General features: G+C 41.9%; 3 protein-coding genes across 4 annotated transcripts; 2 read left to right on the top strand and 1 right to left on the bottom strand.

The window, feature by feature from the left end:
• Positions 1–5,226: 5,226 nt before the first annotated feature.
• ADSS1 (adenylosuccinate synthase 1) lies at positions 5,227–33,733 on the top strand. Its single transcript, XM_033063156.2, has 13 exons — positions 5,227–5,482; positions 18,008–18,110; positions 20,400–20,462; positions 21,194–21,244; positions 21,559–21,625; positions 22,018–22,125; positions 22,440–22,521; positions 23,407–23,533; positions 24,444–24,598; positions 25,735–25,859; positions 27,582–27,679; positions 28,820–28,969; positions 30,411–33,733. The coding sequence occupies exons 1-13, from the start codon at positions 5,297–5,299 to the stop codon at positions 30,461–30,463; spliced, it is 1,368 nt and encodes a 455-aa protein (XP_032919047.1). The 5' UTR covers positions 5,227–5,296; the 3' UTR covers positions 30,464–33,733.
• Positions 33,734–43,478: 9,745 nt separating this feature from the next.
• Positions 43,479–45,596, top strand: SIVA1 (SIVA1 apoptosis inducing factor). 2 transcript variants are annotated; one of them, XM_033061546.2, is made up of 4 exons: positions 43,479–43,795; positions 43,932–44,108; positions 44,746–44,902; positions 45,361–45,596. In XM_033061546.2, exons 1-4 carry the CDS (start codon positions 43,678–43,680, stop codon positions 45,416–45,418), a joined length of 510 nt encoding a protein of 169 aa, XP_032917437.1. In that variant the 5' UTR covers positions 43,479–43,677; the 3' UTR covers positions 45,419–45,596. The 2 variants fall into 2 exon arrangements, with proteins under 2 accessions (XP_032917437.1, XP_032917436.1); XM_033061545.2 differs by having other exon boundaries at positions 44,743–44,902.
• Positions 45,597–61,211: 15,615 nt separating this feature from the next.
• AKT1 (AKT serine/threonine kinase 1) lies at positions 61,212–137,951 on the bottom strand. Its single transcript, XM_033061543.2, has 14 exons — positions 137,905–137,951; positions 131,321–131,497; positions 98,715–98,843; positions 91,957–92,068; positions 89,110–89,257; positions 83,875–84,006; positions 83,643–83,708; positions 81,682–81,750; positions 80,864–80,989; positions 79,447–79,575; positions 75,088–75,302; positions 67,735–67,822; positions 63,121–63,223; positions 61,212–62,542 (listed from the first exon to the last, which is right to left on the bottom strand). Exons 2-14 carry the CDS (start codon positions 131,364–131,366, stop codon positions 62,463–62,465), a joined length of 1,443 nt encoding a protein of 480 aa, XP_032917434.1. The 5' UTR covers positions 131,367–131,497; positions 137,905–137,951; the 3' UTR covers positions 61,212–62,462.
• Positions 137,952–144,179: the final 6,228 nt, after the last annotated feature.

Here is a 144,179-nt window from a genome sequence, read left to right as displayed (position 1 = left end):
AAACAGTTTACAGAAATAGAAGGTTTGACATTGGTGGCACTAGAAAGAGAACAAAACTGGAGTTTATGGATGTCTCAGAATGACAGTGGATGCACCTTTTTTGGAAGATACACGGAAGTTACAAAGACCAAACGGCAGAAAAATCTGTCATCTCCTGTCAAAAAGACCAGAGTCTGTCCTTAAGCAGGGCAATTTATATGTGGTCATGTCAGAATGATTTGCTTTTTAAAAAACAAGAGCATAACCAAAACCCTACCAAATGCAAGAACAGCAATAATATTAATCTGGAAAATATATTTGAATTCCTATACAAATAAGTGTAGAGTACCATAAAGAGAGAAAAAAAACAACATGCAAGAATGGCGATGTTAAAAGCCATAAAAATGGTAATGAATAGAACGCCAACATCCTCTCTGACTCCAAAATGTAGCTCTAAACAGCTGCTTCTGCAGAGGAACACCACTAGGAATATGTATTTTTGAAGCAAAGGATGTTTTTGTATTCTGTCTGTGTGGAGCTGACTTGCAAGTCATCAGTTTTGAGGAGAATTAGAGGAGAATCAGTGAGGGAACTAAGTGATGTTACTGCTGCATTTCGCTGTCCTTGGGGCTCCTGTTTTGAAGTTGTAAAAACAATCATAAACACAATGCCTGAAAAATACTTATTCCACAATGCGATTACACAGTTTTTATTACTTTATGGACAAAATTATTTTGCTATTAAGTTGCAAAAAAACTCTGAAACAGGCCAGAACAGTGAGGGTAGCTCTAGAGAAAAATTTGAAAGAAAATAAAGCCTGGAGGTGAATGAAACTGGGATAAACTACAGAAGGGAAAAGCAAAAGCCAAACCAGATCACTCTGGCATTGGCTCCCTTTGACAACTATGAAGACAGATGAAATGCAGTAGACATGGACTTCATTAAGACACTCAATGCCTTGCATAGTATGGGCTGAGAAGAATTGCAAAGGCAGCTAAAGAGAAGTCATTAACAATAATTTCTGTTGCTCAGCAGGACCAGACTGGCTGGATGTGTTTAAGGAGTTGACAGACCAGTGCAGAAGTTTTTCAGATGAGGTCCACAAGCTGTCACTGTGTGGCTGGGAAGAGAAAATGGCCAGTGCTTGGTGTTCCCACGTGAGATGGAACAAGTTGAAGCTCGAGTGGTCTGATGTTGGGCAGATTTAGACTGCCTGGTACCAGGACAAGAAGCCCAAAGAGTAAAATCCATGCTCAAGGAGTTGTGGCCAGACCATTTGGTGTATATTAGACCACAGGAATCACATGTCTTAAAGGAATTCACAGTAACTAATTCCTGTACTCAGTCTGGCTAAGATGGAATTAATTTTCCCCATAGCAGCCCTCCTAGGGCTGTGCTTTGCATTGGTAGCTGGAAGGGTGTTGATAACACACCAGTGTTTTGGCTACTGCTGAGTGGTGCTTGCACAGCATCAAGGTTGTCTCTCCAACATTCCTCCCTACACAAGCAGGCTGTGGGAGGGGACATAACCAGGACAGCTGACCCAAACTGATCAAAGGGCTACTCAGGTAAAGCAAAGAGAAAAGGAGAAGAGGGCCATTTATTATTTATGGCATTTGTCTTCCAGAGCAACCATTACATGTGCTGAAGCCCTGCTTCCCAGGAAGAGGTCAAACACCATTTGCTGATGGAAAGTAGAGAGTTATATCTTTTGGGTTTTTCCTTTGCTTGAGTGTACATGGCCTTTGTGTTTGCTTCAGAAAACCCACAAGGGGTTTTATCATCTTATTTTCTCAACCCCCATTCTGCTGAGAAGGGCAGCAATAGAGTGGCTCAGGAAGCAACGGCTCCAGCCAAGGTCAACCCAGAAAACATCCTTCAAACTGAAAAAATGCTCAAAATAAAAATAAAGGTAAAAATTTTAAAACGCAAAATTCTAAAACCCAAGCTGAAATCTCATATCTCAAGCCACATTAGATTGCACGTGGCATCTGCTGTGAATATACACATGAAATGCCAAGTAGCTGAACTGTGGATGTGAAGTGCCAATGGCAGCAAGAGGCAGCAGTATTTCAGTGTGTGAGATACCACTGCTGCACTGAGGTGTGGGAAAGGATCTGACTCTCACCACTTATGTGAAACTTGGCAAGTCCAGGAATGTCTTAGGTGAGATATTTCCATCTGAACAGAGAAGACTAATTGCCTGGCAGAAGGTAACAGGGAACTTGACATGGACCACAGTGTACAATTCTCTCTACCCATATTCAAGAAACATGAGCAAAATTCAGAACAGGTGCAGGGCCAGCAGGTGAGAATGATCAGCAATTTGAGAGTCTGCCTTGAGAGAAAAGGAAAAAATCTTGTCCTTTTCTGCTGAACAAAACAAAGCTGGAGACTGGATGTAATTCTGTCTATAAATAAACACACAGGGAAGGGAAAGGAAGAAGTATTTAAACTAAATGGCAGCATCAGCATAGAACATATGGGTATAAATCGGCCAGAAGGCTGGAAATTAGCAGAGGTTTCTAACTAGAACAGCTCTGGAACTTATTCAATAGGAACAGAGAGGTGTTGTATGATTTCACTGACTGCAGAAGCCAGACAACTAGCATCAAACATCAGGAGTTCCCTTCCTGTCTTCTCTTCCATATTTATTAGCTGCTACATACTCAACTGGAACATACAGAGTGTTAGATCTTCTCCACCTTTTTTCCCAATTCTAATTTCTTTTTTTTAATTCAAGTAGAATTGAAGTAGAGCAAATGTCTTCTCCTTTTGCCATTATGAATCCCTACAAGGTGCTGGAGTCTGGATTGTGTATACATGCACACACATAAACATATACACATATGTCTATAGGCATGGGTAGAACTTCACATGCACACATACAAGGCACACATATGCATGTTTGAAGGGGGCCATACACACTGGATATTTTTATTTCTCAGGAGTTTATTACAGTATTCCAATAGTTTCATCCTTCTGCCAGAGTAATAAGTTGTGGAACCACCCTTCTGCATTTTGACCACTGCACAAACCATGTGCTTGTGTGATCTCATAAATATCACAGCATCTCATCTGAGTCAGAGTATAAGAGAGGGAATGTGTCACTGGAAAATGCTGAATTTCTGTTCCTTGCTCTCTTGGTAGTTATCACATGCAGGCAAGGAGGAGCATGGAAGCAGCAGCTGGTGCAGCTCCCCCTGCACTGGAGTTGCAGCCTGGTATGTTCTCCTGTTTTGCCTCTATGCCTGTGTGTGTGCTGGTACTTATGTGCATTTATGCATCTCACACTAGCACTGGTGCATGTGCCTCAGACTAGACTGTCAAGCACACACATTTCAACTCGCTTTTTAAAAGGACACTGTGCCAACATGCCTGCAGCTATGGGGCATGTGCTGCAGAAAAAGCCAAGCCTAGCCTGCGACTCGTGTGGGGAAGGGGTTATAGGTGACAGGCATGGTCTGTTCGCCTGTCACAACAGAGAAGTGGGAACTTAAACTCGTCCTTGTGACACAGCTCCACATGCCTCGCTTGTTTGTCTGTCTCAAAGGGATGGCCCTGTGCTGTTTTTTTTCGGGTCAGTGTGTGAGTGTATGTGTGGGTGTGCATGTGTGCCTTGCCAAAATAGTCTCAAGCGTCTCAGGCCATGGAACAGACTATGTAGGTGCCTGTCAACAGGGCAAGTGACAATTCAGTAACAACAGTCGTATATATTTTAGGCTAATGTGTGTGTCAGTCAAACTCGGAGTGCGCCTGCCTGTGGATGTTTGTGTCTCATGATCCCTGTTTGCAGGAGCAGCTTGCGTGCTTGTCCCTTTCCTTCCGATTGTCACGTACCACAGGGGACTCTGAGTGTACCTGCGCACGTGCCAGGCTTCTCTGAGTGTGCAATTCCCTGCGTGTCTGACGGCAACAGGCCCAAATGCCTCAGGGCAACATCTGTCTTGCAGCGACAGTGGCCTGTGTTCCTCGGGCTGCTGTCTGCCTGTCTGTCTGTCAGTGACACAGGGTCATGCACGTCAGGACTGTGTTTCTCACAAGGACAACAGCTCCTGTGCCCAAGACCCTGCCACTCAGTACCAGTGACAGTGCTTGTGAGCGTCACAGTGACAGTCACGTACCTGAGTACGACACATCCGTGTCTGTATATCCGCGTGACACGGCCACACGGGCCTCAGACTGCTGTGACAGACACATGCCTTGAACCCAGTGCTGTGACTGCCGTGTAGCCCCGACAGAGACACAGCTACAGACCCTGCGAGAGCTCACCTCACAGCCCCATGTCTGTCCATTTGTCTGTCCAGACCACAGGCTCATCTCAGACTCATGTGTTTGCCTGACAGCGACATGGCCTGCACCCCTCTGTGTCCATCACATGCACTCCTCTCAGTTCCACAGCCTCTGTCAGCTGTGCAAGGGGACAGTGAGGGGACTGGGCTTGCATGGGGTGCTCGGTGTGCCTGTGTGTAAGGGGACTGTGTCTGTGGCAGCACAGTGTGCGGTGTGTGTGTGAGGGGACTGTGTGTGTGTGGCAGCACAGTGTGCAGTGTGTGTGAGGGGACTGTTCGTGTGTGGCAGCACAGTGTGCAGTGTATGTGTAAGGGGACTGTGTCTGTGTGGCTGCACAGTGTGCAGTGTGTGTGAGGGGACTGTGTCTGTGTGGCAGCACACTGTGCAGTGTGTGTGTGTAAGGGGACTGTGTTTGTGTGGCAGCACAGTGTGCGGTGTGTGTGAGGGGACTGTGTGTGTGTGGCAGCACAGTGTGCGGTGTGTGAGGGGACTGTGTGTGTGTGGCAGCACAGTGTGCGGTGTGTGTGAGGGGACTGTGTCTGTGTGGCAGCACAGTGTGCAGTGTGTGTGTAAGGGGACTGTGTCTGTGTGGCAGCACAGTGTGCGGTGTGTGTGTAAGGGGACTGTGTCTGTGTGGCTGCACAGTGTGCAGTGTGTGTGAGGGGACTGTGTCTGTGTGGCAGCACAGTGTGCAGTGTGTGTAAGGGGACTGTGTCTGTGTGGCAGCACAGTGTGCGGTGTGTGTGAGGGGACTGTGTCTGTGTGGCAGCACAGTGTGCGGTGTGTGTGAGGACACTGTGACAGCGTGTGTCGGTGTGTGGGGCTCTGTGCGGACTGTGCGTGCGAGCGCGGCCGAGGCCGAGGCCGGCCCGGGGGCAGCGGCCCGCACGTCAGCGCGGCGCGGGGCGGGCGGCGGCGGCGGCGCCCTTAAATGCGGCGGCGCGGCGCGGGCAGCGCGCAGGGCTCGGCGGCGGCGGGGAGTGAGGCAGCGGCGGCCACGGGCACAGCCACCCTCGCACCCAGCATGTCGGGCACACGGGCGTCCAACGACCGCAGCGGCCACCCCGCCGCCGGCGGGCTGAAGCGGGCGCGCAGCGAGCCGGGCGGTAACAAAGTGACGGTGGTGCTGGGAGCGCAGTGGGGGGACGAAGGCAAGGGCAAGGTGGTCGACCTGCTGGCCACCGAGTCGGACATTGTGTGCCGGTGCCAGGTGGGTGCCGGGCCGGCTCTTTCAGCCCCTCCCTCGGCGCTTCCCCACCCTGCGTTCCCTCCGGCTCCCGCTTTCCCCCGCCGCCCTCCTCTCGTGCGGGTTCCCTCTGTTCCCTGCTGCTCCGCCTTTTCTCCCTCCAGCGCTGTTTCCCTCCAGCTGCTCTCCTCGCTCCGCTGGTGTCCTCCCTCCCCGCTCCCCAGTGCCCGTCCCCGTCCCTCTCCCGCAGCCAGCGGCGGGACGCGAGCGTGCCCGGGCGGGCAGCACACACAGCCCCGGCCCACCCCGTCTGCGCCTCCAAATGCCGCTCGGAAAGAAAAAAGCCCCGAGCTATAAATATAAATAGCTGACCCTTCCCGATAAGCGACACTGGATCCCGAGGTGCCGGCGGGCGGGGGCCCGGGCTGGAGGCGCCCTGGGCTGCCCGGGGAAGCCGAGCCCCGCGGTCCGGGCTTGCGGGGATGTTCCCCTGCCCGCTCGGGGGTTGGATCCGGGCGTGCTGCTGCTCCGGGAGAAGCGCTGTGAGCCCTGAAGGCCAGCCCTAACAAACCTCAGGAGTCTGCCGAAGTTTTGCTCCAGGGGCTGTTTAGGATGGGCGGACTGTGTTCCCTGAAAAGCGCTTCGAAGTTTATTCTAAAATAATAAATAAAATTGAGCGTGAGTAAAAATAGGAGGGAGGAAACCCAAGTTATGTAAAAATAAGGATTTAGAGTTGCATGAAAACAGGAAACATCTTGCATGGCTTTGTTTATAGGTTTTTTTGAGTTGAATAGATTGTAAGCGTTCTCAAAACAATGCATTTAAATGCCTCATATAAAGCAAATTAGACACATAGGTGATTCCAAATAGAATCATAGAATGGGCTGGAAGTGACCTTAAAGATCATCCAGTTCCAATCCCCCTGCCATGGGCTGGGACATCCTCCACTAGACCAGGTTGCTTAAAAGCCCTCTCCAGCCTGGCCTTGAACACTTCCAGGGATGGGACATCAGTAATGGTAATAACTTCTGAAGAACTGTTTTCAAGCACTAGTTACGAACTTATTAGACTGATACAGCTAATAATGTCGGTTGTCCCTTTAAACTCTGTGAGCACATTAAGAAGTAGTCAGTTTAGTCCAGCTCAGCTGGTATGAACCATGAAATTTATTCTGCTTTAAAATGCATGATAGCTACTAAAAAACTACAGACATCCTTGAATCTGTGATAATAAATCCAAGGACATTTTTCTAATTAAGTATATTATGTAAATAAATGTTATCATGTAGGTTAAATATTTAGAAGGTGGAGGAAGTATTTTCATTTGTGACATAAAACTGCCAAGCTCTTGAATCACCTTGGGGAGAAGTTTCCTTGCAAAAGGTAGCTAATGAATATGCATTACCAGGACCATACCTTTTTTCCCATATTTATTTCCCCCATTGCTTCTCCAGTAATGTGTTACTAGGAATTTCAACTCAGGTCTTGGGATTGCTTTGGTGAGAAAACGGAATTTAAAACTCTTAGCTGAGGAGGACATTTCATGGGGTCAAACAGTGCATTCTCATGGGGTTACTGTTACTGTTGCAGTCATATTGGTTCTTTTTAGGCTCAATTTTGAGGGGTGCCCTGAAGCTGCTTTCAGGATAGATTTGCTGTCCATCACTTCGCAAGTGGCCCCCAGGTGCAGCCTCAGAATGCCCTCTGAAGAATACAGGATTGTGTGTGTGAGCATGCCAGAAGGGTCAGTGTGTTAGCAGAAGGCTGATGGCTTAGATGGTTTAACGTGCTGCTGGGCATGTTAGATCGTATTTCTGCAGCATGATGAGACTGGGGTGGATAGAATGCAGATGGAGCTAGGAACAGAGTTTTTCAAAAGAATATTCCCCAATAAATACATGGTGTGTGAGACTATGATCCTGATATGCTGGTTAGAAGGAGATGTCTTCAGGGTTAGAGTTCAAGGTCGACTATAAAGCATTTGAAGAAGAAAATGAGTCATGATTTACTTTTGAGTAGCAAGTATTATGTAAAGAGAAACTTTAAAGAGAGCGGGATTCTTTTAGTACATCAATGGGTGTTTTGTGCATTTGGTAATTTTGATTGTGCCATTTTAATTTAATATCTCATATTTTCAAAGCCAATCGTGAGTAGATAATGCTGTATGATTTTTGCCTCTGTTAGAAGCCTGTTAAAGATATGCACATATTTAAGGATGTTAACAGTACTGATGAGTTCCCTCAGTGTGATAATGGCAGGTCATTAACTTTCAGCTGTAATCAGTTTGAGGGGAACTTGATTAAAGCTCTGTAGTGCCATGAGAAGGCTCAGTGTTTGGACCAGAAACTTGCTGCTTTACATTGCTCCTGGAAACTAAGAAAAACTTTCAGTGCCATAGCACTTGTGTTTTAGAAGCAGTTTCTTAAATGAGAAACACTGAATGACTGACTTATTAGAGATTTTGGAGAAAATGTTTTGCACCAGACTTTTTTTTGTTAGAATAGGTTGATTGACAATGTTACTCATTACCAGATGTTTTGTCCACTCCATTTTCTGAGACATTGATGGAAATGATGTTGAATAGCTTGTTTCAGTCCTCGGTGAAATGGAAGCAGAGAAAGCTTGAAAATTAATATCTGAAAAATGGATTTTCAGGTCTTCTGAAATAATGTCCCAACTAGAGTAATTCTTCATCCCAATAGGATACTCTTTGAACTAACCTTTTAAAAAAGGTGAGGTTGCCCTCCTCTCTGTGTGGAGATTTCAATTCAGGACCAGATTGGAGTTTGAAGGGGTTTTAAAGAACAGTAATTCCCTAATGTTTCCATGAAATTAAATAACTTTCATTAAATGTTTATCAAGTATTTTAGTGTGTTGTTTCCATGAGACTAATCTGTGACATCAGTTGCTGTAGAGGAAATGAAATTCTGTTTTCTGGAATACTAGGAAGAAAGGCAAGCAGGTAAATGGCAATAGAAGGCCATCACAGGCACAGGGAAGCTTTAAAGTATGTTAAAATTCTGCATTAAAACCCCAGCCCCTGTAATTTTCCTGAGTGTTCAGAATTGCATACGAATTGCTGACTTAATTTGTTGGCCAGTGCTTATATTATACACAGTCTGAGTTCAAAATTATTAGGTGTACACCATTTAGTGACACTGAAATATATGACATAATTTAAATATGAATTATTAGTTCCCCAGAAGTAATTTGTTTCATTTCACCTTTATACTTGTAGCAGTCTTTGTGAAAGGATGTTTCAGAAGGAGTAAAACTCTGAATGTTCTTATGGATGATGCTGTACAAAACTTTTCTCATTAAAATACCAGATACAGTGGCTCACAAACCCAGATAAAGAAGCAGAAAAGGTATTTATAAATAAACTAGTAAGAGCAGGCTGTTAAGGAACTGAGTAGATTTAAGTTCAAGTTATTAATGGAGAACATCAAGAACATTTTTTCCTTTGAACTACTCTTTCAGCAAGCAAAGACATTCAGAAAAAACACTATTTCCTATATTTTTAGGAAAGGGTAAAATCGAAGATTTCAATGGCAAATATTTTTTTTTTTAAACAGGCTTTGTATATTTGTTTAAAGCTTTTAACTAAGAATATTGGACATGAAGATGGGAGTTCACTTTTTTATGTGGCCTCTTAGCATGTTGTCAGTGTCAGATGAAGTAATTTGGACACATATAACCTAGGAAGAGAGCTTTGGTGTTGTTAAAAACATGATTTCAGATCGTGACTTTATCTGTGACAGCTTTCATTCCTGATGTACATTTCTCATACCACCTCGTTCCTTGCTTTGTGTCTACTTTCAAAGAGCTGGTGGCTAGTGTTAGCTACCAGGGTTTTAATTAGCAGGTTTCCCAGATCAGTTTTGGAGTATGATCAAACAGTCACCTGTCACAAGTGCCAAGGGGCCAAGGTGGTGTGCTTCCAGAGGGCCTGCTTGGACTAGAGCTGTTCCTAAAAAGTCACACATCATAAGTTCTCAGTTAACTGAGGCCAGCTGGTTGTCATGCAGTTCTAGCTGTTTCCTTAAGGTGAGACTCCCTAAGGTTAAGGTACACTGTAATAATAACTTTTCACTAAAAATGGCCCATAAACAATTTTATTTCAAAAATCAAAGGCAAGGAAAGATTTTCCAAAAGCCTAATGTGAAAGATAGGACAGCTATCACTACTGAATGTGTAGAGGCCCTGTGATACTCACCTCTACCTGCATAGATTACAATCATGTTTACTGAATAGATGTGTAAACCAGCTGCAACACAAATGCATGCCTTTCTTCCCTTCACTGCCAGCACCAGTGGCAGTCATTCAGCAGCAGGGACTAGGCCAAGGCAGTTTTAAAAAATTTTTTCAAGCTGTCATTGTTGCTGCTGTTCCAGTGGGCCCATGACAATGCTGGATGTGTCAGTCCTGTGACAATTCTGCCTTCTGGAAGACTGGAAGCAATCTACCTGATGTTACCTGCATTCCCTTAAGAGCTGACATGTAAGAAGCAGCACCAAATAGTAAGAATGTGATTGCATTAAGAAGAGCTGTTATTAGATTTCTTAAGCTTCTCATATTGAAGTTTCTGTTTTGCACTAAGTATGCAATCACTTTTTAAAATATTTCTTCCATCAAGTTTATGCTTTCAAGTTAAGAATTGCTTTATTTTCAGAGATCATCTGGCCTTTTGAGATATATGGTCAAAAATTGCAGTTGATGCTAATAGTGAAGAAAAGGTGAGGAGGTTGAAAAGAGTACCAGAAAAACTGGCTGTTAAGTTCTTATCTGGTTGAGGAATTCATGGTTACTTGGACTGAGAGGCTTAACCAGGTCATAAACCAAGGGTGTGGAGTGGCTTATTTTCTCTATGTAGTGGATGTTAACAAATAAGTTTGAGGAGGTCTTACCAGTAAGGAAAGACTGGCAACGTTTTGGGTTTGAGGAAGCATTGCAATATTAGGGAACAATTTAAGGGTGAAGAGATGTGCCCAGTGCTTCCATACAAGTAACTGTTGTCTGTTATTGTAGGTTTCCCTGTTTCCTTGTGTTAGTGTTTGAATGAATACAATGTAAATATTGTATATTTCAGTAACAGCACTTTGAGGAATGCAAAGGAAAATACTGTGGGCAAGCGATTGAATAATAAAACCCGAGCGTGGCAGAAATGCCCGACGAGTAGTTTCTCTGGGTGCTTTAGGTGCGAGATGGGGAGGTTCCCTTTGTTCCCCTGTTGCTGCTGACAGGGCAGGGGAAGCGGCCACACGTTGTTGTGACTTGTCCCTATTGATCATGGGCTACTGGAACTGTTTGTAACAGGGATTAAATTAGGACAGTTTTATGTGGTGATTATGTGGAGTTACACGGCCTTGTTGGCTACTGTTTTTCTCTGTGTGTCATGTGTTGCTCTCCTTTCAATGAGATTTAACTGTGATATTTAGTGTAATTTTTCCCTACAGGATGAAGTAGCATGGAAAGACTTTAATCTCCTAATGATTTAGTGCTTGATGATCTTCAGTGAAGAGATTGATGACCTTGAAGTCATGCATGTGCAGAGTGCAGGACTGGTGTTTTTGATTTCTCAAATGTTTAGGAAGGTTGATAATCCCATTTGCATGTACACTCATACTGGTTTCTAAGTAATTTTTGCAAGATACCCCGCAAAAACACAAGTAAGTTTTATTTTGCTATTCAACACATGAGATTATTTTAGTGTGAGTTGTTTCTTTAGCTACAATGAAGTAGTCCACCCCTCCCAACTTGAAAAATTTTTTGTAGTGATCTGTCATTCAGTTTTATTTTTCATTTTGCCTATACATACTTACATGCCACACTGTATCATTTTAAGCTTTAGAACAACATGATGACACTGCTATTTTAAACTAGCCTTTCCTTTGGGCATCAGCGAGATCATCTCAGGACCACCAGGATTATAAATACTGTATGAGAAGGTCAGGTTTAAAGTTTCCAAATCTCCATAAGAAAGCAAGCTTAATTTTCAATCCCCTTTATAAAGCCTGATGAATTTATTATCCTCTACAAGCATCAAAAGAAAACAGCTGAAAATTAAACTGAAATTACATCTGTTCTATTTCATTCCTGTTGTTAACTTGTTTACAGATATAAGAAAAGCTATGTTCATATCCTTGGATCATATTACTTCCCTCAGGGACATGACTACACTTCTTCAGCAGAGAGAATTAAAGACTAGCAGACTTATCTAGGTTTTTTCATGTTCAGTTTCCTTTTTTTTTTTTTTTTCAGTATTCTGCTAGCCTTAGAATATTTTTTCCTCTGTAGCATTTTCTACCAATACACCTTGAATTTATATTCTTTGCATCTGTTGCTGGAGTAAATATGTATTTTGTTGTAGTGATCTGTTGTGGTATGTTGTTTTGATGTCACTTGACAAAACAATGAATTCAGTTTGAGAGAAAATAACTGGTGGTTGAGTGTCTAGTTTGCCTACACTGATTGTTGTTTAAAACCTGAGTTGAGCTAGACTTGGCTTTTCCATTTGCATTTTTCAGATGCTTAGGATGACCAAGGTATCTGTATAAGTTAGGGTCATTTTTTGTAGTAAGGAAATAGTGTTACATTACTGGTGCAATATATGATATGAACTTTGGGTTTTTTGTTTGTGCTAAAAATAATTTTGTTTGTTTCAAGAGTCAAAAATCTTGCTCAGCTCTTCTCAGGAGTGTTTGGGTTTATAATCATACTAATTATCTCATGAGGTTTTAGAAGGTCTCTTCCCATGGGAATTTGGGAGTTTTTGAGGAGCTCCCTATTTTAGTTGGGACCGTGGGATCCTATGGATTTTGCTTCTTTGAGACAGCAAAGGGGCAGGAGTCAGAGCAGTTCTGTGCAGAGTTGTTTGTATTTGAAGTCATTATTGCTGCATAGTCTTGGGAAAGAAGAACCAAACAAACTAGATTTGGCTGAGGGTGGTTGGGGTCTGGAGATAAACTTGCAGCTCAGACCAGTTGTTTCTCACCACTGCAGCTTTAAAAATCACCATTCCCTCAGTTCTTGTGGTCTTAAGGATATTTCCTATTATTCCCATCCCACCTCTTCCAATGGTTTAAAAAATAAAGTTATGGTCCACCTCTTGGAATCTGAGTTGGAGTGAGTTGGATGTTACTTGGCAATAGTTAAACTGGAAAAAAAGAGCAAAAAAAGCTTCCAGTAAGGGAAAGGAACAAGCACCTACAGCAACAGCTGGAATGGGCAGCACTTCCAGTCATGGACAGAAGTGTTCACACACAGGTGTGTGTGATGTCCTGTTGAAGGGTCTACATGTGCAAAGCACTTAATGTATTGCACTTGTCTGACTGGATTTTTTTTTGTTTGTTTAATAATCCTCAATTTTGTTTAATGATCCTCAAACCTCATTTGCAATGGTATAAATAACAAGAAATCCCACGAAAGTCAACAGATCTGTATTATTATGAAGTTCATGTCAGAGCCAGTCATGCTGGTAGCACTTATTAGCTACATTTATTCAAATTTGTTCCAGACAGTTGCTGATCTAAGTTAGAAATAGCCATTATTAATTAAATTATAAGGAGAATAAACTATTTATGTAACAATGTTCCTTCTTATTTATTCACATATAAAATGCTGTAATAAACAGAAGAAGATTGCTCAATTCAGGTAACAAAACAGAAGTATTTTGTAGCCTGGTTGATAATATGGTAAGAGAGGTATTTGGCCTGCAGATACAGTTGAATTTCAGAAAATATTTTTCTCCATTGATGGATGGAATTAGTATTACTAGGACACATATCATGAAGAGAAAGAGATGGGACTCACAGCATTTGTTTTCAGATGAAGGCTTCCCAAACTGATGGTTTGTGGCTGGTATTTCAATTCATAAGATTATAAATTCATATAATAATGCCAGAGGGGATCATCTTGTAATCTTGTCCCCGTACCAAGGACACAGTATTCTAGTAGCAGTTGCACAACTGCCAAAAGGAGAGGTAATACAATCCTTCTACTCCTACTTGATACTCCCATTTATACACGCAAGGTTTGCCTCGGGGATATCAGCCAGTCCTGAAACTGTTCAGATAGCCCCATGTGCTTCCTGGCACAGACATCTCCTTGAACTACGTTTTTGTTTCTAATTTGTTTATTCAAAACCTGGTTGTGACATTGCATGCATTCACTGCATGTGGCAATGGCTGAGGAGCTCTGTGTACTGCTGGCGTATAACACCATGGTAGTGTTAGCTGCAGATCTTCAGTGACCATTTTCTGTTAACTGCAAGAGGGTGAGAACTCATCACTGTGGGACCCATCAGAAATAAACCTGTTTGTTGTTCACACTCTAGTTAGTTTGAAACTATCCTCTGATTTTAAGGTTTTTATATGTGATCTGATGATTTTTCATGTCAATCTACTTAATCAATTTGTGTTCAGGCATTGTGGAGCTCACTAAGCAAATGAAAGGTGTGCCAACCAGGAGGGCATCTGATAACACTCCTCCACACCTACCTGGCAAGAGCAAACATCTGTGAACATCAGGACACCCTTCCTGTTCAAACATGTATCATTAAGCTAATTGGGAGAATTAAGTTGGTGCTGCAGGCACTGAATAGCCTCACTGCTGCTCTCAAAAGAAATTCTCTGTCTTGGGATGTTTTGGCTGCAGAAAATAAAAAGATGATTTTTAAAACAATACAGGCCAAAACAGCAGCCTTTAAGCATTTTGGGAAGTTTCTTTGACTTTGTTTCTTCATGGCTTTTATAAGTTCTACTATGAAGACAATGACTGTCCTCAGGCAACCTGTTCATAATAGTCATCAGTTCCCTGGTGCTGTTTATGCCAGCTATAATTGTTAACACTGGTAAAATATAGCCTCTCAGTTTAGTGTATTGATACAGTTCTGGTGTTCAAGCATTCTTGAATAGTAATCAATGTACATCAGTGCATCAATCCAACACTACAAGTAGATCGGTACATAAAAAGCTTGAAAATTGATTTTTTTTTTAATAAAGTGTTGTACTGGAAAAAAATGTTGCCTAGGGTAGTTTAATTCCTTTAGCTTCTTCTAGTACTGGGGCAATATGTAATTTTATACTTGGATTATAAAATTTCAGAAAACGTGGATTAAAATCTTACAGGAAAAAAATCCATTTTTATCAGAGTACAATGTAATCACTTCTTTAAAATTATTTAAATAAACCTCCTGTGGCTGTGGAAGGGACACACCCTTGCACAGGGGAAGAGTGGGAGGAGGTGTGTGTGTGGATGCCACTTGAACAGCTTCCCTCATGGTACCTTCCTGGGAACAGCATTTCCTACAGCAGAATGGTTTAATGAGGATGCCCAGACTACACAGCAACTTATTTCTAGTCATACCATAATTTCACAATACAGATCAGGCCCAAATTGTACTGATGATTAATCTGTCAGAAGATGTTGCCTTAAAATTCTCTTTGTTGGAGACATTTTTTTAAGATCTGCAGAAGATCCCATCTTTGGGGACCTAGGAAACTGTAAGTGGTTGAAGATAAATAAATTTCAGGTGGGCTCTGTGCTGTGTGGGTATTAAATGGAAGTTTATGGTGTTCATGTGTTTGAAACAAGGGCCAAGCAGAGACTCCAAAAGTTTCTTGGTCCAAGAGGAAGCGTCCTGAGGGTCCAGAGAACACTGTCACTCGGTGTGTTAGTGTTCACACCACTTCAATGAAATTCCATTTGAGGAAAAGAGGGGAGCTCACACAGTTACAGTGTACCAGGCAGTCCTCTGCACCTTCAGACATGTAGTCTTCAAATTAACCCCATATAAGATTTTAGGTTCACTTATATATTGTTAGAAGAAATGGCTTTGAGTCTCAGAACTGGAGTAAAAATTAGAAAAGGAGGTGTCTTTAATATCTCAGCTGTTAGGCTACCACTATGCTGTTAAAAAATCCATGTAACTGAACATGAGAAATCACTGAGATGACCAGATAATAAACAGAAAATACCTCATCAGACCGAAGTAATGTTTTGCAAGTGTAATCGTGTCTCTTGGGTAATTCAGTGCTCTGCTATCACTTCAATTACATTTATGAAAGTATAATTACGTAGTTGAGCTGTAAAAAAATTCTTGGAAAACACTTTAGGAAATCCAGACAAATGTGAGCGGTGCAAAATGCAGTTCCAGAGATGTCAATACTAGTTTTTAATCGGGGAAATGCTGGTTTAGGGGGTCTGTTAAATGAATTTTTGGTGTGTGTTATCTATCCAGAGATAGATCAGGGATTTTGGCCATTAAAGGAAGTACAATATCTGATGATATTTCTGTGCTTCAGCATTTTTTTATGTATGCCAACTTTCACAAGCTGCTTGATTGCGATCCCTTTTTAAACATTTGCTAAAGAAGAAGCATTTGTCTGGGTGTTAGTTGTTCAGGAAATTTTCCAAAAGCATAAACTGTCTTTCATAAGCATTCCCATACTAGTGTATCCCACCTTCTGGAATTTCAGGATACAAGAAAATACCTGTGACTATAATTTAGGAATGCTGTTATCTCAGATTGTGAGTCCTCAAGCCTGATTTCATTTATTCATATTCATGTTAAGAAGAGCAGAGTATAACTATAGCATTGTGACAACAAATACTTTTGAAGCAGCCTGGTTCCCCATTTTCTGAGGAAAAGAGGAAATTGTTACTTGTAATAGAGCTTAAATTGGTGTTAAACTGATGGAGTTAATTCTTTTAAAGTTTCCATCTTACCATCATCTATAGATGAGCAGAAGAGGAAAGCTGGGAGTCCCAGAAGAAGTTACTAGATTTTTTCTCAGCCTGATAATAAAATAAACCAGTGTTTCAACTAGTGCAATCCACCAGAGTCACACCTCTTAAATATCATATAAAGTCGTGTCCTGCCTGATTTATTAACCTAGGTAATTGGGTACCTTTGACTAGAGGTAGATTCCTACAACTGGTTTATTATATCTGGGAGGCAAAGAAAACAGCCAGGATTCTCTCGACAAGTTATAACTGCATTAGCAAGACATTTGGGAGTCCTTCCTATCTCAAGGATGAGCTACCCAGCAATTATTAAGTCAAATGAAGTTTCTGTGTATTGTTTTTTCTGTTCTAACTCCTCTCAGCTCTCCCTTAGCAGGTTATGTTTAAAATTAATTGTTGAGCTCGAATGTTCCAAAGCATGAAAATTATTTTTGTCATGTTTGCTGAAATATTTCTTAAGGTTCTCCATTACACTGCTTTAAAAAAATTCTCTTTTTGTAACCCATAGTTTTTATTTTCTTATGTTGTATTTCAGCATTATCCACATTTTGAAGGATTTTCAGTTGCCATTTGCCTATATTTTACATACAAACAGGCAAATGAGTAAATGAAGGATAAATTAAGCTCTGAAATAAAGTGTGCTCTAGTATTCATTTTCATAAATGAGTGTTCTTTCTCAGAGTTTTCATGTAAGTCCACTTATTCAGCCAACACTCTTTATTGCCTGCGAATTACCAATGGCAGTCTCACTTCCCCTTCCAGTAGATGACCTATTTCCACACTGTTTAAATCATTCCGTTCTCATATCAAAACCACAAAGACTTGTAATCATTTGGGAAAACTGAAGGCCTGTAGCATCACAGCATATGAGTAATCAGGTTTCCCAACCTTTTCAGTAGGAGACAAACTTACATTAAGACACAGCAGGAAAAAACACTAAACCTGCTGGGAAAATTGGACCTTTAATTCTTAGTATTTCTGGTCAAATCAACTGATGACCTTGGTTTTCTCACCTTTTTCCAAGTTTCTGTGTTGCCACATCATTCTCTTTTAAAGCTTCTTTGTGGAAAAGCAGCTTAGTAAGGAAAATACCAGCTCCTATTCTTGGTTCTGGTCATGTAAGTCATGAATTGTAACAGACTCCATAAAGTGGTGGTAAATGGGAAGATCATCTCTTGACCATTTTCTGGGATGGTCCTCAGTAGTGCCAGGAGCTGGACTTCAATGATTATTGTGGGTCCCTTCAAATTCAGGATTTTCTGGGACTGACAGGGTCATTCAGTGAAGCTGCTAAGTCTGCACATGCTTCCAACCTGACAAGGAGCCTCTGTCTTGAACACCAAGAGAAGCAGTAGCTGTTTGTGGTTGGGCAGGTGGGAAGAGCTTCCATTCAAAGGGAAATAAATACTGGGCTTAAATTCAAGGAAGTGTCTGTGTGCAGAAGATGCCTAAGAAGGGTGGGTTTATGTAGGCATGTCAGAGACAGGACTCCAAGGGTGGTGGTTAATTCCAGTTTCTTTTCCCAGAAAGCTTCAGATCTTGTCTAGCTTATGCCACCACTCCTGTATGAACTCCTACTCTGCCCCTGTCCTGCCTTGATTTCATGGTATCTTCTGCTTCATAATTCTACAAAGTCCTGCTGAACTCCTTTAACCCCCTCACTGCCCTATCTGAGCCCTTTTTACAAGGCTGCAACATGTTAAGAAACTGTGGAGAAAGCAGTGACCAAAAATGTGTATAAATACAAAAGATCATCTGCTGGGAGTTTAGACCATTATTCTTCATGTGTTTCTTTTTCTTTCAGGGTGGGAATAATGCAGGCCATACCGTGGTTGTTGATGGGAAAGAATATGATTTTCACCTGTTTCCTAGTGGCATCATTAATCCAAAGGCAATTTCTTTTATTGGTAAGATGGTTTAGAACTTACTATAAAAACTCAGTCAGATTTGCTTTAGCTTCAGCTGTTTGACTTTTATTTCACTGCTGCTTTAACATGAAGAGTTACTCCATTTTCAATGTCAGTTTAGTTTCCACTGTTAGAAAACTGAAAGCCAGAACATCTATACCATGTTCTTATACTTTGTGGTAAAGTTTGGACCCTACCCTCTACTTGCACTCTCTTTTTATACTTTAAGAAATAAATATGTTATTTTTTGAGCACACAAAGGCCAGGACTTAGCTAAATGAGTACAGTAATTTCACGAATACAAGCCGCACCAATTTGACTAAGATTTTGCTCCTAAACCGGAAATGCGGCTAATAATCAGGAGCGGCTAATACAACCTCAGAAGTGCCTGCCAGAGTGCTGAGCCGAGCAGCTGCAAAGTCGGCATTTTGCGATTGTTACAAATCGCTACTCTGTTGCACCGCGGGTGGAGCCTGGCTCCCTGCAGGCAGCACGGGGGGCGGGGAGAGAGGCGGGAGAGCTCTCTTTCCTCCTCTGCCACAGCCCAGGGGAGAGACGGGGGGGGGCCCGGCGCCGCCATTGCTGCGGCCCGGGGAGGAGAGGGGGGACCCGGGCCGCCCCTACCGCGGCCCGGGGAGGGGGGGGGAAGCCCGCGCCGCCATTGCTGCGGCCCGGGGAGGGGGGGGGAAACCGGCGCCGCCATTGCTGCGGCCCAGGGAGGGGGGGGGAAGCGCCCGCCGCCATTGCCGCGGCTCGGGGAGCCGACGGGGTGCTTTGTCCCAGCCCGCCGCCGCCCCGGCAGGAGCGGGGAAACTCCGTCCCTGCCCGCCGCCGGCGCCACGGGCGCGGGAAAGCTCCGTCCCCGCCCGCCGCCGCTGCCGTAGGAGCAGGGGAAGCTCCGTCCCTGCCTGCCACCGCGGGGCAGCGCCGACCCGGGGTGACCGAGCCCAGGGGCAGCGGCGGCCGGCCCCGAGCTGCAGCACCGTGCTGGACCACCTGGCCCCGTCAGCGGCCCCTAGCGGGCCGAGCCTGCACAGCCTTAGCTCAGCCAGTAAACCCCGCCCTGCCGCGGTTCTGTTACTAATTGCACGCGGGTCCTCGCTGCGAACAACAGAGCGGCTTATATTCGTGTGCGGCTTATCTATGGACAAAAACCAAAATATTTGCCAACACCCAGAGATGCGGCTTATAGTCAGTGCGGCTTGTATTCGTGAATTTACTGTAATTAAAATTATCTCTCACATCTCTTTACTGACTTCCCAGAAATAGGCCCCAAAATGCAGGGCTTTCTGATTATGAGGTCATCATACACCCCCTTTTTGTTCACATCACCAGCTGTTTAGGGTGATGTTGTATTTTGCTATAAAGATACTTGATGCAGAGGCAACATAAAAAGATTTGCAGCATTCAGTGGACATTAAACTCTTATTTAAAGGGTAGGCAAATTTAAGCCTCTTGTCCAAAGTTTTGATTCTTTATGAGAGAAATGATGTACAAACTGTTTAAGAAATGAGTGTAAGTTCCAGTGAGTCATGGAGTTTCAGTTTTGCTCCATGTAATAATTTCCGAATGGATAACTGGAGTCTATTAAATATATTTTTTTCTCTCAGCCAAATATGGTATGTTGTCTTGCTTTCCTATTTACTCCCTTGTCAATTAGTAATGAGTATAACTTGAGTTATGCTAAATTTAGGCTGAGACAGACTCTTGCATGTATTTCTGACATTCCCAAGAAGGAGGCAGCAGCTGTTTCCAGCCCACTGCATCACTAATCCTCCGTGTCTCGCCAGTGCTGCTCTTTATCACTTGGGAGTTCTATTTTGTAGCTCAAAAGCAGGGAGAAGGCATTGCTAATGTATCACAGCACTAGCTTGAGCTGAGTTTAAAACAAACACCTGAATAATGAAGATTTAAATATTTTCACACAGGCTTGTCAGTGTGGTAAGGCCAGGGACTTCTTTGAGCTTTTCCCTGTGAACAATTGAGGCTGAAGTTGCAGGGCAAAGTCCACCATGAACAAAGACAAGAATCCGCTTACCTCAGCTGGCTGTGCAGCAGCCTGCCGTTCACGCCTGAAACAAGCCAGCTCTGGTTTTCCTGAGTTTAGCAGCCCAGTAGCTGCTTACCCCAAATCAGGATTTATCCAAAAAGCTCTCAAGATCACTTTGTGTGAAATCAAGTTTTGCTTTTTAAATAAAATTTAGACAGCAAGTGTTTACAGACCTTATATCCTTAAAAACATAAGTTTTTTATTCCTTGCTTTAAAATAAATCATTTATGTTCCCAAAGGTAATGGAGTGGTTATACATTTACCAGGCCTGTTTGAAGAAGCTGAAAAGAATGAAAAGAAAGGTTTGTATCAAGTAATTTTTAACCTACCTTTATATTGGCAGCCAGATTGAAGGCTTTTGTAAGCTGTTGTTTCTGACCATAAGTATTCAGTGTAGTAATAACATTCTGGATTTTAAATGAAGAAACAGTACTTAAAATGTTGAAATGTGTGGTAGTCTTTAGACATATTTTCAAAAGCAGTCTCTTCATAGAGTTTCGTGGAGTTTTATGGCATTTGATGCCACTTTCAATGGAAAATAAATCTAAAATGTGTGCTAAGCTTCCCTTCACTTTAAATAGGGATGATTTAACCCAAAATTTCTGTGCCCAAATATAAACTCAGTTTGTTCTGCTTTGAGCAAGGCTGTAGACCCTGACCTTCCAAGATCCTCTACTTCCTAGATTGTTTTATATTTCTATATAGAAATTCTCTATTTTCTGTGGCACAAATAGAGTGTGTATTAAGTTAAACAAGAATATTTATTTAAAGAATTGTGTGTAAGCCCCAGCATTCTGGCATTTAAGAAGAAGTATCTTTGTCCATACCAGAATGAGAAAGCTGATAAGTCAAAAATGAGAAAAGTTTCTCAACATAAACATTGCTGATATTTGATATTGTTTTTATCTATTTTGTCTACAGTTATCTTAACAAGAAGCCATATAAACTAGCAAAAAGGCAGAAAAGTAAAAGCCAGTGTCAAAGCTCGACCAATCAGCACAGCTGAAACCCTACTTTCTTCATCTTTTGACAGGTTTGAAAGATTGGGAGAAAAGACTGATTATATCAGATAGAGCACATATAGGTAAGTGAAGATTGAAGGGGGGAAAAACCCTCACAAATTATTATTCCACAGAGCAGCTATGTATTTAATCTAACACAGCTTCTTATTATGTTGAGTAATCTGAAGCATGATAATGGAATCTGTATCCACTGAAGAGTGATGTTTTTCATGTTTTCACAGTGTGTAAGGAATACTCGCTCTGTTTTCACTTGAGGAGGTCTGTGCACTGTCAAGGACAGCAGAGGCACTTTGTCTTGAAATTATGGATGTCTGTGATTTAAAGAATATTTTTCTCCTTTTTTCTCTCACTATATCCATTTGATTTTCCACTGCAGTGTTTGACTTTCACCAGGCAGTAGATGGGCTCCAGGAAGTGCAACGTCAAGCACAAGAAGGCAAAAAGTAAATATTTTCAACACCCTCATTTCATTAATAGTTATACAAATTTGGAAAATCAGTGTGATTTTGGAAAATAGAAATGCTGTGTGTCTCTGAAGAGCCTTGTTGATGTTACTAATTCTGTGCTTCTGTTCTGATCCTGCTTATGTTAGTGAACAAACTGACAGCCAGAGTCAAGGCCTCATGCTTTGCTGAATGCCACGAATATTAGCAATACTTATGCAAAGCCTGAAAGGTTCTGTATATTTATTATTGTGGAACTTTAGTATGTTTTTATGTCTCAGACATCCTGCCCAATATATGATATAGTGACGAGCTTTGACAAAATTACTTGGAATAAAGTGTATTTTTGCATGTATTTATACATGTGGGGGGGGTTGTTTCTTTTTACTTAGCATTGGAACAACAAAAAAGGGGATTGGACCAACATATTCTTCCAAAGCTGCACGAACAGGCCTTCGGATTTGTGACCTCCTCTCTGACTTTGATGAATTTTCTTCAAGGTACAACTATTTTCATTTCTAAATATTATGTTAAAGAGTGATACATTTTGCCTGACAGATTTGCTTTTAAGGAGATGTTTTTAAATATGTATCTGAATTTTGTATATAAATTGTCTAGAAGGAGAAGAAAACTGGAAAGAATGTGTGTGTGTGTGTGTGTGTGTGTATTTCCTGTACTTCATGGAGTTCCTCATTATTTGAAATGCAGTTTTGAACATTGGGATATACTGTGCATAATATAAACTGAGTTCTTGCCAAAGGTTCTGTGATTCTAGGACTATGTTCCTCATAGATACAATTCCAATACTTTACAGATTTAAAAACCTGGCACAACAGTACAAGTCAATGTTTCCCACATTGGAAATTGATACAGAAGGACAATTGAAAAAGCTAAAGGTAAGGATTTATCACTCAAAATATTCATTTTAATTTTAAAATGTAAAAATAAAGTTTTCCAACACCACTTATTGAGCTAATTTAGATGAAAAAATGCATCTGTTTATTGTTATAAAAGCTTTTAATGCTTTGTAGTAGAATGTTCTCTCTTACTGTAGGCATTAATGTAAGCTCTGTGGAGGATTTAATTATTCCATAATATTTTACTTTTTTGAGTGTTGTTTAAAATTACTGTTGTATCAAAGTAGTCAAGAAAATGCAGGGTGATGACTTCAATTAGTGTCCAGTGTGTCAGTGGGACTTTCTTGCTTACTGAAGAACTACATGTGGATGCATGTTTCAAGACCCTGCTATTACAAGAAAATTGTCTTTTTACAAATAAATCCAGAAGAGCCGCTGGTAAAACAGCTTTCATGAATATGTAAGAAAAGAGGATGTTAAAAATATCTCTTACCTTTCCCAAGTTTTTTCATACATTTTTTCAGAGCTGACACCCTGAGGATATTTTTTAATATTCAAAAGAAGTAGTATGGGTTTTTTTTTGGTGCCTGGACTAGTTCTAAGTCCCATTCTCAGTGTGGCTAGACTATAGACACACTATCTAAGGACTATAGCAACAAAATTCAGTAGGTATACCACATCTCTGTGAACAGAAATTATACAGAAACTATGGCATTCTAATGCCATAGTTAGTCATGTTTTCTTATATGAGTGGTTCAATAGATTGCAAGGAGTATAAGCTAATGTTTTGGGTTTTTTTCAGAGAAACACAGTTATTGTGATAAGCTTAGACTTATCTCTATGTTTTGTCTTTCAAAAGTGAACACAGTGTTCCCTGCTTCCAGCTATTGTCTGGAGAAGCTGACATTTGTACTCAATTTGCAGGGATATGCTGAAAAAATAAGACCCATGGTTCGAGATGGTGTATATTTTATGTATGAAGCTCTTCATGGCTCCCCAAAGAAGATCCTTGTTGAAGGAGCCAATGCAGCATTACTTGATATTGACTTTGGTGAGTTATGTTCTAAACTCAGCTTAACTCCTAAGAGATCAGTTTTATTTTGATTAGTTTTATTTTGATTTGTGTTTATATTGACTTTGCCAACAGCAGGAAAATAGAGAAACAAAATAGTCTTTCCTTAATAGGAACAGATCTCCGAGAAGTAAAGCTCGTTAAGACAGAGATTGTATCGTTAACAGGATAAGTGCTTGGGGCTTAAATATTGATTTTTATTGAAGTTTATTTCAGTGCAGCTGAAATTTCACTGCAGATATTCTTCTCTTGACTGCTTTTAAATGTGTGTGCACATTTCCAAACAATCCAGGTACTCATTGCAATGCTGCTTAGGTAATTCCTCTGCCATGGGAGGAGGATTAAACTGGTGCAGCAACCTCTAAGTCTTGCCACTACAGTTGATCTCTGTCTGCTTTCTTGCCAAAAGGCTAATTAATCAATGAAGAAAAAATTAAGGATTGAAGAGATTCACAGAGTCACAGTGTAGAGATCATGAGTAACCTCTTTAGACTTAGACAATTTGTGGCAGATACTCAGAGCCACTTGTGTAGAGTATTGGGAGAGCCAGACTGTGACCTTTACACCAGGCTCTCCATGAATGTAATGGAAATAATTTCTGTCATACACAGAACATTGAAAAAAGCTTTACACAGCAGAAGCATCACATAATAGATCCCATGCCTAAGGGAGGTAGTATTGAGATGCTTTTGAATTTCTCCCTTGTGTGCAATCCTCGGTGAAAATTGTAAAGGAAGAATGACACATAATAAAAAGAATTTTCTTCCTTCTTTGGCTGATGTTCCAGTTTAGCTTTAAAGCGACAACCTTCTTTGAACTGATAAAGAGAAGTCAGAGTTTGTTTCCTCGCGTTGCTGACCGAGGGCTGTGCTGCTGTGTTTTTCTGCAGGCACGTATCCCTTTGTGACCTCGTCCAACTGCACGGTGGGCGGTGTGTGCACCGGGCTGGGCGTTCCTCCGCAGCACGTGGGCGATGTGTACGGCGTGGTGAAGGCGTACACCACCCGCGTGGGCATCGGCGCCTTCCCCACCGAGCAGATCAATGTAGGTGCACTGGTGAAAAACCTGCTGCTCACACCTGGCAGCAAGTAACACTCAGTGCAAGGGGGTAAGGGTTGTTCCACTGATAAATAAGCACCAGAGTAATAATGCTGAGCGATCACACCCATTAAGAGGGGAGAATTACATTATGAACTTCAGGTATTTGTCATGAGAGGAGAGAAGCATGAGCACAACGCTGTTACACTGCAGTGACCACGCTTCTGTTGTAATAATCAATGTGAAAACAGATGTCATCATCTTATATAACATCATTAGGTGGATTTCAGTGGCGACAGTTTGTTGTGGACTGGAACGGTCAGTGCATCCCAGAAGTGCTTAAATTACAAGAACAACTTCAGTGCTTAACAGCCTGTGTTCTGTGTGATTTATAGAATAAATGTGGTGTGTTTGTCAGCCAGTCATGCACAAATGGGTCAATAAAAAGAAGGGAAGAGACTTTGGTTATTTTAAACTGTCTGCTGTACTTTCATTATCATTAAACTAGAAAGCTCAGGATATTGATTACAAGGTATGTACACAGCAATCTCTAGGGCAGTGTTCCAAATCTAATTTAATGATTTAGTCACTAAAATCCTTTCTCTAAGGGCTCAGATGAGCTGATGGTATCCTTTGGGTTTATGAATTGTGAACATGAAGTTTCTTCCTTCTTTATTTTTACCACAGTATAGACACTGCCAGTCTGAATGGAAGAGCTGGCGGTCTCACACTGTGGTAGAGGCAAGGAGCCCTCGGTGTTCTGACCTAGACATTGTAAAAGCATTTACAGTCTTGTCATCAAAACCAAAAGATGTCAAAAGACCAGATGAACGAAGTAAATGCAAACAAAATTTTATAAAGGATTGAATTGGCAAGAAAATGTTCCTGTTGGGTGAAGAAGGAAGAGAAGTCTCTCTTTGGAACACAAAAGTCGTGTTAAATACGTGATTTGAAATGCTAATGATTGCATACAAAAATCCTGTGCACAAGGGCATTTGTTATCTGCCTTAGTCCTCTCCTTTCCTTTTTAGCTTTCAAATTGGAACTGCATTTTTCCTTCTATTCATCTATACTTGTTAGTATTTGTTTTCCAGCCATGTTTTCAGTGAAACACCATCAGCATTCTCTCTGTCTCATCCTAGGAAATCGGAGATCTTTTACAGTCCCGTGGCCACGAATGGGGGGTAACTACAGGCAGAAAGAGACGCTGTGGCTGGTTAGATCTTGTCATTTTGAAATATGCTCATATGATCAACGGATTCACTGCGTAAGCATCACAGATTTTGCGCTACATTTGGAAGTGATAATTTTGTGCTTCGCAGAATAAATATGTAGGTAACATTAATATAAGTCCAGTAAAGTGTCACATTTTAAGCAATGCAATAATGCACAGTGGGCAACTGAGAATTGTCTTAATGCTAATAATAATCTAATTCCTTTGACTTTTTTTTTCAAATTAAGTGATTTTACAACATGATAGCTGTGATTTTCTTTTGGTACTTGTTTTTACTTTGCTTTCAGCAGATGGGCAATGTAGATTGGATCAATATATTGGTTTTCTAAGAGTTCACTCTAGTGCTTTTGATCCAGTGCTTTCAGACTGACTTGTGCCATGGTTTAAACCTATTGGGTTTGAGGTTTGGTTGAATCTAATGGATCCTACTTCTAGAACCAATTTTGCATCATTTGGAGCCACTGCCTTGACAACTGAAATTAATGGTGTGAACAAGGGTACAACAACTGGCACAACTTTCATTCCAGTTTCAAGAGGTTAATTTATTTACAAAGGTGTGGTCAAATATTGTGGCATAAATTCTGCTTTTAATGGGCTAATTTTTATTTTCTTTAGGACTGAGTGGCATCCTTGGTTGATGCATTCAGGCAAACTTACCTATATATGCAAACACATGACCCTGAGCATTTTAATGTATTATAGACTGAAACAGAATTTAATATTGTTTATGCCATTAATGTTACATAGGAATGATTGTCATGTTCATTAATTTATCAAAAGGGGGTTTTAGCTTTGGGAGTTGTTTTAATTGGATTTATATTTTGCTTTAACTTACGCAGCTCTAGTTTATGTGGAAAACTTCAAGAAAGCACTAGGTTTCCTTCCATTTCAGCTCTGTGCAATTACTGCACTCCTATCAACAAAACCATATCCTCTCTGATAACTGTGATAGCTTAAAAACATGGGGAGATTAAAAAAGTTTAAGAACTGGCTCTATGGTGCTTCTTTCTCAAAAAGTCTATTCACTTAATCCTTACATTCATCATGTACTTACCAAGCCTATATAACCTGGACTATTCTGCACATACCTTTCTAAATTCTTAGCTGCTCAGATTTTTGCCAGGAAACATCTAGAATATTGTTCTGCAGAATTTGACTAGTTTTAAAATGCAACTTTATTCTGATCAGTGAATACTACAGTGTCTTCTTGGGGTTCCATTTTTGTCTCCCAGTGTGTTCATTCACAAAATTAATAAGGTTCATTAAACAGACAGCACACTCCAGGCATGAAAGTCAGGATGGGATCCTTCATAAAGAACTGTACAGGTGGTTTTAGTAATCAGACTATGCTTGTTCTGTTATAAAAGTGTAATCAGTCAATAAGTCTGTCAGACATTTGTGGTGAATCTGTAGGAGTAACAGAAATAGTCACTGTCAGTGATGTCAGGTGTCATACCCATCCAAACCAGGCCCAGCAGGTGCCACTTTCCACACTCAGAGAGCATTTTCATGCACTGAGCTGAACACTGTGCACCTGCGTGAGCGACCAAGCATTTGGAAATGTCTCATTGTATCTCAGTCGAGTATTCATCCCAGGGGTGTGAATCCAGTTAACAGTGTTCATAGTTTAATACATTTGTGTATTTCTGCTGGCTGGGCTGCTTGAGCTGGATTTGTGAAAGGGGAAAAAAAAATGATGGAAAATACTAAAAAGGAGATTCATTGTGTGTAACTAACTGATGTTTTTTCGTGCAGTTTGGCATTAACAAAACTGGATATTCTTGATGTCCTTGATGAAATTAAAATTGGTGTTGCCTACAAATTGGGTGGAAAAAGAATTCCATATTTTCCAGGTAAGTTCTTAAACCTCTATTTTCATTTTTATCTTTCCTGCCTGTTAAGCCAATTTTGCTTTTTAAAATCAGACTTTATTTCTTTTTCACTAGACATTCTGTGGCAGTTTATGGAGTTGCATATCTATATAAAGATATCTGTACCATTACACTGGCATTTTCCATTTACCTTGCCTCTGTGTACAATGGCAAGAACTTCAGAACAAATGAAATCTTGTGTTAGGGCCTCTATATGTTGTCCCATTCGATTTTTTATTGGCAAAAACAGGCATCTGAAAGTTAGCAAGACTCAAGTCAGTGACTGTGTATCATTGGCAATAGCATTTGATGAAACAAAATTGAAATAAAAACTGTACAAAAATGAGATGGAAACAAGCAGAATAAAGCTGCTACTGGATAGCTTTATTAAGCTTTATTAACAGCAACAACACTGTGGTTATTAAAAATATATATATTGTCCTCTCAATAGTGATTCATGTTAACACTTTTTAGATTTAATAATACACAATTTTTTACATTAATAATGTTTTCAAGGTATGTGTAACAGTCTCTGCCAAGAAAAGGGGTTTGTTCTGTTGAGCTATGGGAGATTCCAGAGGCACAAGTGGACTGGCAGCAGCCAGCTTTCCCACCATTCTTGGAGGTTCCTGGCTGTGAACACAATGAGAATTCCAGTGGGGAAAAGCTTGTAGACATCAGAGTTTTTCACAAGACTGATTTAACCTTGTTCTGTAAAGATCGAACTCTCTGAGACAGTAATGCCTTGTCTACTGTTTTATTCTGTACTAATCTGAACCAAAAAGTAGAACTGTAAACCTCAAAAAATCTTATTTCCTCGAAAATAAAACTGTAGTGTTGTTGTTGACTCCAAGATGACAGCATGAAATACATTCTACAGTTTTTGTAAGAGGAAACTGCATTTCTCAATCCTCTTGAATCAGATTTATCTTCCTAAGTATCAGAATTTAATCTCAATTAAGAATAAAGGAGTGAATGATTGAATAAACCAGTAAAAATACTATTTCCTCATATATGAAATTTTCATCGTTGTCAAAAGACTTTATTGGTCAAGAGCCATAGGTCTGTTCTCTTGAAGCAGAGCAGCTAAAATCAACTGTCACAAAAATTGTTCTTCCACAGCTAACCAGGAGATACTACAGAAGGTGGAAGTAGAGTATGAAACAATGCCTGGGTGGAAGACTGACACAACTGGAGCACGAAAATGGGAGGACCTCCCACCCAAGGCCCAGAATTACATCCGTTGTGTGGAAAACCATGTTGGTGTGCCAGGTAAATCTCTCTGTAGATGTCCATCTGAGGATGCCTCAGCAGACAGACACAGCTCTGTGAAAGTGCTCAATTTATTGGTTGGAAATCACTCTATTTGGGCAGGAGGGAATGAAAGTACCAGTGGTTGGGCTGATGGGGGTAAGTGACAGCTTGTCAAGAAGCAGCAAAGGGTGGGGTTCAGCAGACAGGTCTGCAGTGCTGCAGAGAGCTCCAATCTGCTGCTGATAAGGATTTAACCAGAGGAAAGACACATTTAACCAGAGGACATTGTTCTTGGCCAATGTCCACCTTCTGTCAGTGAAAACTTTGGGGTCTGTGCACCGTGCTTCAGTGTGTAGTTAGGCTGATGTTCTCATCTCCCTCTTTCTCTTTGCCTCGTCCACTGCCTCCCTGTTTGAACTTAGATGTCTTTGTTTTGGCTTTTTTCCATTCTGACTCAAATAAGGAATTGTGTTGCATAACAGGTACAACATAACATATAAGATTGCTTAACCCAGTTCTTCCACTTTGGAAAAATGAGAATCTTAACATCATCGATCTGCAAAGGTCAAGCCACCCAGTTTTCTTCAAATCAAACTGCCAGAGCTCTAGATGTGCCAAGAGCTAGGTGTGGCATGAATGGTGGAGTTTGCAAGGAAATTTCCAAAGTAACAAGCTTAGAAAGCTGGCATGTGTGCTTTTGTTTTCCATAAAGCACCTCAAAGGTCGCATCAGTGGAGTACAGGCTGGTTACAACTGTGGCAATTCCTGTTTCCGTCATGGCTCAGGAGTCATCTGATAGCAGAGACTGAAACTCAGAGAATAGCCTGTGTGTGGTCAAGGACACACAAGGGATGTGTAAATACAGCTCCCCTTACCTTTATTCCTCTGCTTTGCTGTATGAAGTCAGGATGCCTTGCTAGGTTTGATGGCTAAAGGAGACCTACAGTCAATTCTACAGCAAGCATGGGCAATAAAACTGCAGTGGAACAGCTACAGTGTGGAATTTGGGGTGGCTGCTCACACTGGATAATGTTTATAGTAGGAGCCTTACATTTAAAAATATTACAGTACTTAATATTCTATGTATGCATCACTATCTCCTGTTCTACATCATGCAGACTTCAGTCTGGCACAGCTGTGGCTTCCTCTGCAGGCATGTAGCTAAACATCCTTCACTCAAACAGTGACTTAAACCTGCAAGAAACATTCCTGACCTTCTGTTAGGCCTTCCATCTGCAATGCTTTGTGTTTATGATCTAATTATTTCATCCTTTCAAACTTCAGTACACTGCACTTTTAGTCCAGTAGTGCAGCTGGAGTAGAGGGGTTTTTGACAATGAAATTTCCTTCCTAAAGCTGGTCAGTAGTGAAGCATGATGAAAGGTGAAAATTATTCCAGTTCATTGATTATAGTATTTACTCTCAGTAATTGTTCTAACAGATGTGTTTTCCTCCCTAGTTAAATGGGTTGGAGTTGGGAAATCAAGAGAGTCGATGATCCAGCTGTTTTAAACAAATGAAGAACTTCAGTGATGAGAAGCACAACTTGGCGTTCATCAGTTCCTTACTGCTTCCTCTTTAAATGGAAATGCTATTCAAAACAAACAAATTCTTCTAGGAATTAAATAGAAACACAACATATGTATTCTGTATTGTAACATTTTATTTAAGTTCTCAGTAAATTCAGTGTAAAATCTCCTTGGTGTCCATCATTTAAAAAGTCAAAAAAAGTATTCCTAACAAAATAGGGAATTTTTTTTCAATTGATCCATGTTACTATTTGAAAGTACTTTACACCTATATAGTATTTCTCCTTGCTGAAACCAGTATTAAGCTTTTTCCAGTAATTATTGGGTAACTTTAGAATTGCGAAGCTTGGATTTTTTCTTTAAATATTAAAATATCTGTGTATTTGGGTTGGCAGTACCAGGGTAGATACCATGCACTGAAATTGGTTGAATTATAAAGATTTTCAGTTTATAAAATACAGCAAAGTTAGGTGGGTTTTTTTACTGCACAAAGCAAAGCAAACACAATGACGTATAATTTTTATATAATGTTTTTTGATAGCCTACTAAAATGAATGGAGAGCAGCTAAAATGTAGAATGTATTTATTACAAAGCCTATCCTAGTAACTGAGATAACATCTGTAAAGGGGCCAAACTGGAGAAAGCTGACCTGTGTAATAATTCTTTGAGCTATTATGTGTACTAACAGACTCAAAACTATCAGGTGTGTGGCCTTTCTTTTATGCAGTAGGAAAAGGAATGAGTGAAGGTGGAAGGAAGAGTGTCCTCAGGGTACAAAACACATGAGGAGAGTGGAGCTGAGACAGCACGCTGCTTTTTCTCCATGACCCTGGGACATTTCTTCCTGCTAGTCCTCTGATTGAAGTTTCCCAAGTTCTACTGTGGTACTCTGTTGAGGAGCTTGGGACTTGTGGCTCTGTAAGGCACTGGCTTCCACAGCTCATAGGTTTCCAAGAATAAATCAATGCATGACTCAATGATGACTGCTGCAGTATTTACACCCCTCACACATTTTGACCTTCCTCAGCAAAATGCACTGCCTATTTATAGAAGGGGATGACACGTGGCAGCCAGGGTTGGGACATGTAGAAGCTGTGGAGAGTTCCCACAATCTCCAAGAATGTACTTGGACTTCTTTGTGGATCTTCTAATTTGTAATAGTTATGCATCAAAAGCTCTCAAAAAAGGCCTACCTCTTGTAGAGGAAAAAGATTATTCTAGAGACTGAGTTATTCCCTAACTGATAAATTCTCCAAGTAGATGCTCATTTTTTATATATGTCTCTGAGAGCTATAACAATATTTTTGTATCATTTCCATGGGCTTTGGAAATGGCATCACATCCTCAGTGATGCCATTGTGCAGTGTGTAAAAACAGCCATTTTCTGACATGGTAACTCTAAGGGTACGAAATGATGAGACTTGGCATTAGAAATAGGGAAAAAAGGAAAACCTGTCAGGAGGATCTTGTGCCATACTCATCCCCTTTGTTTCATCTCATTCAATATCAAATAGCAGATAATGTTCAAAGCCATTTGTGTCAAGAAACACTTCTAAAAGTACCAGTGCAAAGCACTACATGTAACTGTTTACGGATGTTTCGCTCCTTGTGAGGCAGAATTCTTGCACCATCCAGCTCTGGTGCAGTCTCTCCATGCCCCAGTTCTTTACAGAGCCTGGCTTAATGCACAATCAAATACCTTTTTTCTGTAGAAAAATCCAACAGAAGAGATCCCAAGGCTGTGAATCCTTACTTCTGTTTTAACTCCTCTGACCATCTTTGACAAATTGTTTAATCTCACTGCTGCTGGTTTTGCAATCTGTAAAATTGCAGTTAGTAATACATCCTCACCTCTTCCACACTGCCTTCCGGAGTTCCCTGGGTGAAGCCCTGCAGTTCTTGATCTCAATTGAGGAGGAAGCTCTCCCCATTGTATTTATGGCTGTTCTGATGAAAGACCAATGAGATTTCTGACTTTATTTAATGTTTGTGAAGCACTTCTGAAAGGTACTTGGTAAATGCTAATTATCACAAGCACTGTGAATGTGCCTCATTTATACAGGTACTTTAAGCATAAAGATGCTTGAAGATACAGTAATTAAATTTTGTTTTCACGTGGCTTAACCCTGTGACATTTGTCTTCTGAATGATCTAGAGCTAGAGCTGTTCCTTTTCTTGGCCCCATCTTCCTCCTGCATTTGTGCTGGGAGGTGGCTGCTATATTTGAGCTTTGGTTGATTTATGGGCAAAGTCCACAGTGACTAACAAGCCACTTGGTGTGCTGAATAGCTGGATTAAATGATCAGCTCTAAACTGAGTATTTGGCATATTGAAGGCAATTGCTTTTATAGCATAATTTTCACAGAATTACTTTCCACCTGATCTTTTTATTTTCCATTTTTCCATTAAGTATCCATTAATTCCACACAGCCTGTCCTTGCTTTCAAGGATTCATCAAAAAACCCAGTGATGTTGTCAGTGAGCATGATGTAATAGGCAGTTATCCCATGACTTATTCTCTTACCATAAAAATAATATCATGTGTTTCATTTCATAGCATGGGTATTTAAAAAAAAATTCTACTCGTATTAAATTTTACATGTGCTGTCATTGAGTTAAATGTGAATAAGTTCAGGCTTTTATCAAAAAGCTCTTTAATCTACTGAGAGACACAGTGCTTAATAGGAACATTTGAACATAAATTTCCTTTAATTTTGTCTATTTTCCATGTATGTTATTTCATATTGTTTGGAATTTAATTTAATTACAATTGTGATTAATTTAACTACTTCTTTCTCCCCAGCCAAATTCAATAATAATGGCTAAAACTGGCTGATGCATCATCCTGTTTGATATCTGGATGGAAGAAAAAGGGTCAACATTTACTGAAAAGCTGTCATTTGTGGTAAAGATTATAGTTTTTTAAAAGTAAAAATTACAGATTCACTCCTGCACAGTAATGTTTTTTGGGATATTTTCTGACACTCACCCTTACAATATGGCCTTCCTAGTCAGATATACACATCCTAACACATTCAGGATAGGATTTTGAAGCTTTTGTAATTTTTAAATTTGGCTGTATATGGTCTTACAGTTCTGGCATGATGCACTTTACAAGAGGAAAGAAAATGAAGCATTTCCATAGTAATGTGCAATCTATACTTACACCGTATGCAGATTTTTTTCAGATAATTTTTGATCCACACCTGTTTATTTTGTCCTTGAAGATGTATTAAAACAGATTGAAAGTAACAGTGCTTGGTCTCTATTTCTCTTATTTTTTAACAAAATAAACTCAATACAAAAACCTAGTTTAATATTGCATTAATTTTAGAAAATAAGTAGCAGCATTAATGAATTAAGGTATGTTTTCTCTCAGTCTACAGATTTTCAGTGTTTGGCCTTTTTTCACAAATTCTACAAACTTTGTCTTCCTTTCCCATTTACAAACTGAGCACTGATCTACCTTTACCACTGGAATTTGTGGTTTTTTGTGGAATTTTCTAAGTGATGCAGAAATCCTTGCAATAAAAGTTGGTTCAGAGCTGATGTGAACTCTGTGAAGCTCTTTATCAGCAACACTGAGAGAAAGCAAAGGTGGATACAGGCTCAGATAAACAATTACCACCTCTGACTGACTGGCTTCAGACAAGTGCTGTGAGGACTTCCAGAAGCCTCCATAGAAACCACTCCTTTTCTCATGTGTATTAGAAGGAGCCAGAAACAGCAGGTAGGTGACCTTTCCAGTAAATGACAGCAGGTCAATGCCTCACATACCACTCATGGCAATGCCTGAGACCTGCATGAGAATTGATCTAAATAATTAGCATTTCTTAAATTCCTTTGCATGTTACATGTATACATATGCGCACACACATATGTATAATTTCACATAGAATGGTCTCTGGTAGCTGAAGCATCTAAGGTACTGCCATCTAAATCCATGTCAGGCTGGAAATGCCCAAGTCAAAAAACCAACCATCTCCCCAAAAAACCACACACACACACACGAATTAAAAATAAATAAATAAATAAATAAACAAACAAACAAACAAATAAATAAATAAACAAACCAAGCTGGAGAGCCATGTCTGATGATTGGGATGGAGGAAAAAAATAAACATTCCTGCCCCTAACCTCTGACAGTAATATTTTACATGGGGTCAAACTCACTACTCCCTGTGGAATGGCCTTGCCTCCTGTACAGTAACATGTCATGTCCGTCAGAGAGCTGGTTTAAAGTGTCAGATGTTGGCAAAATGGATGAGCTCACATTACCCTTTTAGCTGGGCATGAGGCAAGAAAGGAAATCCAGTTCCAGCCATCTCATTTCTAGAAGTGCCTGTTTGTGGCAGTCCATCCGGGGTGCAACCCGGTGGTTTGTTGGTCACTAATGAGTGTGTTAGTGCTTGCTTTGTCTCTTTATTAGATCCAGATTGCCAATGACAAAGAGGATGCCTGAAGCATGGAGCCCGCTCAAATGCCACGGTGCTACATGTGGCATGAGTGAAGTGGGAAGTGGGATTGTACAGCCTGCTTCAGGGAGGTAGGGAGCTGGGTCCTTTTCTTCCCAAACCATTGGTCCATCACAAACGAGCTTTGATAATGAGCATATTTTGCGGAATGATTGCAAAATTTTACCATTTAATCTCTTGCATATTTGCAGGAAGTTAGTTGTTCTGAAATACCTTCATGTGTTATTAATATCTGTAGATTTCTGGAGCAGACGCTGTTCATTAAATATTTGCCCATCAGTTCTATGAGATGGTAAGAAAGGAGAGAAGATGGTAAGGAGAGAAGGTCTTTTGTAAGAACACACACTTTACATCTTCCATCATTGTAAAAAATTGTGGCCAAAAGCTGCATTTTTCAGGTGTTGAAAGCAGTACAAATTTGAAAAGTCTAAATAAATGTATTTAGCAAGAAGATGTCTTTGTCACTGAAAAAAAACCTCAAACACTTTTGTATTTTAATGTTTTCACAGTCTCATGATAATGCACCCTTCCTGTGACAGGCATTACCTTTCAGGAGCTGAGTGTAGACACCAGAGTTTACATTGCAGGGCTGTAAATAGTGCCTCAGACAGCAGTGTTGGGTTTCAGGTGATACCTTTACAGTGCCTGAGGAGTGGCAGAGCACTTCAGACAGTTTAGGTGGCTGCTGGAATCCTTAAAATACCTTGGGCTGAGTCACTGGAGACAAGTTTTCTTAAGGACTTCAGAATAAAAAAAAAATTAAAAAATATATATCTATATATAGATATATAGATATATAGATGTATATATATGCCTGTCTTAAGGACAGTCAACTACACGTGCCCTTCCAGCAGAGGTGGCAGTGTCCATTTCTCCCCATAGAAGACAAAACTTTTCCTGTTTTGTGAGGAAAGGGTGTTTGCTGCTGAGGTTTGTGAGTCTGGCTGGCCTGTAAGTGGAAAAGATCCCAAGCAAGTGGTGCTTGAGCCAGCTTTTGGTGAGTCTGACAAAATGGCAAGTGTGGAAATCCAGTGTATGATCAGTCATGATCATTAAGAGATGTTTCATGGTGTTCTTTGTTTCTGAAGAGGAAACTCACTGTGTCAAACCTGTAGTAATTAGAGTTGTGTTTCCACTGAGATTCTTAAAATAGTGCAGTCCTCTACCATGAATGGAAGCCTGCCCTTTGAGCTCTGAATTCCAGAGTGGTTGAAAAATGGCAAACACATTGATAAGCTTGGGGGCTGGGCCATGGAAAGCTCCTGAAGCTCAGGAAGAGGTCCAGGGTTCCTCATGTCTCAGTACAGGCTGGGAAGCACCTGCTGAAGGAGCAGCTCTGCCAAGAACAACCTGAGCATGAGTCAAGATGAGCATCACCTGATTCAGGATGAGCATGGGCCAACACTGCACTTGCATCTTGAACAAAGCAGATGGTTTGCTGGGCTACACTGATGGGAATAATGACCAGGAGGGAGGGAAGGTGTTTCCCATTGCTCATGTTGATGAGTAGTACCACAGATTCCTGCTACCTGTCCACTGTATGTCCACCGTCCATTGTATTGGCATGTTTTGCATCCTTAGTAAATGGGTGAAGAAAGGCAGAATTGCCAAGATGATGTGATATTCTAGTTTCAAGACTCTGCCTTGCTACAGATAAGATTTGTTTTACTCCCATTGCAGAGTCATGTGTATGTCAGTACCACAGTCACAGATTTGCTGCCCAGTTACCACCCCATAGCATTGAAAACAGTTCAGATTTGGTACCCCTGTTTTCTTCTGCTTCATTTCTCCCAGCCATTAGGGTTGTGCCCTTGTGGTGACCTTGGCAATGACTCTTATCACTGTTTCATGCTTTCGTTGGAAGCTGGGTTCTTTCAGAATTCAGGAATGCAGTTTGTAGCTGTACCAACAGGGCTTCAGTATTGTCTGTCACTGATAAAATATAGCTTGAAGACATTTACTGGGTAAAAGCTTTGCCCTGTCATTTTGAAACAGCATTAAGTTTCCATCTATAGCTTCTAAAGGAAATTATTGGGAAAGGGAACTAAGACATCAAACCCATTTCCTGAGTATTTAGTCCACAGATTTTTAGTGCTGTATGTTCTCCAGAAAAAAATAATATGCCTTCAGTGATCTCTGCTTGTGTATATTGGGAGCTGGAATAAGTAACATCTCCAACTTTGCCAGAAGAACTGAAGTTGGAATAAAATGGTAGGAAGCTCATGTGCTGGTGCTGGACCTGGCCTGAAGAACAACCCGTGCCTGGGGCAAACTGGGTGGGGCTGTGAATTTTGAAGAGCTAGGAGAAATGTCAGGCTACTCTTGTTCATTATTCCATCCATTACTCAATGCCAGGATCACAGTTTTATGTTGGAGGCAGTTACAGTGGTGATACATTTGTATATTTAAGAAGCCCTTCCTACAGCTTAGGTAGTGATAATGGATCAGTATTAGAAACAGAGGCAATACTGAACACCTTTACCAGCAATCTGGTAAAGCCTAATCTTCTAAATCTTGCAGACAGGAAAGAAAAAAGGAAGGACAGGATTGTGTTGCACCAATATCTTCTTCTCTTTTCATGCAGAAAAAAACCCAAAATATATTAATGTATTTACATGATAAGAAGCTACTGAGCATAAATACATAGAATAAGTCATAATAGATTCTAATATAATGGAAAAGAAGTCAAGTGAAAGAAATAGAAGTTAGCTAGTTAAGGCATTACAAATAGGATAAGGCATTTTGTCTATGAGAGATTGATTTGCCCCACACTATGTAATTAAAATACTAAAGCTGCTACTGATGAAAGTCTGAGCCCTATGCAAAATGCATTGATGATTGCCATGCAGAGGAAACATGCCAGCAGCACAGCAAAGTCTCGTTCTATTAATTGGCACCCTGGATGGTAGGCCTGGGATTGAGCATTACTTTTATAGCTTATACCACACCACTCCTGCAAACTGCTCAGCAGAGAGCAAAGAGAATGTGTGCCTTCAAGACTTCCCTGCATAAATGAATTTCATCTACAAAGGCTGTGCTCAGGAAATTTCCACATTAGCTTGTGATGGTCCCTGTAGCTGAGGCATGTTATCCTGGCAGCGTTCAGGGAATCACCTTGACTCTGTGCAGCTTCTGTTCTCTGCACAGAGATCTTCTCTGTGCAGGGCTGACAACACAGCCACACATATTTAAAATAAACACACTTTGTGGGCTGCTGCTGGGGATGGTTTGTTAGACATGGTGAGTGCAGAGCAGGGTTCTTGGCCAGCCTGCACTGACACAGCCCTTTTGAGCTGAGCAGATGCACCCTGAGTTATTCCAGCTGAGTGGCTGCTCTGGGGAAAGGAGAAAGGAGAGCATACAGGGAACAACATATAAAGCTGTGAAGCAAGGATTCACTTCCACAACAAAGTAATAAGAGCAGGGATGGATGCAGCTGCAATGTGGAGGGAGGAAGGTTTGGCCCATCCCCTCAGAAGCCATGTGTGGGAGAGGATGTTTGTACTGTGCAGGAACAGTGAAAGGACGGAGCCCTCAGAGCCTCTCCCACGTAAATCCACACTGAATAATGGATAGCACTACTTGGACAAAGATTTAAAGAATTCTTAGGACAAGCACCTAGCATTAAATCAAAAACATTGTTGCCTGCAGAGAGAGAAAACAGAACACTTGGCACCGTGTTAGGTCAGCAATAGCAGTTTTCACTGTCAGAGCTCATATTCCTTCTTTCATGACAAGTTAAAATAATCTGGAAAGAAGCAAACTGAAAGGAAACAGTGCAACAGAAATGAAAGCACACTATGGAAGGGCCAGGAACAACAACAGCCATGAAAAAAACCCAGGGAAAGCAGCCCTTTTGTAAAGCCCTGTCGGCAGAACAATAACATCTTTGTAACAGCAAAAATAATTTATAGTTTTGAGGGTGCCCTCTAGTGAGTGGGACCCTCGGGTGCTCTGATCCGCTGAGCAGCACTGGTGCATCTCAGGGCTGGCAGGAATGAAACACACTCTGAAACTCAACCATGCTGTGCTAATTTAAGAGCAAGCACTGGCTGGAGTGACAAGAGCCTTCTCTTAACAGCAGCATGTCTCAAAAGCCAGCCCTTAATCCCACATATCACCAGCTTATGAAATATTTTTTGGATGCACGAATCTCATCAAGAGCTCATAAAGACGAGGGCACAAACTCTGTACTAGAAAGTCCTCATGAAACAATATGCTCTTGTGAACAGACAATGTCTGAACCAGGTGTAACTCTGATCCCAGCTGTTAACCTGCTGTCTGTTAAGGCTGATGTACTAAGAAAAGGACACAGGAGGAAGAAAACAGCCCCTAGCCCTTCCAGAAAAAGCAGTTTTATACAAGGAGGTTTTGTTTTATCTTCAGGTCCATATTGCAGAGCAGAGAAAGGACAGTGCAGTGGGACTGAGTACATGGGGTGTGGTGCTTTACCCCAGGCCCAGCAGGGGATGTGTGCCCATCCTGATAGTCCATCCCACATAGCACAGACTGCATGGTGCCACATGGCCAACTATATCAGCTACTATCACATAATTTCCACTTTAAAGAACTTCCAGATTATTTCTTTAACCGTTTTAGCATGGAAACATTAAAGAAGAACCAGCAAGTTGACCAAAAGCCACTCATTTTATACCAATTCAACTAAGGAAACTCCCTATTTAAAGAGGTGTAGGAGGCAGAGTCCCACCTCTATGTGATGTGCTTTGATATCTTTCTAAATGGCCTGGTAATGAAGGAATAGAAAAAATTGGGAAGTTTTACTATAAGCACATGGAGAGGAGGTCTTTGGTATAAGTGAAGCTGAAGGGATAGATAAAGTAATTTAAGGCCTGGATCAGTATTTACTTCTGAAATGGAACACTTTGCCTTTTAACAGTAAATTTCTTGCAAAACATGGCATAGAGGGAAATAAGTAAGACTGATAAATATTTAGATTCACAAAGCCAAATCAGCTATCTTGTGTATTATCCCTGAACCTGCCTAAAACACAAGGCAGAATTTTCTTCAGTTTGCTGACCTTGTCAGTTCTTTTCCTTTTAAGAAAGCTTTCAGTATTGAATTGCAATGTCCTGACTTACACTGTGATTTTTATCTGGCTGCTTATTTCTAATTATATTTTGGAGTAATTGGAAGCACTGAGTGACAGGTAAACATTTGTTATGATTGTCTCACAGATAGATCAGATGAATCAGAAACAAACAAAAAAATCTTGAAATTTGTAATTGCTTACTGGAGTATAAAAATCTAAATCAATGCATTTTGTGGGCAGAGTCTGTCATAGTTCAGGTCAGAATGTGATATACTTAATTAAACTGGCCTCAGTGCAAAAGGAACAAAGGGATAACTGTTACAAAGGGATAACTGTGATCCCAAGGACAGTATATTGGTAAAACTGAGGAAGTTTCTGCCAATTCAGTGAATTTCTAAGTACTCTGAAGGAGGGACACAAGCAGTGATGTATCAGAGAGGTGTTTGTGCAGAGCTCTTGGGGTACCCAGGGCTCCCTCCCTTCCCACACAGTTTTCCATGCCATGAACTTGGATGTGGCACAGACACGCTGCAAAGGAGTGCTTCAATATGAACAAAATACTTCAGCTTGAATAAAAAGTGAAGAAGGCTGAGACATCTTCATAGTCATGGATGTTATTCAGACAATCAATAGGGAATGGTTATTCATTGTTTCTGTAAAATCAGACATAGGGTACACCCAGAGTTCTTCTGTGTCTGCCCTGAATTTCTTGAAGCACTGGTAGAAATAAAAAACAGACAAGACAGGCTTAAAAACAGCTAATTTTGTGCATTAAACTTCCTTACTGGAAATGGAAACTGTTGAAAATACATGAAGTGCCATTTTTCTTTGTGCTCTAAGTGACCGAATCACTTAGATTTTGTGCTCTAAGTGACCAGGTAATTTGTCTGTAATATTCACACAGGCACAGGAAAAGCAAAGTAGCAAGAAAAAAGACTGTAACTTTTATTCTCTGGCTTTTGGTTTGGGTTTTGTTTGGGTGGGTTTTTTTGGTTTGGTGGTTTTTTTTGTTTTGGTTGGTTTTTTTTGTTTGTTTGGTTGGGGTTTTTTTGCTTGGATTTTTGTTTTGGCTTGATTTTTGGGGGGAAGGAGGGAATATTTCACAAAAAGATTTTCAAGGATAAACCAAAATCATGGTATTTCACAGTTACCTTCACTGATTTGGGATGTGTTTGGGCTGCTTTTTCACATTCAGAATCTCATTAACTAATCTGAAAAAATCACCAGCATTAATTTTCAGGAACACTCAATGCCAACAAGCTTTGCCAGGTCAGATCTCATCTTTTCTGCTACTTCTAAATCACCAGTGGATCTTCCTCAAGGCTCTCTGCTCTGGAACTAATAAAACACTCAGCACTATTCTGCTGGGTAAGAATTCAGAAGACAGGCAGGTGAACCAATTCCCTCCCTGCAGGGTGCTCGGGCCTGCTGGCAGAGCACAGACAGAATTATTTTGCCTTCATAGCTTGCAAAGAGAAGCGAGCTGGTCAGTAGCAGATGTTGGTGAAGGTGAGTCGTACAAAGCAATTAAGAGATGTCACCACCCGAGGCTGACTCAGAGAGCTGCAACACAAGATTCCTGCAGTGGGGTAGTGGTGGCAGTGTGTCAAATGTAATCAGCTCTCAGCAAATTCTGGACTTGATGATCCTTGTGATTCCCTTCCAACTCTGAATACCCTGTGATTCTGCAAAAGTGCCCTTTAAATTTACTATTCAGCAGCACTGTTGCAGCATGAGCTCCTCCCTTTCAAACCTACTTCATATTTGAGATCAGTGGTTTAGAGCACTCCTTCCCTGCAAGTGGGATAGAATTTTTAATTCTTCGTATTTCATCCAGTTCTCAGACAGCTGAATTCCATCCACGTTTATCCCATGCCACGTTAATGAAACGTGTGATCCACTGTCCTCTATCCTGAGAGGGCTCCTTCACCCTTAGCAGACTGGAAGTTCATTAATGGAAAAATTATTCCTGTACTTGGTAGTGATTCTGTCCACATTACATACAGGGGAGAAAACTGTCTTGACAGATCACCTTCAAGTGATGCAAAACATAGTGCCTGAACTCTGACACTAGTTTTAAACTTGTTTGCCATGAGGAAAACAATGTATTTTCAAAATATACATAGTACCCAGATGGCTGCCACTTGGAATAGTATCTGAGACATTTAACCCATGAAACCACACCTGGGTCGCTATAGAGGAACCTGTAAACAGCAGATTAATTGCAGAAATTCCCTTTCACGGCAGAAGGTTTTGGAGAACTCCAGATTTAGCTGAAACTGGGTGTCAGTCCCCAAAAACTCATTGTGCCCACAAGTGGTCAACCCATTCCTGATGGTGGCTGGTACTGAGGAGCCCACCAGAGCCCCCTGGCCAAACAGGGATTCTCCTGCCTCCTCAGTGGTCTTTCAGAAAGGAGATTCTCAGGCTGTTGCTGGTTACACAGCATTCAGGCAGCCCAAACCTGGGCATGAAGAACTCTGTAAGCCAAGCCTAATGTGAGGCCTGGCCAAGAAGGGAAAAGAGAGTTCATAAACACGTTGGATACAGGACTAGAAAAGACACTAAGTTAACAGATGAAATAAAACTGGGAGGAGCTGTTGACTGCCTGGAAGGCAGAAGCCTTGCAGACAGACCTCAACAAATTAGAGGGCTTGGCAATCAACTGTAGAAGTTTGAAAAGGACAAGTGGCGGTGTGTGTATCTGGAACAGGGCAACCCTGAATGCAGAGACAGACCGGGGAACTAGGAAAGGGATCTGGGGGTCCTGGGAAGTTGGGTATGAGTCAGTCGTGCCCTGGCAGCCAGGAGGGATAATCCTGTCCTGGCTGGCACCAGGCACAGCTTGGCCAGCCGGGCAAGGGAGGGAATGTCCCGCTTGTCTCTGCTCTGGGGGCAGTTCTGGGTGCCACAAAATAAAAAAGGATTAAAGCTATGAGAGAGTTTCTAAAGGAGGGCCACGGGTATGGTGAAGGGTCCGGTGGGGAAGCTGTGTGGGAGTAGCTGAGGGCACTCGGTCTGTTCAGCCTGGAGGAGCTGAGGGGAGAGCTCACTGCAGTCACAGCTTCGTGAGGGGCAGCGCAGGGCAGACACTGATACCCTGGTGACCAGCGACAGGACGTGAGGGAATGGGCGGGAGCTGTGTCAGGGATTTAGAAAAGGTTCTTCCCCCAGAGGGGGGTCGGGCACTGGAACAGGCTCCCCAGGGAAGCGGTCACAGCCCCAGCCTTGACAGAACTCGAGGCGTTTGGACAATGCTCTCAGGCACAGGCTGCGAGTCTCGGGGTGTCTGCGCAGGGCTGAGTTGGACTCGATGATCCTCGCGGGCCCTTTCCAACTCAGCGCATTCCGTGGTTCGGAGTTTATTGACGAACGCGAGTCCCGGCGCTGGTTCCGCTGTGCCCGGCGGGGCCTCTCCGGGCGCACGGAGGTGACGCCTGAGGGGCGGGGACAGCGGGCGGGGCTGCGGGGCCGGGCCGCGCCTCTGCCAACCCCGCCGGCCGCTCGGACCGCGGCGGGAACACAGATTTTCGGCAGCAGACCAAACTTTCGCTTCCTCGCGGAAAGAAGGGAGCGGGCGCGGTTCCCGAGCGGCCGGGCCGGGATGTGAGGGAGGCGGCGGCGCGGCCGTGACGCGGCGCGGGGCGGGGCGGGCGCGGGTCGGTCCGGCCATGCCGAAGCGCTCCTGCCCCTTCGGGGATGCGGCCCCGCTCCAGCTGAAGACCCGCGTGGGGCTGCGGGAGCTGAGCCGCGGCGTGCGGGGCGAGGAGTACCGGCGGGAGGTGTTCGGTGAGCGGGGCGCGGAGAGGGGAGCGCCGGGCCGGCCGCCCCGGCGGAGGGATGTGTATCGGCCCGCCGCTCCCGCTGGCCCGCGGCCATGCACGGGGAGCCCGCCCCTAACTCTGCTCTCCTGTCCCGCCGGCAGAGAGGACCCGGCGGCTGCTCTTCAGGGGAGCCCAGGCGTACATGGAGGGCGCGGCGGCCGCCGCCCGTCCGGCGCAGCCGGGCCCGGCCGGGGATGCGCAGGGCGAGGGGCCCCGCTGGAGCGGGCAGCTCCTCATCGGCCACGACGGGAAACTGCGGCGGCGGCCCGCGGACCGGGGTGAGTGCCCGGCGTGCACAGAACCGCGCGGTGCCCTCAGCTCGAAGCGCAGCTCCTGTCCCTCCCAGGACATCCCCGATGTTCCCATCATGATCCCGAGAGAGCTGTCGGAATGGTCCTTAGACTCTGGCAGGGTTGAGGCCGTGACCAGTTCTCTGGGGAGCCTATTGCAGTGCCAGACCAGCTCTGGGTGAAGAACCTTTTCCTGATATCCAACCTAAACCTCCCCTGACACAGCTTGAGGCCATTCCCTCTGTTCCTGTCCCTGGTCACTCCAGAGACCAGTGCTGCCCCTTGGCTTCCCCTCCCAAGGAGGTCTGTACTATAATGAGAAGTTTTGTGCTGTGTAGTTCTTCTTTATTGACTTTCCTTAAAGGAAGTGTTAGATTTGAGCTGACGGATTTCGGATCTGCCGCGTTTATGTTCTGTTGTAGCATCCCTTAGCGCTGAGCTAAGGAAGGAACCAGGAGAGTTCCAGGCTGTGCTCGCTGTCTCTCGGCGTGCCCGAGCGTCCTGCCGAGTGCTGCCGCCTGTAGCTGCGCTGATGCGCCGCGCTCTGCAGCTCCTGCGACTTGCAGCTGCTCTCTCTGCCTTGCTGTAAAGCTCATCCGTTCTTTACCGTGTCTTTGCCAAGCAGTTCCGCCGGTGGGAGCGTCCCGAGCCTGCTCGTCGTGTGTGAGAACGGCCGATGTGAAGGACGCGTGTGCGCAGTGTGACCGGCTCGTCTGCCAGAGCTGCAGCAGGCTCTGCAGCTGCTGTAACACGGTTACCTGCTCCTTGTGCTGTGCTGTGGAGTAAGTGCCTTTCGAGTTCGGAAGTTTATTTTAATTACACATGCCCTAATAGTTGGATGCAGCAGTAGCTAGCTCATGCACATAAAGGAGTTAAACTCTTCCCATGCTTTAGCTGCAGTAAAACTGAAACATGCAAACCGAGGTGCCTGTGTGAAGCACTCTAATCAACCGCAGTGCAAGTCTGGTTCAGCTTCTTATTTAAATGCTGTAGGAGGCCAAAATTTCTCTTGCTTTCCTACCAGCAATATGGCATGCTGACCAGTGCTGAGTGCATGCACTTCCAAGGAATAATCATAACTTTTTTCCCTCATTGTTAACAGTTCTGTGTTATACAGAAGTACTGAGTGTGCTGTGTGGGAGTCCCGTGGTTGCGGTTGAGAATATAATAGTTTGCCATTATTATGTTCCAGAAACAGTAGGCATACTGACTTCCATTTCTTCTGTTTTCTTTTCCCTAGTTATGGTGATGTGGGAGAGCAAGTTCTCTGCAATGGTTGTTCAGTATTTCAAGTCTGAAACTTGATGAAATAACCCCTGTGGCTAAAACGTCCATGAATTTCATGAAGTCTTCTCCTTGCAGCTGATCAGCTAATCCTTTTAGCATGTGAATTAGTTATGGAATTTCTATGTTTTATATCTTTATATTGTACTTTTAAATATTGTAGCTAAATAAACATTTATATTTTAAAGCTTTTTCGATTATTTTGAGTTGGCTTTCTCCTTTTCCCTAGTTGTGATATGCCTGTCTGGAAGGGAGCACTCTCTGGAAGAGCACTCTGTGCTCTTACCTGATGTTCCTGATTTGATACAGGATTCAGAATATTTTTTTCTGCGTGTTGGTCATGTTAGGACACACTTTTGTGGGATCAGAATAGAAACCAGTTGCTCCTCCTGTGCTTTCAGGTGAGTGGGAATCCATTCTGGATACACAACATTTTCTTTGTGAGCTAGCTAGGAAAATCAGCCAGGCCTGAAGGCTTTTCCAAATAAGAGAATTTGCTGATTCTGGTTAAATTTTTTTTAAGCTGTTACAAACATCTTGTGATTACTGACAGCTTGAATGGTTTTAATCTTTCTATGATAGCTGATAGAAAGAGCCACAGCACACCAGGCTTGGAGCAGAAAAGTTCTCATTAGTAAATTTTCCAGTACCTTCACTGCGACGTCTTTCTTGGAAAGCAACTTACCTGTATGAGTTGATCACCTACACTGTAAACTTAATATTGTCCTGTATACCCACTCAGCTCATGAAGTGGTCTGAAAAGTGGTCAGCACTCAGGGGTACCTCTCCATAAACCAGCTCCTTCCTCATTTTCTTTTCAAATCACTGCAGAGGCTTAGTATTGTTTCTGCTGTAAGAGTGAAGTAAAGTACTACTGGACAGCCCCTCAAAGTAGTTTTCTTTTACTGATTTTGCTATGTTTCATTGAAAAAAGACTTTTTATCTGGCAAACTAACTATGCCTAAGGGAAAACTATGGTGGTCTTTACCTCAGGAAAATGCTGATTTGAGTGGCTGATTTCAGACTGTAGGATAAAAGGAACAGATTTTGACGCACACAAGAAAAGAACACAGCTATTGTTCTGTTTCTCAAGTTCTTTGCCTTGAATTCCTGAAGCAAAGCCTACCATTCATGCTTCCCAGTCTTCTCAGCTGTACTGAGGTATGTTTTGGGTGGAGTAACCTTGTTTTACCTGTTTCCCTCCACTTCAGCCATTTCTGTTTGAAGAGATGGCAAGGCCGTTGCAGTGCAATTTGAGAGCCTGACTTCTCCCTCGTGGGGACCTCTTTATCTGACATTCTGTTGAGGCATTCTGGGTATTTGTCTGTCAGAATACTGCAGCTACCCAAAGAGAATGGTAAATTCTTTAGCAAAGGGTGGGCGTGGCTGTTGCTAGAGAGCAGCTCTCCTTCACAGCTGCACTGGCACGGCTTTGGTGTATCAGCCACAGGGAGGTGCAGGATGACATCCTCTCTAGCCTGTGTAGCACTTTGTGTAACTATGCAGAAGCACTTTAAAAGCATTTGTACCCTTTAGGGTTTCCTGAGGGGTGTCACCTCACTCTCAACCATCTGTTCTAGCTTAGACTGACCATCTGTGCCAGCCTAGACGTGCTGATGGGTCTGGTTAGTTTTCCTGTTCTGCATGTTTTAGAGCCAGTTAAAACGGGAGACTTTGCTGGTTCTTGCTCCAGTAAGTTACTCCACTTCTTTTTGAGCAACTGTGAAATGTGTCGTATCTTCATTCCTGTAACCAAAAAAAATGACTTAGTAGTGAAAGAATTAGTTGGAACATGCAGGAATTCTACAGCATTGTCTGTCTTTTCAAAGAACTAATAGAGGGTGGCAGATCTCTGGTGCAGTTCCCAGCTGGTATCAGGGCAGATAAAATGTCGCTCCTGTGGCAAACGTTTTAAGCCTCAAAGGTGAATTTTATGGATGGGAAGAACCTGTGATTTACTGTGTTTAGATGTTAGTTTTAGGGAAGAGTTTTAAAACTTGGCTTTGTTTCACTTGAAGCTTTAAGGAGTGAATTAAAGCAGTTTTCAGTCAAGCATATTTTTCAAAATGAAACCTTTAAGTGTGTATCTGCTTTTTCTTACTCTCTCCTGAGGGTGAAAGACTGAAAATAATGTTTTGCTTCTAGGCTCTGGGAGAGATGAGACATGTTGTTTACAAATGATTTGTGTTTCAAACTAGTGATAGAAATGGTTTTTTGGCTCATTTAGTCACTGCTGTATTTCATAGAAAGCTGTCCTCTGTAAACAATGACATGGATTTCATGGCTTAATGTTCTTATTTGTTATCTTCTAGCTGCTTGAAAGATGGTTGTGCATTAGGATAGATACTCAATGCAGCTTGAAGAGCTGAGAGAAAAGAAGCAGCAGGGCTGGAAGAAGCTTAGAGGCTGGGAGGAGAAGGGATGAGGAGCACAGAACAGCATGGCCAACTCTTGCACAGGGGAGGTGCTTCTTACATGTGAGAAATGGAGTTTAGTGGTTACCAAATCTGCTTCTCTGGCTTCAGAAGGTGAGAAAACTGCCTGTGTCTACCAAAAGACTCAAATATTATTCAGGAAAGTTCTTTCTCTAGTCCTGCAGTTCTCAGATAAGCAATGGGTGGTAAGACTTGAGACTGTGAATCTTTATAATGCCTACAGAAAAAAACCAAACCCTGTGTGAAGGGAAAAGTCTTTGGGTGAGAGGTACAAAGATTTTTCTCTCTAACGAACTCCTCCTCACAAGGGCTTGTCTGTTGCCACTGATCATTGAGCTGTAACAAAGTTACAATGCAACACTTAGGGTACCCCTAGGACTGTAAAGGAGAGCTGGAGAAATTGTCTGGTTTATTAACTGAGCCGGAAATTGGGTTTAATACTGTGCTTTCTTGTTATTACTGTATATTCTTCCCCTCCTACTCACTGCATAGTGTCAAAAATCAAAGTTTGCCTGCTGTTCCAAGGGAAGGAGATCCCCTGAGGAGCCAGCATATTGATGGGTAAAAATATTCTGCAGTAATGATTTTACAGATGGATGAGAAATTTCTGAGGCCTGTATATCATTACTGGTGACATATGTCTCAAAGAGCAGACCTTTATGTCTAAAAGGAAGTCAGCTGATCTGATCAGGAGAAAACAATTTCTTTTAAGACTAATAACTGAGTAAATTCTAGAAATGTGTGGTTTCATAGACACCAGATATATAAGGACAGTCTAAGGTGGTAATGACTGCAGTAGTCTCCAGGCTGTATTAGATCAAACCCACAACATTGTAAAAAAGCTCACTGAAAAGAACAAATACACTTGAATTATCTCCTTCAATAGCATTTGTCCTGTGCACATAGTAATTCCTAAATATTTTTCAGTTCAGTCCAGAAATCTGCTTTCTTTCCAAGAGAAAAGTGAGCCATTCTACAGGTGATCCAGAGAATGTGAAAATTAAAAATAAATAAATAAATGTTAACTCTCCATTCTGTGATTGATGTGTCTTTGGTTTAATACAGCCACCACCTCAGCCTCTTCCCCTCCTTTTTGTTTTAGTGTCCTACACATTTGGGCCCTGGCTTGTAGCCAGTTCATAGGCTTTTTTTGCTATTCCTTTCTGAACAAGTGATAACTAGAACAGTTGTATTTTATCTCAGGACAGGGTATAAACCCCAAATAAAGCAGGTGAGAGTGAAAGACAATGTCCTTTGTTTTCTTACAAATATGGGTAAGGCATTTGTGCTTTGCTTCTGTGCTGTATGTGCTGCCATCAGCTGTGACACTCAGAAGTGGCAGCAATACACAAAAGGCTTAAAAGTTATGAATCTTAATTTAAAGAGGTGTACCCAAGCAATAGAAATGGAAACAATATCTTTGTCCCTAGGTTTGTTGGGTCTGTTTTCTTTTGAAAACACTCAGCTGGCCTCTGGCTGGGTTGGTTAGACAACAGCAAATGCTAGCACCACACAAGGAATTAATACTTCTCTCTTTCACCATGCTCCCCACCAGTCATTGCGTGATGGTTTTGGGTTTTGACAGGATCAAACTGGATTAAAAAATTGAATCCCAGCAAAACTTACCTGTCATTAAGCTCCCAGATGTGGAGTATGTGTACAAACTTGCATCTACTGCTGCACTTTAACTTTTGGTTAGCTGTGATACTGTTTCATCGTGGCAAATTCTGCAACTAAAAGCTCTCTGTGCTGCCTTTACTGCCTGTTTGGATTCCAAGAGTGCTGACTGCCTGGACATGAAGCCCTCTGTGCTTGGAGAAGCTCCAGCTGGGATAGAGGGGTAGAGTGTGACAGAGTATCTCCACAGTTTGTCCTGTGTCTGTCAAGCTTTCTCCTCTTGCCGTGGTTTACCACTGACTGTCAGGCTAAGCTTAGATCCCAGGCTGCTGCTGGAACGTGGGGTTGTCCAAACCTCAACCCACCCAACAGCAGCACTCAGACACGTGCAGAACAAACCTGCTGCAGCAGCACAGGAACTGCAGAGCCCAGCCTTGCAGCACAGCCTCGGGCATGGCAGCTTGGATAAGGAGAGGGATGTGGGGGGCTCTTGCCAGAGAGCATCCTTCTCCCAGCAGCCTTTTCAATGAGGACAGGTAAGGCTGAGAAAGACCCCACCTGTGCCCCCGTGTTGAGTTACCTGGTGCTCCTTCCTCCACTTTTCTTAGGGCTTTTCACTACTGAGAAGGGGAAGGTAGCAAAGCTTTGAGTGTTGTTTTTAATGAGGTAAATCAGTTTACCTATTACAAGTGGCTAAGCGGCCTCAGAAAATGTCAATGATTCTTTAAGAAATAAGTAGGAGCTATGTAATTTAAAGACAAATACTTTTTGTGGGTATAAAATTGGAAGAACATTCTTCAAAATTATTTTTTATTTTACATTATTAACATCGCAATAGGTTGAAAGTGATCATACAATCTGTTCTATGTTTTAATGGCTGATACACAAGCATACTTTTTTAGTATAGATATTTTATATTGACAGATATTGAAATACCATACGTTTTACAGTTGATTGCTTTTTGAGTGCTACAATTGTAATACAAGCTTTAATATTTGCTGGTGGTGTGTATTCTGGGCTTTTGTTATTTTGTTTTCTTCCTCTGGGAAAAAACTCAGCTGGAACCAAATTATTATTTCTTTCATTTGTAATTTATCATAAGTTTTCAGTTCTCATGGTTGTGATTTGCAATAAAACTCTGTGATAGATGTTAAGTTACTTATCTCTTGCAGAACTTATTATTGATTGAACATTTTGTGATTATGGGATTTACTTTAAATTTTAGGATTTATTTAATTGTACTTTCATACATTGATTTGCTCAAGTGTAATAGTTTAAATCATGATCTGCTTCTCATTTATTTGTTCTGTAAGATGCAGATGTTTTTCTGTTTATTCATTCTCAGTTAAAGGTTTTAAGGACAAGTTTTCCTAGATAACCTGACTCTGAGTTCTAGATAAGCTGCACATCCATGTCAGAACCCCAGTGGTGTTACCAGGTACTGTCCTGGTCTGCTCTGTACGATTTCTCTCCAACTTGCACTGAATTCCAACAGCTGCCAGCGGCTCCTTGTGCAGAAGCGCTCTTTAATCTGATTAGAGGTTTAAGATAAAACGTAATCCCTCCTCCAACCCTCGCAGTAAAAGTTTCATCTTCAAGCCGCAGGGTGGCAGCACGACGTTGAGTTTATGTCTGTTGTTACCCAAATCCTTGTTTTTTTTTCTGAAGTCCTCACTGCTTAATTGATACTGTAATAATTGACTGCTAGTTTGGGGAGGAAGTGTGCTTTAAAATATTCCCCTAGTAAATCTATAGGTCAAATGTTCCCATTTTTTTTTTAATCCCAAATTTTATGTATCATTCATAAAATATGGCCTGAAATTCAGAACAGACCATTTTGCTGCCTTCAAAGACAAAGGCAACATGTAAATCAAATGCAAAAGTATAGATTGATCCAATTATTTTTCTTTGAATTCTAATGTATCAGTATGACAAATAAGGGGGTTTATATGCCAACATGTAAGTTATGTCACACTTCTTAAAAAAAAGGCACAACAACAACAAGGAAAAACACCCCCACCAAAAAAAAATTCCAAATATTCTCATTACACATTTTTTACATTTAATTAACATACCCTACTCAAGTTGCTTCACATAAATATGTGAAAGAGTACAGTGGTGTCCATGCCAAGAGTAGGACTGAATTTGGACCAGGAAATGTACAGTGGGGTGCTGTCTGGCAGTGGCACCTGAGGAATGGCCCTGGTGGTGATGGAAAAAAGGTGAGAGTTGAGTTGTGCCATCCTTTGAGGAGAACAATTTGGGGAATGATGGGCTGCTCAGTCTGACCTCAGTCCACAGGAATGTTATGGTGTGAATCCTCACGAGGCTGTGTCCAGCTCTACACCCAGGCGCAGGAAGGGTGGGAACATAATTGGGAACAGTCACAGATTTATCAAGGACCTATTACATCTGACCAGCCTCACTGGCTTTCCTGATGAGATGAGCAGCACTGGATGAGAGGAGAGAAATGAAGGTGTCCTTGCCAGGGGAAAGGCAAACCTTGTTGTGCTGCAGGAGCAGGGCCAGCACAGACCCCCCTGTGCCAGAGACCCAGAGCTGCTGCTGCTGCTGTGCACGAGGCATGGCCCTGGAGACGCTGCAGAGCAGAGAAACGACACAGGGGAACAAGAAACCTTTCCAGGTCACACATGGGGCACATCTGTGCTCTTCAGAGTCTACCAAAAGCACGAGGATTTCATGAGTTTTTGAGTACTGCAAAGCTGTGTATTGAGGCGTGGTGCTTTTGGATACACTTAGGGTTTATAGTACCATTGAAACTCTTCAGCACTCTGAGATCTGCTGCTTTCTTCTGTTCTCCTGAGGATTGATTGCTGCTGCCAGAAAGGAGGAACTGGTAAAAGGCTATGTGGTCTGAGTATGTCCACTCTTACATCCTGTTTACTCTGCTAGAACTACTGATATGATCAAACTTACTCATATCCTTAGGTGTTTTGGTGGGATGTGCTGTAGAGTGCAGCACTTTGCTGAATATTGATTTCTAAACCAAAAGAAATGATTCAGTTTTCAACCAAGTAGTTTACATACAGAAGTTAATGCACTTTTATGTATTTTGTCCCAGCGAGTTTCATTTCATTCATTGGAGCTTGATTCTCCCACGCTTTCTTGCACTGAGTAATACTTCCCCAAATGAGTAATCTGATTGTTCTGATTTTGCTTTCCATGATAGAAAGATTATTTACTGCCCCAAAATAGATTCTGAAGTATTTTTAAATGCAGTAAAAACAAGTTTAGAAACCTAGGACTGTGATGAGTTGTGATGACCAGTATAAGGAGTTAAAGTACAGTAAAATGTAAGGCTGAAAATATGCAGTCAATGTGCAGATTTTCATGGTCTCCTCCCAAAAATGTTAAAAGAAGAAAGTCAGCTTGAATATTTCCTTCATAAATTGTTTCCTCTTCTGTTGAGTGGTTTCACTCTAGGTTGTTCTGGGAGTCCTTACTTCTCTAAAAATGAGAATTTGGTCTCAGTTGGGTGTAGTTGCCTGTGCTGCTCCTTACACAGCAGCAGCAAGAAGAAATTTTGACGAAATTTGTGTACTTAGATGGGTCACAGGAATGCAGGAGCTTTCTTGCTCAGCCAGAGCATGAAGTAAAGAGGTACGACAGAAAATTGTTTTACTTCTGTGACTTTGGGTCAGCACTGCTGAGCACAAACTTCTATAAGTCCTGAAAATGCCTTTTGTTCCTCACCTAGCTGATACTGGAGTGTGCTGTCTTGGTGAGACCAAGAACTAGAACATCACTGGTACAAGACTTCACTCCATTTACTCCGTGCATTCTCCTGTACCACCTGCTGTGTTTGGGATCATTGCTAGAACAGTTTTTCTTACATCTTGCACTGACTTTGTCCCTTCTGTGCTGCTGATGCTGATAAGGACACAGTGAGAGCCTGTGCACTTCTCTTCCCCTTAGCGCTAACATGTTTCCCATTTGTGAACTGTGGTGATGTCCTTGTTCTGCTGAAGAAATCATCAGTGCTCGTGATGCTGTCCCTTCATTGCTGCTGCTGCTGCTTGTAATCTACTGTAAAACAACATGACTTGGGGTTCTTTCATCTTTTCCTTAGTGCCAGGCATTGTGGTAAGTGCAGCTTCATGTGCAGGAGTTGGGCTCTGAGCTGTACCTGAAATGTCTGTGATATTAATTCCACACGTGGTTCCTTCTGCTCAAGTCAAATGAAGACTTCCACCATAACAAGTGCTGCCAGAAATGAGAGTACCCTTTAAAGTTTAGCGGCATACATCACTTGGACATGAAAACTAGTTCAAACCTCAACACTTGTTCTCTGTATTTTCTCAAGAATTTCACTTCTTGTGAGGCCTTTAACTTAGAATATTTTCTTAGTTTGCTTAACTCCTGCTACCATCTGTTGTTCAGTAACAACTCGGAGCCAAGGCGGCTGATGGAGATCTGAGTTCTCCTAGATCAGCACTTGGCACCACAAGCTTTTTCACAACCCAACAAGCAGTTCCAACAGCTGCATGCATGAATCACTTAAGTTATAGTACCCTGCAGCACCCTGTAAGAATGGGTTTTGACAATCTGGTCAGATGCCACACAAGCAAAAGTGCGATGAACTGAGCTCCTTGGAAGGTGTAAAATAAATGTAAAATTATTATTTTGATACATATTTTAATGTAACATGCTCCACAGTTTCATTACTGTTCAGAAAGTTTTGGGACTACCTAGATTGCATGTAAGAGTTTATAATTACTGAAAAAATTCAGTGGGCTGGGGTGGGTGTGTGTGTTTATTTGTTGTAGCAAACTATTCTGACACATTCCCTGTGGCATTTCATACTACTGAGAGACAGTTTGCCCCAGCAGTAGAACAGCTATTCACGTGCTTTCCAGTCAGTCTATATTTAAACCCGTCTCCAGCAGTATTTTATTTCAGTTGTTTTACTCTGGTTTGCCTAGCTGTGGATGCATTCTTGATTATGATCTGTGTTTATTGAAAATTTGTTGTCACAGAACCATAGAATCGTTTAGGTTGTAAAAAACATCAAATCCAACCATTAACCCAGCACTGCCGAGCCTAGCACTAAACCCTGTCCTGAAGTGCCACATCTACACAGCTTTTAAATACCCCCAGATGATGAGTGACTTTCCATTCCCTGGGCAGCCCATCCCAGTGTTCACCTCCTGCTCTTCCACAAACACTGCAGAACATCCTTTCATTCAGTCTGGCACTGCAAGGGCACCTCTTAAAGCTTTGCAGGATTGTGTGGATTCCTGGTTGGTATCATAGCAGGCAACTGCACCAACACCAAGCCCAAGGGACCAGTGTCAGTGAGCCTGGTGTCACTGGGCAAACTGGGCTGCACAGCTGAGGATCTGCCCCTGTGTGCAATTTGTGTTCTGCTCTAGTGGTGTCATTATTTGTTTAATGATAACCATTGCTTTGGCTGAGTGTTTAACACGAGGCCATTTACAAAGAATTTATGGAGTCCATATGTTTGGATTTCACTTAGCTGCCCAAATAAGGGGGGAGGGAGCAGAATGGAGTTTGATTTTATTTTGAACCTGCATCTGCAGACTGGCTGGAGCCAAGCAGGGTAACTATAGGATGGGACAGTATCATCCAGGAATAGGGTGTTAAAACTTCTTGGGCAACTTCCACAGAGCTGCCTGGCAGGAATCCCCCCTCAGTTCCTCTTAGAAAACGAGATCAGTGGGTACCCAGGGGATAATGTGGGCTGGGTTCCAGAGAAGGAAAGCTTTCTGTGGTTCTGTAGTAAGATGGGAAGACATGATTAAATCTTGAGTTCCAAGAGTTTTATCAATATTGTTGAGTTGGACTGCAAGCCTTTCACACTGCTAGAAAAGTGGGTAAATTTGTCTCAGGATGTACAGGCTGCAGACTGACGCAGTTAACTTGAGGATGCTGAAGTAGCTTGGGTTTAGTTTCCCACATTTTGAAGAGTTCTGAAGTGTTTGTAAGAGTTTTAAAGAGAAGATGTAAATATTTTCCATCAGCTATTTTCAGTTAGTGTCTTATCAGGTACTTAACTCTACATTTTTAGAGAACTCTAGATAGGTTAAACTTGATAGTTCATACCACAAAGCAAAGCAAAGTGAGATAAAGGGCAGACAAATATTCTGTTTTGTTTTCCCCAGGTTTTTTACATTTATCAGCTGGAAATCCACACAAATTTAGGTATGTCCTGTAACAGAGATGAATGCCAGACAGTAAGGGGTATCCAAATATTTTTTCAAAGCAGTCAATTCCCTTCTAACTCTACTAAAGGAGCAAGAATGTGTGACAAAAGGCACTGGGCACTTATCTCCTCCTCTTATCTGTAGTAGAATTGATATTAAAAATATCAATAGGAATAGGAAATCACTCTAAAACTTAGAGGGAGATTTTCTCTTTTCTTTGTTTAGGACAGTATTTCATGTCAAAATACACCAGCCAAGAGTCTACATGAAACTTGAGGACACGGGTAGTGAGGGAGAAGAGGAAGAAGGAATCTGTTGTTTCTTGTTTGCTGGGAATAGATGGGAGAACAATATCGTAAGGCAAAAGGCAAAAAAAGAGAACTGTAATTCGAGGGGAAAAAAAACCAAAAATCAACCAAACAAAAAAAAGCAAACAAAGAAAAAAAGGAAAAAACAAACAAACAAAAAACCAACCCTGAAAAAAGGTAAAAGGAAGTCAATAGTGCAGGCTGGTCTCTACAGGTACCACCCAGCAATCTGCATCCAACCTCCACGCAACAGGGATCTGAAAGCCCACCTCCGTGTGCCAGCTTTTTCCTGCTCCCAGGAGAGGGGATCTGCTCAGCAGAAGACAGATGGCATTGCCATTGCCTGTGCTCCTGTGGGGGCTTTTTCCAGATGGGGAGTTGGAAGCTTCTTTGTGCTGCTCCAGCCTTCCTGTGCAGCAGCCCTCGGGTGCTCGGGGCTCCACCAGCCTGCGTGCCCAGATCCAGTGCTGCTGGGAAAATTGCAGCTGAACCCGTTAGGAAAATGGATGGATTTATATCCAGGGTTTTCTTCCTATTTGAGGTGTCCTTGCTGAATTGTTCTTTCTTGTAAGGAGAGATTATTGAGCTAATAAGCTGAGTTAATAAAATAACTGAGTTACTGTCAGTGATCTGAAAAGAAAGTTGACACAACTGTTGTGCACAGGGGAACCCCAGACAGCCCTGTGCCACTCACACTCATCCCCAGCAAAACTCGGTGCTTTCCTGCATTGCTGGGATGCCTCTCCTACCTCAAGTAAGGCACAGCTATGACAGGTTTCTTTCTCAAAGTTACCTGAAAAACCACTGGCAGTCCAGGAAGCATCGGCCTCATTACAGCTCCCTTTGCTGCTTATGGAAATTTAAAAATAAAAATAAAAGATCATTTTTAATAACAAGCAGCCACCCCTGATCTCCACTTCCTTCATGTTGAGCAAATCACCACAGAAAGTAAAATTCTGGAGAAGTAACCTGATTCTAAGCTTTACAATCAAGTAAAGGGAGATACTAAGTTTAATCCCTTATCTTAGTTACACATTAAATTTATGACCTCACCTGCATAAACGAGTACATTTTGTTCCTCTTTCTTCTACTTCCTTTCTCTGCAACTTTCCAGTCTGCAGTTGCTCCAAGAGACTTTGTTGTCTCGGCTTTTTGTTCAGTATCATTCTACACTCATTACTGGATAGGCACCAGGTATCCCTGCCTTCCTGTTTAGTTTCTTTTCTCCCAGTAATATCAGAATAAGGAATAGTCACAGCTGCTAAACATATCATATGGAAAAGTTACTATGTGTTGCAACCATCCTAGTAATATCACTCCATTTTTTGTTCTTGAATTTCATTGAAGGGCATATTTTTTGATCTTTCTGCACATCCATAAAGCCTTTAAAAGTCACTGCATCGATTTATAGAATATGCGAGAAAAGTTCATTAGCTGTTTAGAAAAAAAAAATCACTCAAATGCTGTATGAAGTCCAGTCCTGTGTGTGGGAGAAGGTGTTGTGGTAGAATTGTTCTCTGAAGTCAGATCTGTGCCCCAGTAAATTAAAATAAAAAGCCAATTTCAGAGTAAGGAGCCTCTAAAGTGTAGCAAGTCCTAAGGACCATCGAGTGCAGCATGTTTAAGAATGGATTTCATGGTCATGTTAATCCATTTTCGATTAACTCTCAGGCACTCTGTAGAAGACCACAATCACCATTTCTTGTTCTGATATAGATTTTTTTCAGTACTACACAATTTCCTGGCTTACAGCATCTGTACTGTAAGGACACAGTCACACAAAGGAATAGATACACGGAGTTTACCAGTAACTAAAGACCACAGCGTTTGCAGAAGGGTTTGTGTGTCCTCTGTGAAGACTTCAATCCAGCATAAAAATAATTGTATCTTCTGCAGGGTGAATGTATTAATATGTAGAGAATTTGAGAGACCTTCAGAATCCAGAAAATACAGCAAATGTTGTACGTGTTGCCATTTATCTTCTTGAAACAAAAATCAAAGCCCCGATGAAATGCAACGTACAAGCAGTTACAGTAACCTGACAGAAGACATGCGAAAAGTGCGGAAAACACGGTTACATTTAACACACAGTGAAAACATTGACCCCCAATCATTGGGGGAGAGGCAAAAAAACCCAGTTACAGGCAAAAAAACCCCGTGCGAAGCAGCGCTTCAGCAAAGGGGAAACAAAACTGAGCTATGTGCAGGGTGAAAAACCACAGAGGGAAGTAGAGTTTTTACATACGAAGACCTTGATTTGGTCCCCAAGAACCCACCATGCTCACAAAACCAGGGTGGCGACCATCAGTTACAGAAATTTTAAAAAGTATCAAGCAGGAACTACTGTAACAAACTGCATTTGTTGAAAATGATTTTGGACAGAGAGCAAGCAGTCATCACCTGATTAGAATGCAGCATGTGCTGCAGCAGACAGCGGGCACACGTCTGCACACTCAGCTGCAGGGGGATAATAAGCTCCTGCTCTCTATAGGCACTGTGTGTTTCTTGCCTGTTACTCCTCGTGGCAATTAACCTCCCTGTTATTAAAAAAATTGAGCTCAAAGTGAAAGACAAACACTCATTTGCAACGCTGAAGAAACAAGATGCTTTACATTTGCCTGTTTCTTCAACTGTGTTTGTACCTCTGAAGCTCTTCTAGATCTAGTGAAATAAACTGGACCTGCTGAATTATCATTTGCCAAACTTCTCAGGCAGAAGATCTGTACAACTTGCCCAGGCACTTTCCCTGTGTGGGCTCCTCTTCTGCACCTGTTTCCTTGGAGTGTGCACTCCCACTGTGGGCTGTGACCTTTGATCTGAGACCACCATCCTACAGCCAACTACTGGAGATAAAAATCTGCTTTGGCATGTGCTTTCTAGAAGCAAAGGGTATTTTCTCTGACAAAGATTGAGAAGGCTCCACAAACACTCAGGAATATGAGAACACAGTGCTGGTGAACTGAGCACTTTAACACACGGGCACAATCCAAAGCAGAAGACAAAATTTCCCACCAGTTAAAAGCAAGGACCGTCCAATTCAAACAATCCAGGCAAATACTTGCCCTCCAAAAACTATCATGATTTGTTTCTCAGGTGGAAAACTGAACTAATTCAAAAAGCAGCTAGGACTCAAAGCCAGTATGAGAGCTGGAGGGCAGGTGGAGGAGTGAAGGTGCAGAAAGAACAACGAAGAAAAAGCTGCTTATTGTATTGGGGGGGGTGGTGAGTAGAGGTCACAGTTTGTGCAGTTTGAAATGCTATGAACCAGAGTTATCTTCATCCACTTTAAAGGGAGAACAGCCTGTCATATCCTAATGGGATTGTACTGGATGTTTCAGTTACATCAGGGAATATAAAATGGAATTTGCAGAATTACCTGGCTCCAGCCCATGTCTCAATCCCAAGCAGCACTCAGAGCAGTGTATCACTTTCAACCACTGCCCAGTTGACCTCAATTCCAGACTGCAGTCACGGGCACACAGAGAACTTACTCATGTGCTCTTGCCAAGGGATTTTTTTCCTGTTTTTCTCTAAGTCCAAATTCATAACAAAGTTCCTGGGCTGTAACACATCCACTACTTGTGTTCAGAACCTGGGATGTACCATCTTTGCCGCAATGTGCAACACCAGAGCAAGATGACATTTTTCAATGCCAGAAGGAAGAATGGGGAGATTTTGGCTGTGGACATTGTTAGAAAAATGTTGGGGTTTCAAATCAAAGAGCTAAAGAAATATGCAAGATTTAAGCAGTCTCTGCATATATAATACAAAAAGAATCAGAGGTGAATGACACTCAGGTCACAGGTTTTTCCAACAGGACTTTCTGTGCTAAATCAAAATGTAAAGAACACATTTTATGTTAGCAGACAGACAACTGTAACATAACCATTCAATTATGGACAAGCAAGGTATTTGGGACAATCACTGGCAAAATGAGGGAAGGTGTCCAGAAGACCCAGCATTCAGGTATGGCCCTCACAGCTCTCAGCTGCTAACAATACTAAAATTCAGAGACTTTTGGCAGCTTTTTTTTTTTTTTTCCAGTTCCATTTTATATAAGGGAATTAAAACAATCCATTAGGAAGAACTGGCAGAAAAACACTGAGACATAATCAGCCTGAACAAAACAACCTGATCCATGCCTGCTCCTGCATTTGACAGAGCAGATTTTCCTGGGGCAGATTATGGTAACCTTTGCTCACTCGTGTTGCCTATATTTGGATGCAAGAAGTTGTATTAGTTCAGAACTTGTCAAGGCTTGTAAACTTGGAGAAGAGTTTCCTTGAACTTCGTCCCTGGGCTGGCTGGAGACACAGATGAAGCTTGGAAGCAAAGGAAGGAGAGCAGTTAGATCAGAATTGCTGAACAGGACAGGCTGTCCAGCATCAGTCTCTACAGAGACACAGATCTCCTCTTCCCCCTTCCCTCCTTGCATAAACATGCAGTAAATTGTACTGGGAATTACAGCTTATTCTTTGAACCAAAAAACGTGCTGGATGTTTAATGGCTTACCGCAGTTGCAACTCCTGTTGCTTAGTCTGAAGCACACTGCAGTTGTTCCTGGATGTTCATATCTTGGTCTTTGTATTCTTGTTTGAAAAACGACATTCCAGCCTTCTGTAACCACCTCCCAGCTGTGATTAACTTTAGTGCCTGGAGAGTGTTAGAGATTGTGCAGCACAGCCTGGCCCCAGTGGTGGAACAGAAATACCTTTGCAGATCAGGGTCTTTTGCTGGCATCAGGAGGGCAGCAAAACAAGGCCAGTCCTCATTCACCTCAAGACATTTTATTCCTGGCACAGGGTGCATTTCTCTGAACAAGCGTTTTCCAAAATTATCTTTGCATAATGATCAGCACAGAGATGAAACAACTGAGGAGGAACAGAACAACCTGAATCCCTCAGTGATACACACATCAAACTTGAGAAACTGGAGCAGTTGTTGCATTTATACAAATTCAGAAGGCTCCTACCACAAGAAATAAGAACCTAACTTGTTAAAGCAATTTTATTTAAGTATTTGGAGGGAAACTTTCATATCATGAGTAAAAATACTAGAGTTGAATGTTGTTAAAAAAGAAGTCAAGATGATGGGCTCTCTGTGCAAGCACAGCAGTGTCTGATGGAGAGGGGAAGAGAGGGTTTTCATAATATAAATTTCCTTTCAAATAAAAATATTAAATGCTACTTAACTGGAATACATATCATAATTTTTATACAGTTAAGAGAATAAAAAAAAAAGCGCAATTTAAAGAACGCAACCTACAATGGAATAACTTTATTTGCAGTAGAGACAGAATAAGACTGCTTTTATGAAAATTACAAAGAAACATGATACAACAAAAATAGGGTGTGGGGAATTTCCCACTAAGATTAAAAATGAAAAACAAAAAAAAAAAGTTCACTTTTTGAACACCATTATTCAAACACATATGAAGTTTCAACCTAGTTTTTTTTTATACATGGGAAACACTGTTAAACTGAATCTTCAAGAGTGAGAAGGCACCATGAACTGTTGGTTGATACCTTTAATGCACACTCAAGAAAGAAGAAATGATCTGGCATGATGCAAAAATTCATTAAGTGTTTATATATATTCATATATCTTTTTGTAAAAAAAAAAGCGGCAACAAGTCATTACTTCAGTGCCAAATGTACTGGTGTCTGGCTGACTCGCTCATGAGGATGATTTCTCACTTAGACCTGTGTGGTATTTCTGTACAGTGGTGGAAGTGGGTGATTTTGTGTTGTTGCCTTTCATATTAGATTGGTAAATCAAGCGTTTTCTAGGTTCTGAGAAGCCAATCCTATGAAGTATTCCTAAATTCTATGCAAATGGAATAATTAAAATGCACTGTCTAGAATGAAATACTCATCTGTACGGCGTGGCAATCCCACCGGATTCAGTTTGATATGTAATGTCTTGTAGCAGATGTTATAACAAAAATAACTTTTGCTTTTTGATTTACCTCACTGAGGCCATTAATGCTGTTCCTATAGTTGGTTTTCTGGAGTTGGATGACACTTCACTGCTGTCCAAAATGAGTTTGAACCTTAACCCTCCAGAGTTTGTTCACTTTGTTGCTTATATTATTGCACTAGCTACTAAAGTCTTATATCTTCCTATATAAATCTAATTGTTCAGAGTGCAGATTCTGTATTTAGATAATGAACTGTATGAAATAAATAAAATAAGGGGATTTTCTGGTCAGAGTTGCTGATATGTTGAATACCTTAATTATTTCTAAAGTAAACAGTTTTGGTGTATATTCTTAAAAACCTATGGTCATTCAGCATAAAAGCCTTGACTTAATACTTAAAGAATGGATTTGTTCTCCTTCTCAAAAACGCATCAAAGAATTGTTTTAAATACAGAATCTGTGAGGCTTCCTACAAATTCATCTAAGTCGTAATACAAACACAGTTTGTAACTCGATAATATAGAAAGTTCTCTAGTGTCCATTGAAGTAAGGTCCCCAAAATGCAGTCTGTTTTGTTTCTGAATGGCAAAACATTAAGCGGTTCCACTGGCTGAGTAGGAGAACTGAGGAAAATGAGGTCTTCTCTCGTTATCTACACAATCCATGCTGTCATCTGAAAGAGGAAAAAAAAACATTAGGTAACATTTGCTACCTTTTCTTTTTTATTTTCAGCAAATCAACAGGAAGATAATGCATGGTGAAGTTATTTCAGAAAAGAGATGTTCAGAAGGCCATTTAAAATTGCTAGGAGATGCATTGCTTAAATCCACATTCACTGTTCTGAATTTCTGGCAATTGCTATTTGGGAGCATCAAACATGCTCAGTTATCACAAAAACACAATATTTTGATTGAATATGGACATTAGCCCATGCTCAACTGACTCCTTGCATATACACAGTGCATGTGGATATGGACATGAGCAAAATTCATTATTGTAACTGACTTCCAGTGGGAATGTGCAGATTTGGAAAAGACAGCAGTACAAATAATTTCACTCTTATTAAACAGGTTTTTCATTTTCAAAACTGGAAAGATGTGGTAAGTTTCACATCAATTTACCAACTTCTTGGTCAAAAACATATGGAAAGTTTAAACTGATGTTTTTTCATGCGGGCTGAAGAGAACCATCATAGGAAATTATTTCTGGTGGTGCGGAGAACCCAGTGGGAAACATTTGGAAAAACTTTACCTTGGTCAGGAGGAGTGATTGTTATCATCTGTGCTGTAAATTCTTCATCAAAGTATCTTGTATCTGTTTCAGATGTAACTTGTGGCTTGAATGGAGGTACAAGCTAAGGAAAGAAAAAAAAAGTGTCCATTTACAGGTTCTTGCAGTGCTGTTTAAAGTAAGGAGAATTTGACATAAGCTTCAGTGCCTTTTTCTACGTTCCTAAAGTGTCTAAAAAACATCAGTTCACAAAGAAGGAAGCATATATAGTAAAAAATACTTAGGTGTGCACTTCCTATTTATGGGGCATTTAAGGCTTTTTTTCCCTAGGATTTAAGTGCACAAAGAAAACCTAGAAGCCTAAAATTTCTTCCTGTAATAACATGTTGACCAATGTTTAAAAACAACACCACATACTAGTTCCCCTCATAATTATATGGAAATTGTCTCATCCAGTCAGATTTATGCTTAAGGAGAATGGAAATAAGTAAGAGAGATGCTTAGTGATAGAAACTTATCAGCTAACCTCAAGGGCTGTAACATTCACCAACAAGTTTCAGCTACAGCACCACTGTGCCCATGCAGTTCACACCAGAGGTCTGACCAACCCAGCAGAATCTAGGCCAAGGCAGCAGTAACACTAAGCTTTAATATTCCTGGTCCCCAAAAGCAGTTTGATATCAACTCGAAACCTGGAAAACCTGGAGTGCTCACAAAAACCTGAGCCTAGTCAGCAGTGAACATCCTCCTCTTGCTACACCAGGAGCTGCACTCGTTGGGGTTTATTCCTGAGACTCACTTGGGCAGACAGGCTGGAAATCATCCATGTGTACCTAGGCAAGCTCTGGCAAGAGCAGCTCCAGATGGAGCGGAGCTGCCTGGCTGGGGCTGCAGGAGGAGCGTGCCTGGGAAGCGGGATGGGGAGCCGGCTGCATACAGATGCACACCCTTGGAACACGGACAGCTCTGCAGGGACACAGCCGAGGTCCAGACCTCGCTCACCTTCCCCTGCTCGGGGTGGTAGAGCCAGGATGCAAACACGGCTCTGAGCCCTGCCCAGCACAGGGAGCAGCGCCGGGTCCCGCTCGCCCACCAGCGGGGTTACGCGTGGTCATCTTTTAATAGCACACAGCCACACCGGGCAGCAATTCAGGGGCGTGACTGAGGAAGTGTCGAGCTTCCAAGCCAAAACTGCAGGGAGAGGTCTAGCAAGGTGGATGGTAAATTGCTCCAACTGGAATTATGCAGTGACCCCAAGACATGCACTTGTACAAACAAGAACGACACTGACAGAAATCTCTACCTGGAAAACATTAACAAATCTTGAATACGCAAAACATCTCTTCCCTATGCCCGACTTTGCCTCCTGCTTGGATGTGAAGAATCATTTTCTTTGTCAAGTTGGCAAATAAGAAAAATACTGGTTTCAAGCTCCCTATCACCAGGATGGTCTATCTGATCTGTTTTGAGAGCACCTAACAGTGTACTGTCTTACAAACATTAAGCCAATCAAATGCATTCATTTTCAATGTAAAGACTGTAAGAAATGTAATGTACACACATGGAAGCATTCCAACATACAAAGAAGCATTTACTGTTTAAAATCAATCTTTAAAAATTTAGGGTCATAACAGCTCTTTTTATTATAAGAGAGAACAATTATAGTATATATTCATCATATTTTTTTTTCCCAATTACTCACAATTCTCTGTGCCCAAGAATGACTGAAAGGAGCTGGGAACATTACCTTTACCTAAAAAAATATTAGGTCCTTAGAAGCAGTCTTTATGTCCCGAATTTAAGAAGGAAAAGGAAATAGGATATCCCAAAGTTGGGAGGCACTCTGAGCCTTGCAGTCCCCTGAAGCTATTGAAGAGGGAATGCTTCACATTATAATGTTAATAACACTTCTCAATCAAATCACACCAACATATTACACATAAAAGCCCTGTGGAGCATGAAGATTCTTCCTCATGTAACTCTAGTCTCTCTCTCTCCTTGTAGCAGTTTCTGCCTACTTCCCGAAGCAACCCTGGGTTTGTTTTTGACAGACTGTGCATGTGTGTGTGAAGCTCTATCTGTCCTTTTAAGCTAATGGTGGTTTTGGCACTCACAGTGCCCCCAGTTGCTCTGCTTGCTGTGCACAGCACGGAGTGATTTAGGACTTGGGCACTGCAGCAGACACCTGAACTGAGCACATTGGAGCGACTCAGAGCAGCAAGCCCAAGCCAGCACACATGTGGAATGGGCCAGCGCTGCCTGTATCATTTTCCTTTTTATTTTAGTATCTGTTAAAAGCAATTTGAGACAGATTATGATGCACCCACAAGACATCTTTTCCCCCTAGCTGTCAAATTCTGAGCTAAGCTGGAAACAGAGGGGAAGCCGCAGAAAGCTCCAACGCTGGCTTTAACAAGCAAATATGTCACTTTACTGAAAAGCTGTCACTGCAATAGCTCTGCAGTTCAACTGGCAGGGACGTGCCACCTGTAGCCTCCCACGGCTGAAGACCAGCGTTGGTACCCGCAGGCTCATGCTGGTTTAAGAGAGAACAAGGACCAGAAAAAAACCCCATGTGATTAAAATCTCTTTGCATATGTTTTGCTTGTGGGTGGGCAAAATACTGCAAATTAAACTGCACCTTTCTCTGCACCAGAGACAGACAGCACTCTTCCAAGTGAGTCTAATAAACATTTTAAATCTGGGGACAACCCCAGGTATTCAAAGCTCCTTATAATTTAAAGCAAAGCTATGTTTCCAAAAAGCTTAATTACAAAGCAAATGTTCTGGATTACCCAAGCCCATATTCATATCCAGCACTACTGGAGATGGTGGGGAATCAAGCTTAGCACACAAACACCTCTCAGCAGCTGACAAAATCCAGCTTTAATCCATGGGACTGCACTTCGTGTAAATGCTGCAAGACCCTCCTTGGACCATCCAGAATGTAGGCAGCAATTACTCACAGGCTCTCCATTTGCACAGCGTGCCTACCTCAGATGCAAACACGAGTAAAACTCCTTGGATAGGTCAAGGTCAGGAACACTCTCAATTAGCACAAAGTTTTCTCTAAAAGATTGGAATATTTGGACTTTCCTGATAGTTTTCAGAATAATCCGAATCAGTACCACTATGGGACAATTTATGAATGCTTTCCCAGTCCTATGGATAAATAAAACATTGTTTCCAGCTTGTGTGATTTCTCTTCTGTTCAGGGAACTGGGACTACTACCAAATGACAAATAACTTTACTCAAAACATTTGAGCCCCATTGTCAGCTTTTTAGCTTAAACTGCACAAAACCAGCAAACCCTGAAGCATTTAGCTTGTCAGTTGGGTGAAAATGGGGAGAACTTCCTGTTTAGAATAGGAATTCAGATCTACTTTTCATGTTATACTGAATAAACTCCATGGAACTCTCTCCTGCCCTCATGACTGCATGCAGTTCTCCCTCAAGGGATACTTTGAAAGGGCTGAGGTCTAACATCTTATCCACACTTTCAAGGCATAAAAATTTGTTTTATGATTTTTCAGTTCCTTTAGATCTGTAAGGAAGTGAAAGAAGAGAAGGAAACAGAGCCCTGTCTGTAGCTGTATACAGGCACTGGACAATGTTCCCACTACAATATGGGAACTCAGTTTCTGCAAAGTTTCTTACCTGCTCCCACCAACTGGAGGGACAACCAAACTGTGTTTAGAGATCAAATAAGATCTGATACCACAAGGGACTGCTGGGGAAGGAGGGAAATCAGGAAAGGCTGTGACTGAGTGAGATCATGTGGCACCAGTAGATGGGAGCCTTGAATCAGCAGACCCACGTTTTAGTTGGCTGCATTTCACGAGTGTTATGATAATGTGGCTGTTGAGAATTGAATGTGAGAGGACAACAGCACACCACCCTTAGCACAAAGCAGGGCATCTTGGAGGAGTGAAACAGTTCTCTGAGAAGGAAGGGACAGTGAGGCACAGACAATTGATGAAACACATTCTTAGAGGAAGAGCTGGACTCCTTGATTTCAGTGGCTTCCATTGAAAAGCCAACAAACCCAGTAGGTCTCAAGGAAAACCCACGAGAAAAACCATGGAGTGCAGACACTTCCTACCAGTCTTTTGCCACACATGATAAACAGTATTAGGCTTGGATTGATGTAAGCGCCTACACTTGTCTGGACTTGTCTTGAATGTTGACATTAGATTGAAAAGGAAGGAAAAATGCAACGAGAAAGAAGAGTCCATCTTCTACTACTGCTTCTAGGAAGTTTGGCTTCATATGCTCAAGGAACCAACAATAACTCTGGGCTTGCAAGGGATGCGTCAGTCAACAGCAAGAAATGACAGCAAGAGTTCAAAGGAAAAGCCATTTTAAAAGCTTATATACTCTCTAAATTTGGAAGCTGTTTTGATTACATCCTATTTTTTCAGCCATAAAACCATGTATCTCATTAAGAGATACTCCTATCATTGCAAAATAAAAATCCAGAAGTAATCTGATTGCAGTATTTTAAGTTGTTGCTAAAAACAACTACAAACCTTTTCTGTGGAGGGTTTCTGTGGACTTTTAGAGAGCAACAACATTTGAAACACTTGATATATCCACAGCTACAATTCACCTTGGGAGAACAGTTGTATAAATACCTTTTTCTCGTATACATCTTGCCAAACAATGCCAGCAAAGAATTTGTGCTGCATAATCTCCTTGGCATCATCAGGACCACCACCTAACCTGTAGGAGGCAAAATAAGTAATTAAATGTTTGAGTACAGTTATTTTTTCTGATACAATTTTTACTGCAGTGTGCTGAAGAAAATCTGAGTTTATATAATGCATTTGGGAGCAGTTCTAGCATTTGTTATGTGTTTGGTGTTTTGTGCAAGGCCTATTTTAGGCTTCAACACAGTTCCATAAAAGATTTAAAAACAGGCGAACAAACAGAATTAGAAAAACGTTTCTCTTAGAAAAAGAAAAATATAATAACCACAGTTCAAAAGACCTGCCCTTCAGGAAAGATGCTGTCCTGGGGACCAGAGCAGATCCTGTAAAGTAAAAGGCTGAGCCACAGATCCTTCTCTCTACATTAACATGCAACTACCCCTTAGTTTTCTAGAGCACAGTGATGCCAGCAGTAAAACTGAATTTGAAGTGAAAGAGAGACAAGGCTTTTTAAGGCAAACTGATTTATGCAACCTGATTCAAATTTCCATTAAAGAAAACAGTTGACAACTGCAGTGATAATATCACAGCATATGCAAATCTTTCCTCCTCCTTGGCTTCAGGAAAGCACAAAGGGTGTTTTATTGACTTGAGGTATATCAAGATAAAGCACTTTTATTCCAAAATAAAACTGTCCACACAGCTTATAGATGCAATCAGTTTAGCTGCAGTGTTTAGCTAACTGATGCTTAAATTTTGTTGTGGAGGTTAAAATGTTCTCTAAAAGACTGAACCACATCTGCAAGCAAAGGCAGGCACTGAGAAAACAACACAGATACCGGGTAATCAGCAGGAGACTCAGGTAACAAGGTTAAAACAACGCTCAGGTGTTACCATGTTCACCCAGGCTGATCTCTAGGATCTGCCTGTTCTCCCATGCCTGGTGCCACTGCCAAACTGAGATACTGACCCCATTTCAAGAGCTTGAAGCAATTCCTCTACAAGACCCAGGCCAGACTTATACTGCTGCAGACCTCAGGGACAAGGTCTGTTCTCTGGGCCTGAAGCCAAGACCTGGCCAGGCCTCATCCATTGCTGCACAACATCTGGCCCTGAATGTCCTCTGGGCCACGTGGGGTAACCCCATGCCCCACTTCATGATTATGTGTGGATGGAGGGGAGGGGCTTGGTTCAAAATACCAGAGAAAAGATGAAGGTTGTGCTAAAACCCATTGAAGTGGTATTTTTACAGCTTGAGACTGCATGCTCTGGAATGCAGCATGAAAGCACAATGCTGTTGGGACAGCACTGGATGACAGCACAGCATGGAAAAGTCAAATACTGCCGACACTTTGTTCTCAGTGCTGACTGGGAATGGATCCTGATGCATTCAACCCCTCAGCCATGCCTGAGCACCATCTGCAGAGAAGGCAAACTGGCAGAGGCCACAGCTGTACCAGACACCCAGCAGCAGAGGTGCCTGACAGTCCAGAGGCTGTGCTTGCTGCCTTGCCCTCTTCCATTACAGTGCCAGAGCGACTGAAGGGCTTTGCTCCTTATCTTCTTTAGGAAATGAGCAGTGGAACAGCTCCCCAGCCTTACAGTATCTGAGTGACTCTGTCCACCCCAGGTGAGCTCTAAGACCAATCCAAGTCCACTCTAGAGCCCCAGGGGCCAAACCAAGCTGGACCAGGGCTCTCCCAGCTGCCTGGCAGCACTTTCTACAGCTGCAGAGCAGCCTGGAACGGAGACAAACTCCAGGGCAGCCTGGGAACAGAAACAAACTCTGTGAGTAATCATTTCTCGGCTGGTTCCCCCCAGGTCTAGTCACTTTGCCAAGTCTCTACCAGACTCCTTGCTGCTTCCACAGCACAATGATGATGGCCAAGGAGGAGGGTGGAGTCAATCCTCTATCCACAGATGCACAGGAGTTCAGCAGTGACTCTGAGCTAAGCAGCACCTGAATGGTGCTCTGCAGAAGCAGGCAGGAAGGCTGGCTGACTGCAGCCATGTACAAGGGCTTTGCAGAATATGTTACCTAATCCGAGCCTGTGTTCCATGAAGGGCAAACTCATATTCAGGGAAATGCCAAGAAACACTCCAGATGTTTTACTTACCTTTTAAAAATGACACAAATCCAGTCAAAGTGAATGGTGAAACAACAGAAACCTTGTATTTTGGATATGGATTTATTCCAAAATACAGTTTTGTTTTCCTGAATTATTATGGAAGGTCTCTCTCAAGGAGAACAAAACTAAATTGGCAACTAATGCAAAAATCATGGTTAAGCAGCAGTGAGAATGTAAAGAGCAGCAGGTTTGTCTTTCATAGGGACATGCAATAAATAAAGAAAAATATAGCAGAAATGAGAGCTCTGAAGAGATTCTTGGATAATAAAGCTAAATTCTGCACGTTTAAGTCCTCAGACAGAACCAAAAATAGTATATATAGGACTTGAAAAGCAAAGCTACAGAAATTTACAGTATACAAAGAAATATAATAGAAAGTATAGAGGCCAAAAAGCAATTTAAAGAAAAACAAGAGAAAACATCCCTCGAAACCTAACCAAACATTCAATTTCTTGAGAGAACTTTCTTAGTTTAGTTAAATCCAAAAGTGAAAATTATCAATAAAGTGCAACATCAATATTAAAATGAAATTATTTTCACATTTTAATTTTTTATGAAATTGCATATTGCTTTTAAGTCCCTTTACCCATTTAATGGCAAATGTCTGTGCTCCATAAACTGAGGGCAATCAACCATCACTCCAGATATATCATGTAGAAATAGTTTTTAAGATTTGCTGGACTGTATTTTTTAACATATGTATATAAATATAGCCTATAAATACATACGAAGATTGCAATCAGTGCATCACATAAAAAATAACGTATCTCTATTTGCCCATGTAGAAGAAAACACTGCTCAGCTCCCAGGTCCATTCCCAGCTCTTTAAAAAGAAACCAGCACACTTCTAGGTTTCCAGCCCTGTCTTCACATGATTTCTCTGAGTCACCTCTGCCCCCAAACCTGGTTCTACAACTGCACAAACATCCCCACCAGGCTCAAGAACAATAGCCCAGCAAACGCTGTTGGTGTTCACCAGCTCCAAGCACAGACTCCCATTTCTCCTTCTCTCATACAGTCAAGACAGACACCAGTAATTTATTTTACTGTAGCCCTTACCTTCAGAGGCCTCTAATAGCCACAGGAAGGATTTGGGAGCTGTATCCACATCAGTGTCCTGTGGCTGGCACTATCAGCACAGAGAAGTTCTGCCTGCCTTTTAGAACAACATGATTTGAAGATTTGGAAGGAGATTTGGAAGGAGAAGGCCACATTCTTTCCAAAGCCCTGTACACAGTCTTTGGGTGCTTTCCTGCTCAGAGATTAAAAGTTTTGGAAAGCCTAATGCAGCTAACTCCCAGCTCTTTGCTGAGCTTTACCTCCTCACTTCTTCATTAACCACATGCATGTGACATAAACATGGTAGATGCAAAAAGCACTGAAAAAGCTCCCACTTTGCAACATAAGTAATTGAGAGGAATGATGTTTGAGGTGGCTGAAGCTTGGGAAGTCTCTAAAGTAATGGTTTCTGGAAAGCTGTGAGAAAAATCCCTTTAAACTTGCCTTTTATGTTTTTCCCAGCTTCAATTTATATCTCTATGGGTGAACTGTTTGAGTTTTAGACTGATTTGTCTAAATTGCTGTGGACAGAACTGATATAGACTAAAATTATCATACACAACAGCTAAATCTCAGCCTGTCTCAAAGGACCTGGTGAAACAAGAAGTCTTAAGCATTTTGCACTTCAGCTGATACACAGGATACTGGAGATGTCTGGAGACAGAAGCACCTTCCTACTCAAGGCACACGTATTTCAGAACACCAGTCACCTGTCATATGTGGCTCCAAAACTCTGCATGTCCACAAGGCATCCAAGCATGCTGTCCAAGAGGACCAGCTCTTCAAGGTTATCTCCTCCTGCTGGCCACCAGCCAGCTGGGACCACCTCCAGGCCCCTGAAGGTCCCAAAAGTGTCATCTCTAACTCTCCCAACACCAGCAGTGGCTGTGAGGGCTGCAGAACTCCCTGTGCCTGAGAACTCTGGCTCAAGAGCCATCTGACCTTCCTGCAGCACAGCAGCACGGAGGACACAGACACACAGCTTAACAACAAATCTCCTCCCTTCACTAGGGGAAAAAATAAGGAGTTTGGTTTTCATACAAGTAAGGGTTTGATTGACTCTGACATTCCTGAACATCTGTGACCAAAGTTTTGTGCAGATATGGAAAGAACCATCATGGCTAGGGAAGAATGAAGTACCAGATCTCTGTGTGACTGCATGAACTGACCACCAGGTCCCAGGGAGCATCTTCAGCTCTCCAAAGCCACAACCACAACTCTGTGAACATCAGACCTTTGAACAGGTGTTTTTGAAATGCTGCATCATTTTCCTCTCATTCTTGCTGAATGGCAAGGTCCAACAGCAGCACAGAGGCAGGTGAAGCAGCCTGTGACAAATCCCATCTGAGAGAGGCTGAACAACCCTGGCCTATGACAGGAACTAAGGCATGTAGTGAAATCTGACAATTGAAATTCAGATTAAACCACCCTCAAGTTCTCTCAAGTTAAAAACTTGCCAAGATTCAGAGCTTGCAAGACATTGATTACAAACCCACCCACCCATCTAAACTTAGTCCGTTTACATGGGGTGCTCTGATCCATGCTCACCTTCACAGGTTGGAGCCTCCACAGCCAGAGGAAGAACAATAAAAGGTAAAAACTTTGTTGTTTCATCCATGAAAAAATGCTCTGATTACCTTCTTTCATTTGATCCATCACAAAGAAGCAAAGGGGAATTTCAGGTCACATTAACAGGAAATATTTACAGAATAGATTTTTTCCTTCTTAGGAAAATTAGTGCTCACATTACAAGATTAATAAACTTCTATCAATCCCAAAAGAAACTTCAAAATTCCTTTTCTCTTACAAAATGGATTTCATATGACCAAATTTAGAAAACAGCCATGATTAAAAGCAGAATGTAATTTATTGTTCTTCACATTTTCTCCATATGCCTGGCAGCTTGAGACTGAACACAGAGTGCTAACACTGCTTCTCTAGCTCAGGTACAACAGGTCATTTTTCAGATTTAATTCACTGACAGAGATCACAATTCCCTAGCTCCTTGATATTTAACTTAAACTATCCTTGGCACTGAGCTTTGTTATATCCACCAGTATTGTTGGGTTGGTTGCTTTTTTTTTGTTTTAGGGGAAGTGACAACATCTCCCAATTTCCTTTTTCTCATGGTTTTGGCTGTCTCCTCCATCTCATCCTCTGAAGTTCATCCAAAGTTATGCTGCCAATTCTGATGCTTTCTGCCACAAACATTACAGTGATACCAACTTTTGTCCATCACTGGGCTTTATGGAAGAGGGGATTTCTATTGAATTACACAGTGGCTCCCCAGACTATCACACATTACATAACTTTTCAGTGAATGTATTTCAGTAGCTCTCTGGCTGTTTTGTGTCCATATGGTTCCATGAATTCACTGTGAGTCAACTACCAAATATGCCAGGCACCCACCCCAACATCCAGACCACCCAGAAAAAAGAACATAACACTACAAGGGCAGGATGAAGGACTTCTGCCTCTAGTGCTTCCAGATCAGTTCTCCATGCTGCCTGAAATGTCGCAAAGTGCAAGGGATTTGCTGAATCACAACTTCAGTTAGAAGTTATGGAAACAGTGACTGGGGAGAAACCAGTATTTAAGAACAGTCCATGATCCATAAAAGCTTGGGAAGCACCAGTGTAATTAGGCATAATTACAATAAGGCATGTGTGCAAGCTTTCTATCAGCAGCATGAAAATCATCTGTCCACCAGATCAGAGCAGCGCTGCTTCCAAGCCTGCAGAAGATACATGTGAAGAAGTGGCTATTTGTATAAAGTGAGCATATTGTGGAGTAATTATTGGCATTAGGAAAATCTTGTAATTAGAAATGAGTGGGTGTTCTTTGTTTGTAAACAAATTGCATTTTGGTTCATCAGAGATGCTCCTTTAAGAACAAACTGCAGCAGATGCTGCTTGTGTTCCCAGTGATTGAAAGGCCCCACCTGAATAAGCTATGAAAGGGTCACAATTGCATTTAACCCAGTGCTTTACTGGACAAGAATGCTGTTGGCAGGGGCTGCAGCCAGGCTTGAAGAGCACAGAGCCTGGGGGCTGCTCATCAATTACACAACCATCTCCTGGAGGTCCCCTCACAGTGCTGTGTTCAGGAGGGGCTGCAGCTGTTGCCACCTCGTACAGGGCTGGCCACGTTCCGGGCTGCAGCCGTGCCCTGCTTCCCACAGCACCACCAAGATGAACTCTCCAATATTACAAACTGTGGATTTGCAGACCTCCCAGCAGGATTTTCCATCAAAAAATAGTGATGGAAGTAGCCTACAGTGATGACAGAAATCCTTGCTGCAAGTATTCAGGTAGTGGCAAACCCCTTTTTCCTGCTATGTGCACACACATGCATGGAGACTAAACAAACACCAGAAAGCAAACCGGAATTCTCTGCTTGCACCTCACATGAAAGGTTTCCTCTTTGGGGCCCATTAACAGTGGAAGGTTCAGGACAGGAGATCAGGGGCAGAGTCACAATATTATTTGTTTTAAAAATGTCTGGGTTGACAAGACGGCAGATTTTTAAACTGATGTTTATCTCTGTGTGAAGGTCAACATCCTTTTTGGTTCTTGTTCTATTTTGTTAGCTATTAGGGGTTCTTTTTTGTGTTTTTTTCTATTTTCAAATCAAGGGTTATTTTTTAAAAAATACAGCAATAAAAGAAAAACAAAAACAAAAGGAGGAAATAGGAAAAGTCAATTGAGCATGGTATAAACTCCACCACAAAGATGGTACAAACACCACCACCTACTGTCCAAAGAAGGATGCTAAATCACTGGTGCAGATCTAAACAAAAGTTCAGGGAAGGGACAGCAGTCTCAACTGCAACAGAAGGTAAAAGCATTTGGTGTAGAGCATTTTACAACTCACAGAAGCCACTGGATTCATTACAGCCAAAGGTAGGGTTAACTTGCTTTTTCTCAGGCTACAGTTTTGCTTTAATGGCAGCCACCATACTCTGAAGTTCAGCACTGAAGCTGCTTCATGTTGCTATTTATGCTGTCAGCTCACACAAAAAGTTAAAAATAAATGAGTAGATCCACTTGCTGCATCTTGCTGGATAATCAATTTGAATGGATTGAAAACCAAATTACAATTTTCTCTCAAATACCTTAAAAAAAGTGCAACTATTAAGCAACAGCCTCACCTTTGCTTAGGATCTTTCTTCAGCAAACCTGACAAGAGGGATTTTGCTTCAGGTGACAATGTGCGTGGAAATCTGATCTCCTCCATAAGGATGAGTTCAAAAAGCTTTTCATGGTCTTGATTGTAGAAAGGGAGCCGACCACACATCATTTCATACATCACAACTCCTAAACCCCACCAGTCCACTGCACGGCCGTAGTCGTTATCCTCCAGAACCTGCAGAATGTAAGGAAAAGGCTTTAGAAGATACTCCCAAACCAGGCATGAACACAGAACTCAAGAAGCAAAATTTACCCCAGCAAGTCCATCTTTCACAACACAGCCAAATCTACCAGCAGAGTATTTGCAGAAGAACCATGTGAAAAGCACTGGCATCCATGCTCACCATGCTAGGTGAGCAGAGCGGGGAAAAGGAGACAGCAGGTTTGTTACAGCAGCTTCCTTGTCTTCCTTCTCCAACCCTCCCTCACATTATGGTCATGATAAGCACAACCTTTGAAAGTCCAAAGGCCAAGAACTGTTCTCACATTACAGAGCCAGCTGTTAAACTCTCACTTATTTATCACAAACTGTTCCAAATGGGATCCAAGTTTTTTAAATAAACCAACATACCAAGGAGGTACAGGGAGAAAAGGTCATCAACCTGCTCCTTCACATTCAAAAAAGCCAAAACATATCCATCATCATCTTATCAACCTGCATCCCAAAGGGGTGGCTCTGCACATCTTAAAAGACCACCCACAAATGCTCAATGACTAATCTACATTAAACACTAAGAGCCAGAACACCACTCCTAACATTTGACTGGCTCTAAGGCTGTAAAACAGCAGTCAAATTGTCTGGAAATGTTTCTCCTCCAACCCTCTGCCCTGCTCCAAAGCCACTCCTGCCTCTGCTTAGAGGGCTGCAAACACAAAAACAGTCAGTGGGGTGGATTTCTGCCAGGTCTCACAGCAAAGGGAGCCCAGCACATTCTTCCCTTTCCATGGGCACTTCTACCTAGCAAAGCAGTGGCTGGTGCAGGGACTCAGGACTCTCCACCTTTCCTGCTTGCTCCAGAGAAGCCCTGCCACAGTGTAATTTTGATCTTCTGCATAGTGGGTTGCTGAAGGGAATGGGGAGAGTTTTGTGGCTTGTGCACTGGATGTTACAAGGAGTCCTCTAGACTCTGTGTCTCCTATGCAGTTGTCTGTAGCTGACACCAACATCTCATGTTCCAGACCCTGTCCTCAGGTTTTAGTTATCATCTTTACTCTTTGCATGGGCCTGCAGCGAGCTGCTTACTCTTGCTGGGAGCACAAACCACAACTGCACCACCATCCTGTTTTCACACAGTGTCTGTGTGAGCTTTTCATTTCTTCAATGCAGAATACTTAACACTCAAAATTAAAAAGGTAAAAGAGCCAAAGTCAGTGCAAGTTTAACAAAAGCAAGATCTTAACCTCTTACAAATCTTGACATAAAGGTTTTGCACATAAAAAAGAAGCATTGAGGCACTTCAACGTAACAACTGTTTGCACTCTGCCTCTCTTTATTCACTAATTATTCCCCTTAATTATCTGAACGAGGGAGAGGGCCTGCAGTAAAAATCAAAAGGCTGCCAGGTATTAGATTACCGCACGTCGGTCTATTTACAGCATCCCGGGCCGTGTGATTCACAGCAAACGACAGCTGGCTGTGCAGCTGCCCCCTCCATGTACACGGCCGGCACAGCTGCCGGCCGGCCGGCATTCCAGGGGCCAGTCCTTCCCCAGGCTCCGCAGCCCTCGGCTCACCCAGCTTGTGTGACAATGCAGTTCCTGCTCTGAGTCACCCTGCTCAACCAGAGCTTCCTGTTCACACTCCCCTACACTTGGCTTACCTAAAATAAAACACTCACACGGCCTCCGATATGTATTTTTATTTTTTAAACTGCTGCAAGAGATGCAATAGGAGAGACTGAAAGAAAAAGAAAACCACAGAGGCCTTTGTTGTGCATGTAGTTAATGTTACAGGTGCTTTTGAAATGCAGTGAACACATCAGATGTTACTTGAAAAAGTGCATGAGGCTCTGAATTATAAGCTAGATTCCTAACTATAGCAATCTCCTTTACCTCCATTGATTTTAAACAGAATATAAAATGCTTAGTTCTTCAAAGTTCTTTAGCACAATGAGCATATCATCATATTAGTGATTGCATAGATGAGAGCAATGGTGTGAGTATCAAAATTGTACCATAAAAAAAAAGATATTGCACTCATCCATGATTTATTGCAACACATTGGATAGCAGGGGAGAAAGTAAAGTAACAAGGTCATTTCCCTTAAATTAAGGAATCATAACGAGCAGCTCTAGACTTTTATGAGATGGAATTCGAAAGAGAAGGCAGAACAGCTGTAAACATCACAGCCATTGATGCATCTGACACATCAAAGTTGACATGGTTCAGTCACTGTCATCCATGCATGAGATTCCAGTATGAACCTAAAAACAACGATGCAACAACTGTACAGACACACTGCTGTGCTGGACTCGAGTTACAAATGCAGACAGGAGCACTGACACCCCTGTTTTTAAGGATGTGTGACCTTAAACACACGGAAAATCACTTGTACACAATTTCTAGGTTTTTTTGTATGCTATCAGCCAGATGACAACCAGAATTTAACACTCCAACTCACAGATGGGATTTGCAAGTAAGGGAGAGAGTTAATCAAAAGGATTTGTCCTTCAGGGTTTTTGGATGAGCCAACTCATCATAAATATATTTTAAAAAAAAATAACAGCAAGTAACAGAACAGAAAGAACAGCCCAACTGCCTGCACAGGGAATCCCCACATTCCAAGTAAAGAAAAACCAAAACAATAAATAAAAAATCCTTAAAGTTCAGCAATTGATTTTAAAAGGGAAGCTAAAATAAAAGCCACATTTATGAATAATAAACACTCCATCATACTGCTAATTACTCTCTGCATCAGTAAATCTCAAATTGTGGTGCATGGACCCCCATTTAGATTCACTGAAGACTTCTGGTGATCCATGGAAAAGCTGGCAGGCATCATGAGACGAGCTCCGCCTCTTTGCTGCAAGCTACTTCGACAGGTGCCCATGTTCTTCATTATTACAAAGGACTGGAGGCCCTTGAAAGCAGCTGGGAGTTTAAAAAAAAAAACAAAACAAAAACCAAACAAAACCCAAGAGCATGCTGCCACCACTATGAAAGCAGGGAGCACAAAAGCGCTGATCAGCAAAGACATCAGCTCCCAGCAGAAATATTCTTCCTCCACGCTGGTTTCCCATCCTTTGTTACTTTTGCACAGCTCAGTTCAAGGCAGGTTTGCACTGCTCAAGTCTCCCAACTCAGAGGAAAGCTGTGCCAACAATCTATAACCTGCCAGCAGCCCAAGGCCCACTTCTGCGTGAGCTCTGAGCTGATGGAAATGCAAATGCCACGGGAAGCAAAGCCCCACTGCAAGGGAAGCAGCTCTTGTGCAAGGCACACTACACTGGCTTGGGCTCTGTGCCCTAACTCCTGAGTCCAGGAGTTTGCTTCCACACAGCTCAGAGCATGGGCAGAGAAACCGAGCGTACACGCATCCCCTACAGCCTGACTGCATTTCTCATCTGCTCCTAACTCACTCCCAGCTATAACACCACCTCTGCTGCACAACTCAGAGTGTTTCCAGGAACTAACCTGCAAACACACATTTGCATTTTGCACTTGAAAAGGGAAAAAAAAATGCATAAAAAAAATCCCTAAAACATATATTATCTGGAAACTGAGATCCTCTGACTGGATTTATTTCCTCTGAAACTGGAGTGCTCAAATCAACACTGAGAAATATCTTGCGCTTTTATAGTCGTAAAACAGTCAGGACTTTTAGTACATGACAGGCTAAATAATGCAGAAAAAGCTTGGTCTGTTTCTGAAAGCATGTCACCTTTTACATCCTCAAATAGCAAAAGAACTGGACAATACTTCCACTTCTTAAGTGAAGTCCTATTGATACCTTTCAAATAAGACAACACATAGCAAGCTGCAATAAAGGTAACCTATCATGAAATATTCATGAAATATTTGAAGTGATTAAAAGAGGGCTTCTTTTTAATTATCCAGCTGATACAAGAAACAAGCACTGTTCCACTAAAATGTATATATTCTGTCAAGTGGAAGAAACTACCCGCCAAAAAATTATCACGTATCATTGTGCTAAAGATGTGCTTCAGATCATGATGAATAAAGGAGTCTCAGGATGTGTAATTATATAACAGCAGTTAGTGCATGAGCACATCATGGCACAGGAATTATTCTGTACTCCTACTGCTACCATGGAAGGCATGTGAGAAAGCAATTTAACACAACAGCCAATATAAACATACCTCTGGTGCAAGATACTCGGGAGTGCCACAGAAAGTCTTCATTGTTGCTCCATCCTTGATGCCTTCTTTACATAGTCCAAAGTCTGTTATTTTTATGTGTCCATCTTTATCCAGCATAAGATTTTCCAACTGGGAAGAAAAGCCAAATTAAAAGACATGATTACTTGTAACATACACTAGTCCTGAGCAGGATAATCAAAGACATGAATTTTGCAGATCAGTTTTGAACCTCATCCTCACTGGGGTCAGAGCCACAGCTGCTGCCAGAGCATGTAAAATGTAAATACATATTTGCAACATTTTCCTCAGTTCTTTAGGGAACATTAAGTAACTAATCTGTAGTCTTGGGGTAACCAACCATATACACAGAAAGAATGTAGAACATGAATATTATTTTTATGCTTCTACATTATCATCAATAGAACACCAGTTCTTCAGAAAGTATATTAAGTATTCCCCCTCACACAACTTTATCCCTGCTTTTACTCTGATTTTATGAAATAATTAGAAATAGCATATATAATAGAAATCAGTCAGTAATAGCACAAAAGAAATAAAACAGAAATCATAAGCACGATTAAGGAACCACTTCCAAAGAGACCCTTTAAGTGAGAATCACTATATACATTTACCCAGCACATGGTATGCATTCCATCCTGAGCCCTCAATTTTTGAGAAAGTCATCCAGAGGGTATTAGGACAGTTTCCTCAGTGTATCAATAAAGTGAATTACAGGGGAATCACAGTGATATGGGAGAGAAAACCCCAGCAGAGATCCCAAAATCACTCTGACACATTTTGAAAACATTACAGAGCAGGTTCCATTTCAGACTGCTGCTAAATAAACCACCAGGATCCCGTCATCCTGTCCTGGAAACTCTTCTCAGGAAGAAAGAAAATACTATTGTTGCATTTTCCTCAAGAGTTCCTCAAGTTTGTTTACCCTGAGATACCTTGTTTGGTTGGGGTTTCTTTTCCCCTTCTGTGCTCCTCAAACAAATGAGTAACTTGAAGGCTAGGCAGTTTTCTAACTGCAAGCTGCTACTATGAAGATGATGTGAGCACACTGCTAGGAAGCAGTGTGAATTTCCACCTCTCTACTAAGACCATGATAATGTTCCACCATGCAGAAGCACCAGCAAAGTTTCTCTCTGAACATAAGCAGGCAAGTGAAAATGAAACCCCTGCAGTCCAGTAACCCTTCATGTTCTCTGAAATGCTGCCAGAGTGCCTTATGCAGCTTCTTGGACTATCAAAGGCTTTAAACATCCTGTAAAGTCCAGCCCAACAGCTGCAACAACAGTCTGGATAAAGTTCAGTCAGGAAAGGATTTCTTAATAGTTCAGGATCATTTGCTTTTTTTAACAACAAGCAAAAAGCCAAACCCCAAAAGCCTGAAAATTCTTTTTCTCCGTACCTTCAAATCTCTATAAACCACATTCTTCTCTGAATGCAGGTAATCCAGCGCTGAAACAATCTCAGCCCCATAAAACCGAGCCCGGTCTTCAGAGAAGACACGCTCTCTTGACAGATGGAAAAACAACTACAAGAACAATCATTTGTTAACTTTAAATGCTTCTGAATTATGTCTTAGAGTTCACAAGTCATCCTGCTTACAAGGTACTCTTACCTAAGAGAAAACCCCTTCCCACCCTCACCCAGCTGTGTTAAAAAGCATCATAAATTAAATGATTAGATAATTATGTCTCATATTCACAGATGCACACTGATAACCAGTTCATGTACTACAGTCTTACAGGTTCAGAAAATTATAAAACTATTTTTGACTGCACTACAATTACATACTAAAACTACAGCCTAATGCATGATTTAGAGAAATGTTAATATTTCAATTTTTCCTTCCTGACTGTAATAGCAGTTAGCAGTTTCTAGTTCTCCCTCCAAGTATGCTCACAATATTAATTTAAGTTTTAAAACTTGTCAGGCAACTAGAAAGCAACCTTGCCTTCTTGAACTTCTAAATGTCAGATTACAATATATTGCTGTCATGTAAAATATGAACCTATGCCCAAAACCTCTGTTCTAAAAATGCAGTTGAAAAAGTTAAGAGTCTTACTTCTTCATGTTAGTTAAACCTGTGAACAGTTCTGTTTAATTGGGACAACTTGGATTAATTAGAATTGCAAAAATAGACCTTAGCTAAATAATGTCAAGCAAAATTAGCAGTAGAACAGGATAATCCTAAAGTATTAAACATTATTGTATTTCCCTTACCTCCCCTCCATTAGCATACTCCATAACAAAACACAAGCGATCATGTGTCTGAAAGGAATACTTTAAAGCCTGAAACAGATTTAAACCAAAACTTAGAAAACAGATCATAGTGACAGTTAGAAAAGCATTTTTAATGGATTTTCAGAAGCAGACATGAAATTTTCTATTTTAGTGAAGTTTTTGTCCTTAAATCTTACATAATACTTGTATTTTCCTGCTGCAGCTGAGGACTGATTCACTGCCATCTTATTTCATTAAATAAATTTAATAAACATTAAACAAATTCCTTGCAGAAGCTATCATCACCTAAAATGCTGTGAAACAAAGTCCTGGTCCATTAATAGGGATTCAAGGTGTACAGACTGTGAAGTTTCCTCCTCTGGCCACAGGTTCAGCTGACAGATAAGAAGCCACAACCAAACCCTGGCGCACAAAGTTTCACTACACTGGCTACAAGATCTCTTATATGAAACACATGAGCATTTTCACACACCAATCCCCTGGCTTCTACCCTGCTGCCTGCAACTGCTCCCTGCTGACAGTCTGCCAAGGGATTGGCCAACACTGGCAATACCAATTTGTGAGCAATTCACAAAGGCAGACCAGATGGAGGCTGTGATGGAGAGTCACAAGGTGCCTGTGTATAGTCTTGTCACATGTATTCCTGTGGCAAGAGTAACATCAACTTGTTTGCCATAGCATTAAGATTTTTCATCATGGAATATGCTGAGCTGGAAGGGGCCCACAAAGACCATCAAGTCCAACTTCTGTCCCTGCACAAGACCACCCCAAGAATCCCACCATGGGCCCCAGAGTGTTGTCCAAATTCTTCTCGAACTCTGCAGGCTGCTGCTGCAACCACTTCCCTGGGGAGCCTATTCCAGGGCCCAACTACTCTCTGGGTATAGGAACATTTTCCTGGTACCCAAGCTAAACCCAGTCTTGTAGCTAACATCTCAAGACAGCCCTTGTTCTGAATATTTGGTTTTATAAAAGGATTAAAAAGAAAATATTGCATATGATATTATTGTCTTCATTACAAAGGGTGGCACATTTAAACCAATCTTTTTTTTTTCTTTTTTTTCTTTTTTTTTTCCTCCAGAAAAATGAAGGACCAGGTTTCAGACAGGACCAAGTTTTAGACATGTCAACATTATTGACTTTACTTAATACAGGCAATATTTACTTCCAGAGGTCATGCTTAAAATGTCTGAGTTCCAGCTAAGTCTTTGTACCTGGCCAAATGAAACAACCAAGACCCTACACAGTCTCTTAGAGGCTTTAAGCAGTCGTAAACAATTCAGAGACAACTTGTAATAAATATTAGAAACAAAATCTTGATATAGAACTTGGATATCTGAACTCAGGCCAGAGAGACTGCTGGCACTGGAGGTCTAAAATGAGAGTATGGATTGACTTTACAATTCAAAAGGAAGGCAGCAGATAAAGCACAGTCCTGCTCTTCGCCTCCCCACTCCACATGCTCCTACTACTATCCTCTGGCTGGCAATACCAGTGCTCTGATTCCACAGTGAGCTGTTTCTGGGAGTTTAAAAAACCAAGAAAGGCAAACTCAAAGCTTTTTCTCTCTACCATATCTTCCTAAATTTGTTTGTCGCAAGATCAGAGTCATCCTGATCTCTGCTACAAAGAGGAGACCAAACATTTGAAGGGCAAGGAAAGCAGATACTCCTCTCAGAGATAGCAAACCATTAAATGGGTGAGCCCTAATGTCAAACCACACCCTGAAACACATCTTTAAGAGGTGAAGGACCTGCCCTGCAAGAATTAGAAAACTAAAAAAGTATTTTCATTTGTGCTTCCCTAAAATAGAAGGGTACAAAACTACACAGCCACTCTGTAAATACAGATCTCAGATGAATTATGTAAGCAACAAAAAATAAGGAAAGCCTTGGTGGGGGTGATGTCAAGTTAGACTGTGCAGAGGCAGAAATGCTTACTGTTAGGAACGGGTGCCGAGAGTTCTGTAAAACCCGGTTTTCTGTCAGCGTGTGCGCTACTTCATCCTGAAACGCAAGCAGAAGGAAATCAGCAAAGAGATTCCCCAGATCAGGGGTCCACTTCAAACACTAACAGAGCAATTATTTACAACTGCTCTGAGAATCCTTCCCATGACTTTGACAAGGGCTGTAGCAAGGATGAACCATATCCCTAAGTTTCCCATCTACTCACCTTTGCTACAATAACTTCCTTCTTCAGAATTTTCATAGCGTAATACCGTCCAGTTGCTTTTTCTTTAACTAAAATGACCTTTCCAAAAGTGCCTTTTCCCAGTAGCTTAAGGTATTCAAACTCATTCATGGTCTGTTAACGATACAGATAAAGAAGAACTGAATTACACGATCTAACAAGAAGCGTATTATTCTCAGACCAGAATTTCTCATTCACGTGAGAATGCACTGCATATGTAGCACGTGTGGCCTTTTTAATCCTTTTGTTTAGTAGAATTCAGGAGTAGAAATGATTCTTCCACAAAAATGAATGCCAGTGCACTTCCAAAGATAATCAATCAAACTATTTACAGAAAACTATAAGCTTTCAATTGACTGAATGCTCTTTTGCATGACTCAACACTCAACTGTACAAGTAACACTGAACATATTAATCCATAGCCATTCTGATCTCTTGGCCAGTGCAGATATTCATTAAAATGCTGCTCTGATTGCATGGATTAAACCCACACCTTTTTTCTGATGTTCCCCACCTCTCTAGGAGACCAGTTTTCTTGTGCTTCATTGAACAGCTCCAAAACCAGAGACAAAATGACTCCCTGTAAATGTCTCTATCTACTAGCTCAATGGGACTTTTGAAAGGGCTTTCCAGAGGTTCAGGCACTCTGTGTTGGACACATGGGAGAAATACCAACCAGATATTCTCAAGAAGTCAAAACAACACACAAGTTTGCTGGCAAACTTTAGAAAAATCAGGAAACTTTGACTAAAGGTTTGCTACAATATCCTATCAACAGAACCATTCACCTTAGCAAACTTTAAATCCATTCAATGGTAAATTACTCAAAATATTCCAACAAGAGAGAATTACAAGAAAAAGAAAGACAGAAAATACACAGAAAAGCACACATACAACTACCAACTCCTGGATTCCAGCTGTGTTCAGATAGAAACTCCAAGAAGAACTAGGGTCCAGACAAAGTGACGGCCTTGTGTTTGGCCCTAAATATCCCTTGGCCTTCATAGGCCCTTCCCCCAGGTGAGACTTGTGGTCATTTGGCCACTCAGGAGCTGGGTTAGGGGAGAATGGAGCAGTTCCTCTGGTGTGTCAGTGACTGGCAGCTCTGCCAGGCTGGTATACAGGCTCTAGGGGGCTGTGGGGCAGTTCACTGTCTCACCATGGCAAGGTCTAACTGTCCCCTTTCCCCACACACATGCATCCCAATATTTCTTCAAAAAGTGGAAGCATGTACTTTAGTGTAGTACTTTTGGCAATCCTTTGTGTTCTCTGCTGTAGAAAGTTTCATTGAATAATTAAGTCTGTGAAAATAACCTTAGAACACATCAAAAATGCAACCATCACTAACAAAACTTAAGTTGTCTAGTACCTTAACAATACTGATGAGCATTCTCCAGCACCATGTAGGCCAACTTGAGTTAGAGTAGCAGTCATTCTTTTGAAACCTTTTCACTCTAGACAGAAGTTTACATTGGATCTACATATTCTGTTACATCCAATTTTGTAAATTTGGATTCCAGTCCAAAAGCTAACCAATAATATGTATTTTTTCTATGTGTGTGATGTTAGAGTGATCCTTAGGGAAAAGGACACCACTTCCTTCTTTCTTGTTCACACCTTTGAAACCATACTTGTTACTACAATTGTAAGGTACAAGGTCCTGCTAGGATGGTCAACTAATTCAAGAGGAAAAAACTGTGCTGGCACAGTTCTGAAAATACAAAATGCTAAACTATTTAACATATTTCATTTTAGATTTCAAATTTCATTGCAGCTGTATCTCCAACAGATTTACTGTTTACTATATTGTCCAATACCATCCCTCTGTGCTCCTCTTTGTCCAGAGCTGACTTTATTCACATAATTTAAATGTCTTCAGCTGCAGATCTCACAGCTGTGTGTACACTTAAAGTCCTTTCCACTTCTGCTTAAGCAGCTCTTTATTCCACTTCCAGACATACACTCAGTCTTCTGGCTGGCCAGGATATACTTGAACATGCAGTTATTACCAAGACTAAAACAACAAACTTGTACAATGATAAAAGTATTTTTTCCCCAAGAGGTTACAGATTCTGCAGCAGTTCCACCTCCGGCCTCTAGTGACAAGCAAGGCTCAATACCCACTGCTGCCACAGAGAGACAGAGTGGGAGGAGTTTGCAAAGCTTAGTTGCAAATATAGGGAAATTTGAGGATATTTGAATTCACCACCCTCTCCCACTTTTTAGTGCTGTTGCAGAGAGTTGTCTCAGTCTTGATACTTAAATTTTGCAATAAATAACAATGAGATTGGAGAAGGCCAACAGGGCATACCAGCTGTTTCCCATGCATTGGCTGGAAGCCCACTGCCTGCCACACTCTCTCAGTAATTTCATGTTGGAGTGGGGAGAAGGATGAGTTTTCCCCCCTCCAATAGGTCTAAACTTTTCACACAATAGGTCACTCCCTCCTCAGAAAACTTTATTTCACTCCCTATCAGTGACATTTTCAAAACATTCTCAGTTTTATTTTCTTTAGGGTGATTGCTAATTTTCCCTTGCAAATTGATCAATTCTGTTGCAGAGTGTGATACCACGGTTGGCTCTGCCTCTTGACAGCAGGGCTTGAGGTGGGGCAGCGGGGGTTGGCTTTGCTGAGTCAAACCCCTCCTCCAAAGAGTGGAGGGAGGTGACATCCGTGACATCATGCTCAGGGAGTCTCACCTGCTCACTTTTTACCGACGGGTGGAGTTTATAGTTTGGGGAGGGGTTTGGCTTTCTTGTATCAAACTCCTGGGAAGAGCTGGGGGAGTTGAAATCACCTTGAGGGAAGCCCAACTCCTCCCCCAGGCTGGAAGACCCTGGTTCATCCTCCACACCTTCCTCAACGGTGTTAATTTGCAGCTCTAAAGCTCTTTGGTTCAGTTGTTGAACAGGTTTCTCAGGTTTGGGGCTAGTTGCTTTTGGGCTGTTAATTCTCACTCCGCCCTGAGGCGAGCTATTGTTTCAGCCTCCAAGGCAATTTGCAACTTCATCAGCTCTTTCTCTGGCCCTTCCAACACATGCTTCTTTATCTTTCTGGGCAGCCATTAAAGACTCGGAAGTGGAACCCTTACCAGGTGTTTTTTTCCCTTCTTTTGACAAATGCCAATATTCTCTGCAAGTACCTGTGTTTTCTACCAGTTTTTCTCAGACCACATGTTTGTGTCTGATCAAGCTTCTATACTCGGGATTCCATGACCTTTTTGCCAGAAAACACTGGTTTTCAACAAAAACTACCTTCTCCCTATTCTGAGTTGGACACACAGGAGAAATACCAACCAGATATTCTCATAAGGTCAAAACAACACACAAGTTTGCTGGCAAACTTTAGAAAAATCAGGAAACTTCGGCTAAAGGTTCACTACAACATCCTACCAACATAAAACACTTGTCACAGCATTAACTTGAACCATTCACCTTAGCAAACTTTAAATCCATTCGATGGCAAGTTGCTCAAAATATTCCAACAAGAGAGAATTACAAGAAAAATAAAGACAGAAAACATACAGAAAAGCACACATACAACTACCAACTCCTGGATTCCAGCTGTATTCTGATAGAAACTCCAAGAAGAACTAGGGTCCACATAAAGTGATGGCCTTGTGTTTGGCCCTAAATATCCCTTGGCCTTCATAGGCCCTTCCCCCAGGTGAGACCTGTGGTCATTTGGCCACTCAGGAGCTGGGTTAGGGGAGAATGGAGCAGTTCCTCTGGTGTGTCAGTGACTGGCAGCTCTGCCAGGCTGGGATACAGGCTCTAGGGGGCTGTGGGGCAGTTCACTGTCTCACCATGGCAAGGTCTGAGCTGCCCCTTACCCCAGACACATGAACCCCAAAACATCTCGAGATTTCACATCTTTCCATTCTCTGACACTGCCTCATAGATCAGCCGTTCACTTATTTGTTTCACCATGAAGAACAGCGCTGGAGGAATCAGAATGTGGTGGAGGCTGAGCAGAGCATCTGTACCATCAGATCAATGACCATTGCCAACATGGCCACAGTAAGACATATAAAGAAATGCTGCTGCAGCCTTTGCTGGAAAAAAATTTTAAGATGCCCCCAACAGCAGACTTCCATATTCTTCCATAGAGCTGTCTGAGGAGATTTTCTGCTAAACTGCTCAACACAGTTGATGCCAGGACCCCAATAATCATTTTGGTTATCCTCACTAAAGCATCCAGGAAGAGACAGTCACTGTTTCAGAAGACTGTATCCATTTGATGAATGAGGTGATTCTTGCATTTCTATGAAGGACTGCTCAGCAAGAGCAGGATCCGTTCAGCCAAAAACCCAGAAGCCTACTGGCAAACTCTGACTCAGAGTGGCATGGAAGTAGCCACCCACATCACTGAAAGCACTGACATGACACAAGGGTAATAATACATAAGCTTGAAGTGAAGGTGCTGGTGGATGGCTGTCTTTTTACAGAAAAACTTCATCAGCTTTCCCAAAACCAAAACAAACTTACAGAAGTGGGAGAGGACAACAGTGGTGGGATGAAGACACATGAGGAAGTGCCCATCTAAAAAGCACAGACAATGCATTTGCATGGGGAAAGGTTCTATCAATTCCCTCCTGCAGGAACAGATGGAAACACTTTCGAAAACAGATATACAAAGAGAAGAACACAATGGAGTAGAAGGAAATAAAGAGAAGTTGAAGACAGATGACTAAAAAGGCTCAACAGGGCAAAGATCTCCTCTGGCACATACTCACGGCATGGAAGGCCATTCCTTAGCTGGTTCCCTTCAGACTGTGTAGTGCCTAATGCAAAACCCCAAGTTTAGGAGCACTAAGGACAGTGGCTGGCTGGACTTAGACTAAAGCCTCATTTCAGAGTGATTAAATCCACAGACCCACCCTAAATCCTGCAAATCCACTGGAATACCTCTGCACCAGCCTGCAAGGAGTTTATAGAGTCACAAGGTCCAGCAGGTGCTTTGGTTTCAGGCTCTGTACCACAGGAAAATAGGCAAACCAAACCCAGACCTGAGTTGGCCTTGAAAGCCATCCAACATGTGAACTCAGAACTCTGGCAGACCCAGACAGGCTCTGCTCAGCTGAGACAATTGTTTCCTCCAGAAGCTGCATCTACAGCCAATCATGGAATTGGCAGGGGAACAGATACAGCTTGATGGCCATTTCTTGTCTATATTTCAGGAGACCCAAAAAAGTCCCTCCTGCTATACCCACTTACCACTTTGTGTTTTGGCTTTGTCATAGAAACTTCCATTTCTTCGGCACCTGAATTATCACTGGGAGAGCCAGACCTAAAATCCATCATCTCCTCCTCTTGTTTCTTGAGGCTGTCTGCTACTGTTTGGATGGCTTTTGTCCATTCTTCCCTGGCAAAATATAGGCAAAGACATTGATTACTTGTGGCATTAGACTACCATCTGCCATGGCAAGGATCACCATGGAATACAGAGGCACTGATACTCTCTGATGAATCAATGGAAGATATGATGAATTATGTGCATTTTCAAGCACTGTAAAAATGCATTTTTAAAATCTTCATTATTTGTACTAGAAACAAGAGACAACTGAAGTCCTCCCAGTCTGGACATAATACAATAACAGATTTTCTAATGGGCATTCAGTCAACACCTCAGGATATGACCTGGTGATTTATATAACCAAAAGAGACTTGCCAAAACCAAAAAGCAAAAGGCTGATGTGAAACACAAAGCAATTAAAGACAGCTTCTACATTTCTATGGTGCACTGAAACACACATCCAACTCCTGGGAATGCTATAGCACCTCTTCACACACATATCCCAAATTAGCATGGCTGTAGTGGCAAGGGATAATCTTGGAGAAGGCATTAAAGCTCAAGACACTTAGGTTATTCTTCTGTTGTAAAGATGATGACATTAGTTCAGCAATTGCTGTGTAAACTTTAGCAGAATGTCAGCAAAAGCAGTGACATTTCATCTTAGGCACAGGTCTTAGATATGATAAAGTTTCCACAGCTGTTTCAACAACTAATGCTCTAACAGTGACCCCCTCAACTCCCATGGAGACCACTTCCACTCCAGTGTCCTTTGGGAGATTTCACACCTTTGGAAGCTACTGAAGTGAAAGTTCTTGGCCTTTACTTGATTTCACTGCAAATTTGTTGAACATAAAGAACACAACTCATAAGGTTTTCCAGGGTCTTGGGGCAGGGACTGAAGACACATCCAGTGGACTATCTGAACTTACCATGTTTACTGCCTTTTGTATATGCAGAGAACAGGATGTATTTTTTAGGGACTAGTTAAATTCTTCTCCTAAGGACATCCCAGGTGAAAGATTTTGCTACTACTGTTGAACAACTCTGGCACAATCTGCACTGCAGCCATGCTATCCTTATCTATGTCCAATTTTTCACTGGTGTTATAAAGTTGAGTTTTTTTAAAATCATATCTGAACATGTGAGTTTCTATTTATAATGGATGCAAGAGGCAGATCAATCCTCAGAGGAAACAAAGGCCATGGGAAAAAGTATCCAACACAAGATTTTAGTAATAACTACACCACATAAGGTGTTTCCTGCCTTGTGCATTTTTCATTCTGCATTTTGCCTGAATTGTGCATGATTCATCCAGCCTTGTCTGGGGCAGCAAGGTAATGCCAAACATTCAGAACATTCTCCCTATACTCCCAGCACAGACTGCTCTATTCACGATCACTAACATGTTCCCTTATTTACTAGTCATATTTTTATATTCAAAATTACTACAAAAAGAACTACTTCTGCACTTTTCTCTCTCAATTTCTCTCAAAAAAAGCAAACATTGGTTCTAAAGGTATATAGAAAGCTAAAGGCATATTGACCTTCATATCTCTTTTGTTACTCACTTGGTTGAGATCTCAGCCCTCCTGAAGTGAGTATCTTTGATTTCTGGGAGAACAGAATTTCACCCTCAGCTTTTATGTCTCAAGAGTACACAACAGAGGTGACTAACACTCTGAGCCCTGAAGTGTCACAAAGCTGACTTAATTGGCTAGGAGGGAACAAAACAAGACTGAAACACAATCTTCCCCCAAGTGGAAACTGCTATTCACTCCCTTTAGGGTCACTGACCACGAAGTTCCTAAAAGAAACAAGGACCAGTTTCTTTTTCTTTGCTTTTAATTTGACTTAACCTTCTTCTGATCACTGCAACAGAATCAAAAGCAATAATAAGCAGCATGCAAAGTGCATGCAAAGGCTATGAAAGAAATAAGTGAGTAATACTGGGTAGAATTTACTGGTCTTCAAAATAAACATGTGTTAGTATCATATCTAGGGAGGACTAAGGTTTTAGGATACCCACTCCCCTAGGGCAATGATACTGGAATAATTTAAGTTCAGTTTCTGAAGAGCAAGTAAATATTTAAATACTCAGTAGTCACATTATAGCTGTGCTGGAAAACTGTTCTCTCTGGAGGTAAGAGATCAATTCTCCAATGATGAGAGCACAGGATGTAGCTCTTAGCTTTGTTTCCTAAAAGATGAAACAGAAATCTGCACCTGCAGCAGATAACTATCACCTTTATTATCTAATTTGCATAAAACATTAGCAATCAGCAATGATACAACTAACTTTTCCTTCAGAAATAGGGTGTTTAAATAGACTTTAAAAGGTCACTATTTTGATACAATTTAACTCTGCCTGAATCTCTACTTCACTTGTGCTCATCCTTCCAGAAACTCCCAGGTCAGAAACCCTTCATTTTACATACCACATTTCCAGTGAGAAATGAACCTTACATTTCCAGAAATAACTACCTGTGTGCTGGTACACACCTGCACCTGTCCATTTTGGATACCCAACCTAACAACAATTCACTTACAAACACTGCTCAAAATCCACTCTTTGAAACCTGCCTTTAGGGTTGCTTTTATACTGGGGAAAATGCACTAAAACTGAGGCACTCAAAAATTATTTGTCACTTTTCACTCCAGACGTACATCATCTGATAAATAAGAGCTTCAGCAGAAGACTCACTATTAATGCTGAACACTTGCATCTGCTTTTGCAAGGAGTTTATGCATTAAATATGAATGAAACATACCGCTCCTCTGGAGTCTCCACATGAAATGTTCTTTCAATTACTGTGGTCCACTGGAGGCATCTAATGATAAATGTGTTTGGTTTAGGTCGCTCTGTCTTCATCAGCTGGCACTCTACCACAATCAAGGAAGAAAGAGTCATGGTACATAAGCAGGTTTAAATAATCATTTGTCTTTATTCTTATCTAGCAAACTGTTGCAATTAATCAGCCATAGAAATCTCTGTAAGTACTTCTTTAGGAGACTTGAGACAATTTACTGTGTTGATGAAACCAATAAATAGCTTGGAGATAGCCATCTAAGCAGCTCTGAAATCAAATTCTGCTTTGAAAGGATCCACATTTGGTCTGCCCATAGAGGTAAGCAGAAATGTGATGTGATAACACAGAAGCCATTCAGACTCAGGTCCCATACTCTAAAGGTCATCCCGAACACAGCACATGGCCAAAGTCATTTGATAATGCAGCAATTACACATACTGAAACTAAAGTCAAGCCCCCGCCTTCCCTCCTATTGACTTTCCCACATAAAACCCCATCCATAGGTTCTAGGGAGCTGCAAGGGAACGACTGATCATTTTGCAGAGACCAGACTCAGCATTTCCAGTGCTCAGACACTAGAGGGAACATCAAACTGCAAAGGCACCCCCTGAGAAGACCCTGCTCCAAAAGCCTTTGGGAGAGATGCCGCCGTCGGATGCTGCACGGACACGCAGCGAGCAGCTTCCATCACTGCCAGGATTTAAGCACAGCCTAAAAAGGCTACAGAAGTACAGCTACATGCTAAGCCACCACTTCCTTCATCAAAATGTTCTGTTTAGAGCTGAGTGTAATTTTATTTTTAATTTTTAAATCACATCTACTACTTTAAGCTTCTTAGGATGCTACAAGTGTTTATCCTTCAAATTTAGGCCAGAAAATGCTCCTGATAAAGGGCACACTTTAGGTCTACTACCAGAGATCTGAAAAACAAAAGAAAATCAATGAAATCACAACAGGAGCCAAACCATCACATTTTTTAGATAAACATTAATAGAAAAGCTAATTAATTAAACAGCTCCTGCTAGAGGAAAGTGAAATTAAGAAACCAAGTGAGCAAGGGGGAAAATATAATTGTGGGAGTTTTTTCTTGCATTAAACTATTTTCCCTGCAGTTAATGAAACCACAAGCTTGCTGTTATTTGGCCTTCAGTTTCTAAATCGACTTCTAAATAAATAAAAAGACACTGTAAAGACAGGAAGAAAATTCTGTTTATTGGTACAGCTATCAACTTCCTCCACCATCAGCAATGTGCAAGTGGAGGACAGAATCCACCAGAATAACAGTACACATTACTAAGGCTACAGTGGTACCATTAGGTTAATTTCATTATTGTGTAAATTTAGAATGCCCAGTTTTAAGTTCAAGATCTTAATTAGCACCAAGATAAAATATTTACTGCCAGTGTATTTGGGCGCTGTATTTTTGGCAATATATTTCATGCCTCATTTGCTGCTGGAATTATAAGCTTTTCAATTAGTAACTCTGCATTTTTCATGACAAGAAAATATAATTTTTCTTTAACAGCACGCTGAGGTTATACTGCATCCTACTAAAGCACTCCAATTAGATAAGAGAAAGTTTATTAATGAGTCACGCAAAGCCTTTAGCGCAATAAAGGGCACTCCTTCATTCACATTAAACAACTTCCATGCAGCGATGCAGCCGTGCTGCATTTGGCCTTCCAGCCACCTCCATCCCCTCACAGAACAGCAACAAGAGCCAAACACAACTGCCTGGGCTGGCGCAGCCCTGTGAGCCTGGTGCTGATAAATTCTGCTCCAAAGATCGCACTCCTGCTCCCAGACCTCCCACCTCCCTTTAGCTGCCCTTCTTTTTTTGTTGTTTGTTTGTTCTGCCTCCCATTTTTATCTGCTTAACGTGATTAGATTAAGGCTGGGGTTGTCCCCTAGGAGCCTGCACAATGCAGCCCTAAGACACTGAATCTGGCTGAAGACTCGAAGAACAACACCAGGCTATTTCCTAACCTTGTACTAATCCAGAGCTGTTCTCCTGTACTTATCCTGAAGTAAAACATTATAAAGAAATAAACAGAGAGGTTTTGCTTAGATTTTAAAACCACTTTAGATTCATATTCTAAAGTAGCTGCATAGATATTTAAACCAGCCATGAGCTCTGATTTAACCATTTGATTTCAGCATGACAAACCACACAAGGTTTTTTCTGTCACAGGGACCAATTACATGTCAGTCTTCCCCTAAATCAGTGCTGTCCATTGATATTTGTTAAGCTTGCTGATCCAGCAATCTTTAAGGCATACAGCAAGATGAATAATAGAGATTTGTCAGTTAATAACCACTATAATTCAAGAATGTCACCCAGAATTGTTTTGTTTAGTGAACAATATGCTGTCTAATTACGCTGCTCAATCATAACAGCACATATCAAGAAATACAGAAGGCTTTACTTTTAAATTGCTTTACCAAAGTGCTGTACCACATAGGTTCCACGAAGTTTGAAACTACCACGTATTTCTCACCATATATCATAATCACATGGATTTTATCAATGAAATGAAGAGTAGGTTTTTTTATTACTTTTAAACCCAATTCACTGTAGTTGAAGTTAGAGAAGCACCAAATCCACCTTCTCTAATCATCAATGTAATAGTGCAACGTGCACCACTCCAGAAGAGCACAAACAGATGTTGTGTAGTATTAGGTCTGATTTATGGCATGTTTGGGGATTCTGCTCTAAAACCTTCAATTTCAAATAAGGGCTGAGGGTTGCTACCCACTTTGAAGGAAGTTTTTCCTGTGAAACAGGCCAATATAAGTATTCCCCATTTGCAACAGAGTAAGTACTATAAACAGCAGCCTGGTTAAAATTATTTAAATTTCTCTAAAGAACCTTTTGATTCTTTCCTGGCGTTTGGTCTTTTAAAGTAAGTAGGACAGAGAAATTGTTCCTAACAGGAATAGACACCAAGGCATTCAAATGTAAATTACCATTTTGTATTTGAAAGACACTTAGTATTATCCCAGTGACTTTCTAAAATGTCATAATATTTGCTTTCCCAGCACTTAAGCTAAAAGGCAGATTACTTTCGATGAAAGTGTCAAACTCTGCTCCCTATATAATGACATCACACTTAAAACAATAATGTCAAGGAAGAATCCTTCCTTCCTGCTGTGGTTTCTTTAAGGAAGGCTATGGAAAAACAGAAAAAAGAAAATGGGGAGGAAAAAAAGGAAAAAGGCAAATAAGGAAAATAGAATTATGAAGAAATAAAACATTTTGAAGACAAACAGGAATATTACGTTGAAGTGTTTTGTTTTCTGCTAGCACCACTGGATAGATTCAACTCTGAACTGTTCAGCATGGCAAAAGTGAGGGGCCAGGAGCACCAAGTTACAGACCTGCACAAAGGTGGCTCTTAGTAACAGCAGACAAAAAAATACAACCACTAATCTGGCCATCCTGTGCCCTCTGAAAAATGCTTGACTGCAGACACACAGTCCTGTCCCAAAAGGAGCTCTGGTATTGTTGAGCAATTATGTTTTCAGCAGTACAACAAAACCACCACAGTCCATCTTCCTTTTTGACAGCCGGGAGAAATAATCCCTTTCTAACAGGAACAGCCTCTCTCTCCATGTGGTTTTTCACAATATACTGCTTTTCTCAGCTATATGGTTTTAAAGGCTTATAACCTAATAGGGAGACATACATGATAATCCGAGATTACAATCAGTATGAAGGCTACTTATCTCACAGATTTACAACTCAGGCTCTATTGGTTATTCATCTGTAGGAACTCTGGAGCAGAACTTTTAGGCACAGACTTTTTTATTCCTTCTACCCTATTAGTAGTAAAGTACAGAACACAAATTCAAACAAGATTCAAAAATCTCAGTTTTCACGAGTGTTACTTTGAGTTCTTTTGTATTTGTTTTTTGTTTGGTTGTTGTTGTTTGTTTTTTTAATAAATCATCAATAGCTTAATTCCAGAGAAAATATACTCCTTAAACACAGCAAACATTGGTATATGGCTATTTTAAAAGGAAAAATAGATGGAAAAGAAGTTATTTAAAATAAATAGTCAGTCTCTCTTTAGCTAGAGGAACTTAGAAACAAGTTTGCAAAAATGTATGACCAAAACCCTCACAGATCAAAAAGAAAAGGCTGGTGTAGGAGAAAAGAAGAGACTGTCAAGTGCATGGAAATCACACACTATTTATTGCTAATACTTTCTTCATACCTGTTAAAGGAAACGACAGGTGACCATTAGTTACCTTCTGTCATAGCTTTCTCATGAATTATTTCCCACTTCTCATGCACTGTCAACATCACTCATATGAATTTTACATGACAAGTAATAAAATTCCCCTTTAAAAAAAACTCTCCTTTTACTTGCAAAGATAAAAAAGCCTACATTTTTGTACACCAGAAGAGGGTAATGATTTTAATCAGAAACATGGGACCACTTCCAAAGAACAGACTGACAGAGACAGCCTGCCATCTCATTAAAAAAAAAAAAATCTGGTTCACTAATTAACAAAAAAAGTCAGGGCTATCATGGTGTCTTGGAGGAAAAGAAAACAGAAGGATTAATTTTTACAAAATATTTAATCTAAATTCCCCCCACCTTTCACTGGCAGGAGGCTTCTACAGGCCTGTGCTCTGGCCTGAGCCTTCCTCCAGAGACAACTCAAATTCATTCACACTAACGCGACATGTTCGCCTAAATGAAAGGATCAGGCAAGCAGGTTCAAAGGGAAAGCCTGTGCTGCAAAATACATCCAAACAGTGATCCCTGAGATGAGCTCAGCTGGTTAGAGTCTGCTGCTAATAACACCAAGTTTGTGGGTCCAATCCCCATATGGGCTATTGACTTGAAGAGTTGGACTTGATGATCTTTGTGGGTCCCGTCCAACTCAGAATATTCTGTCAATCTGTGAAAATGCAGAGGGCACCTCGAAGGGACAGAAGTGCTGGCAGCACTGCCTGCTACTGCCTACATGAGAAATTAAATCCTGGTGGGGAAATGGCTGCTTCTGTGGGCCCAAATCCACAATAATGACTTCTAGCAAGGAGGCCCCACACCAATCTTCAAGGTCTTCCTGACTTGTCACCAGGCAAGAGCCTGGCAAGAGCCTGCCCTGTTCAGCAGGCAAGAGCCACTGCTAGGAACATCCCAGCCAGCCCACGATGCCTCTTACAGGGACTACAACTTATCTATAGGCATGTGCTGTGTCTTCTCTGGCAATGCTCTGATGCCATGGTAACAAACCTGTTTATCTATAAATGCTGAGACTGATGGGCTCAATCTGCCAAAAAAGCACCATATTCCTGTTGTGAAAACTGATTTAAGTTAACCCATTTTAAAGGCAACTTGGACAAAGAAAAGGCAATGAACACATTTTTACTCCTTGGCACTGAGCTGCCCAAGTAATGCAGTTAGCAGCAAGAGGATGGAAGTGTCCTCCAGAAAGTGCATTTGTTAAAAGCCTCTGGCTATAGACCAACTACTGAATTAATTTATGAATTAATGGCTTTCTGCTGCTTTGCTTTACCTTCTTGATCTGTAAGAAGATACCAGTCTAAAGAGGAAAGTACCATGTCATTACTGAAATGAAAACACTACGACAATTTTGCCTCTCAAATGAGACAAAGAGCCCCAAAGCACTCTTGGAATCCTGCACGGAGGCACCAGGCAATAGCATATCCATTATTTATTCCCATCATCACTCAGAACAGGTATATGCTGCTACTGGAGGAAAAATAATGAACAATTCCATTAATTCCTACTGCTGCCCAGCCCTCTTCCAGAAGCAGGGTGTTTCAAAATAAACACCTGCTTAATGATCAGCTATGAAGATGAACCCCCTGTATTTTGAGCTACCTTGTAATGAAGAGGGAAAGCCCCTACACTTCTCTCTGCAGAGCTTGCTTCCAGTAGTCACCAGGAACATGGAACAGATCATTGTTAATAACAGGTGCCACAATGATCTATTTTTAAGTGGTGGAACGAGACACAGGCAGATCATGAGACAGGAAAGATTAAGAACAGGAGAAAATAAAAGCTGGAAGTATACAGCGAAAGGTTAAAAACATGAGCAAGAAAAGGAAATTATCTTCAGAGTCTTCTATCACATCCTGTGCTGCAGCACCTGAGCAAAGTCGGAAATGTTTGCGTAGCAGAGAGCGCAGAGGTTAGGAGATGTTATTATTTCCAAACCCTTTTGTTGGCTTTGATAGAAGAACTATGGGTTTGTGTTCAAAATTAAGAAAATCCAAGTGTGCTTCATTAAAGCATGTGCTCACTCTGCATTCTCTTATGCTAACAATTAAATAACTCTGACCTATGTCAATACCACTGGAATCCAGATCTGGTGGCAGAAATGCTTCTGCTGTACCTACCTGCCAACTACATGCACCTGGGTGAATTTTCACTTCAAAGCAATTTGCCAACTAACATACATACAAAATATTAACAAATAAACCCATTTTATTCAATAACCAGAAACAGTGGTTTAATTACTAGAAAACTTTAAAAAAAGAAAAATAAGCAGAGAATCAAACCTCCACATTACAATCATTCCTGAGAAACACAGTGGGATTTATCAGCTCAAATAAACACACTTAGTGTTTAGATGCACCGCTCTGGGCAGACCTGAATGTCACTGATGCAGCTTACCAGCTATGTTACAAGAAGACATCAACCCCCAAACTGGACAAGGGAGCAGCTACAAACACTTACGAGCTACTGAGAAGTTATTTAAAGGTGATTCCCGCTGGTCAACATCCTGTGGCCGTTCCTTGTAGCCGATGAAGGTGCCATCATTCTTCAAAAGAAAATACCGCGGCCTCCATGTTTTGATATATTCTCCTGGAAAGAGAGGATGGGCAAAGGGAAACAACATCAGGAAACACCCCAAAATACTGACACACCAATAATTTCTGTTAATATTGGAACTATATGTCATCCTGACAGCAGCAGTTTAAAGAACACTCAGTTCAGTCTGATACAAACAGTGGAAAAATACAGGCACTGAGTCACATACTGATAGCGATGTTAGTCCCCATAAAAATGGGACTTCATGAAAGGTAAACAGCTATGTTTTGTTCTTCCATCTACTTTGATTTCCATTCAAATTCTACAACATCTGCCTTAAATGCATTTTAAATTTTAAAAAAATCAGAGCAGATGTCCTATGTATTATTTTTGCTATTGTCATTTTTCATACTGACAAGTGGAGAAATTTTTTTCATTTACATTTTGCAGCGCAAGTATTTTAAACAACAATGGGTAATTTACTAATTAGTCAACTGCTTTATCAAACCAACAGTCACTTTCAGACCATAAGAAGATAATTCTCTGCTTATGTTACATAACATCACTCACTTCTCTCACAACATCTCAAGCATGAAACACAAGATGATATATCACAATACAAAGGGGAAAACACTGGATGATGTATAGCCACCACAAAGTAGAAAACAAACATCTACTCTGAAGGATACGCCACCTTTCTTTGTCTGAGGAAACACCCATTGCTCACACCATGCTACTGCTCATCTGAGTAACCTGCACAGGTGATACTTGTGTAAGGTGCTACAGCCACATGCAAAATGTTCAGCAGTAGAATAAGAAGAAAAGAGTTAACCAAAACCTCAGTTATTTACTGGATTTATTGTGCTGGTCTTCAGGGAAGAAAGACAGAAGTCCCATCAACGGCTCTTCTGGATGACTGTCAGTATGCCTAAGTTTTTTGCTTATTCACCAGATCATTGTTTTCTGAGTCAGTCTCTCAAGAACCTCAAACAGCTTTTCACGGTGCCAAGCTGCCCCTCTAGTCCTACAAGGTCCTGCAGTAACGTTTCTACTCAACTGAGTCACAAAAATCTCATTCAAGAATTCTGAACACAGTACTGGCCACACTTTTCCAATTCTGCTCAACCCAACAACTGATTTAAAAATTTTAAAAGCAAATGGTCAACTACAAAGCACCCACAGCCATGCATGAACCATACCCTCCTCCCTTCTGTATGGTTTCTCACTGGTTTAACACTGGGGAGAAGATAAGGGAGCACACTAGGAGCTGCACTCCCTTCCAGCCTGTCACAGCAGGACCATGCCTGTGTACCCTGTAATGCTACTCTGCAGTGGCTGGTGGCCAGTGCCCACAGGTTCACCTGCTGGCAAGCTCTTCAAACAACCAAGAACAGAGAGAGGAGAAGGCTCACCAGATTTATTGGCTCTGGCAACCCTCTGCTGCTCTCCTGTTCTCCCAGGCTCCTCTCATACTCTCCTGCTGCTCAGCTTTCCTCTGCTGGTGATTTCTCTCCCAGCAAAGTGCACCCTGCCCCAGGAACTCCCTTGCAGCTGCTTTGTCTCCTTCCTCTCCCCACAGACCTCCTCTCCGTCTGTGGTGCAGTTTCAACCTGCTTCGGGCAGCAGCTGTGCCACTTCTCAGTTCACACTCATCCTTCTCCCTCCGGCACACAGAAGCAGAAGCAATCCCAACGCCCACACAACACAGACATGGGTGGGCACAGCCCCCACCAGCTGCTTTCACCTCTTTAGTCCTCACTGGGATTTCAATTTTCTAATCTAAAGCAAAAAACTAAGAGCTACTGAACTGTTAGCGGGAGTCACACAGGGCCACCTTTGCAGTGGCCATGTCTGCAGAAAATATCCATTTGAACTGATGAAACTGAGCTACGGGGCAAGAAAGAGGAGAGGAAAAGGAGCACAAACCTTCTCATTGTTTCTTTTAGAGATGGCTGTTACTGCTGAAAGTATTACACCAATCTATAAGGCATTTACGAAAGTGTCATCATCACTCCAGGAATTTCAGAAGAACTCATCTGTCATGATTTAACATTTATAGGCAAGGAGGTAAATGTAGAAGGTTTTGTTGTCATCATCTTTTTAATTCTGACCTTAATTAAATGCTGAAAACTTTCTGGGATCAGCAGGAGATTATGAAGCCTTTCACATTTAAATTATCAGTCCAACTCGGCCCAGATCAGTGAGATTACTCCAATCTCATTACTATTACACCACAGATGTGACTACAGGGATGAGAAGATTCGTGGCACGCTCAGCCCAGCTCCTGAGTAGAGATTTGCCAGGTAAGCAGGCGGGGGAGGCAGCTGCCCAGACTATCAGGATTTTGGAATATGTTGTTACCTACCTGACTTGTTGGTATTTTCTTCTCTTGCATAAAGCACACCCAGGAGACCTAATGACCACCACATACCCCTTATCCTATCTGCACTTAGGACTAAATCCAGATTGGATGGGACAAAAAATATCTGAACACAAACAAGACTGAGAGTTTCTACTTCCCTTACTCCCTAATTTATGCTGCACATCTTCGCCACTGGCATTTACAGAGGGGACAATTAATTTTTTGCAGATTCTGAAATTATTATCTGGTTATTTGCAGTGAAGTATACATAATTTTAACAGAATTACACTGTACTGTCACAGGAGACTTTCTCTGAGATTAGATGCTTATGTTTGGCTCTCATACTTTCTTACAGCTTTATCCCACCGATCTGCTTCTCTGTTAGAAACACATCCTCTAACAGGATTAATCACACAGTCTTTAAAATGGTGCATTCCATACATATATAACATCCTCCTCCACACTCACTGCTTCTGTATGAAAAAGTCAAGGATTTCATTACCACCAGTCTTTCTGCAGGGATCATTCTACTTGGATCTTCCTTTAAGCACTGCTGCAGCTGGTTATGGCTCCTGATTGACCTTTTTAATTTGCAAATAAGTAATACGATTTTATTTAAAATTTTTTCCACATGTCTGGAGCTTAATGAATACCATAATATGGCAATCGAACATATTGATTATTGTTCTTGCCAAGAAGAGTATGAGGCACAGTGCAGGATTTGTGGTACAAATTTTTATTACATAACACACTGAGGTTGTACTTTTGCATCCTGCAAAAAAGTGGCAAGACACTGCCTGGTGTGTGACTTCCCAGAGAGATGATCTCCAAGTTTATTTTTATTCAAGCCTGAGCAAGCTATCATTCTTCTTCAGAATCTCAGACACACAGATTCACCAACAGTCATCAAAAAGATGTACAAAGTTCATATTCTTAAGAAACAAGTTTATATTTTTATGATTAGCTAAAAGACTATAAATGGCCTACAGCCCAAGAGCACACCATCAAAAGGTGACAGCAAATCTGAGTACTGGAGGCAAAAAACGAGTTTGTCAATACAGACAAAAAAAAAATTATGTGGAACTGCTGGGACAAAGCTGTCTGAAAAACATCAACACCTTTTCCTTCCTCCAATATACTCAGCAAGCTGTCATGCCTCAAGAGTGAACTGAGCTGTTTCAATTTTTGCCCTGTGTTCTTTGTTCCTGTTGTGGTTTTGTTTTTAAGAATCACAAGAAGAAGTTACTTGAAGTCACTAATATTAGCAGTTGTGTAGTCACACTAGAAAGAATTGTACCGAGTACAGTAAATGCAAGCATGTGTGGCAAATTCTATCAGACAACACTAAAAAAAAATAATGATCCACCATGGAAAAGTGAACAATTTACAAAGCAAAACATTTTTTCCTCTGTGATTCATTGCTTGTGTAATGCCCTGGCAGAGCCTTCTTTGTTTTCAGTAACAGAATGCTAACACTGCAGAGACAGGAAAGCAAAAGCATGGGTTATAAATCCTACATATAAAATCCTGGAACCAAACAGACTCTTCTGTAGCTTGCTAGCTTTATTATTTAAAATCTTTATGTACCATTCTGTTTACTCCAAGCAATTTCCAAATTGCAAAGATTCCCAAACTGTATATATCTGGAAACATACACAAAGATTGTTATAGACTGATTTCCCTTTATTGCCTTGTGTCTGCCCCCACACACTGCACATTAAAATACTTAACACACACTCAGAATGTAAATCCATCTCATGCCAGAAAAGCTTTTTCGCTGTAACACATACTGCAAAGCACACTTATGCCTGAATATTTCAGAAAAACTTAAACACAAAACTCCTTTGGTTCATGAAAAGTTAATTCTACTGAGGATTTACAATAATGCAGGGTTAGATTATTTTCCTCTCCTCCCCACAACAGCATCTCACCGAATCTGGAGCTGTCTACCACTGATAGAGTGTCTAACATCAGAAACAGCTGCCACTCCCTGGGAAGCTCACGGGGTAAGTGGAGAATAATGAGCAGCAAGCACCAGCAGAACAAAAGAAAATCCATCTTTATTTACCAACTGCTGCATGCTTGTTGCTGCATCAAGCTCATTCAAAGCCAACACCACACCCTTTAATTCAGAACAGACTATATTTAAGAAGCCTCTGCTTTTGTTTTAATCAACTCATACATACCAATGGTTTGAAAAAAAAAAAATTCATTAGGTTAACCAAGTCAGCATCCAATGCTACCCTTGGTATTTACAAAAGCACCCGACCGACTATTAACTTTCTTATGGCCCAAAGTAACCAAGTAACAAGCCCAGGAGCACTGACTGAAAACAAAGTCTCAGTTATATGAAATGCACTCAAGTGGCTACCACAAATCTACCAATAAATAATGCATTAAACTTTCTGCTCTGAGCATCACAAGTAGCACCTTTAATTGCATTTAAGCATAACACTAAAAAAAAAAATGAGAGCTTTTGAGTTATGCAAGCCTTCTCTACATTCCCACACGCTCTGATGATGCACGGCACTCCCCGCCTGTACAGCCCCAGTTCCTGTCCGAGGGAACACGAAAGTTATGCCAATCCAGCGCTAATGTGCCACCCATCAAAGGCCCAGTGACTCATTTCTGAGCCTCAATGGCCATGAGAAGTGGTCTGCATCCTGCCGGCCTAATAAGGGCTCGCAAAACAGATGCCAATTTCCTTAAAGACGTGAAGCTTTCAGGAGCTGCCATCTCCTTCGTGCTGAGCTGGATGGGGATTTACAGTTAATTCTTACTGCTTGAGTAAATTGAGTAAGTGTCCACTCGCTTCAAAACCAGCTGAAATCAAAACAGATTTGGAAAAAGAAAGCAGGATTTGAAAACTTGCCTTAGCATTTCTAAAGCACTCAGAAGCGAACTCTTTCCAAGTGCAGAGAGCTAATTCTGGATCTTAACGACCTGACACCAAACAATTAAGTCTAGGGTGACCCGAAAGAAAACTCTCAGCTCAAATATGTTTTATTTTTTATAAAAATAGCTGCACAGACACCCACCAGGCTGGTGCACCACTCTTCACTCCCTTTAGCAAACTGTCAGAACAAGATATTTAAGCACAGTAGATTTTCGGTAGCTTGGGGAAATCAAAAAGAAAGGGGGAAAAAAGAGGTTATGTTAATGTCTTTCCCAACACGCCGGCGGAGAGAGGAGGACCTCTGGTTTGTCTGCCTATTCAGAGGCGCAGCGAAGGGGCCGGTTCTTTGATGGTTTTTTTGGGCCCCTCTCTGGATGCCTCCTCGGCCACGGCCTCCAGCGTACAGCTGCAGAGGCGCTCCCTGTGCCTGGAATCTCAATGAGGTGGCTGGGCCTGCCGACAGGGCTGCTCCCCGCCGGGGAGGTCACCCGCAGCTCACAGCCCCTGCACCGGGCCAGGGCTGTGCGAACAGCTCGGCTCCTCCGTGCATGGCTCGGCTCCTCCGTGCAGCGCCAGCACTGCATGAGCAACCCGGCTCCTCCGTGCAGGGCCAGTGCTGCATGCACAGCTCGGCTCCTCCGTGCATGGCCAGCGCTGCATGAGCAACCCGGCTCCTCAGTGCAGGGCCAGTGCTACACAGCCCGGCTCCTCCGTGCATGGCCAGCACTGCATGAACAGCCCGGCTCCTCCGTGCATGGCTCGGCTCCTCTCTGCAGGGCCAGCACTGCATGCACAGCTCGGCTCCTCCGTGCATGGCTCGGCTCCTCCGTGCAGGGCCAGTGCTGCATGCACAGCTCGGCTCCTCCGTGCAGGGCCAGTGCTGCATGCACAGCTCGGCTCCTCCGTGCATGGCCAGTGCTGCAGGCACAGCTCAGCTCCTCCGACCAGGGCCAGTGCTGCATGCACAGCTCGGCTCCTCCGTGCATGGCTCGGCTCCTCTCTGCAGGGCCAGCGCTGCATGCACAGCTCGGCTCCTCCGTGCATGGCTCGGCTCCTCCGTGCAGGGCCAGCACTGCATGCACAGTTTGGCTCCTCTCTGCAGGGCCAGCGCTGCATGCACAGATCGGCTCCTCCGTGCCTGGCAGGGCCCTAACGTGGGGTCCCGCAGTCCCAAGGGCTGATGCAGGGCACAAGTGAGTTCCCCACTTTCTTCCCCCGCGGGCACTGTGGCTGTGGGGTGCATGGCTGTGACTGACGTGACTGCCAACAGGTTCAGGAGAAGTGCTGCCTCCTCCTCCTTGGTTTCAGCTTTTCTAAACCTTCTGCCGTTTCTCAAGCTCAGGGGAAGCTGCAATACAGGGCACCTGCTCCATTATCATATCTCGGGGGAATATGGGGAGGGAGGGAGGTGGGCACCAGAGGTGGGGCAAAGGGTGATGGATGAGCCGTCTGGCCTTCGAGTGACAAAGGGAGCTGTGGAAGGACAACTCTGGTCACCTGGCACCGCACATCTGCAAATTAACTTAGAAAGTAGCACATAGCCTTGGCTTAGGGCTTCCCACAAAGCAATGTAGAAAAGTAAACGCTGCCCCTGTCTTTAGTTACACAACAGCACAGGTGGGAACACCTAAGGAAGGCAACGGGTGCTCTGATTCACAAAGCTGGCCATGGGAGAGATGAGAAGCCAGATTAGAGAGAAAGAAAAACAGATTCTCACCCAATACTTTCTCTGTGCAGGGAACGGACAACTACCACGTTCTCAGATTCTATCTCTGCCAAGGGGTTTGAGATCACCAGCCAACACCATCACTGCAGAAGATGACACCTCTGTATTTTTTACCACTATACTTCAACTGTATAGTTATGTAAAACTGAAACATGGAGGTTTATATTATTTTTTTTTGCTGAATTTCACTTTAGAAGGTCAAAAATGTTGCCATATTGCTTACAGCAATCAATTTAAGCAATACCAGATATTCCCAAAGGAGCAAAAGAGAATTAATCAGCATGTAAAAAACTCCTTACTCCTACCTTTGGCACAGCTTAGTCAGGCTAGTCCTAACCTACAGCTGTCTCCAGTGGGAGAAGATGTAAATGAAATTTCATTAAAAACAGCAGTTTTAAGGATAGCTACATAAATTACAGGAAAATATAAAGTGATTTCTTAAGCTATACTGAAAACAATCTCAGAGTGAATTGCATCTTTACTACCTCATGGCGCGAACAAAAGGACCTAAAACTACTGAGGTGTCCAACATGATTAGAGAAACCTTTTCTGCAATAAACTTGCAAGCATCTACAAGATTTTAACAAAATAAAATATTCCTGTAAGAGAAAGTGCTATCGTGTATTTCTCTGCTTTTGACAGATGCCCAACTCTCTCCCATTTTTATAAATAAATAAAAATGACAGAGGAGGTGTCAGATTCACTGAACTGAATTAAGCATACTTAGAACAATTATTTCTCCCCAAGTAATTTTTACCTTGACACTATGATGGAAAATAGCACAAGCAGCTAACAAGGCACTTAAGCTAATAAGCCTCTGCAAGTTTTTAAATATCTTCCCTTAGAGGAAGGAGGTAGCTACAACTATTCCTCAAGCTCAATCTGAATATGGTATTCAACATCTCTGCAAATCAAGCTCTTAAATACACCCCAGGTACTTGTAAAAACAGTATGACTTAGTCCTCCAAAGATTTTATGTCTACTACAACAAATACAAAGAAAAATAAAAACTAAACCAGAAACACCAAACACACTACACCCTGGTGTATTTGAACAAGGATGAGCTTTTCTAGACAGGATCTGAAAGTTGATTCAATTATTTTACCTTTTCACCTAAGGATCCTTAGGTATGACTCTTGTGCTTATCTGAACATATGCCTGATTTGAATATCACAAACCCAGTTTTGTTCTTCAGTAAATCCCATCTAGAGACTGGCAGTGTCTGAGGGGACAAAGCAAAAAACACACAAACCAAAGCTCTTCCAGAACAAATTAAGACTGAAATCACAGTTTTAAAATTCATATTCCTCAAGCGACCTAAACATAGAGGATGTTCAGGAAAATCATCATTAATTGACTAAAAATTATTTTAGATCCGTCAATCAGCCCCATTAAAAAAAGATTAGGCAAGAGTGATTTTTATGATGCATTTATTTGCTTTATGAACATGAAACCTGGAAAGTACTCAGCAGAGGTTCCTCATTAAAATCCCAAAGTTGGTGAGGTTGAGAGATGACCTGGTAGGTTGGGGGGTAGGAGCCCACAGGAAAGCAAGAGCAGAGGAGGGAAAAAGCAGCACACAGCCGCGAAGGAAACAAAACATCCACACTGAGGATGTTTTCATCCACCACTCCTTGAGTCCCCAGCTTGCTCTTCTAGGCTCCCATTGCCACATCATTGTGTCATTCACAAAGTGAATCAAAACCTCAGGGAATTGTAAAGAAACGGAGAAAAAAAAAGGCTAAAGGACCTTAGGGGAGATTTATTGAAACAGCAGCATTTCTAAAATATACATGAACCAACTTCAGAGACAGTTTGAAGAGGGGGAAAAAAGCTTTGTAAAAACTAAGCTGCAGAACATGGATTTTAATAAATAAGCAATTTACGGAAAAGAAAGAAACTAACACATTGTATTGTTATCCTTTAGCTTCTGGGTTTGAGTCCTAATTTTCAACATAAGATGTCTTTGGTCATTTACAATAAAAACTCTACCAGTAATTGTGTGATCATGCTGTGCATCAGGAAATTTCTTAAAAGTGCCAAGAAAATAAAATCAATGTAGAATTTTAAATATGTTTATACAAACTGATAAATATTTTGTAGAAAGATGAATGAAAGCTAAGTTAAGCAAACATTTCAATGGAAAAATTAAGAAGAAACATTGAAATGAGGTGGTGTCCTAACAGGGCTGGGGCTAATTTGGATTTCCCTTCTTCACTTTGTCACTAGCAAGTCAACAAAATCCTGGAGGAGCACAAGGAGACCATGTTACTTCTAATAAAAAGTTTCATTTATCTTGAGGCATTTAATGGCCATCAATGGAAAAATTAGGAGCACTTCCCAGAAAGCAAGTCCTAATATTTGTTATCATGGCAACCTCCTGGTTACGCCTCCAAATTTAGTATTCCACAGATAAGTTTTACTGAGTCACTACCCCAAACTCAGCAATGAAAATCTCCTTCAGATAACAGGAGTGCTGCCTCACTTCAGAGGAATTTTGCAAAGTAACTTAATTGCATGCTGAGAATTTATTAAAGCAACTTCACCACTGGGTAGCTCAAAAGCAGAACAGGCACCGCAGCTCTGGTGCTAAGCCTAGCTGAGTAACACAGGAATAAGAAACTCTGCCAAGGATTTCTGTGCCTTGGACTAAGGTGTATCATCACTGTAAAGCAGAGCACAATCCACACTGCTGCCTTAACAGGGTCACAAGCTCAGACACACTATTACAACTCATTTATTTTTATAATAGACAGTTAAAAATGTTGAGTCTTAAGATAATCAAACAGCAAAATTCCTGTTGGATTTCAGCAGTACCACAATTCAGCTCTGTGACATTGAAACATGCCTAAAATACAACTAAAAACACATACATATAATCAAAACTATTTTTAACCCCAAAGTCATCTATTATATTAAGTTCATTATACTTCTCCATAACAGCTCCAAGCTCCAGGAGAGATGCATTTCAGTTACGTGAAGATCTGTTTCTTATACAAGGATGAAAGAAATACAGCCCAACCTGAAAAAAGACCAAATAGAGTCCCACCTACCTTGACACTGCTACCAAAAATAAATTTCCTTGTTGCCAACAGCATCTTGCTACACTAAGGTCACTTTTCATTTTAAAAACAGCATTAAAAATGAACAGTATATCCCACATAGATATGGGAAACAGGTGGACACAGAAGACGAGAACTTGAATTACAGTTTTGAGTCTGTGGTGCCTCTTACTTTTGGGAAAACATAGCAAAAATGTCAATCTTTTCTATTCAAACTGCTCCTATATGCAACGAAAAAACCAAACATCACCCCCAGCCTGCCCTAAACTTGGAGCACTTTCTGTGGGCATCAAATCTGGCACTTGCCTCACTGGATCTTCTGAGGTCAGGGACTGCTGCATCAGCCCCACCTTTCCTCCACACCTGGTTTTCCAAGCACAGCACATCACACAACTGCTCCTCACCACACACATTCCTTCATCCACCCGAATCCTTAAAGCCCCATCCTACAACTGAGCACAGTCCACTCTCTGTAGTTCTGTCTTCCCACTCTCACGAGGCTGTCCTCAAAGAACAGAAGCAAAACAAACTCCAAAACACATCCCTTGCGTAACCACATTACAGCTACCCATCAGGTGTGGAACTTGCAACAACTACAACAGTTGTCCAGGAAAGCCAGATTGCCACATTTTGAGAACACCAGAAAACCATAAATAAAGCTTTAAACTCAAATGACAGCTTTCTGCTTTTTCTTGCTTATATTTTTTTTTTTTTTAAGGACAGAGAAAAAGCCCTACAGGTCACCTGGGGTAAGATTCCTGAAGGCCATCTGGGGCCACGCTCGTGCCTCAGGGACTTCTGGCAAGGAAGGTACAGACACAAGTACAGAAAAGCCTGCGTGCAAGCACTGCTCGATGCTCAGCACACCCTCTGTTTTACAGCATTTCCTGCCACTGCTCCCTGAGCTGATGCTTCCAGCTCAGCTTGCAGCTGCTGGGGGCTCCTCTGCCCCTCCAGGGGTCAAGCCAAGCAAGGACACCTTGCAAACCCCGCTGCGGCTGGCAAGGTGGGAGGGGAGCAAGAGGAGAAAAGAGGGGGCATCATAAAGGCACCTTTGAGAGGCAGAAAACAGTGCTAGATATGAGTTAAGATGGTTACCATTCTGTAGAACTGTAGATGGCTACAATTCTGGCTGAAATAACTGCATCAGAGCAGTGTTGACAAAGGAACAAGCTGGGTCTCTGATAGGCAGAAGGCAAGGGCTGGGAGAAGCAGCAGCCCGAACCTGACACCCACCCCAGGCCATGCCAGTTGTGCCTGTGGCCACCACCAGTCCTCTCCTGCTCTTGTCCCAGCACCAATGCAGGCAGCTGGAAGTGCAGGTTGTGCCCAGTCTGTCAGGACAGTATGCCCCCCACTCAGGACCTCGCTGGTGACATGCAGTCAAATCCAGCAAGTCGAAATCTCCAAGCTGTATCCTTTAGATACACACAGGTGTGTTCCACAGAGCTAACATGGAGCCTGGCTGTGAGCACAGGATCCTGCACTGACCCTGCTCCTTCACAGGCCCAGCCAACACTCACAGGAAAATCTTCCAATGCCACACTGGTCACCAAGACTGTACCACCCTCTGGTCTGGGGAAGCTGTAAGGTTTAGATTATTTCCCTATTACTGTTTTTGCACATTTATTTCCCCATCCCCTGTGAGAAAGCCTTTTTAACTTCAGGATTACAGTCTGAGTATCAAACTAAGAGACAAAAATGTTTCCAAAAAGCAGTCACAGAACACTTACAATTTTCATTTATCCACAGCATACTAAATGAACCTTGGTTGTGGGCAGACTTATTGCAAATTATGGTTTTCTAAATGAAGACACATTTGGCTATAGAAATTGAACAGTACAGGTAACACCCTCTTTTTAAAAAAAGAGAAAAAAAGAAAAAAAGAGAGAACAAAGGACCCAAATGAAAATTACTGTCCTGGTATTTTATTTGGTGGTAAAATTGTAGCTCAACTACAAGATTAACTAAGCACAAGTCCATTACTGGGTCGCTATCACTGGTTTGAGAAAATGTTTTTCTATACACTTTTCTTCCCCTTATCAGAGAATCCAAATTTCCTAGTTTAATCATTTTCCCAATTTCAAAAGAAATTGAAGCCTTTTCAAGTAATTAAGACATCTAGTTATTTAATCACAGATGCAGTACAAGGGTAAAATGGCTCTGAAAAATGAATCCTTTATGATAAAGTTTCCCAATGAACATTAAATCAACAAGTTCCAAATTTCATGTATAAAATCTGATAGGAAGTGCTGCTCTGCAAAACTACCACATGCTCCTTCCTGTCCTTACTGAAAATGCAGTCTAAATTGCTGCATTTTATTATATTTATAAAGAAATATATCCAATATTAACAGGAGTTCTACGAAAAATTCTTGATCGCCTGCAAAGATTGTTGTAGTTAACCCAAAGATAAAATTTACAGTAATTCACCATACAGAAATCAACTGCTCTGCAGATATGCATACAAGCAGGTTCTCATTTCATGCAGCAGTTGGAATTTCTACCAAATTTTGGGTGGTGGCAATTAAACAGCTTCATTTGCAGTCCTCTATTCTTTGCACCTAATTCATGAGAGCACACAGGATGGAGAAAAAGGTGGTTATGGCATTTCATTAGCTATGCTTTCATGTCTTAATCCTTAAAAAGGAAACAGTCAACAGTAAGCTGGAAGAAGGATGATGATGAAAAAAAGCGAAAAAGACAGGGGTGAGGGAAATAAAAGGAATTTTTTAAAAATTGAATTTAGGATTATAAACATCAATGCCTTTTAGAAAGAGATCCATCCACATTCCCCCTTTCTTTGTACTGAAGTTCAATAACATTCTCTCCAAGTTACCAATTTTGAGAAAATCACTGGATAAACACTTGTGTTAACCCAGCTACATGGCTCAGTGCCAAATGTAATGCCAAACTTCCCAGTTGCAAAACGAGCTGTTTTTACACACCAAAGTAACCACGCAGCAGGCCTGCCGAGCCTGAAGACAGCTGACAGAGATGACTGTTGCTGTCCCCCCATTGCACCGACATCCATCCAAATACCAACATCTGCTGTGCTACAATTTACTTTTTACACAACATTTAGCAAAACAGTGCCTCTGACTGCAACATCATTAAGGAAGTAACAACAAATAAATCGCAAAGTCCCATCAGACAATTGTAAAATTAAAGCATAGTTTGCCTTGCATACACTGAGCTTTAGCTCAGACGTGTTGGACTTCAGAAATAATAAGCATTAGAAAGCGTTTTCTTTTATTAAACACAGAACACAAAATTCTGTACACCATGACAAGTGTAATCCATCATTACAGTGTAAATTGCAGTTTTGAAGACATTGACTTGACTCCATCGGCAGAGAAGCAGATGCCTGCGAGGCAGCACAGCCTGCCCGGGACCATCGCAGCAGCCCAGACTGCTAACAGGATTACACCGTGCCTGGGAGTGTAAGCTCTAAATTCAGGGCCTGCTCCTTCCCAAACACTCAGAGCATGTATTTGTACTTGCAAAGTAAGGAATTAACATTCCTAGAAACTCGAGTGCCCTTTGCTTTAAAAGCAGGACTGAGCAGGGGGGCCAAGGCAATCGGACACCACGGCACAGAGGGGAGGTGGGAGCTGGTGTGAGCCCTGTTACAAATTCACAGCGTGGAGGTTCAAATCAGGATTTTGGCTCCTGAGTGCAAGCCAGGTCTGGTGAGTGGTTCCACTGTACTGCCCAACACAGTTCACGCCACATGATCGATGTCCTCCAATCAGTTCTCCTTCAATCCTTCACACTTGCATCACTCGGGGTGCAAGTCAAAATGGGGCTGCACTGCCACTCTGACACTGCCACATGGCTCAGGCTTTTATTGGCACACAAGCAAAAGAGAAGGAAGAACAAAGAATTTTAATCTTTAAAATTGCGACCAATTTTCAAAATCAACTCTTTCTTCCTTCTGTCCTGCAGCAATTATATGAATGCAAAAATAAGAAAAAAACCCTCAAAACCTCACTTTCTTTTGAAAAGCAGATACTGAAATGAAAAATTTCATTAAAAAACACCTTGAATTTTATTAGGTATCAATTAAAGGTTTCCCCTCAATCTTTCTGCTCTATATCACCCTCTAACACATTCAATAAAAAAATGCTTGAGTTACAAAAAGAAACATTTTTTGTCGGAACAATCAGTCCCCCTACATCTCCAGACAACGTGTCTGTCAGGAACAACAACATACCCAGCACTCAGCTCAAGATACAAGAACTTGGCAGCCTGTATTTCAAAGCAGTTTTACCAAAACAATACTATTTCCCTTAAACCTCTATCAGCTTAATAGTGGAAGACAATAATATTTCAGATAACATAGACAGTAAGCATTTTGGTAAATTCAGTGGACATTCTTTATCCAGTCCAAAAATAGTCAATGTCCACAGAAATTTTAATTCATGCTAAATAAAGGCAAGGGGTTAAGGTTTAAATACTTCTGGGGGTTTTGGCTGGTGTTGATCTGTTAGATTATGTATATATGTACACACACACGAATACATATATATATTATATATATATTTGTATGCCCATTGGGGGACACAGGAGAAGCCATGCAAAGCACAGCCTGTGCCCAATCCTCTCCCAGGCAGGGTGTCAGAGGACAGACTCCTCTGGGCTAGCTACTACATGTTTGCACAACACAAGTCAAGGTCCAATTTGGAAACTTATCTGAAGAGTTGCTCTGTGCAAACTTTAAGTTCTGAACCTCCGAGTTCAGAACTGAAACACTATTTGTTTGTCAATTTATCCCCTGGCACGGTTGGCTTTTTGTCAGACAGATGCATGCCACATGCAAGTCATTTCCCAACCTCTCTGCTCCACCTCCCTCCACACACTCTGCACACACTCTGACCCCTCAGCAAATGTTGTAAGAGAGGAGGAAGTGTTTCTGACAGTTTGCATACTCTTCACAACAATTTTATGCCAGTGTACAAATGTTTTCTCCTGCCCTCCAACCCTACTTGTAAGGAAACAAAGCAAAACAAACACCACTTCCCAAACAACTGAATGCCCTAAACCTAGCAGCAGGAAAGGAAAGGGGAGGGAAGGGGTGGAGAGGAAAGGACTGAGAGGATGGATTACACTGAAGCTATTTTTGTCCTGTTCAAGTGGATGGGCAGACACAACTAAATATAGAATTTATTAAGGCAGGTGAACAAGAAAGATGACATGAGCCCCATGTTCCAAGAAGCAAGCAATAAATGAAGTGTACATCTACCTCCTGGCCCAAAGAGCTTCCAAAACCAAACTCATTTGCATGAGCAAGATTCAATTGAACAAATACTCAACTCACCACCCCCTTCCCTTCAGATACGTCACAACGTACATATTAAGCAGATAGGTTTCCTGTCTCTTACCTGCTTGTACTACATATAAACAAGACTATAAATTCACATTAAAATGGAAAGAGCTTCACTCCGTGGTGACTCTGGACAGAAATTCTTTAGAAGAAAGTATGCTTGCATGTACAGCTGGGTAATAAAGCTTTGCTTGAAATCAAACATTAAGGAATGTTATGTTGTCAGTGGCAACCCAAAGGATGTGGTTTCTAAGAAATTTAACCAGTTATGTCAGGGACAATTGCTTTCTTCTGGTCACACTGCAGTCCAGGGTTTGCTCAGAGTAGCTGCTACAGTAATCTGGATTTCGCAAGTGAAAATCCATTCATACGTATTTTTAACTCCTTCCAGGATGTGAGTTAGTCTGTGAAATGTCCTGGGTGGCTGGTGCCAGAAGCACACACTCCATTCAGTAACTGTGAGCAGGCCAGGCTGGAAAACAGACAGCACGACTCACCCAGGCTCTTGGGCTCACAGAGCCTGCAGCCAAGGACCCAAACAATCACAGGACATTAAGGGTTTTCCTTGTCAGTACACAGAAGTGAGCAAGGAAATCTCTCAAGGGAAGACATGGCACCAGACAAGCCATGACTTCGGTGGAAGTCACACTCACATCAGTGCCATAATCTACCACTGGGCTCAAAAAACAGAAAGCTTTTATGTGTAACATTCCCCTTCTTCCATCAGTGCTCCCAGTCACCACAGTATCCAAGAGCCCCACAGCTTGAGCTGCTTTGTCCTCACAACATCCCCATGAAGTAAGGAAGTGCTGTTATCACCACTTTACAGATAGGGAACTGGGGCACAGAGAGAGAAAAATAACCCTGTCCTAGGTGATTGTATAAGGAGGAAGTTTGTGGCAGACCAGGGGAAGACTGGCTTCAATTCTCAGTTCCAGGACAGTACCTGCATGCACCAGAGACCTCTTCAGCTCCTAGATGCTCTGCCTTCAATTTGACTGACCTACCAAGCTCCCCTGGGCCACAAGGAATGGGTAATGGATATGCCTTTTAGCAACAGCATTTTCAGCCCCAGAAAAATGCAAGAGGGTATCAGACATAAGGGTTGTTTGCATTCAGAAGTCCAAACCTGAACAAGGAAAACAATTTCCAAAATAACTATCACTATCCTGGTATTGTGGAAAAAGGAAGGAAGACGTATCAAGTTTTCAAAGCAGAAAATTAAAAACATCCACAGCAGATTCTAAGTATAATTTTAAAATAATTAGTGAAAGTTTATCAGGAAGCTGGTATTAGACATGCATCCTTCAAGAATCTCCCTGTTCTAGAGAGTTTGGGTTATACAGGAACAACAATAAAAAAAAAAGTCCCTTAGGTATGACAGCTATCTCATTTCATACATAGATCCAAACACAGGTCTAACGTAGTTTCGTAAGGAAACCTTGGCTCCAGACTTCACACAATATCGTCTCAGATAAAACAAATTCCAGAGGCTGCACACTGCTCAAGGTTTCCCATTCCTGGCTGAGCCAGGCTTCAACCCTGCCCTCAAAGTCTCTCTTTTCTAAGTGAAACAGTACATCAGATCCAAAATTTACTCTGTCCTTTGGGACTGTAGTTGCAACCATCCGGAGAACCTGTTATGAAATAATCTACAACTCAAGGGCATTCATAAAGTAGCACTTAATGTCAACTGCTTGAGGGTACTATTACCCTGGAACAAACAGCAGAGATCTATCACACTATGGATCACCAAATGGTGACTGCTCATCTCAATGGCCAAAAAATGACAAGACTGCTACTAAACCATCATGAACAGCCCCTGATGAATGACACAGTCACTACACTGACTGGGTCAAAGGAGGAAATTTGTGAGCTGGTGGTAGCTGAGGACACCAGATCAGCCATGGTGAACTTCCAGGTCACCTCTGCTATCCATGGACTATTCTGTCAATTGCTGCTGATAAGCTGGACCTCATGGCCCAGGCCTCGACTTTTACAACAGGCTGTTGCTGTAAACTCCAGCCACCAGTAACAAAATGTGCATCTAAAGCACACCTCCTCTGCCACAGAGTCTGAAGGAGCTGCAGCCAACCAGCTTCTTCTGAAGGCAGCACTATCAGGTACCTAATTCGACATCTATCAGTGACAAAATAGAAGCCCTGCTTGAAGGTGACCGGAAAGAACAGAGCTAGTTCCACCACACATCCTGCTACCCCCAAATTTCTCCCCTTTCTTTTACACCAGTACTATAAAAAAGTGAAGGAGAAAGGCTGGGATGAGGTTAGAAAGAAGTTCTACTTTCTGACAGCAGCCATCACAGCAACAAGAGCCAAATAAACAAATGAAAGCAAAACTTCCAGTAGCTTCACAGCTACATAGCAGTCTCAGTAAACTACACATTCTAGCAATTAAAGCAAAAACCAACTTTTGGGTTGAGACCCAGAACACTTACAAAAAGTAGTAAATAAGCACAGTTTGTTTATTATTCCAAGTTTTGAACCTTTCCCTTGAAAAATCCCAACTTCTGTATTTGAACAGACCAGCCAACACTGAAAAATGAAAAGGTCTGTTGACAACTGAAGAACTGCTATTTATTTTCTGTTTGATGGCCATCACAAGGAATATGAAAAATAAAGCCAAACACCTCTACAAATGGGGTTATTATTCTACTTCAAAATCAAGGTGGGCTTTGCATGAGATCCCCAATATCCCAGTATTAAACTGGACAAGAATCACAGAATACATTATGTTATAAAGAGCTATTTGAGGTGATCTGGTCTGATCACCCTTCCCAAAGTGGGGCCACTCAGAAAGCTGCAAGAGAATTCCTAACACTAATAGTGCATGTAGGTAATTCAGAATTTAAAAACACACAAACACAAGAAATCAAACAAATGCAATTTTATCAAACTGCAATTTTCAAATCAAATTTGAGGAATAAAATCTCAAGCCTTCTTGGCCATGTACCCTCATTTTTATCTTCTTACCTCCAATAACTGGTCTGAGCATTTTAAGAGTCAACAGAAAGATGAGTATCAATACATTCTCTGTGTGTTCTGGGCATAAAAAGGAGAAATGAATCCACTGTTCCTCCATGGTTTATTTTACCACATGAATGATGAGAGAAAAAGCACAGGATTGTACATGGTCACAAAGGTATGCATGGCCCCTGAAGCGTGAACATATATCTACAACCACACATCCTGTTGTGTGTCATTCCGTTTCTAAAATAATGCCTGAAAAGAGGAAAGTCTCCAGAAACATGAGGTTTTGCCATAAGCACACCCTATTCACAGGAATAAACAAACCAAGAAACCAGCAAGAGCTGTTGTGAAGTAGCCCATTCCTAGCAGCCTGAAGCAGCTCCTGAGAAGAAAGCTTTCCTCTAGCCAAAGGTTTCTTAAAATGTGAAAAGAACTTCATACAGATCCATTTTTTGCAAAATCCTACCAGTAACATGTTAGAATATTAATAAAAAAACAAACCTAAACCCGAATCCTTAATAGTGCATAAAACTTATTACAGTGTATCTGAATTTTCCCCCCTATTTCACATGCAGCTTTTCTGTAACATAATGATTTGTGTTACTGCAGTATACAGCAACTTCAGATACACATCTGGATCTGAGCCACCTGCTGTACACATGGAACAATGAAGCAGTCCCTGTTGTGCAGAGTTGACTGTCACAGGACAGGGACAATGGAAAGCCAGACACAGACACACACAAAAAGGGGGACCGATACTGGGCATCGCTGGGAACAGCAGTCTCAGTACACACACATTACAAGTTCATTGGGGCCTTTTATAAGCAACACAAGGAGCCAGAGCTTTTGAAGAGAACAATAAAGCAGCACTGCAGCTGTTTACAGGGACCATTTCCCAAGTGTGAAAGGGTAGCACAAGAGAAAGCACGTAAGTGCTTGCTTGCCTCTACATTGCAGTCACAGTATAGACACATGATAGGCTACCGGGAGGCAGAAGTTAACATCTTAATAGCAAATTAGAGATGGTAAAAATAGGTATGAAAAGCAAAAGCAGCTGGTTTTGTAGCTCAATGCAACAGAGGAACTAGTGGTAGGGACAAAGCAGCAGCCTAGAGAACGAGCAGCACTCTGAATAGGACACGGTTACATGCCAAGCATACAAAGATGCAAGATGATGCAAACCTTAGAAAAGTGTATTCCCCTCCTCCATGTTTTGCTTTTGTTTTCCATTTTCAAGAAAAACAGTACAATCCAACAACTACAGGAAACCTGAAAAAATCAACTTTGAAAATTACAAAAGTCTCTGCAGCTGATCTGCTTAGAGCTGCTGTAGAGCTGAGACAAGTCACTATTTTTCAGAAAGAAATCTGGCCACCTGCTGCTCTAAGCAGAGAAGGCGGGATACATGTAAAATCATGCTTCCTCTGAAATTACAACTGATATTACCCAGGAAACACAGACTAGACTGGGAAAAATATGTATTAATTTCAAATGGTGCAGTGTGCTGAACTGAACTGTACATGGCTTCATTCTGTTCTCATAGGTTTGCTCATCTTAAAATCATTTTATAGTATTCCCAATGAACAATCTTCTACAGACACTTTAGACCTGTGGTTTCTGTTCAAGTCAGAGGATAGACATTGGTAAGACTGGGGCATCACAAAACCTCAGGCATTAACAAAAAGAAAGTTACATGAGTTATTATGGAAGGATGAAACACCTACAGAACAGAAAGTTCCTACTGCAGCAAGAACAGCACATTCTAACCCAACAAAAGCAATCACCAAGTCTAGTCACAGAGCACACTAGAAATCAGATCAGTCTATGCCTATTACAAGGTGTAAGTTTTAAGCAACTGCTCCTAATGCAGCTGAGCCACCATGGCTGAAGGGAAGACAGGGCTCCATTGCATGTGTCTTTAACACGCTGTCCCACTCTATTCAAAATGTGAGGTCACCTTTGGCTACCACATCTTTGCAACCCCACTGCATAAAGGGTGAGAATTAACCCAGCTTGTAAAAGCAACAGTCTGGAGGAAAAATGCCTCATTTTACCTGAACGTGCTGAATCTGGCAAGAGCTGACAGGGAACACAGAGCCCTTTAAAAATACACAGCATCATTTATTACACTGGGACAGTACTTTGTGTTGCATAATCCAAGCTTTTGTTTCAAGCAAGAAAATGTTTTCTAAATATTTTGTCACCATGACAGTCTAGCCTTGGATGCTAATTCTGCCCTTGGTTACTCCAGAAAACCCCTGTGAAGTCAACTGTATTACCCAGATCATCACTGCATCTCAGGCTGCTGGGGAGGCTCACCTGGCAGTGCAGCCACCAGCATCCTCTTGGGCCTGTGCGCTCTGCACAGCTCTTTCAGCCTGAATTATTGCCTGCCACAAACTAAGACCTGTGTGAAGAAACAACATCATACGTAAGAGGAAGAGAGGTTTGCAACTATGAAGCACCAAATATCTTCCTAGTATGTTCAGCTTTAACCAAGACAAAACCTATTCCCAAGATAGCAGAATGAAAAATGTTAAACACAGAGAAAATGAGGCACAGAAAGAGATCCCAACTTTGAGGGCCCTGTTCCAAGTAAAAACATGTCTTTCAGGGACATTAATCTGGAAACTATATCTGAGCAGATACAGCCCAAGTCCACAGCACAGCCCCAAGAAGAGCAGTGGAGCATTTCCGTATGACTCAGGAAGCCCAACAAACACTTCTGCAGAACAAGATCAACAGGGTGTTTATATACAGCAGCAGCGTCATGTGAACGGGCGGCTTAGTTTGTGAAATGAATGTTTGCATTGTCATTAAAAAAAAAAACCCAAACCAAAAAACACCCTCTATTCCACACTTACAAGTTTCCAACATAAAAACATAGCAGGGGAAGGAAGTACTTCAGCAGCCAAAATTTACAAATTCTTACCATAACTTTGGCACAGTAAACTTCTCCAGTGTCACAAAGGCCTATTCTTCAGGGGGCTTGGTTGCCTTTTTTTTCAGAAGGACTAATCCACATGTGAAGGCTATTAAAGAACACACAAAATGCCAACAAGAAGCATAAACACACACATTTTGTGTGTGTCTGTTTTCCAAGTTTTATCTGTTTTTCCTTTCACAGATACCTAAGAGCAGCCTGGAGGCAGGTATTCCTGCTTTTCACACTTTTTTTGATGAAGCTCGGTGAGCTTTTTTCCTTTCCCAAAATGACAATGCTGCTTTATTTTAATTCATTCAAATCAGTGAGAGAGATTCACCCTCTTGAGCTGCACTCAAGCAGTCAGGCTTCAGGAATTTAACAAAGAATGAAGATTTTAATACAAAGGGGTTTTGCTTGTTAGTTTGACTACAAAAGAAATTCCTCACAGTAACCTTTTAATTGTTTGAGAGGCACCTTACTAGAACCTCAAAGAAAATGCTTAATACTCTAAGGTACACTTGGCATTTCTGCACAGCAAAACAAATTCAAGCTCTGAAAGTCAGCATTTTTTTCCTCTTATTATCTGAAACTACGTAAAAGCCCTAACATAGATTTGAAAGAAATATAACAGAAAATTCTGTCTGATCTAAGTACATAGAGCTAAATTTATCCTTCAGTTTCCAAAACATCACTTGGAGATTGGGCATTTAGAGTTCTATTCACTGGCTAGAAAAAAGCCAAATGGTACATTTTAAAAAAGTGACTTTGAAATATTGTTATGAGAACAGGGACAAGCTATGTAAACCCTAAAATTCTGTGAGTCTTTGTATTCACAATTATTGTCACAAACTAAAAGGCTCATATTCCCTACTAAGCAAACATTTACAATTAAATCCATTCTGCACAAAGCATTTGCATTTTGAGATAGAACAGTCAGTTGTTCAGCTGCTGTGATTTAGATGGATTGGTTCATTATTGCTGCAGTTCGTTTTCAGCTACACTGTATAACAAAGGGGTGCCAATGTAGTCGTGAATGGCTTTTAAAGCTAAGTACGCTGCTATTCTTCCATGATGATGTAATTTAACCATCTTCCCATCTCTCAGATCAAGATATCTTGACTTTACAGGCTAAACTTCAGCAGAAACAACAGAAACAAGCTGTCACAAAAGTGTTCAATAGGCATTACAGCGATACTGCAAGTCAGCTGGAGGTTGTTGCTGGCAAGTTTGCAGTGGTTTTCCACAAATGAAAATGCAATTTCCCCTTAATTCTTATTTAGAATAAATGCTTTTCTTATCATGCAAGTGATAAGGCAACTTTGACTTCTACATCAGGAGATAAATCAGTTATATACCTTTCAAACGTTCCTGCTATAGTAAAAACACACCTACATCAGAAAAGAAGACCAGATTTACAACTACCCCTGATGCAAAGAAAATTTCAAATTGAAAAAGTAAAATAGTATCCTGCTCTTTCACTGTCTGAAAAATAACACCAAAGACAGTATTAAAGTCACTGATTTCATTCTTTAAGCAGGATTAAAGAGAGAATGACTTCTTACGAAGGCAGATAGTGACAGGAAAACAGAGGGTGGTTTTATACAAAGAGAAAAGATTTAGATTAGATTAGATTAGAAATTCCTTAGGCTGAGGGTGGTGAGGTGCTAGAACAAGCTGCTCAGAGAGGCTGTGAATATCCCATCCCTAGGAGTGCTCAAGGCCAGTTTGGATCGGGCTTTGAGCAACCTGGTCCAGTGGAAGGCGTCCCTGTCCATGCCAGGGGTGTGAACTAGATGATGTCTAAGGTCTGTTCCAACTCAATCCATTCTAGGATTAAAGTAGATAAACCATGTTTTTAGTAAAATCCATGTAAAAAGGTAGGAATTGGGGTTTTTCTTAAATTATGAAAAAAGCCCATTATGCTCTAAAGTGTGGTCTTCTCAATACATTGCCCCAGCAGCATGGAGAGCACTTCACATAGAATGACTTGATCAGTGAATTTACAGTGGCAGAGGACTCCTATCCTCTGCCCAGAAATCAAAGTCCACCTAGAAAACTACTTCCAAATCCTACAACCTGCACTGTCACCACAGATAATCACAACTGGATTCCAGCCTGCTCCATGCATAAACTTCCAGTAGAATAATAAACATTTAATACAGCTAAATCTATGCAACTACATATTTGAGTCTTGATTTATTCCTTGGTGTTCCCAAACTTTCATTCTACTTAATCAGCATGGGAATGCAAGGAGACTGTAAGATGAAAAGTTAAAAATAATAAAACAAGGACAAAGAAAAATCTACATTACAAAGAAAACACTTCCAGTTAGTTAAATGATTGCTATTTATAGATGGTTTATTGACCACAGACAGGCACAGGGTACAACGTGTAAAAACACCAGTCCAGAAAATTCATGCCTGGAAGCCCCTGAAAAGAAACCAGCAAATAGAAGGCTCTATTCCCACTCTGCAGAGGCCTGGCAATGGATTTTGAGCTGCTTAACAGGTTGTTCAAGGATGTAACTATTTACTAATACTTCAAATGAGAAGCCCTAGCATAGGCATAAAACCAAAAATACACAGAATTGTGTGCAGCCTTGTAATTCTGGGCATAAACCCTATTCAGTGCAAATATTTTCCAGACCAGTTTAACTACATCATTCTGTACAAAGCAGCAGCAATATGTTGTCATTTGTAATATGGCACATACAAAGGCTTGTATGGGAAGACTGTGGCAAAAATTTTAACTAAGTATTTTTTTTTCTTAATCTTAAGATTTATTTCAGAGGAGTTTGATAAATAAAAAAGCAGTTCAAATACAGTTTCATTTCTATGTTTCTATTAACAATTAGACCTGCCAACATCCTGTAGATAATCAGAAATTTATTTTTTCATATTGCCTGCTTTCTGAAGTGTAATGAGGATGTGTTCTGTGATCCCCAGACCCTCTGACACAATTGCAGAAATAGCAGGGTACTAATCCTGCTAAGGCTAGGAGGCCAGAAAAACAAAAACACACACTACAAATTATTTCAAATCCTCTATTTTTTGAGCTTTTTTGTGACAAGTAATTAAACAGCCCTTTTTATTCTGCTTAATCTAAACCGTGAAGCAGGCATGCATGTTATCTTCTCCAATTTTTCTCAACATCATGAGGACTAGCAACCTTCTCTGCTTCAGGAAGAAAAACAGGCAAAACTTTCAAAATCTACAGATGGGAACTGATTTATAAAAGCAAACAAACATAAGGGTTGCACTCCAAATTTGAGAATTCAGTAGCAATTGCTGTAAGCAGCCTGACCTCCATCAGCACCTGAAGTTCACTTCCAGGCACACCAGGGTCAACCTTTTGAGTCTCCACCAGCAAAAAATGCTAATCATTGAAGATCTCTCCTATGGAGACAGGCTGAGAGAAGTTTGGGGTTGTTCAGCCTGAAAAGAGGAGACTCTGGAGGAGATCTTATTGCTCACTTTTTACACATAATGAGGGCTTTAAAGAAAGACTGCGAGAGGCTTTTTATCAGGGCCTATTGTGAACAGGTTATGGTTTTAAAATATAGGAGAGTAGATTGAGACTACATAATATTTAAGGTAGAAATTCTTCACTCTGAAGGTGGTGAGGCACTGACACAAGTGGCCCAGTGAAGCTGTGGATGTTCCATCCCTAGAATTGCCCAAGGTCAGGTTGGATAGGGCTTTGAGCAACACAGTCTAGTGAGTGCAAGGTGTGCCTGCCTGTGACACGGGGGTTAAACTAGATGATCTTCAAAGGTCTCTTCCAACTCCAACCATTCCAAGGCTGGAGCTCCCTCCCAAAACAGGTATCTCCTGTGAAGGCTGTGGTTCACCATCCAACACAAAGACCACTTCTCTGGCATGCTCATCCTGTGGTTCTCATTAGGAGTCCCTCAGTAAAGCACAGGACAGAGGAGACTGATTTGACAGCCCCATAAATGACTCAGATGTTGCACTCAGTCTCAATATGAGCATGAAATACCATTGCAGCCATGCACAGAACCACTGACTCCAAAGTGTATTTCTACATGCAGTTCACCAAAAGCCTGGGTTTGGACAGCACTTCAAAACATGCTCTCCCAACTTACCCAAGAGACTCAGGGAAACAGTAACTGACTTGCCCACAGTCTGTGATAATTGTTTACCTCGGTTGTCCTCAAATATGACCAGTGCACTTTTGAATAAATTGACAAATTTCACAATGTTATTTGACCAGCTATCTTTTTCCCATTTTTTGGCTCAGCTTGAAGAGATGGGAGAATACTGCCAGACGTCTGTAGCATGCTTACCAACTGCACTCAAAGTCAGTCTTCATTATTTCCCCCTTTCAGTTGCAGTAAATATTTCTCACAAAAACACACCTACTTCACACCTAATATGGTGCTTTTCTTTCTCCATTCTTTTTCTTCCTCTTTCCTCACATAGTTTCCTGGTTTTTGTTCCCCCTTTAAGAAGCACATTGTACCTACAACATAATGCATCTGAAAATAATAATCCCTCCTCTGTCTACCCCCATGAGAGATGACTTTTAAATAAGACTTAACTGATTTTTTTTCTTAGTAAATCAGCTACTCCGAATACTATAAAAGGGGGAAAACGCCACACAGCTGACAGGTATTTGGTTTTTACAATGCTCTCTTTTCTAAAATACATTAAAATTAAATGTTGAGATATTAAGCAAATCCTTTTTTTTACCCAATAGATATCAAGGTCTGTTTCCCAAATGAATCTGACACCAACCATCACCCCAATTTTTAAGAGAATTATGAGTAACACAGAAAGTGTATGAAAGGAGAGACACTACATGTCACCATGTACTGCTCTAAGAGCATCAAAGTCTTCACTAGTTTTTTCAGAAGGCAAAGTTCACAGGCTACGAGGGATAACCAGGAGCAAGTCTGGGCAGGGGAAGCCTCAGGCACAGACAAGGAGTGCAACTGAACACAGTGGCAGCAGCACCACTTGGAAGGGAAGGAACCTTTTGGCATCCACACAGGGGCTGCAGGGGAAGACATTTCCAAGCAAGGACAAGGCGCCAAATTTTAAATGCATGGCACAGAACCTTGCCTAAAACCACCCCTGCAAGAACAATGAGCAAGCTTTATTCTCTTGCTTTCCCTTTACCTCAAAATAGAATACTCACTCAGTACTTCTTTCTTCCTACATCCAAACCTGATGACTTCTCAATATGCCTACTGAGAGAAAAAAAGAACAGAAAACATGGACCGCTTTTTTTTTTTTTTCAGAGGCCTACCTTTCCCTTTTTGCAAAGGAAGGAACCATGAAAAAGAAAATCAAAGCCAATACAGGCACTTTCTACATGATCCACTGTATCAAGTGCTCCCAGGCTCACTTTTACAGGGATTGCAACAGTCCTAGATCCCTCATTCTCAAATCCCTTTTAATAACAAGTAGCATTAATTTATGACGCTACCCCACTTTTAGAGATAAAATGGAGACCTAGTTTGTTTTGCTTCTGATGTGCAATAAAACAGAATATGAAAGTAAACTTCCAGGACTGACATAAACAACATGGGTATCAACATCCCAGCTCTTCCTCTTTGCCATTCAAAGCGAGAGTGTTCAGTGTCACTTGTATGTCAAGCTTCCAGTCAGTTTACAATCGATGAGAAACACATCTAAACCAGCACCACTTCTCCTAAAGAACTGAAAGTATTTTGTGAAAATGTTGGAATAAAGACTTTTTGGGAGTCATTTTTACTGAGAAAAAAAAAAAACAAAACACAACAAAAAACATTTGGATGCCATCCTTCAAAATTGTGAAGCTGTGGATTAAAGAATGAGTTTAATGCAAAAATGTTCTGGAAGAAAGATTTCTGAAAGGAATGCTGGAAAGTAACAAAACACTCAAAGACAAGTAGTCTGCTCTGTGAAAGGAAGATGAGCCTTTTCCAGGCTACACCAGTTCTTTCAAAGATGAAGTACAGTACAGTTACCTTCACTAAGCTGATTCTCAGTTTCTGACTTCCTCTGTCATCCAGAGCAAACTTTTCACAGTGCACTGGATCCAGCCTGTTTCCTATGATCTCTCCACAAATAATTCCATCAAATGAGATTACCTCCAAAAGTCTAGCTGACTAGCCATTATCAGCTCATATTTCTCCAGATGTTTTGTGATCTCATCCTTTCTTAATGTTTCTAGCATCTTGCCTACCACCAAGGTCAGATTTACTGGTTGACAATTTCCTGGTTCCTCCCCAGTCCCTTTTCCCAGAACAGGACAAGCAAAATGAAAGCAACCAAGAGCTAGAATTGCAAAACTATTGCCCCTTGTGTTGAAAAAGAGACACACAAGGAAAACCACAAACTGACACAGTTTATCTTTTGTTTCCAACAAGAAGAGCAACAGATTTCCCTATAAACCCAACCCTTCAGCTCTAGAAACAGCATCAGTTTCTTTCCCTCTGTCACAGCTTCCCACTCCATTCTTCATTCAGCCCCACTCCATTTTTGGTTCAGCCCCTATCTTGTTTCTTACCTTTCCATTCCCCCCAGCTTTTCCTCTGAAGCAGTTGTGCCCTCTATAGCTGGCATCTTCAGAGATCAGATGGCTCTTAGGATCCTTTGCATCAAGTGCCACAGCCATTCTTTGAAATACCATGAAAGCCAGACGATCCTTGAACTAATATGAACCTCAAAGGTTCTGACTACACAGGTCACCAAGACAGTGTATCACTACATCCCAGGGACAGACAGAAGCCAAGGTAAGAACAAAAAAACACCCCAAAATAAAACACACAAACACAAAAAAAGAGGTAGGGAACATGGTGAGAACAGATAAAGAGAGAAGAAAGAAGGAGGTGAAGAAAACAGCAACACCAGAGACTCCCTAATGTATCTGGTCATATCTTGTAAAATCCTCTTTTGATTCACACTAACAGAATACTGAAAATATGAACCTGTGCTCAAAATAACAAAGCTAAAGTTCACCATCTGTGCTATTCTGCCAGAGAAAGTTAAAAGAGCAACAATCAGCATTTTACATAGGGATCTTGCATCCACTTTATGCAATGAAGTTATAGCAAGACAAATCACAACGGGCCACTTGTTATTTATTAGGTTGTCTGTATCACTCCATTCATTACAGAAATAATTCTTTAACCAAAAGAAAAAAAACAGGCATTCTATCCAGAAGTGGAGTAGGTATCTTATGTATTATTTCTCATTTAAGGGCCTCTCTCAGTTTTGATCAGCTTGTAAGCCAGTCAAAAGTGTTTCACCTGCCTGAAGTCCATAAAAATTGGCATTTGGAGGATATGTGATGGTGTTCATGGTTAAAATTACTACGTGGTGTTAATATACTATCTAAAAACAAAATAGCTCTGCATTTCCTGCTAATGGATGAATACACAGGTCTCTCCAGCTCCTTATAATTGCTTCCGATTTCTCAGACTGCGAAAATGGAGATTTTCAATTCCTTTTTCAAATGTCAGTGTATATTCTTCCCTCCCCCTCTTTCCCTGTCTCCAAAAGACTCCTTTTTTTTCATACAAGTTTATGCCCTAATAAGAAAACCGGACATACTAGGGAGGACAGAGATGACAGAGTATCAAAACGCACAATCCCCTCTTTGTTAGCCATGCAGAAAGACTTTAAAAAAAAAAAAAAACAAACAGGATGAACACTGAAAACAATAGAAGGACCTTTATAAACAGGGACCAGAGCAGAAAGATGCAAGAAATCCAACGAGATCTTTAAAATGGATCAGTAAAGCAAGTAAAATACACTTGGGCACACCTCTGTTCTCCAAAAAGTTCCCCACACACAACCAAAATTAAGGATCCTCATGATATACATTCAGAAAACCTATAATCTCAGAGCTCAACAAGCAGCAATTTGGGCAGATGATTTTCTCCTTCTCCCCTCATATTCAATCACAATTATAGCACCTCTGTGTCGAACCATTTCCCCATCCTTTCCACTAAACAGAACCTTCTGCATCACACAACCAGCACTGCACACGCTGGATATTCACTCACATTGGTACACACACAGTGCACCAACCCCAGGCCTGAGCCCCTCCACACCTCCAGCCTCCTGCTGGAACAGTCCAGCCAAGTTACACACAGAGTGGACAAGAGTCTGTCCTTGCTGGGATTTGAGTAACAGCACCAAGCACTGCCAATGGGGAAAGGGATGGGGAGGGGAAAGTTCATTCATGAATTCTTCTATTTCTGCCTGGTTGAGGTTAGACATGCCATGGACATGACTGGCCCCTGCACAAACAAACATCTGCACTACTGGAAGTAGAGCTTCCTTTAGTGACTGACTTAGAGAACTGCCAAGAGCTCTCGGTCAGGCAGCAATGTTTAATTTCATTTCTCCATTTGTATTTTTAATCTTGGAAACAAAAACATAAATGTAAAGCATGCTGACAGAAGAAAACAACTCCACGGTTCCAGCAAGCCCTGCTACTTCCCTGCCAGGCCAAAACACCTGCTCCTGCTAATGATGGCTTTATGCTTACTTACACCTGCCATCCAGAAGGGCTCCAGAGCACTTTGCAGCCTGATTTATACACACACAAATCATTAAATCCACCAAAATTAAGCCACTTCTGGGTGAGATGTATCAACTGTTCAACTGCACACAGCCATGCTGTTCAACTGCTCAGGAGAGGAACTATAAGAGACACCAACCCAACCCAAGCTATGGGGAACGTTAGGTTGAGAGAACATCATTGCCCAATCTGGATTTTGGCCAGTCGCTACCTAAAATATTTTGTGTGTGGAAAGCCCTAGGATCTTTAAAGAACACATGCAGTGCAACCTTTGGTTTTATAAATTATCTAAAAGACAAACTATATATATATATGTGTGTGTGTATGTTTCTTATATCTAAAATCCCCTCTTTTGCAGTCCCTCCCTGCACTAATTATTGTTTATGCCTTGACTTCAGAAGCTCACCGTATCAGACATCAGTTTTGGAACATCCTGTGGTTGAAGCACTTGATCTAGCAGAGCCAGCAAACTGATAGTGTATGGCAATAAATGTAGATTATTAAAAAAAAAGATGATGAACAAAATACAAGCACACACAGAGTGGATAAGTTACTCCCCAGCAAAAGACAGAGCCAAATGAACTGCATTTGTCAACCTATCCCTGAACAGCTACAAAACCAAGAGACTCTCAGACTGACACCAGCAGACTGAAGATAGAGCATTGCTTTCTAAAAACCTCCTCACAAGGACAACACCGAATTAACAGTTGCAAAGTCAATGGAGTGGAATGAAATAGGTGTCAGTGCACATACCAAGAGGGCAAAAAGGCACTGGGAAACAGGTTAAAAAGATTAGGAAACCTGGCATCCAAAAAATGCCAAGGTGTTGTTTAACAGTTTAGGAGTTTGGGCACAAATTTGCAGGATCAAATATGCGAAACATGGAGAGTAACATTTTGAAAATGGGAATGTGTTCAGCACATAATCTAATCATAATATTATCAGCAAACGATCAGAGATAATAATCTGTTTCTCTAAGGCAATTTTAAAAGAACAACAACAACAAAAAAAACCAGATCAGGAGATCTGGGCATCTTTTACTACCTCCTCCAGAGGTCTCCTTACTTGAAGGTAGCTTTATCATAATCCTAGAAACAACACAAATTCAGTTCCCAAAAGTAAACACAGACAAACCTGAAATACAACATGATTGTTTAAAAGTTTCAGACATATGTGCCTCTGAATCATCCTGACAATGTCTTTTCCACAGTGTTTAAAATAAATGCTTCTCCCTCAGATTTTTGTGCAGTGTCTCCTCAAAATAACAGAATTTTTTTTTTTAAATTACAGGTAAGTGAAGGAAGAATTGCTACAACAGATGGTTAAAAAACAGCCTGAAATCATTGTTTAAAACAAAACAAAAAAATCTCTGATTTGAAGAGTTTCTAGATAAATGCAAATGGGAAGTTTAACTCTGTTTCTTTCTTCTATTTAATCCAAACACAGAACAGTTCTCAAATACTTTGCAAACGAAGGAGTCTGAATACACCAGAATTACTGAATGAGCTAGTTAAACTAATGAGTGCAAGGTGGTTCCAACTGAAATAAACCAAAACAAAGAAAAACCCCACACACCCCCCTAAAAATACTTGAACAAAACATCTGTACATCAAGCATCCAATATGCTAAACTACATGGCATATCCAATTGTTAGAAATACACACTTCCACCCTCTTAAAATACACATTATCAACATGTTTTCTAAATTCCTAGAAATTTCTTATTGTTGCTGAAGAACCACCAGCCTTCACCAAGGTTACGATAACGCATTTCAAATTTCTTCCATAAATAATTATGTTACACCTTTGCACCTTCACGCAAATTGTTGCAAACCCTCTAGAAAAATCCTGAGTCTGCAGAATCATATAAGCTTCCCTACTGCTGGAACACACAGATTCTGTTTTTGGTCCAAAAAATGACACTATCATGGAAAGTACCTAACACCGCTCACCTCTTTCCAAGAAACAATAGTAGAATACAAAGAAACAGGTAAGTCAAATACCCTATAGGATCAGTGCTGTGTTACTTGAAAATCAACACCTCCCCAAAAAAGAACAAACCCACTGTTTTTGGAAGAAAACATGTAAGAAGGCAAAAAGCCTAACAATAGATATGACTGTCTTTTCAGTTTTGCCACTCAGTCAAGAATAAAGAATTTTTATAAAAATCAAATGTCATTGTTGGTACAACCAAAATGCACAGAGTGCACAAACTCAAGGCTATTCTTCCTGTCCAGGACACTAGTACCCAGAGCAGTTCAGACACAAAGAGAATAGCATATTTTCTAGCAAGTCTCTGCAAGAGCACAGCATTGCTCACAAAATACAGGCATATTTTTCAGTGTTCCAAAATATTCATCTCAATGCTCCCCTCTACCACAAAAAGGAAAACTACAGACCTATATACAAACCAAAATTATTTACTACAGTTTAACCTCTAACACTCTAAGTAGCATCTCCTTCACTTGCTACCTTTATCATTTTCAAAAGCAGTTGACACCATTTTTTGGTGAACACATGCACACACACACAAGAAAACCCCCTTACACACGCATTTTCTAAACCTTGAAAAAAAAAACCAAGCACACTTCCTATGTGCTATATCCTACTAGGAAGAACAGGAAAATGGATTATTGAGGACATGCTGCTAAACACCAGATTAGAGAGGGATGGAGTCAATTTACTGTTCAGAAGGAAAGAGTCACTTACCTCGTTTGTGAAGCCAGCCTTCCTTCACTATCGCTACTTCATTCATAATGGCAGGAATGTCTCTTGAAAAACCAGTTTATGTCAAAAGATCACTCTTCTGAAATTCCAGAACTCCAGCAGAAGGCTCCACAAGAGGGATGAGGGTTTTTCCTCTGTTTTCCTCCTTCCCAGCTATTTCTAAAAGGATCAAAAGAAGAGTACACCATCATCTCAAAGCATGTCGCAGATGTATAACAAGGGATACAACAGGGAGTAGTTTTCATTGCTGCATTGTTGCTTTGGGATTTTTCTGTTCTATTATTATTACAAATCTTAAACAAGGGCTTAGCTCTCCACAAGAATTTATCTTGGCAGGTGGAGGTGCCAAAACCAGGCTTGCTAAAGTCCTTCAGTGAGCAGGCTGATCACTGGCAGACTCACAATACTACCAGGAGCTGTCTGAATTACAGGTGGATTCAAGACCTTACCTAGTAGACCTTCATGTCTGCAACACCACCTCATTATTTGCAACAATAAAAATTCTGAAATATCACAAAGACCAGTTTTCAATGTTTCCTGGTAAGACTTCCAGAACATCTCCTGGAAGGTTTCTTTACAGCCTGATAATAATCTATTAACTAGCACACAGTGTGTCTTAGAGATAAACCTCTGACAATAAATTCCTATCCTGCTTCAGATTTTTGTACTTTTTCGTACTTTCATTCCCTTAATCCTACTCAGATCTCCTTGACTCCCCAAAAAAGAATCTTTTCTACCTTTGGTATTTCTAACTTTTACCTCTTCTAGGGGTATACAAACAACCATAGATAAGCTTACGTACCTTACTGTTATCCCAAATCAGCCCTTACAGCACCCTGATCAATTTTATTGTTCTTCCTTAACTGCACTGCAGTTTGCTGCTGCCTTTATAACAATGAAATATACCCAAGCACAACTTGGGATTTTTACCCCTCTGCTTTATGAGACAAAATCCCTCTCTAAATAGCTCAAGATTGCCATTTCTTATTGAGAATGTGCCTTGCTCATGGCTGACTACCACAGAAACATTCTGTGCATTTCTCTCCCTCACTGAATGTAATCTCTTCCCAAATGCATTAGCTTTTATTATTTTTCTAAATTGAATCTGATTATTTTTCTGCTTGTGGTACAAATATTCCCTGTTTTTCCTTTAATTCCTCTGTGCTCCCAAAGTGTCCATGCTGCCATTCAATTTGGTATTACTTGAGTGATCAAAAAACCTAATTGGTGACAAATTCCCAGCAGTAACCAATAAGTTTAATAAAACAAAACCCAGCAGCATTTGTAAACTGCCACCAAAGAGCTGGCTTTTACTGGAGTCTCTCACCTACCACAGAGACATTCCATTCCCACCTGACAAATATATACCATCTCTGCATGCAGTTGGCACGTCTGCATCAATTATCTCTGAGCATGCAGGTGATAGCCATCCATCAGAAACTAGATTTAAAAGCAACTAATTCCCCATAACTCACTAAGACACAACACTGGATGGAAGAAAACAGGTGGTCAAAATGAATCCAACCTAGAACTGAAACCCCAGCAGGGGCAGAGGGCTTTGTACCACATCAGAGTGATTTGAAACAGGCAGTGTTCAAAGCACAAAGCTCAAATTTGAACAAGTTCCATCACTGCCAGCAGAAACGGACGGAGAAAGGAGGTCACTCCCCTGACACTCTGCCTACAGACCTACACTGTTTGTTACTGTTCCTCAGCTTTTCCAGTTAACAGTTTATGTTGAAGTTCTCCCAGAAACAAGGTGAGTTTGTTTTGTTTTTTTTTTCCAAATTACAAATCTGCCGATCTCACTAGTTAGAATTATCAACTCCACAAAACAGATGTTTGCCTGAGGGAGGGAAGACACAAAAAATTAGATTGGAACAAGTGACATGTAAGAATTCCTAATTTCATAAATAAATATGAGAACACCGTATGCTGCAGAATAGAGACCAGTAATCCACAGCTGCCAGAGATACCTCGGAACAAACTCCTTGAGCTCCAGAGCAATTAGGATAGAATCTGACAAACACAGCGGGCTTTTTCCTTTCAAAATGGCCATGTATAATGCACAGTAGCCGTGCAAGCTAGACTTGCTTGCTGATGTCAAAAGGAGACTAGACCTCACTTAAAGGCTTGAGCAATTTGCAAAGTGTTGAACAAAACCCCCAAGATTATCACAGCTTGAGTATGGAAATGCAACACCCAGGTGTGAAAGTTAACGCTTTTAACTTTGTGTCATACAGGGTGCAGGGACTGTGCAATCCTACCTCTGCACCTTGAATTCAACCATTTAGAGGCACTGAGCAGTCAATATCCTTTCCAACAACCATACATAAAAAAGGAAGTTACAAGACAAAGTAGGCCATAGAAAGGGCAATACTACTATTAAAAACATAAAAAAGCATGAAGGCACCAGAATGCTCCAATCTGCAGCTAACTTACTCAGGTTTTCCTGCATTAACATGTGCCAGGATTACCACTTGGCAGCTTCCTGCTTGTCATCAGCTGAACTGTCATTTAATAATCCAAATTTGAATGACAAGAGAGCCAAAAAAAAAGCAGACCAGGGAAAGAAATATAAAGTTTCAGAGGGACTACTTTTTCTGCTCTCTGTGGTGTCCAAGCAGCCTGGACTGCCTTTTCCCTACCATTTCTACCCAGAAGCATTTCCCACTTGCTGTTGTAGCTGTGCTCTCAAGGATGTGTCTTTACCTGCCCACTTCTTTGCAGGGGAGAGGGGTGGTGAAGGGGGTGGAGAGTTTTGTAAAGAAACCATGGCACAACAAAGTGGAAAAACATTAAATACTTCCTGACACCAACCTGCAGCATGGGTCCCACCTCAGTCCTTCAGTCAGCCATGTCACAGCACTTACTTCACACGGAGAAAGTTAAGCTATTTTTAATTTGCAATGTGAAGAGCTGGGTATCCCCTCTCACTGTCTAACAAGATGTCCATAGACACAGTTCCAGCAGCAGCAAACCTGCTCTATCTCCTGTATTTTGAAACACACATTCAAGCTGTGCCTAATACATCTATTTTAGTAAGAGACGCTATTGAAGACAGTGGCAGCAAGCAAGAGTAATTTCTCGGAATAGAAGAGTAAGTTAACTACAGGTCAATGTACTACTGAAGATGTGTAAACCAGAAAAAGTTCCTTTTCCATAAAATCCTTAGAGGGGAAAAAGAAAAAAAAGAACGATTACAGCCCTTATTTATGGCCATCTAGGAATGGTTCCCAGTGAAGAGAGGGCATCTGAGGTAAGTATGACCTGGCTGCTCCAGTCTGTGTCTGTACAGGACTGAATACTGTCAAAAGCTAAACAACTTGGTCTTTCTCTTAGTGTTCTCTGCTTGTTTTTCAATACGCAGTTCTGTAATACTTTTTTAAAACACTGAAATAGTCCTCACGCAGCCGAAGTGCTGTAAATCATGAACAGCAATGACATCAGCATTGTATCATGGTGACACCGGTTTTGCGTACATATTAATTCCTTAAAGGTTATTAACTTCATAAATAATGAGATAACTCACTTCCCTAGGCACTGCAGCAGTGAAACCTGCTTTAAGGAGTCAGTCCAACCAACCATCCAACAGAAGGTGGAGCAGAACCATCTTTTCCGTGTTTGGGAGAGTCACGTTAGAGCTCCTTCTCTTGTTCTCTTCTATAAATTATCCTCACCTTCTTTTTTTTCTAAGAAAGTAGAAATATTAATCTGTACTTCCTGTTCTCTTTCCAATGCAAAGTTTTATATTTGTTTACACTCACACCCTAGAGCAGATCAGGAAGAAAACGAAGTCTCCCATACTGCTGAACCTTAAGCTTATGGGATGCAGGAGCCGTTAGGATGCAGGAGCACTTATGGTAATCACCTCATCTTCACGAAGGAGAGGTGAGGAAGGGACTAAAGGGACACTGACCCACCAGCCTCGGTCCTGGCATGTCAGACTGCGCCTGGGCTGCACTGGTTAGCCCAGATCAGAAAGCAGAGTACAAAAAAAGCATTCTCCTGTGCTAACACTTTGCCCTGTCACACCACCAGTTACCGATGCCCACTGCCCTGGTGTGGCACATTCCTGATTCTCCCAGGACACCTGGAGCCCAAACGTCCTGCACATCCTTACACGTTCTCATAATGCACAGCAGCAGGACCAGGCAAAAACAGGATCCAGCTGCCCAAGCTTGCCTACTGTGGCCACATGACACTGTCATGAGAGCAAACGAGGCACACGGGAACCGGACTGGGCCAGGACGGTGAATTCGGGCCCGTTACATGGGGATGCCATGAGCAACCTACACTCTCCTCCCAGTGCAAGCTCCCAGCTGACAGCCAACTGCACCTAAACAGCACAGACACAAACAAAGTTGGGCTCCAGCCAACATTTCAAGTGGAGCATACAGATAGATGTTCCCACCAGGCTTTGACCAGTGAAGTACATCTCCTGCGTTACGCAAATCCTGCCCTGGCTGTTTCACGGCAGCAGCAGTGATTCCAACGTGCTCAAGGCCCTCTGAGTCTGCAGCAGCTTCGCACCATGACCCAGTTACCAAATCTGGGCAGACAGCTTTCAAGGAAGCTTAGAAGACCAGGTTGTTCCACCATCTTCGCTTTCCTCTCCAAAAGGCATTGTGGGCCACGACTTAGGTGCGGTCACCAGTATTTGCTACTATGTGTCCAATGACACCACTTGTAAACTGGAATTTCATGGCAGCAAGTGCAGCTCATGATAAGGTTCACAAAGGATTCTCAGATACTAAGTTACGGAAAACGGTAACTGGAAAATCACACCCCCTTTTTTTGTTTTTTCCAATCTGTTAGCCTAATCTAGGTTTACAAAACCGTAATTTGAAATATTTGTGCTCTGCTGCCTTTGCTGATCAATAGACAGGAGGTTATGTTAATGCTGTCCAGGTGAGGGGCCACATTACGACATCCAACTGTCCATGCTGCAAACACAACAGTTTGATAGGACAAACTAAGCCACCTATTTCCAAACTGAGTGATCTCAGAAAAGTGACTTCTTCATAACCCCCTCTGCAACCCAGACAAAACCTTCTTTATGTTCCCAAACAAGAACCAAGTCTTTTTACAGTTTATGCTCATATAATTTAAGAACTGTGCGGCTCAATACTTTGGATATATTTAATAGCTGAGATATATTTAATCAATTCCATCTTAAAGTATTTGTAACAGAAGTTTTGTTCAGTCCCCAAAGAAATCAAGACAGTTAGTGAAACTATTTAATTGTTAACGTAATCACTTACAGGACATTTTATAACACTGTAAGCAAATACTGAGCTGAAAGTGACTTGTGGACACTGGGTCAATTCTTAAATTTGATTTACCATTGCTGCACACTGAAAAAACAGTTCTATAAACATCACATACAACACAAACCCTACTATTTAAAAAAAACCAAACGTAGTTCCACAGTGTCTTTAAATCTGCTAACTCAGAAAAATGTTGTGCCTGTCACCATGAAACTAACTACTACATGAAAGTAATTACTAGTCATGCAATATGTCAAATTTATTTAACCTGCAAACAAATATTCTTCAGCATTAAGTGTTAGTAACTCCCTTTAATAACTGTATTTTGAAATGTACATCCCTCCTGTGGTGTAAATATATAGATTCGCTTCTTAATTGATAGAGGGTGGTAAGAAAACAAACAAAACAGTTAAATATTTCCCACAGGGGTGGCCAGGGGGGAGGACACACACCACCGATAAGGTGCAAGCTGTATCTGCATCACTGCTGTCCTGTCAGTAAAATATATTAAAAGTACTAGAACGTTTATATGCTTGATTATGTGTTTTGCAAAAAAACAGACACAAGTCCTACAAGTCTCTAAAAACATTTCAGCAACTGCAGAATTTCACTTGGGGGGGCGGGGGGGGACATCTGCAGACATCTCCCTACACCTCTGCAAAACACGACTGCAAAAAAAAAAAAAAAAGAAAAAAAGGAAAAAAAAATCAAGTCCACAAGCGCTGCACAGCCACCTACACACGCCAAATGCCCACGGAGAGAATCACACCCCCGTCGGCAAACACTCAGTGGTCCGCAAAGCGGAGCTGGGCTGAACAACGCGGCCGCAGAAGACAAGGGGAGAAAATGGGGGCGGGGGAGGTCGGGAAATGGGGGGTCCTCGGCTACTTCGCTCGTCGCCGTTTCAGAAATTCACAAACCACCCCCCAGCCGCCCCACCGCCGTTTCCCCGGGAGATGCTGGCGCAGGCCCGAGGGGAGACCCCCGCCCCGCCGCCCTCTCACCCACCGCATCCCCGGGAGCCAACAGCTTCCTGTCCGCTCCGGGCCCGCCGGCAGGACGGACCGACCGGCCGGGGCCGCCTAAGCCCGGCCTCCTCACCCCCACCCCGCCCGGCCGTGCCCGGGAGCCGCCGGGGCAGCCCACGCCCGGGGAAGGGCGAAGAGAGAGCGGCCGCCCCCTTTCCCGTCCCGTTCCCTTCCCTCCCGGCCCGCACAATGCGGCCGCGCCGAGCAGGCCCCGGCCCCCGGCGCTTCCTTCCCCCAGCCCTTCCCAGCCGGGGAGCGGGTCACTTACATGGCTGGAACCCGGGCAGGAGGCGGCGGCGGCGGCAGGGGGAAGGGAGCCGGGGAGGGAGTCAGGGGAAGGGGAGGGAAGGGGGGAGCGAGCCAGCGAGCGAGCGGGGGAAGGGGGCGGCCGGCGAGGCGGGCGGGCTCTGCGGCGAGCGAAGGCCTCACTGGGCTGCCGGCAGCCGCCGCCTCCTCCTCACCATCCCCGGGCGGCGGGGCGGCTCCTCCTCCCCCTCTCGCAGGCGCTCGGCCCGTGGGGTTCGCACGCCCGCTCCCGCTGCCGGCTCGCCTTCCTCGCCGCTCCGCCCTGCGAGGCCGCCCCTCGCCTCGCTCCGCCGCCGCCTCCCCCCGCGCCCCGGGCCGCGCTCCCGCCGCCCGGGCCCGGCTCGTCCCGCACGCGTCTCCGCGGCGCTCGCTCGCACCCTCCGCGGAGCGGCCGCCGGGTCCCGCCGCCGCTTCCCGCCCGGGCCGAGGGGCCGCCCCGCTCGCTCCGCGCCGCTCCCCGGACGGGGTTCGTGGCCTCGCCACCCTCCGAGCTCGCACAGCAGCGAGCAGCGCCCCGCCAGCCCGGCCCCCTCCGCCCACCCGCCGGCCCGGCCCCAGGCCCCGGGGGCGGCGTTTCCTGGCCCCGGGCGGCCCGATGTTCCCCCTTCCCCTGGCACCGGCCCGGGCCTGGACCCGAGCGCTGGGGCCGCTGTGCCCGGGAGGGATCGGGCCTCTCCTGGCTCGGCCTATGAACCGGCTGCCTGGAGCATGAACAATTTTACAGGATCACAGAATCGATTAGGTTGGAACAGACAGGTCATCGAGTCCAACCTTTGACCGATCACCACCATGGCACTAAGTGCCACATCCAGTCTTTCCTTAAACACTTCCAGGGACAGGGAGTCACCACCTCCCACTGAAATGGGCAGTCCATTCCAATGTCAAAATACCCCTCCTGTGAGGAATTTCTTGCTAATGTCCAACCTAAGCCTTCCGCGGTGCACCATAAGACTGTGTTCTCTGGTCCTGTCACTGATTGCCTGGGAAAAGAGACCCATCCCCACCTGGCTACACCCTCCTGTCAGGGAGTTCTAGAGATTGATAAGGTCCCCCTTGAGCCTCCTTGAGCCTCTTTTTTTCCAGACTAAACACCCTCAGCTCCTTCAGCTGTTCTTTGCAAGACTTGTTCTCCAGACCCTTCAACAGATTAGTTGCCCTTCGCTGGACAAAGGACAACCCCAAAAAAGGGGTAACTCCACATAGGTGAGAGGCCTAGGCAGCCCCAGCATTTCACACTCCAGGAAGGACCAGGCTCCTTTAAACCTCTTGGGGTGCTTCCAGCAAGCTCCCCCAAAAGCACTTACACTCCCATAAAATACCAGAATAAATTATGAGGTTCCACAGTGCCTTGGAGGGTGCTCCAATATCCTTTTCCACAGTGGACAGGCTGCATTAAGGAATTGCCTATGGAGGGGCCAGGTTAGTGATTCTGGATGTTGTGCTTGAGGCCATCCTGCTGTCACAGCAGGAATGGCCCAAAACATCACAAATTGCTTCAACTATTGCTTACAGCATGGCAGTGGTTTTTGTAAGGTTTTTGAAAGCCGTTCTGCTCTAAAAACCAATCTTGTGGAAACACCTATGACAGATTAACATTTCTCCACCCTTCCACTATCAAAATTTGTCTTCTTTGCTCATTAAAGGATTTTGCTTATTCTCAAATTGACAGTGCCATAAACGTTAACTGGGTTGTAAGAACTGATTGGATTTCTTCAGAAACATACGATCACTGATGATCACATTTCTGCAATCGGAAGCTGGCTTGAATTTAGGAAACAGCACATCTTCCCACAGCTTTGCACTGTTGGCAACATAAAAGTGCATAAAACGCATTTACAGCACTAAAGCTGGGGAATACAGCTCTGCCTTTACAAACCTATTGGATATAATAAGAGGCTTTTTACCACATCATTTTGATGATTGTAAACGTTTACTGAAATTCACTTTCTTTTTCTATTTTGACCAGCTAGGTCTGACTGGTCATATCTGCCATCAGGGCTCCTGGGAGTCCTGGATTCCTGGATTTTGGGTACACTGGTGAGCTAGAGGAGCCAATGATGAGGCAGAGGAGAAAATGCTTCACTCTTCTTCATGGAGGTTGAAAAAAGAGTAATGCCTCCTTTCCCACCAGCAGTTCCTGCTGGCAGAGCAGCTACACCAGCGTGGGATTTTCTGTGTGTCACCTTTAGGTTTACTGGGTCATATTTCAGCACAGTTTTAAAAATGTACCATTCAGGCACTTCAGCAGAGTAAGCAGGCCCCATGGTCCTGGCCCAGTTACCCAGGGCAGAATGGAATGGCTGTGGGAACTCTTTAAGATGTAAAGGTAATAGAAAGGAAAAGTCTGGGTTTGTGATCACATTTTGACCTACCATGCATTACTTATAAAATACTTAGTGTGTATTAAAATGTAGGTAGTCCTTAAAGATGTATTTAAAATTAAATTCATCATCAGTTTGCAAAACTTGCAGGCAGCTCAGAGGACATGTATTTTACTTAACAAAAACAAGGACAAAATTAATTTTTCAACTAATTTTGAGCCTTCAAACTGTAGTTACATCCAGAAGAAAAGGGTGCATGTTAAGTATAGGAGTTCACTGGCTGTGAGGTACTTCTGTCCAGGCTCTGGTAATAGATCTGATTTCAGGAGAGCTTTCTCACCTTCCTGACAAACTCTCTTCTGATTGATAAGCTCCCAGGCTGCGTGGTGAGCAAGCCCATTAGGACTTCCCCCTGCAAATGAAGCAGCAGTTTAAAAAAATAAAATCATAGAGTAAACAGTTTTCTGTCCTGAAGAGAAGAAAATAAACGTCCGTTGTTTGCTAGAAAGGAAGTACAATTAAAAAAAACCCCTCCAGATTTCAACATGAACATATTGTTTAGATTTGCCGACTGTTGATTTACCATGATGAAAGACAGGCCCAAACTAGAAAGTTTGGATCCCGATCTGGATCTGACATTCCCCAAATCTGAGGGGGAAGTGTGATTCAGAGTCTGGAGTAAGGGCTTATCTCTCAAACACAGCAAAGTACTGTGGATAAAAATACCCAGGTAAAGTAGGAAGTGCCTGGTCTGCAACAACAAGAGTGACTTTGTATCAACAATGAACAAAAGCAGCTTTTTTTTTTCTTTGAGAACAATGAAATCACTCAAGAATTGTTATAAATACAAACAATGTGGGTTTTATCACTCAGCTATCATCAGTGGGATTATAGTCTATAAACCCTAATTTTCAGGGAAGTCCCTAGATTTCCCTGAGTGCTTCCTCAGATTTCACATCTGTTAACTCTAGCTTATTAAGTGCTTCAGGATAAGGTGCATCAACTGAGCCTTGGTATTACATTACCCGAAAATACTGAATGTGGGAGTTAGTGGCAAAGAATGGATGATTTCCAGACAGTGTATTGATACCACGCCAAGAAGAGCAGGCACTCCTGTTCCCATACATTTTTAGCACATATATAGGTAACAATTAATTCAGTGTCACTTTTAAAAGTTATTTCTAAATGTTTAAATTATGAAGCTTTGGATAAAATTATCCAGCCAGGCATAAGAAGAAAGACTAGCGTGGTAAGATTAAGTGGAATTACTGAGTTAACCCCCAGTAGAAAAAGCTCTGTTCCATGATTTCAAGTAAGGACAGCACCTCTGTGGGCCAACAGTGAATTTGTTGCTCCCTTTTTAAAATGTGGGCTGTACTCACACATACTCAGAGGAAAAAACTATATGACATCTTATTAGAATTACAGAGCTGGTATCTCTGTCTAGGCATTAATAGCTTTTAAACAAACAACTCAGTTTTGGTCTCAGAGAAAAATCCAGCTCAATAAAAATAGAAATTAGAAGTGCTTTTCACAGCGCCAAATATAATAAAGATAGTTGCACTTCTAAAACTTAACTAATCCGATGTTTGAAGGTGTATTTCTCAATAGCAAAGCAATAGCAGGCTCTCTGGAAAAAATAATAAATATAGTCATGCTGAAACATTGTGCATTTGCTTTTTAGAAATTAATCCTGAGACCAAATAGATGTATGAGTTCGTTTGTACTTCTTCAATTAATTTCCTACAAAACTGAGTGTCAGCTGAACTGGTGGAGAGCAGCACTGAATGAGGCCTTGCTGCTCTTCCTCATGGCCTGCTAGAAGTCCTGGAACAGGCTGGACAGAAGACCTAGCTTTGATTTCCCGCTTCTGTTCCTGGGATGCTAAAGCTAGCTCTGGGATGGCAGGGTGTCAGTGCTGTTAACTCCAAAGTGAGAGCAGTACAGTCCTCTTCACTAGGAACAATGATAGTCATGACAAGGGGAAAACACATTATGGGGAGTTTGATACATAAGCAGGAACTGAATTGGTTTGCATACAAAATGCACTAAATAAAACATACAAAAATAGCAAATATATCAGTTCTGTGCCATACCCCACTGCAGTCGCTTTTGTTGTTACAATAATAACCACAAGTCCCAGTCTGGACTAGGCACCATTAGGCACTGCAGATGCACATCAGAAGCCATGGGCTTTGATGTGAAGGGACTGAAGTCTGCTTCAAACCTCTGCTTTTCCCCTTTCCTTGTAAAGTGAGACGTCATGAATTCTTAGATCAGGGAAGATACCTGAAAAAGCTAAACTCCAATGATCTGTGTGAGAGTACAATCACGATCTTAACTATAGTCAGATAGACAAATCCTCTGAGACCGAAATACTGACATTAGACGCATACTAAAAGAAAAGAAAAAACTTTCAGGTTCCTGTTGCATTCCCAACCCTCATGCACCCAGTGCTGATTATGTTGTTCACCTAAAATAACAGAACTAAGCATGGTGTGGGGCATATTAACTTGGGGGCTGTTTCAGTGGTTAGTTACCCCTACAGATCCTCACATGCAGATCTCTGTAAAAGGAAGCAGCAGCCACTCTGCTGGATGAGGGCACAGGCACAGCAGTGGGTTCTTGGAGCACTGGTTCTGGCTAGATGGATCTCTATGTGACAGCCAGCACAGAGCAGCTCAGCCTTCCTAAAGACATTTGCAGTTTCCTAAAAGAGAAAGAGTTGCAATCAAGATTTTAAGATTTTAAGGATTATGGTGACTTCCCATATCCTTTAAAATGTATATACCTGTGACATTTACCCAGTGGACTGGCAAGTGTTTTTATTGTTTGCATAATAATGCTGGAAGAGAGGGGATTGCTTGTATTTTCTTCAGTGTATTTTTAATGGCATCTGCATGTATGCAAAATCTGCTATGCTTTGAATCACCTGCTCAAAATTATAAAGTTTAGAAACTTAAGGGCAGAGGTGACTGTTTCAGCATTATTCTGGTCTGACACTCTGACTACTGCAGCCACAAAATTGTGCTTACTAATGTCTTCATTTATATTCAGATTCTGCTTTATTTGTAACACAAGAAGCAGTCCTGTAAGTTGTGCCTACAGATAGGCGTTGTGGCTGCTGCGCTCTGCGGCTGGAGTGAGTTATGTCCATCCTGCTCTGAGGGGGCTGGGCTCTTCTCCAAGCCCAAACCCTCTTCCTCTGTCCTCAGCCTGAAATTCCCTGAGAGCAACAAGCTGTAATGCACTTGGTCTGCATGAGCAGTAGTGGCTCTGGAGGAGTGTTTTTGTGAAGTGATTCTGTGGATGTTGAGGACCCCATCTCCAAACCAAAGGTGTGTCAGGGAAGTGGGGGCTCTTCAGGCTAGCTTTAATGGGGTCCCATGGACTTATACCCAGTGATGGCCAGAATTCAAGGGAGCTGCTCTGGAGGATCACACTGCTTTGGATTCACTGGAAGGGCACTCAGTTCATGCACTCTCAGCCTGGTCTGTGATACAAACCTAACTGCAATAAATCAATGTGATCTGGAGGTCTGCCTCAACAACACAGTCCTGATTCAAGCATGCTAGTAGAGAGTAAGCATTGAAACCAGAAGTTTAGTAAATATTAAGGAGAAATTTAAGAAAATACTGGGAGTAACTATCAGACACATTGCACTGCAAAAGTCAGGCTCAAAACCCCTGCAAATACCTATTTGGTTGCCCACCCCACTCCTCAGCATACTTGGCACATAGCATCAGTTTTCTTGGACCTCGAGTCACCAGACATCGCCTGCCTGCTGAGCTTCCCATCCCAGCCTTGAACAGAAGGGCTCATGCATAGCTGGATCCAAGAGGAGTGTAAGTCAGGACAGGACAATCCCTCCAGGGTTGCGTGGGACAGGACCCAGCTCTCCATATATCCATGTCCT

This window comes from Catharus ustulatus, chromosome 6, assembly GCF_009819885.2.
Source record: "Catharus ustulatus isolate bCatUst1 chromosome 6, bCatUst1.pri.v2, whole genome shotgun sequence".
NCBI lineage: Eukaryota > Metazoa > Chordata > Aves > Passeriformes > Turdidae > Catharus > Catharus ustulatus.
The sequence above is the reverse complement of the archived record's forward strand: the minus strand, read 5'-3'. Positions and strand labels throughout refer to the sequence as shown.

Excerpts from the sequence above, each read along its gene's own strand:
- ADSS1 (XM_033063156.2), top strand. The coding sequence starts at position 5,297 with ATGTCGGGCACACGGGCGTCCAACGACCGCAGCGGCCACCCCGCCGCC. Across the intron at positions 21,626-22,017 it reads CAAGCACAAGAAGGCAAAAA|CATTGGAACAACAAAAAAGG; the intron begins GTAAATATTTTC and ends CTTTTTACTTAG. Across the intron at positions 24,599-25,734 it reads TCCCCACCGAGCAGATCAAT|GAAATCGGAGATCTTTTACA; the intron begins GTAGGTGCACTG and ends GTCTCATCCTAG.
- SIVA1 (XM_033061545.2), top strand. The coding sequence starts at position 43,678 with ATGCCGAAGCGCTCCTGCCCCTTCGGGGATGCGGCCCCGCTCCAGCTG. Across the intron at positions 44,109-44,742 it reads GCGGCGGCCCGCGGACCGGG|CAGTTCCGCCGGTGGGAGCG; the intron begins GTGAGTGCCCGG and ends GTCTTTGCCAAG. Across the intron at positions 44,903-45,360 it reads TCCTTGTGCTGTGCTGTGGA|TTATGGTGATGTGGGAGAGC; the intron begins GTAAGTGCCTTT and ends TCTTTTCCCTAG.
- AKT1 (XM_033061543.2), bottom strand. The coding sequence starts at position 131,366 with ATGAATGAAGTAGCGATAGTGAAGGAAGGCTGGCTTCACAAACGAG. Across the intron at positions 67,823-75,087 it reads AAGAAAGATCCTAAGCAAAG|GTTAGGTGGTGGTCCTGATG; the intron begins GTGAGGCTGTTG and ends TGCCTCCTACAG. Across the intron at positions 63,224-67,734 it reads AAGATGTATACGAGAAAAAG|CTTGTACCTCCATTCAAGCC; the intron begins GTATTTATACAA and ends TTCTTTCCTTAG.